Source organism: Amia ocellicauda, chromosome 16, assembly GCF_036373705.1.
Source record: "Amia ocellicauda isolate fAmiCal2 chromosome 16, fAmiCal2.hap1, whole genome shotgun sequence".
Lineage (NCBI taxonomy): Eukaryota > Metazoa > Chordata > Actinopteri > Amiiformes > Amiidae > Amia > Amia ocellicauda.
This window is the reverse complement of record NC_089865.1, coordinates 17,355,171-17,467,830: the sequence shown is the minus strand read 5'-3', so window position 1 is coordinate 17,467,830 and position 112,660 is coordinate 17,355,171. Positions and strand designations below refer to the sequence as shown.

General features: G+C 38.3%; 2 protein-coding genes across 7 annotated transcripts; one reads left to right on the top strand and one right to left on the bottom strand.

The window, feature by feature from the left end:
• The first annotated feature begins 2,687 nt into the window (after positions 1-2,687).
• Positions 2,688-16,354, top strand: slc19a1 (solute carrier family 19 member 1). Of its 4 annotated transcripts, none has more exons than XM_066687281.1 (7): positions 2,688-2,876; positions 5,788-5,852; positions 8,234-8,989; positions 11,976-12,729; positions 13,627-13,819; positions 14,416-14,557; positions 15,069-16,354. In XM_066687281.1, the coding sequence occupies exons 3-7, from the start codon at positions 8,786-8,788 to the stop codon at positions 15,264-15,266; spliced, it is 1,491 nt and encodes a 496-aa protein (XP_066543378.1). In that variant the 5' UTR covers positions 2,688-2,876; positions 5,788-5,852; positions 8,234-8,785; the 3' UTR covers positions 15,267-16,354. The 4 variants fall into 4 exon arrangements, with proteins under 4 accessions (XP_066543378.1, XP_066543380.1, XP_066543377.1 ...); XM_066687283.1 differs by lacking the exon at positions 2,688-2,876 and adding an exon at positions 3,555-3,688 and having other exon boundaries at positions 13,648-13,819; XM_066687280.1 differs by lacking the exon at positions 2,688-2,876 and adding an exon at positions 3,556-3,688.
• A 3,159-nt stretch (positions 16,355-19,513) lies between these two features.
• Positions 19,514-112,151, bottom strand: col18a1b (collagen type XVIII alpha 1 chain b). Of its 3 annotated transcripts, XM_066687279.1 has the most exons (44): positions 111,962-112,151; positions 111,798-111,871; positions 45,568-46,109; positions 43,173-43,256; positions 42,301-42,345; positions 39,232-39,412; positions 38,523-38,555; positions 38,127-38,251; positions 37,680-37,706; positions 37,170-37,376; positions 36,081-36,107; positions 35,766-35,828; positions 35,604-35,687; positions 35,281-35,328; positions 34,581-34,733; positions 34,124-34,186; positions 33,965-34,009; positions 31,683-31,814; positions 31,199-31,270; positions 31,062-31,088; positions 30,500-30,535; positions 29,840-29,902; positions 29,651-29,686; positions 28,977-29,066; positions 28,561-28,593; positions 28,126-28,161; positions 27,856-27,915; positions 27,627-27,710; positions 27,480-27,515; positions 27,130-27,183; positions 26,785-26,859; positions 26,524-26,589; positions 26,372-26,402; positions 25,927-25,980; positions 25,461-25,495; positions 24,971-25,102; positions 24,617-24,770; positions 24,314-24,375; positions 23,696-23,824; positions 23,336-23,368; positions 22,494-23,006; positions 21,987-22,184; positions 21,353-21,468; positions 19,514-20,958 (listed from the first exon to the last, which is right to left on the bottom strand). In XM_066687279.1, the coding sequence occupies exons 1-44, from the start codon at positions 111,970-111,972 to the stop codon at positions 20,745-20,747; spliced, it is 4,383 nt and encodes a 1,460-aa protein (XP_066543376.1). In that variant the 5' UTR covers positions 111,973-112,151; the 3' UTR covers positions 19,514-20,744. The 3 variants fall into 3 exon arrangements, with proteins under 3 accessions (XP_066543376.1, XP_066543374.1, XP_066543375.1); XM_066687277.1 differs by lacking the exons at positions 111,798-111,871; positions 111,962-112,151 and adding an exon at positions 58,138-59,066; XM_066687278.1 differs by lacking the exons at positions 111,798-111,871; positions 111,962-112,151 and adding an exon at positions 57,556-57,921.
• Between the last annotated feature and the right edge of the window lie 509 nt (positions 112,152-112,660).

The following is a 112,660-nucleotide window of genomic DNA, read 5'->3' as shown; positions in this document are numbered from 1 at the left end:
AAAGACAGTTCCAAACCTTCCAATGACATTTGGTAGGGTTGGAAATTAACACAATTCTACATTTGATTTTATATATTATATTTCCTAACATAGACACATTTATCTGTTCTTTGAGCTGGATACGAAAAATCCATTAAAAATTCATGGCAGCTGCAAGGAGATGTCAGATTGGATATGCATCCAGCTGGAGAAAAACTGAACTGTGGAGACCAGGGGAGTCGGCTAAGTGATGATCAATCTGAAGGCAAGCATCACACAGGGCAATAACTTTATTACTAAAAACACACCTTCCTAAAATGTATAGTAGGCCTACACCTTGTCTTGTGACAGCATCATTTTGTCTCAGTTTGCCAGTTTACCAATTTATATATTTATATATTACAAGCATGACAGGGATAATTGTGAGTGATGCTGGATGAATATGGCATTGGGTTTGTGAGCAAGCAATTCCATTAAAAGTCTATTAGCATGTGTGTGTGTGTGTGTGTGGGGGGGGGGGGTTACTGCTAGTACAAAATGTCAGTGTAGTATAGTTATTTAGACTTATTTGTGACTCAAAACAGTATTTCTATCTTTACCATAAATTAAAACATTTATGTGTATATGTGTGCATATGCATATATTTATATAACGGCATTATCCATATTAAATGATCATTTAATACGGATAATGCCGTTTGACAAAACTATTTTATAAATTTTGTAAGCGATGCGAAGATGCCTCATGGAGTTCTTATACAGAATGGCTGATACATTCCACCACAATCCCATCTGTCCCAGAAAGTAGGATGCTGATTAGACTATGACTTCTTCTGATAGTGCTTAATTGGAAGTGATGTTATACACTGTACTCTAAGACTGCTTCTTTAACACAGTGAAATGTGTTCTTACAGGGATTTGCATATTTCTGCATCATTAAAATTGAGCTCCAGGATTTCAAAACTGTAATTGGTATGGCATTTGCAAATAAACGAGGTAACAGTGATGTAGTTTGTGATTTTTCAGTTATATCTAAGGGGTATTCATAAAGCTTTTGAAGGGCTGAAAATGAAAAGTTACATATGTAAAATGTACAGACACCGGAGAGAGACAGAAAGGTCTTGTACAATTTCCCACTTAGTGAAGTTTATACTGCTTCAGCTGCTGAACTGATTTGATGGCTGACAGCTAGCTGATAGATACCAGTGGAAAGGCACCATAAACCCTCACCTCATTATAAAATATTTAAACAATGAGGTATGACTTAACTGTCAGAAAGAAGGTTACATTGCCTGCTATGAGAAAGAGGAAAATTATTATTCAATAGGGTTAATTTATCAAGAAAATGTGTGTGTTGTTTGGCCACAGATTTGAGGGTGGTGTTATATTTGTTTAAAATGTACAGAATAAAGAATAGTTCCCAGTTTGGGTGATACAGAATAACGTAACAAGGAGTGGACTACAGATATAATGTAAGGATTATACAGATAATGTTATAGATTTGACTAGGCTTAATCAGTAATGATAATAGCCTTAATCAAAAGAACCTTTTTCGATAAAGAAAACAATGTGTACATTTAATTGTGGGGATACAGAATTATAATAGTGTAACCAGTAATACTAATGTTTCTGTTCCTTACATGTTTCAGAAAATATACTGTTATACACACCATGTGCATAAATCCAGTTCTACAGAACTCTTAGAGCCCCGTTTTTAAAATCTTCATATTCCTAAGATTATAACACGTCCATTATAGTAATTCTAAACTTTCTTAAACCTTCAAAAATGATTAAAATAATAACTTTCTATCCTTTAGGCAAACAGACCTTGCTTGAAATTTAATCTAGTAACCCAGCTTGGTCGCAATAATCTTCTTTTGGAATTCTAAGCTGTTCCTCTAATACTGCACCAATTTGACAAACATGGCCCCTAAAAATCTAACTTAGAAAGAGAAATGATTTCCTTTCTCTACGGAAAGCCAACCACAATTCTGCAGAAGCTGTAGCTTTATTCCCACCATAGTGTGGCTGCTTTGCAAAAAACAAACATTGTGGATACCACATCCTCTTCCACTAAAACATGTCCACGAAGTAAGTCCTAATCTCGTGTAATAACACATACAGCACAAATTGATCTATGTGATTATAACCATTAATATTCACCCCATGTGCTAATATGTATCACATTTAATGAGAAAACAGGAAGCAACTGAATTTTACACCTGAAGGACCTGAATCTCAGTACTGTATTCACATGAGGCTTTGTCTGAAAATGTTAGCCAAACTGAACAGTGGCCAGTGTGTATAAGACTGTGCTGTGTTTTCTTTGGCTACCTGTTCTAGATTTTTTTTAAAGGAGCAAGCTGGCTAACAATAAAGAAAACAAGTGCAAACAATACTTAAAGGTGTGATCATTTTATTACATTTCTACATTCTTGACTAAAAAAAAAAAATTCACCAGAATTAACAAACATAAAACTTTATTTTTTGTACATATTCAGAATACTGTAAGTAAATAAACGGTATTATTTAAAACAAACGACAACAAAAAACGAAGAAAAACTGTTCCAGCTTAATATTTTCTACAAGTGTCTGTTTATTGTCATGACACAATTTAAACTGTGTCATGGCAATAAACAGACACTTAGACGATTTAACTTGTAAGACTGTTTGTGCCACTTGGTGGAGATATACACCCAGCCTGCTGTGCTCCAGTGCGCAGTATTGGACTGGCCCAATGAACTTGGATAACGTTTCTATTTTAAATGCAAGAGTGCTTAAAATCCAACCTGTCATCCCATTAAACAGTGAAAGAAACCTACAAAAATACAATGCACATTCCCGCTTCTCGGGATGTTATACATACGGAGATCATCTTTAACCTGAAAATAGTCAAAGGTAAGCTTTACTTGCAAAGGTTTTCAGAAAACAGCTTTCGTGGTGAGACTACAGAGAAAATTAAACTACTGTAATTGAATTGCTGGGCAAATTACTTTCTGTTGTTGTTTATATATTCTGATATACCTAAAAACGGGTACTATTTGGAGTTGCACAAATTATTAAATGTAAAGAAAGTGATTTAACGTGTTACCATGACTTAAACATTAGGGTTTCGTACAACATATCTGGAAGAATATATATTACTTTATGTTTGGTAAGTTGTTAAAGCACACTAAACTTACATCGAAAAACACAGACGGTATTTGATCAGACTCTGCCTTGTCGATTTCTGTTGAACATTAACTAATGACCTGATTTTAATGAATCCCCGGAATTGAATCACACTACACACTAAGCTACTGTATTAATTGCGGATAGGCTGTAGAGAAGCATGTGACAACTCGGACACGTACCCGACAATGGCGGAGAACTACATTTCCCAGAGGTAGCGGCGAGGTGTTTACTGTGTGGATTCAATGTTTCTGTCTATCTTCATTTCATGCCAGTTTTAAATATGCGAACAGTACATTATTTTAACGAAAAACTAAAAAGACAGGATGGCATTTGCAGGAGGAATGGAGCCAGAAATTCGGAAAATAGTTCTACTTTTGCTCGCAGTGCATTCTGGTACTTGAGGTTTTTGAGGCCCTTTACGACACATGCTTCAGACCACTGACAGAACTACATTTCGTATAGTTCCGCGGGTTAAAAAAGCAGATTGGGTTCAGCGATGGAGCAATGTGGCAGAGCCACCGCAAAAACGACCGGAGGTAAGGTTATTATTTATACCTCCGTGCTTTTAGTTTAAGGATGCAAAAAAGATGCATACATAACCTCAGCCAGGTCAGTTCTGCTGTACTTTTGGAACAAGAATATGATTCAGTGTAAATGCTTGGGTTGTCATCTCTGACTTAAAAACGGGACATCAGGTCCATTTCGTAAAATCAATAACAAATAAAACAGTAGAACTATGATTAACCTCATGTGAAACGGACTACTGTTACATTTGCAGCTATACTAGTATTATATAGCAATGCAATATATATATATATATATATATATATATATATATATATAGATACCTTAAAGTAGATGTACTGTTGCTTCAGGTTGATCTCTTTCCCTAAAGAAAAACTTTTTTAAAAATATTATAACTGACTCTTTATTAATTTCAATGTTACAATATTTCAGTACAATAACTACGCTACGGAAGCCTAGGTGTGTCAGATGTCTTGCGACGTTAATTGGCGGTTTCTGCAGTATAACCAATTAAGTGAAATAAATGACTTTTGCTGTGGTAAATATGATGTCTTTACTACTTCATGGGCACTCAAGACATTATGAGTTGCAGACTATCTCACTGTTCACAAAGAGGGGAGATCAACATGTATAAACCTAATCTGTTAAGAGGGGTGCTGAACTTACACGGCTATACATCGCTTTTCCCAGGGAGAGGTTACAGAAATATTCGTGCTAAAAGATATCTGTGTACAGTGTAAACGGAATAGGCTTCATAAACTCGAAAACGAACATGACAATGAGTTAAATGCTCATAAATGTGATACATTAATAATAATACAAAAAAACATATAAACTTACCCTATTTGTTGAAATTGTAATGTTAATCTGCCGAAGTTGCTGGCTCCTACTGTCATTCTCTTTCGGTTTTTGGCACAATATGATACTTTGATGCTACTTTTAATGTTCTCTCTCAGTTTTTTTATTAAAATAATGTATCTAAACGGATCTGCCGTTGTCAACACTGTATTCAAGAAAAGGGACTTATTCGGACAGCAGGGAGCATGCGCAGTTTGATTTTTGATTAACTGGATTTTTATCATTTAGTTTTTAAAATATTCAACATAACTGATTTTTTAAAAGAACCTGCAATGCCACCTATCTATGCAACGCGACTGTTGAGTTTATTTTGCTAATGTTTGATATTTTAATAATTTAAAACATTTTATTTGTTTATTTTCATAAATTCACGCTTTAATTAATAAGTGTATAGCTGGGTCATACACAGTGACTTATACTTATACTTATATATATATATATAGTTTTTTTTCATAACATTCAATGTTTGTGGTGTGTTTTAGTGTAAGGTTGATATACCAGATCCTTGATTGTGGAAGTGTCTAGTCCTTTGTAGCTCACTGCATGACATACGGGTTTAGAAGCTAGCAGGACCTGGGTTCAAATCCTGAAGGAGCACCTGTCCTCTGAAAATCTCTTGACCATGTACTAGTACTTTGTTTTAGGGTCAAGAGAGAGGGGTAGTAATGAGGAGAAGGGAACAAAAAATAATAATAATTTGTATTCCCTTTAACAGGATCTACTAACCTACCCCTCATGCTACCCTACCTTACCCTGGCCCACTCCAGCCTACCCTTACCCCTCTCTCACTAAACATTAGTTCGTATTATATCCATTAATGTACTTACCTCAGTCATCAGCAAACTTATTAGCCTGGATTTGCACCTGGGTCCTGCAGCTTCAAGACCTGCACTCTGTGGTGCTCCACCAGGATTTGAACCAAAACATTGCACAGACAACAGATTTATAGAAGACAAATACTACGCCAGGATTTGAACCCAGATCCTGCTAGGTTTCAGACCAAAACCAAAACCACATGCTTGCTTGCTTTCTTGAATATCTTGTATATGAACCTCACACCCTCTCTGGCACTAAAACAGCAGACACAAATGCTGTACCCAGATTTGAATTGATGTGATGCTAATTCTAAGGCCAGCACTAAATGCAGTGAATCGCAAAGCACGCACCTGTGATTTGCTCAAAGATCTGGTATACCAACCTTACATGGCCCCCCCTCCGCTACTAAAACAAAACACAACTTATATATTTTCAGAAGACAGAAGCTCTAACAGACTTTGAACCCTGGCTCTGGCAACCTGAAGGGAGTCACTCTATGTGGTAAGTCACAAATCACTACCCTTTTACTTATTTGGAGAGCTGGTGTGTTCACCTCACACTGTCTCCTCAGGCACTGAAACAGAATACAGACAATATATATTCAAAAGAGAGGTGCTACAGAAAGAAGAATTTAAAATGACAGCAACTGAACCAGGATTTTAACATATGGCCTTAAAGCTTTAAGGACAAATACTTCTATGTTGTCCAAGAACTTGATTATCAAATTCATGTGGCCCCCTCTGGCACTAAAACTGGACAAACAACATATTCTCAGAAGACAGCACCATAACCTCAATTTGAACTCTTGTCCTGCTAGCTTTAAGACTTGCATTCCACACAGAGCTCCCCTTTCACATGTTCAAATATCCGAAAGTATCAGCCTTCCACTGCCTCCTCTGACCCTAAAACAAAGCATGATCTTGTACATCAACTTCACGCAGACCCCTTCTGGGCCTAAAACACATGACCCACCCATTGTCACATGTTGTTTCAACAGTCTTCAATCAAAAATATAAAATGCATGATTATAATTATGGTATAAATAAACTAAAAACAATGTATAGTGTCAGCTATAGTGTGATCTCATATTCATTTATTTGTATTTTCGTACTAATTTATTACTGGACATAGCGGAGAAGGGATCCAAGATGGTTCTGTAATGAAAAACAAAGTACGGTTTGTAGACTAAAAAGACATCTTTGTAAGGGACAGGTGCAATTTTGGACAGAATGTGTAATTCATAAAATGAATGATAAATATCTCAAAAGGTTTATTTCATACATTTGTTTTAACTGATCGTGCTTTCTTATAAATGCACGTTGTGGTAATTGTCAATGGGAAGGGAAGATTGTAACATATGATCCACAAGTGTGCAATCTTAAACTTCAAACAAAAGCAGTCAGAATTAAGGGATTTATAATTTTGATTTGAACGCAGTATGTCGTTAATGTTCTTATGAAAACAATTTGAATGTCAGAAATGGTTGGCATAATTTGGCACTGGCAGAGAGACTTAAGTCGTGGGCCAAGCCAGAGAGTGATTGAAAAGAATTTACCACTTTGTGTAGAATGTGCTTTATGGATTTTGATACATGAAGAATCTTACAAGATCTGAAAACAATATCACAGTGCTTTACACAAAATAATATATAATTATAGACAGTTTCCAAAATTATCTGTCATGCTACAGAGAGGTCCTTGTCTTGGTCGTCTCTTACCCTGTTTCAGATATGTTCCTAAAATAAACTACAACATTGCAAGGGTATAAAGTGAGTCAAAATAACCTTTACTTGTTAATGCAATTTATTACTAGAATTACTTTAATTAAAATAGTGGATTTTCATTTTTTATACCATTGAACAAATACAAAATTACAATTTAAAGATACTCAATAACATACATCCATATTTACTTAAAGACATAGTGTTCTTCTGTGTAATGTTTACTAACTATAACTATAACAACTATACATGTACAATAATTTTCATTTCTACTGGAATAAAATAGCATAATGTATTGCTGTAATTGTTACTACGTCTCATTAAGGCATTAAATTTGACACGTGCAGAACAAACAGTCATGTAATCTTGAATTATAAATTGAGTGTGAGCAATGTAACCACAGTCAGCACCACATTACAAAAACTGTCTTAATAAGTTTGAAAGTGCACAATACAATTAATCAGTGATACAGAAATATAGATATGAAATGTTCTTCTCTCTCTCTCTCTCTCTCGCTCTCTGTATGTATATCATCATCATCAGCCTGTAACGGTCCATTTAGATCTATTAAGCTGGTCAAATAAGACAGTTTCTTATACGTAATTTTTATTACTATTTTTATTATTATTATTTATTTATTAGCAGACGCCCTTGTCCAAGTGCAATAATACAGTGCAGTTTACTTACAAAAATCTCACAGGCTCTCCACAGAGTGCCGCAGATAGATTTGCTAATCAGATTGCATGATGAAACATCTGATTTGGATGTGCTATGTAAATGCTTTGCTAAAAATTGAAGTTGACTCTCCACATGATTGCCCTGTTGTTAAGGAAGTCAGTTCGAAGCTCAACTTTTTGGTAACGTATTTGTTAAACGTTTTCCAACGGTTACACATTGGATACAGAGGTGTAACTTACATTACAAATGGCATTTGAAGTGAAACTTATGTAGCTATGTATGTGAAACAAGTATGTAGCAGTCTTTTTCACACTGGTACTATTGCAGTACAACAGGAGGAAAGGAAACTGGTTCAGGCAACAGGGCATTGTGAGACACTTTTAAATCTTGTGAGACCATTATGTGATAAACCTGAATATGCACTCTTTGTAAAAACGTAATAGGATGAATACACTGCAAAATGCTTTTTGCTTTGTTTTTACAGATACAGCAGCAATGCCAGTCATCAAATATATGTGAAAGTTAATAAAGGCCCAAATTATACCATTTTGATACTATATAGCAGAATGTACCAACTTAACCACATTAATCAGTGTAGATTTTCTTTTTTGCGCAATGACAGTCTCCTGTCCAATCCCCTCATTCATTTTTAACATCACTACTGTGTGGCGTTACAATTTTGACAAGTAAGGAATCTAATTTATATTTCAAATAGAAGCCGAAGAAAGGACATCTTGACCTGAACACACTAGTCCCTGTCCTTTCAGAAAGATGGAAACCAGGATTTCACTACCAACAGGAACTCAGTGTCTTAATTGAGTGTGAAGAATTCAACTTGGACACTTTAAAATATATATATTTTAAAGCCAGGCTTTTATTTTTCTAATCCAGGCTTGGTATAAGCTTACTGTAAGGTAGTATACATAATAAAACTGTTAATCAGAATGTCCTGAAAAAATAATAAAAAATAAATAAAAAAAATTAAAAACCCAGAGAGAGCAACAAGCAGGGCTGCCACATTGCAAGGCGCTCAGGCATGGTCGAGGCAATGACTGAAAAAGAAGAAATGGAGAAGGAGGAGGAGGAGGCCCCACCGGCAGACCAGGCCAAGGAGCCGCACACCTGGAACTGGTCGGTCATCTACCTGTGTTTCTATGGGTTCATGGTTCAGATGAAACCTGGAGAGCCCTTCATTACTCCCCTCTTACTGAGCTCAGAGAAGAACTTCACCAAACAAGAGGTGAGCAGGAGTTTAATATCTACTTTTTAATATCTGTTCCTTAAAAATAATAATGCAATACAAGTTGGTAATTTGCGATTCGTGGGTAGGCCAATGTCTCATTCAACATTACATAACAACTCCACACTTTAAATGTGCTACAGCGATCCTAAAGACTTTAGAAATGATTGATTGCTGTCTCCAAAATATAAAATTAAAGCTCCAGTCTTTCCACAGGCACCTGTATAAAAAGTATTTTCCGCATCAACTTAACCTCTCTACCTCCTCACTCTAGTTCATTTGTTTTGTAAATACTAGTAAGTGTACAATCTGATAGAGTCTTATTTATTAATTCACTTTGTTCAGCCTTTACCTGAAGGAGCAGTTTGGCCACATAAAAACAGATTTTACCGTTACCTTGAGAATCCTTTTCTGTCATCGCCTTGCTTAATTTGTGCCCCAGTCTTCAACCTATGGGATAATAAAAACATACTCCCATCTGTCACATTGTGCTCACCACAGGGAATCTGGCCAATAAGTGCCTTCCTGAGATTGCTATCCAATTAAAGAGGTGCAACGTACATTATAAGATTGACCGTGAATCAGTGTGAAGATGGTGACAAGCTTGATAATTTGTCCTTTTCAACAGCACTATAAATCGGAAGAAGCATGGAGGAAGCATGCAGGACTGAAATTTGAATTACGGTGTAAATCAGCATTTGTGCAATTGATTGGACTGCCTTTGCTGTGCACTTATTAAGACTCTGGCAGACTTTTACCTGCATGAAAAGTACAGTTAATTGTCACAAATGTCTCCTTCTTAATAGTTTATGTATGCAGGTTCCTTATCTGACTGCACTGTATTTCCACCGATTTATTTGGTACACTGATAATATTTGTACAATATCTGTAATTATGACGTTTTAAAATGTATTATCTAAAAGTAATAGTGTGTTGAGTGCTAAGTTGCCAAATCATTATTTTTTTTAATACGATAGCCCATCTTCAAGTTGTAAAAGAAATGGTAACAAAAAAGTATGTATTTTGTTCTTTAAGTCACAGAAGACATACAGGAAAGCTGTAGAGTTTAATATTAGCAAGAATATGAGAACATTGAGCAATAAACTCAAGGGGAGTAACTGTAGATAACCTGTTTTCTTTTATTAATGATATGAACGATTTCAAATAAACAAAACGCTTACAGTCTTGTTTTCCTAATCAGTGATTTCCAGGCCAAGATTTCACTACACCATCAGCAATTAGTGCTTAAGTTAAGCACACAATAACAATACCTTAGCAGTTGGAGGGATCGCCTGCCAGTCGAATGGGGTGAAAGTTCACATTCTTCCTAACTGGGTCATTGGTGGTGTAACCACCTTAGCTGAGGTGATTGTGCCTTCGAACATAAACATAAAAAATGGATTGGCAGTCTCCATAAACCAGAAAGCAACCTTCTGAAAAGACTAGACTCGTTTCCTGATTGCTTTTGTATGTCCCAAAAATATTTGTGTATTTTTAAAACAGCAGAGGAACAAACTATTGGTAAAAGTATTCTATTGGTAAACTGAATGTACTAGATATGTAAACTGTAATATGCTGCTTGAGTATAACTGGTTTACATTTCACTGGATATTAGGAGATTTAAAAACAACAACAAATCTGTAAGTGTTCTTGGTTCACAAGAAAGTCAGTAATTATACCAGTGTATGATATACAGTTCTGAGAGACAGAGAGAGGGACTACAACCCTAAGAAATCATACATTTCCCTTAATATGCAATCACTTTCACACAGGAAACTGCGCCACAAAAAAAAACTGACAAATACAACCTTGAAAACAAAGGATGTAGCACTATATCTGTGAAACATTGAACATATTAAATATTTCATTTTGTTTAAAAAGTATAAAAAGTAGAGGACAGGTTAAAAAACCCAGGAGAGTTCTTGAGCTATTTTACCATGTAGCTTGATTTCATGTATTCATTTACATAAATGGTTTGTTCAACATTAGCAGAACCAATAACTTATTTTATATAAGGTCATGGAAAAAAAATATATTGGTTGAAATCTAAATTTGGAGTCTTGTTTGGAAATGAACTTTGCAAGTATAAAAAAAAGCAAACTAGTAAAGTGAAAACAGTTTTAAAAAGAAATATTAATTTTAATTAATTCTGCCAAGTCTGTTTATTAGAGTTAGAAATTAGTTTCCAGTACCAAAATAGCAGCAGGACTAATCTGAAGACATTTTTTTTTGTTTTTTTTTATAAGATCTGTTGCTTTTCAGCTCCGATATTTCATAAGCATTATGAAAAATAATGTTGTGCAACACATTTATTGTCACAATTTTAATTATAAAACAACAAAAATATAAGCTAAACGTCTTAAATCTTGAAGTGATTTGAAATAAAGTAGTCTTATGATAATGGTGGTGTTTACAGTTGGCAAACTATACTTTTTCTGTGTTCTCTTTATGCTCTGTCCCACAAAACAACAGATTAATTCATGTAACTTTTGTGGGAGGACAAAAATAGACTTAATGTGTAACTTTAAAGGGGGTAGTACTTTGCTGTTTGTAAAAGACCTTGGATGTATGCATGTGAAGATGTATTATATCATCTCCAAATACATTTTGTCATTTTTTTTCTTACCAGCACAGATTTACCTAATCTATGACACCACTCTGTGAAACTTCATCGCTTCAAAAAAATCCTGGTGAATGAGTTTAGTGTTTTTTTTTTTTTAAACTAATGGTCTTTAATTACTTTATACCAAATCAAACACAGATATGACCTTTGGTTCAGTGTCAATATTCCACAATTAACAGAATCACAATTAAGATCCTAAATCCAAGAAAGGACAGCAAGGTTCATTGCCTTGTTTCACAAACTTCTGCCAAATAAGATCTACTGCATAACACTGTTGCCTTCAAATTGTCCTGCCATGCAAAGAGTTAGGCCTAACCACTAGGTCCATCCTTCCCAGCATGCTCTTCTCATGTCTTGCTACAGGTGACCAATGAGATCACTCCCGTGCTCTCCTACTCCTACATGGCTGTTCTGGTGCCCGTGTTCTTGCTGACGGACTATGTGCGCTACAAGCCGGTCCTCATCCTGCAGAGTCTCAGTCACATCTCCATCTGGCTCATCTTGCTCTTGGGCACCAGCCTGCTGCAGATGCAGTTCATGGAGTTCTTCTATGGCATCACTATGGCGGCCCGGGTGGCCTACTCTTCATACATCTTCTCCTTGGTCACGCCAGCCCTGTACCAGAGAGTGGCCAGCTACTCGCGGTCCTCAGTGCTCATGGGAGTGTTCACCAGCTCAGTCCTGGGCCAGCTCTGCTTCTCCGTGGGTGGCGTCGACTACTCCACCCTCTGCAAGATCTCCCTGGGCTTCGTGATCTTTGGCTTATGCCTGTCCATCTGCCTGCCATGGCCTAAGAGCAGCCTGTTCTTCAACAGGGTGGCAAAGGAAAAGGCCGCCTTAGATGAGCTGGACAAGATGAACCCAGGCGGCCCCTTGCCCATCCCTGCGGCGCCGGTGTCGGGCTGGAGGAACTCTGTGTTCATCCAGATGCTGAAGGAGCTCCTGCATGTGGTGAAGATGCCCCAGCTGCGTCTCTGGAGCCTCTGGTGGATCTTCAACTCGGCAGGCTACTACCTGATGGTCTACTATGTTCACATACTTTGGAATGAAGTCTACCCAGGGGTTGAGAACAGAAAAGTTTATAATGGGGGAGTGGATGCGGCCTCGACTCTGCTAGGTGAGTGAAGAAAGAACAACCTCTCAGATCTTCAAACATCATTCTGCCAGAATATCAGGGAGGAAAAAAATATGCTGTAAACTTTATTTTGTATTTCAGTGAATATATCTGATAGTCAGTATTACCTCCAGTTGACAAGTCCCCAAGGTACTTGCAACAACCAAACGTGCTGCTGTTTAAGTCAACGTCAGCTTTAAAAATAATGCCTTGAGTGCACACCTTCATACCAACAAAAAATTATGGGAATCCTAAAGTATCAGTCCTTAAACACATACAAGTAACCAATAAAATAACTTCAGGAGAAGACATGTTGAGCCTGGATTAGTTTCTTTAGTAATCTACTTTAGAAACACATTTACATCAATGAAAACTAAAGCCAAAACAAAAAACATTATCCACCAACGTACAAAATAATTAAACCCTTAGAGGCAATTGTGGCAAGCTCTCTCGTAATCATTTCTATTTGACTTAGCTTCAAACAGCATGTATCCAAACTCCCTACATTTGTAGAAGAAAGCTAATTAACACTGGCAGACAATTAATTGCTCAGGGGTGCAAACAAAGTAAAGGAGCAATTTTATTGACTTACACATATAGTTAGAACTGTATTAGGGTATATATACAGCCAGTTTAGATTCAGTCCAGATGATTAGGATTCACTGAAGCTTCTTTTCATTATTTGTTTTTTCAGTCTGTGAATGTAAGCAACATTATAAACAATCCTGAGCCTAGCAACTAGAAACTACCATGAGCTGGATTCTTGTTGAATCTTGTATTACATTGTATATTGGTTCACTGACCAGACCTATGTTATAGGTCTTTTGTAATAGTTATTTCTTGGATAGGGAATCATGTGTTGTTAGTTTGGTGGTGAGGATGGTCTGTGTGTTTCCTCAGGTGCCATTGTGTCATTCGCAGCAGGGTTTGTGAAGATCCGCTGGAAGTTATGGTCAGAGCTTGTGATTGGCATTATAACTGGGATCCAGGCCGCCCTGCTGCTGCTCATGACCACCACGTCCAACATCTGGGTGTGCTACGTGGCGTACGCCCTCTTCAGAAGCTCCTACCAGTTCCTTGTGCCTATTGCCATGTGAGTATGGCCTTAAAACCTCAAACTGGACAGGAGGGTATCATGTGAAAGACATGTTGTCAATAACACTGACGAAATACAGGCCACGTAGAGTGAAAAAATAAATGTATATATTATGACATTCATCATATATTGTCAGTCCTTGCTGTATACTTTAACAGTTAAAAGTGATACAATATCATCCTGTTATCATGACAAATCCCAGTTTAGTAGCAACAACATGACTTGACAGTTTATTCCAGGCACATACAATTCTCTGAGTGTCTTTGAATATCGATGCAAAATCTGTATATATATTGCTACCAAGGACATTACACAATCATTTGGAGTTATAATTTAACTTTGGTTACTCAAAGTTAAATATAACATTTTTGTGTGTATTGCATTTCACGGTTATGAAGGTTATTTGGCTTCATATGTTATCTCCCTGCATTCAATGGCCCATTTTAAATTAAATACAAATATAAGAAAGTACCTCATTTTTTTGTTTCAACCATGATTATAAAAGATGGAAAACATTATCGATTTCACATTAAGTTACCCAAAGTCATAGGCACTATGTCATGTTTTTTTCTCTTCCCTTTTTTCCCCTCCAGTTTCCAGATTGCTTCATCCCTAACAAAAGAACTGTGTGCCTTGGTTTTTGGAGTTAACACTTTTCTAAGCACCATTCTCAAAACCATTATCACAATCATCGTTTCAGACAAGAGAGGCCTGGGCATGGCAGTACACAGCCAGGTAAACCGATTTTACTGTCCCTTATGAGGTCCTGTGAAGTGTGAAATACTGCTTCATAATATCTGTAGAACTTCTCCATGTTACTTATTAAAGGAAATTGCTATTTGAATATGTTACTTTTATAAGGAGATTCAACATTTAAACAAAACAAACATTTAATTGTAGGCATTTACATTCCTTTCTCAAAAGCAGATACTAATGTTGTTGACATTTCGACTGTTTTAAAGAACTTGCGCAACACAGAATTCCAGTGCCAAGGGGTGTCATAACTGTTGTGCAAACATGCTCAAGGAACAACACTGCCACCTGTGATCACAAATACAGAATAGAAAAACGATACATGATGTTTAAAGATAATTGTATATCATGAATGTAAATAATACTCTATATTTCATTGTGATGTAAAGGTTATCAGAGTTTCTGCTTGATACAATTATATTCTGTGGTTTTAGTTTGCATATAAGCATGTTATGCAAGGACTGTAATTTATTTGGTGCTGCTTTCTTTACAGTTTCTGGTTTACTTCGGTTACTTCACGCTGCTGACCATCGCTTACTTCGGAAGTGCGGCCTATGTCATCATAAAGCATTTCCGCAATGAGAGAGGAGACGGCAGTACGGAGGAGAATGGAGCCACCGAGTTGCGTAGTACTCAGACTGACATCCCTGAAGTAGACAGACTGGCCAATGGCTGCAGTGTTAAGGTCTGAGTGTCCGTATGAAAATAAGTGAAACAGAGAGATACAAGCAGGAATTGGACTTATTCAGAAAGCTGTTTCCCTCCAACCAAAGCCCAAAATACAAACAAACAGTTACCTTAAGCACAAGGTTCTTGTTGTGGTGCCTCGGTCTGAGATTGTTGGTTTTAGTCTATTTTTTCATGGGTGAGTCATGAAAGGTCATAGTGAGGCCTTAAATACTGCTATCTTTAAAAATGTTTCACAAAACAGCATAAAATATCTAATCTATAAAAACACTGCACATTAATTAATGTATTTTTACATTACATATTAGTATATGTTCATCCAGAACAAAATGAAGACATTTAAATTCACAAGAAACTATAAAGCACTGCTTTTTAATAACACCCAATACTGTGAATCTGTTATGGACCCCTAAGGTTAATGACTTGTTAACGTTTCCTATACTTGTTACTATAGTTTATTTTGTTGTATTTGTTGTGCACTGAATAATATGCAGGATGTGTAGTTTATGAAATCAGAATATTATGCTGAATCTATAATGCTGGATCATAATGATTGGACACAAAAGGATATTGTAAGTGTTGTTATATAAAAGCTATAAAAAATCTATTCAAAGTAACATTAATAAAAATATTCCCCTTAGAAATAATTAATTCATGCTAGATCAAGATAAATATAAACTTAAAGAGTACTTGATTACTCTGGCCTATGGACCTTAATTGATTTGAAAAAATAAATAAATACTTTCCTCCCCATTTGTATGAAGGTAATGAAACTATGCTCTCTACTGCATAGACTTTCCTTTCTTCAAAGCAGAATATACGTTGAATGTATATTAGTTTAATATACATAAAACAGTGGGGACCAGTATTAATACATCTCCTATGGACCTTAATCAACAGGTTAACATTTTACACAAATCCACATATATGACATAGTTATTTGAGTAAGGTTAGCTAGTGGGAGAGCAGCATTGTTGGAACATCTTTTAATTGAGGGTTTTGACTGATGCTGTTTAAAAGGTGGAAAGGGGTCTGAAAAATAAGTTTTAAATAAATATATCCGCAAAGAGTAATGCAACATTTCAACATGAACGGTATCAGAAGTCGGATGTTTTTATGGAGGTGTGGGGTTGAAGTCAGCCCCATTTTATTGCTGTTCATCTGTACGCTGTTGGCTCCTGTCATATGTAATTTTTCTATTCCTTGGTGAATGAATGGCAGCTTTCAAGGGGCCAGAAATACCAGACAATCAGACACATTCAGATAATCGTTAAAATCAGTTTTAGACAACATTTGTCAGTTTGTGTTTAAGGTACACCTACAGACACATTAGCGAGTATTTGCAGAGAAAAGTATCTTAAGTTCAGCTTTAGGGGGACACCCCTGTGGGACAACTGGTACTCCCACCCAGTCGGAGCCAGGGTGTCTAGATATAGCTAGTTCAAATCTGGGTTGTGTCATAGCTGGCGTCAAATGGCAATCGACAACATTGGGTGGCCTTGCAAATGGACAGTGCTTTCTGTACAACAGCTGTGGTTTACTAGCAGTCTGAGAGCCAGCTGTTAGCATGGAGAGTCACATTAATCTGCCATTCGATATTAAAGAACTTAAAGTCTGAAAGAAGCAAATGCTTGACAACACACATTTTGGATGATGTGTGATTTAGGAAAAACTACTTATCCAGATGAGTTAGTATTCAGTGTTCATTTTATATAATTAAAACAAAACAAAAACACATATCAGACACAAAGTAAATTACATTTGAAAATTAAAAAAAGAAAACAAATCTTAGATGTTTGGGATGTTTCCTGCATTTATATATAAATATAGAAGGGTTGTACCATTATATTAACTACGTATGATACCAAGTAAATGATCATTCCATGTCATTTTGTCAGTGTTTATATTGTGACACACACCTACCTGAAGCAGGGGTCCATACTTCAGTTACTTGACAGTTTCTCTGTTGGGTAGAGCATGTTGAGAATAATCTAGCACCTTGAATTGGAAAAAAAGAAAACAGACCAAGTAATCAGTCATCAGTTTACAAGCCTGCTTTCTGTTTATAGTTCACTTATGTCTAAAAGTGAACTTCAAAGATCTTCTCAACAGAAAAAACTCATAGGAAATCATAGGAACCCAAAATAATAGTTGTCTGTTTTCAGGTGTAATATACTGCTAATCGTTTTGAATAAGTCAAATAAATATATTAAGGCTGAGAACAAACACAAAATTTGAACTCAGATCCTAAGTATTTTATTTGTTGTTGCCACCAATGGAAAGCTTGCATTAGAAATTAGTTAGTAATAATTACTTCTAATTTCCCCCGAACCTAAATTTCAGTTTACGTATATTTATTACGTATATCAGTTGCCATTAAAAATATATAGATTATCTGCATAAAGCAGAATGTAACTCTTTTTAATCATTATTGTTACTGATCTTTTGTCATAGAAACTTGAAATTCTTTGGTCTGCTTGAATGTCATGATCACAGAAAGTGACCTCCTAGAAAACAATGTCAAGGTTTCGTGTATCCCTAAACCATTACTGATGAAGAGATAATTAATTATATTCAAACAGACATTTACATCAGTTTCTTAAAACACATTTAATAAAAATGCAAGGCGATGGGGAAAAGTAAATTGAACATTGCACTGATGTGAAGTACAACAAAAAAAACACTCTGGCTTCTGTGTATCATGGCAATTCGACAGAAATGTGAAACCTAGAGGCAAGAGTTCATGTGTCTGCTTATTATTTAAGCTTGAAAGAGGAACTTTTTGTATGCTGTAGCTTTCTGTAGTTAGACCTCAATTTTACATGAGAATTTTATTGTATGACCTCTAAGAATTCAATGTGTGAACATTTTGTTATATAACTTTTCAAATAGATTTTTAAGTGTACAGTGTAAAGATATACAATACTGCCTTTTGTAAAGTTTCAACTCGGACTTCAGCTTATGTTACCATGCGATATAAACCTGATCTTTACACTTTTGTACATTGGGTTTGATTTAGTGATTTCGAGGTGTGGATTCTCAGATTGGTGTATAGGTTTTAAGCAGGTCTGCCACTGATCAACTTTACCAAGAGTCATAAAATCACTTGAAATCTCACTTGGGTAGCATTGCTAATTTCCCTGTGCAGTATTTTTGTGTCACATGTTGTTTAGCTTTGAGCTGGCTGTACTGGGACTGGAAAACAGCAGTGCAGAAAAAAATAAATGCTGAATCACTAATATGTCTAATAGTAAAGGCAGCGAGAAATAAGTGAAATTATGGAACAGGAAAGCTGGAATATGGTCTTTAAATTACCTGAAATGCAGCTGCAGAAACTACTGTATTAATACCATTATGATGCATTTTCTGTCAGTGAATCGAAGGATCTGAAAAGCAATGGTTTATGCTCATCTTCAGTGACAATACATTTCCCTCAGTACTTTCTCCTAACCATTTATAAAAAGTTCCCTTGCATTTGTAACCTGACTGTTCTTTACATGCATCATGACAACTTTCTTTGCATTTCTGTGTTTTGCTAATGATGAACAGCTGTAATCTATGCAGACTATTTCATATGAGTAATGCCAGGTAATATCACTCCATTGTGTACAATTTTCTTACTATATATAAACACCTGAATGTAAATTGATGACACACTGAATTATTTCAAATTCAATTTATAGTGAAATTTACAAATAAAGTTCTTTTTTTAAATTATTAAAATACAAGTTTTGTGTTGTTCATTTGTCAGATGGGTGTGAAAAACATTTTGTTCAAACGTATTATGTGATCTTAGTTTGTAGATCTGTTTATACGGAGTAACATTAGTCATCATAACTAGTACAATGTTCACTCAATGGTACAAATAAGTACATACCTCTTTAAATCAGTTCTCTTAATTTCACTGTTCACAAAGCAAATGGATAAGCAGTTGATTTCTACTGTACTGCAGCAAAACCAGCAAAATAAGTACTATTCATATGTCCAGAAATTACAAAGGCCATAGCCTAACTGTATTCACATTTTTGTAACCTATGGTGGAATTTGAATTATACATAGAGAACACAATATATTGTGGTCTTTGTTGAATAATCCATTTCAAGGCTTGGTTGAAACTGAAAGCAAGTCTGACTGATTACTTTTCTTGTCAAATATGAATAACCAAAACAAAACACCTTTTTCACTCCCTGTATCTTTGGAGAGTCTTGAATTCTGGTACATATCAGTAATAATTCTGCAATAATAGCAACATTGAAAGACAAAAAATGAATTTATTCAGTGCCTTGGAGAAATTTTACAGCACATACTGGTTACAAAACAAGTCAGAACAGAAATCCACAGGTTTATATTGGTTCTGCCTTGATATATTATCAGTAGCACTACAGCAGTCAGTCTTAGTCAGGGAAAGAAACACAAAGGAATAATACAAAGTGTCTTCATAAAATACATTTCTGGTTTTCTGAATCCATCTTCACAGCAGTGGCTTATAAGGAACATAGCACCATTGAAACAAACATTTAAATGTTTTGATTATAACAGTTGCTAGAAAATCACCCTTCCATCAAACACATCACCTACATTTGTTTGTGTATGAGATATTTAAGTTTATTTTTTTGTCATACGTTCAGAAGTTTACGCGGACAAACAATTCTGTTGTTTGCTACCAGTACATTTTTTTTTGTGTGAAAGCTTTATTTGCATTTTTTTTCTTGTATAAAAATCATTTTGGGACATACATACATACTGCCCTACTACAAAACCACTACATTTCTCTTTTCTCAAAAATCCAGTCCCATTTAATGTACATTTTCTATTAAGAGGTTCAGTTGTCTTATTAATACACATTTCTTTTCCGTTTGTTTTTCTAGCTGTGGTATAAAAGCAAATGTTGCCTGTAGCAGATTGAAAGATATTTTGAAAGGTGCCTTTTTATTAAACTTATATTGCATCATTATATATAAAAAAAATAATTTCCCAATTTTGTTTTCCAATATTTGTTCATTATTTCAATTTCAAAATAAATATCTTTTAATTATTATTCTGAAAAATATTTTCTGTAGGTGTCTGTAACCCTCAATATCCCACAGTCCTTTGATGGAATTTATTTAAAAAAGAAAAAAAAAGTGTTATACAAAAAATATATAGCTAAAATTGGTTAAATATATCAAATAAAAGACAAAACAAAATCAACAAAAACAACAACAAAATAAAAACAATCATTCCATATACAAAATTGAAACGGATACAAATACACATTGCCAAAGTTAGCTTTTCTTCTCTCGGTTCACCCCTCTTAAGAAATATGTGCCAATGCCCTAAGAAGAGAGCAATCACCTCTTGGTTAGACCCATCTCTTTGGCATTACGGAGGGGAGGAGAAGACGACAACTGCTCTGTGAGGCAGGAGTGACAGACCTGGTGGTTGGGTGGGGGGGTCTGTGCATTGTCAGCTGTAACAGGCTTTGCTGGGGGGTGAGTGGGGCTTATTTTTTGGACTGTGTGATGTAGCTGTTCTCAATGCACAGGACGATGTAGGAACTAGAGCAGCTGCTGGGCCTCTGCTGGAGGAGACGGCCCGCCTGCAGGGAGGAGGCGAAGCCCGTCACCGCATGGTCTGCCGTCCGCCACGTCTCGCAGTAATTGTCCGTCAGCCGGTGGCCCTTGGTGTTCGAGCCATGCCAGACCATCTTTTCCGGCCTTGAAGTCACACAGACGACAGAGAAACAGAAAAGTCATCTTCACTACAGTGGTGGGTGCACTTGAAGGGAGTCCCAAGTATACATTATATTTTATTCAGATTTTATTTGACGTGGGGTCACATGCATTTGCAATACTCTTCATACAGAAGATTGAATTCACCTCTGTTCATCCAGGTGGGACCTTCTAATCACAGCTCTACCAATTCAATCCAATAATAAAAAATGAAATTGATCAAAATATACCGCCTGTTATTAACGTCTCATTCTGCTGCTCTGGAAGAATTGGCAATACAGGGAATCTTGCTTGCGAGGAACTTCTCCAGTACACCTACAATAAGTCAACTTAAGTACCTGACAATAGCAATGCGTCAGTCGGACCCAGCTGGACTCACCATGCACTGTCTCTGAGGATGTCTCTGCCATCGAAGGAGTAGAGCGGCGCATTGGCTTTCATCTGACCTTCTGAGCCACTGAATAGGGACTCCCAGCTGTCGAACAACACTTGATCCTGGAGAGCAAAGAGCGACACACTGGCAGTGAACAAAGGGAATATCGAGAAGCTTTGTGGATTCTATTTCCTTTAATAACACTAACCCATATCACGACCAGATATGAATTTGTTTTCAGTATGATCTCAAATTGTTCAAATGCCATTTTGAGTTTTTCTTTACACTATTTGATGTGTAGGCCCCTTGCATATAACCTCTCAAGCAACCTTTTTAGAATAAAATTACAATAAAACCACAAAATGGAAGACACACTCATCCATAAGTTGTAACTTGACTGTGTGCATCAAATTTGCATATCATTAAGTGTGGATGTATTTTGGTAAGGCTGAATAACCACTTTTTTCAGAGTGGTGCTCTGGTATTAATAGGAAACGGTTACATATTTATTTGTGTACAAGGGTGGAGGCAGACACTGAACAATTGTGAGGACCAGTATGAGATTCACAAAGTGTGAACAGTCTGTACTTGGAAACTTCCTTCCCGACTAAATACATGGCTGGAGAAGAGAGATGCCCACCCTGAGGTTGACGATGGGCAGGGTGTTCCTGTCGGCTCTCCGCACTATGCTGTAGAGGTCCTGCAGCTTGGACGAGAGGAAGGCACGGAAGGTGCCAGTGAGCCCCACAGCCCGGGCCTGCTGGAAGCACAGGAAGTCGGCCCCACGAATGCCTCGCATGTTGCCACCTTGTGGGGCGTTGAGGGCGATCAGATGGAGCTAGTGAGAAGAAGAAAAGAAAAACATGTAAATTAGAGCAGCAGTCTCAATTTCTACACTTTCAGTAGAGATAGGCCTCATCACTGCTTGTGTCTTCCAATGATCTGTCCTGGAGTGAGTGAACTCTATATTAAAAGCTGCAGACCAGTGAGTCTTGATATCTAGCTGTCTATAATGACACTTCAAAGTGAAAAGGATACAAATCTCATCAAGAACCCCTCAATCCAATAATCCAAAAGTGCTATACATGTTGCATCCCCTCCTCATTATTATCATTACAAAAAGGTTCCAATCACTTCAGATACTTACTGCAGGTCCTGAGGTGTGTGTGTGGAGATTTGAAGGAGTATTTTCAGGCTGGTTAGGCCTACGAGGAGGTGAGCTGGGGTATCTGCTCTCTGGCTGCGTTGGGTGTCTGCTGTCGGGCTGTTGTGGATATCGGCTGTCCGGCTGTTGTGGATATCGGCTGTCCGGCTGTTGTGGATATCGGCTGTCCGGCTGTTGTGGATATCGGCTGTCCGGCTGTTGTGGATATCTGCTGTCCGGCTGTTGTGGATATCTGCTGTCCGGCTGTTGTGGATATCTGCTGTCCGGCTGTTGTGGATATCTGCTGTCCGGCTGTGATGGAGTCCTCCTGGGGGGCTCTCGCTCTCGCTCTGGAGGACTGGGGTGTGGGACGAAGCCTTGCTCTGGCTGATGAGGGTTATCTATTGGTTGGTGGACTGTGCCACCCTGGTAGAAGTGCTCAGCTCCATTGTTGAAAGAAGGATCATGCGGGTATTGGACTACAGGAGGAGGCTGTACCTCAGCCACTTCATTGTCCTGCAGACACAAAGACCAACCGATAGTCAGAACACAAATGGAGCAAGTAATACAACATTAAAGGTGTTTAACAGGTGGTTAACCTGACCACTAGATGATCCATGAACTATTGATAACTAATCAAATAGATTGAATTATAAAATATTGTCGTCAACCACAAATATTTGTTCACCTTTATTTTTTTTGGTTGTTATGGACCAATATTAGAGCAGTTTCTATTTTCTAAGTCAAACTATCGACTACACCACTACAGCCTCAATAATCCAGAAGATGCAAATGTATTAATGCAAGACATACAATGTAGACCACAGAAATGAAAATGTACTCACCAGGCCTGAAAGAAAAGGTTTATAGCCTCCAAGCTAGAATGAGAAAGAAAACACTTGAATATAAACATGTTTCCATTACCTTATACCATATAAGTTAATATATTTTGTGTCTCGTCTATTTATTACCAAATAATGTTTTATGGCAAACTGAAATGTAGAAAATATAGAATTACAGACTCAGATGTTATGTCAGATGTTAAGATCGAAACCAAGTCCATGAATGACATGCTTCATAAAAAATGAAAAAACAAATAAGAAAGATTGCAAACTAGAGAGGGCCTTTCACTGAAACTTGCCTGTTGAGTTTCTTAAAGGAAAAAGTCTGTTATAATTGAATAAATGAATAATTTCCTGTTTTACCTGAATTTGTCTGTATCCATCCCTCACTCGGACATAAAGGTCGGTCTTATCCAGGACAAAGATGAGAGTACCTTCAGACAGCCGTCTTGCTGTGGCCAGCATGGTCTCATAAGATCTCAAAACGGTCACCTATTAGAACATTGAAAAATTATACATGTATACACTGGAAAGGTTATATTGAAAATGCCAGTCACACTTTACAGCTTTACAAATGAATTGATGTTTGAATACCACATGAATAACACATGAATACCTTACACACTTCACCTAGGTTCTGCTGTAAATAACATGTATGATGTGGCCAGGGTTAGGGTTACAGTCAGACTATGTTTGGGGTTAGGGGCTTAGACAGAACTCAGTGGGAATGCAGGAAATTAAGTTCATACGTTATTCCTGTGGGATTTGTATATTATTTCATTACAAATTGTAAACAAAAAGCCACTTAAGTTTTTATACTAATACACTTCCAATGATGGGAAAAAAGTCAGTCCCTCCCATCTATCAAACTAATCTGAACCTATTATTTTCTTATATAAATATACTTTAGATGACTTTAGGTCATTTATAATAACCAGTTTCTTCAGTTTCATTGAAATGTGCCTTCATGTGAAGACATACCTGAGAGACACCTGGAGATCCAGGAGGACCAGGGGGCCCAGGGGGGCCTGGGATACTGATAGCTGAAAAACAGAAAGTTCCGTTAACTTTCGGGAGATGAGCAAAGTTTCAGAATCAATACTGAGTATGTATAACCATACATTCCAATACTTATGGGCATATTTGTTTAAATGCCATTTCCTTTTTTAATGTAACATTTGAAACAATTACAACTTCTATGTATATTATTATTCCTGCAAATATAAGAGATTAAATGCAGGACAATGTCTGTGGTCATTAGAGGGGTCTGCTGCTGGCACTTACGATGTCTGGCGGCCCCAGGCAATGAAGGGGCACCTGGGGGTCCAGGGGGGCCTGGCTGTCCTGGAGCTCCTGGACGACCATCATATCCAATCCCTGGAGTCCCTGGTGGGCCCTGAGGACCAGGGGGCCCTTGAATTGATTCACCCTTAGGACCCTGAGGTGGAAAAACAGGTTGGGATCTGACATTGGCTCCTGTTAAATAGCTTCTGCATCCAATGTCGATACTGGGTTGGGGGTCAACCTCCATTTATCTTTAAAATTATGAAAGCAAACTAAGAATAAATTTGTAGTAGAGGAATGATGAATTCCTATGTAAGCATTTTTAGCTCTTAGTCCTTCATCGGGGGCTCTTACTGGTAGTCCGGGGATGCCTGGCTGTCCTGGTGGGCCTTGCACTGCTCCGAATCTGGGGTCATAATAACCTCCGGCTGGCTCTCCTTTTTCTCCCTTGGTCCCCGACTCACCGCGTTCACCTTTCAGCTCCGCCTGTCAAATTACAGCTCTGGATTAATATGTATAATGTATGGTTTTTTTTAATGTTGTGTTCAACTCTGTCCAAATTATCACTGGATTCCTTTAAAAAAGCTTGAAAATAAAATATAAAATCAAAAGATCAGATTATGTTCCTGAGTTGATCAGCGCTACATCAGATTAGACATTCATGGGATTATCTGTAATCTTCTAATCTGAAATAGAGTTTATGGAAGGTGGTGAATTAAATTTGAAAAAGACCTTGGGGCAAATTCTGATTTAAAACAACTAAACATGTCCGTCAACAAAAGATTGTTGCATGTTTTACAAATGACACAGACATACTTTAATAAAATGAAGGAAACAGACTTACCCTTAATGCATAAATATCAAAGTCGGAGCTAAAACCTAAAGAACAAATGAAAGCGTTATTATATTCTATCTTAACAAATCATATTTAAAACACAATGTAATTTTCTGAAAGGTAGACTACATTTTGAGGTGGCTGTCTAGCCATTTAGGTTTATGAATTTAATTGTGTAATATAAATTGTCCCAAATTTCATTATAATTAAAAGTGTGGTAGCACTAAACATTTACAACTGACAAACGCTATCACACTTCTCCTGGTTATGAAAATGCTGTGTAGAGAGGAAAGAACTAGAGGTGGTAGACAGGCTAAGATTGCAAAAGAATTCAGCAACTTTAAACCTCTGCCATTGTTCATCAGCAAGTTTCAGAAAGGGTCAAAGACCAAAGGGCAGAACCAGCCACACTCATGGTCTTGCTTTGTATTAGGCATGAAGACAACCAAAAAAAAAACCCAGCTGTTTGTTTTACCTGCAGTCCCAGGTATCCCTGGAGTCCCACGATCTCCCTTTTCACCTTTAACTGCTATTATTAAAAAGAAAAATGTTAATACAGTATTTAATATATACACAAAAAATTAGTTTATTTTTTTAATGGAACGAAACAACTCAAAATGTGATTCTCAAATGACTCTCAGTTTACCGTAACTATAGAGATGGAGAAAGGTGTCTACAACAGCTAGAGACTGATCATTACCCAACATGCATTCATGGACTTCAGTTCCCCCAAACAAAACCCACATTAACTGACAGGTACCTCGTCTCTCATTAAAGATGTGTTAACATACTACACAAACATACTTACTAAAAGCTCACTAAAAGGTCAAAATCAAAAATATCATCCTTTTTCTAATTGTCACCTATTGTCAACTACTATGGTGAAATCAAATAAAGGTTTTCTTAAGAAATGAACTTGCCTGGATGTTGACGTGCTCCTTCATTATATCTCTGAAAGAAATAATAATAAAAAATGAAGAACCAACTGAATAACTAAATAAACACATGTGCATACAAGAAGAGACCAGAACGCAGAAATTGGCACAGTGGTTGGGTCTGGGTCAATACTCACAATGAACTGATTGACATCGACAGGGGGTCCTGGGGGTCCTGGTGGGCCTGGGGGGCCGGGGGGGCCCTGAAATATACCAAGAAAGATTGCTGGTTTTATAACCTTGTTTTCTCACAATTTGTAACTTGTACCCTTGCGGTACGTGCAAATAAGAATTACAACTTCAATTTCAATCAATTATTTTGATTGAAGCAACTTGCAAGCTAGTAACGTGTTACATCCCAGGATATGCAAATGTTTTCACAAAAGGTTCACACTTACAGAGTAGGCATAGCCAGTAGCTGGATCGGAGGGCTCTCCTTTTTCTCCTTTGTACCCATTTACACCAGGGCGCCCCTGGAAGGAAATCACACAATTAATTACAAACTGGATTGAATGACAGCATCTCCAAACAGCTCAGTTTCGAGCTTCGTTTACAAAAGAAAATGTTAAGGGATATCCCAGAACCTAATTGATTGCCGTATTGGTACATATAATGTTATGTTAATGTTAAAAGTTAAAATGTATAACTTGTAAAGTTCTGCTTGCCCCGCATGACCACCACTTGCAGTCAATTCTACATCTCCTCCAGAATCAGAAAAGCAAAACTGGTATTTCAATACTCACAGGTCTGCCTGGTAATCCAATGTCACCCTTTGGTCCCTGAGGACCGTAAGCCCCCTAAAAATAACAAGAATCAGAATCAGAATCAGAATAAAAACAATGTAAATGACATGTAAATGACACAAATTGAGGTTGGCTATATGAAATAAACTTAATTAGAGGTGATCTCTGAAATTGGCTGTTACAACTTGTCTTTTAGTTTTGCTTATATAACAGCTAAACCTGCCAAGCACTACTGTGCATCAGTGCAAATTGAATATAGAGATACATAATACAATAACTTCTGTGCTTTTTACAATCTATACATATGTTTATGCCCAGCTGGTTTAAGAGAACTTTGTCTCATTACTTACAGAAGGCCCAACAGGTCCGGAAGGTCCTCTGTCACCCTAAGAATAGAAAGGCAGAGGTGACTATTGGATCATACCACTTCAAAACAAGATATCTCAAATTCAACCACTACGATACAAGCACAAAGCAAACCACCAAGTCACTGTTACCTTCTCTCCTCTTAATCCACCCACTGAGTGGAAGAGTTGATTACCATCAGGACCAATTATGAGACCAGGCTCTCCCTTTTCTCCCTGGTGGTAAAAGAAATTTAAATAAATGAATGAATGAATTCATAAATCTTCACAGAGCTGTCCTATTTTTTTAAAAAATACTCAAATTACATTTATGAAAGTTATGGATATTTTACATCTAAAAACCTAAATTAGTGTATCATACCTTCAAACCATAGCCTGGTTGGCCTGGGTCCCCTCTGTCTCCCTTTGGTCCCCTGGGGCCCTATTGGAGTGGGTACAACAACAAAAACCTCAAATAATCCGTTCTCACAGTCATAATGTGAATTTTTTCAAAACAACTTTAAACTATATTCAAGATAACTACTGCTTATGTTCTGCTCTAAAGTAAAAGCATTAGACCAAAATGAATAAGACCGACCATGCAATCACATACTTGGAAACCATTTTGAAAAAATTGAAAATCATCTCTTACCGGGAATCCAGCTTGGCCAGGTATTCCACTACCTCCCTGCAATTGGAAGAAATTGTATTTTGTTCATTACAAAATTAATGATCAATGAACCTATTTTGACATCCAAACAAAAGTCAGCTTTAGAAAATATATGTGGGTAAGTAACAGTATTTTGCATTTCTTTTTCTTTTTGATCTGGTCAGAGATGTATTTTTCAAGAAGATCATGGGATGAAGAAAAAAAAAAATATATATATATATCAAACAGAGGCATGCAATACAGATTAAGAAAACAAACAGATGTGTCTATTTAGGAAACTGCTCTAGTTAGTATTTGACCTTAATCATTCTGGATTAGTGCCCACCCCCCCAATGTTACTGCTCCACCCAAATCCCATTATCACAGCATGAAATCTGGTTTATAAGAGGAAAAGACATTTAACTAAATAATGTTTACCTGAGGACCTGGACCTCCAATAGCTTCTTCATGCTGAAAAAAAGGGGGAAAACAATATGTAACGATATTAAAAACATTGTATTTTTTGTGTCAAGAAAAATCTTGAATGTCAAGAGATCAAAACAGAGTAACTTAACTTTTATTGTCTACTAGTGTTTGATGATGAAAATGACAAACCACACTGATACCTCAACCTGTCTTTTTTTACAGATTTACAAAAAAGGCTACATATCTAAAACCATGACCATGTAGGCTCTATATCCTATAAAATGTTTTTAAAACTTTTCCAGTTTTGTAAATAGAACCCAAAGCAGAAATGCTATACGGATGAGCAGGTAAGCAATCAAGAACATGGAAAGAGGGTACAAGTTAATTCTAAATAAAATGCTGCACTATTGTCAGTTACAATGTCTTACGTTTCCTGATGTCTGATAGATGATCTGTCCAGGAGGGCCGGGAGGGCCAGGTAAACCAGGAACGCCAACTCCATCTCGCCCAGGATCACCCTGTAGAGACAGGGAAGCACATTAGTCCATGCCAATCACACTCACACAGTATACTGTAACACTGTCTGTCAACCATTAGACAAGATGAATGAGATTAAAGTATTTTTGTCCAACAAGCAATGGCAGCACTTTGTGGTTAAAAGTATTTATTTAAACCATGGAATTATAAGTTAAATTAATTGTATGCTAATGTCAATCTAATTATATACATATATGGTGTTATTTACCGTTATTGGTGTAACACATTAGAGGTATTACATTTTATCAAACAAATCTTTTGAAAGCTAATCTAGGACAGCTATATAAGGATGCTTCATATGGACTTTGGTCAATACCAGCTGAATACATGATTTTATAAAGCAATAGTTGGCTTTAGATATGAAGGTATTGGTCAACAGTATCTCAGCAATTCCAAATACAGGTCTCCAACTACTGAAGATATTGAGTGTCAAGCTTTGCACACGCACACACACACACCAAAGTCAGTGTATTAAATCCACTTACATTTATTTAGATATGACATTATTCCAGACGGTTAAAGGTTTAAGTTGGGGGTTGCAGAAATAAATAAATCAATCACTTACTCTTTCACCTTTGTCTCCAACGTCACCCTTTGCACCCTAAGAATTGGGAGAAAAATATAACCATAATCAAGATATGGTTTGAAAAATATATGGCCAAGCCTTAAACGGAACCATTTGCTTGATGTAGGAATAACATGCGATAATTAAGATGTCAGTTTAACAGAAACAATTAAATGATTTGTCGCCTACCGGAGGTCCTGGGAACCCATCTAGTCCTGGTCTGCCACTCAATCCAGAGGTTCCTGATGTCCCCTTAAGAAAAATAAAAATCTCGGTCTCATTGACGAGTCTCAAAGCTGTAAACTCATTTCACTTGTTCAACAAGATTGAATAATCTGGAATTATTTCCAGGGACTGTAATCTCCAACATATCTTCACCAACAATGCCTAAAAATGTAGACCATTGCTTTTCTTGCCTTATAGTTATAATGCATAAAACCAACAAGCAAACAAAAAAGGAACCAAAAATAGTGCACCAATGATGGTAGATTTGTTTGTGAAATGGGGGGCCCTTTAAATTATACAAGTGCTGCTCATAGTACAAAACAAACCAATAACTCAGAACATCTTATAAAGCATTAATAGACTCATCTGTGTAACATTAATAAACATCCCCATTGCACTGGCTCCCTTTTTGTTGGAGAAATATTTTTGTTTTTAAAGTTGTATTCACTGAAACAGCTAGCCTATACAAATATATAAAATCGAAACAGCATCACAGAGAAGATGCATTACAGTATTAATTGAAGGAAATTAAGATGGTACAGCTTGCTCCCTCAATATAGAAAGAGCTAAGAATCATTGAAATGAAAATGGAAGTTTTGGACTGACAAAAAAATAAAATTATACCTTTTCGCCAGGTAAACCAGGGAAACCGGGCTTGCCCTGAAGAAAAATCATATAATTAAATACAGCAACAAAGGAATACAAAGTGGGGATCTAATTTGTTCAAATCTTCATAGGGTTTAAGAACTTGGGACTGTTTTCTTCTAGAATTCTGACCAAAAGTCCCCGATAACCTAAAGATGATAAAAATTACTTATTTTCCGTTTTCCTGTATGTCACATTGTATCGATCTCCAAAATCACATACCACCTAATATTTTTCTCCAGTAGTAAATTGAATACAAATTATTCTGGGAGAGTCTTCTGAATATTTGGGATACGTTCATTGAACCTTTGCAAACCAAACCAAAAGTAGCAATGGAAGGATAAACTACTGAGACATTCCAAACAGAATGTGATGGGCATTATATTTGTAGATATAGTTGGTACTTTCATGTTCAAACATAAGATTCAGATGCATATGTTTTTAAAAGCAAAAAGGCTTTGTTGGGACTCCAAAGTGATTACAGGGGATTGTGCAAGAATGCTTTACACACAATCAATAGAAGAAGAGTGAAAAATCTCACCGGTACACCTGGAATTCCAGGTAGACCCTATAAACAAACAGAAAAATCATAAATTAATTAATAATCAGAGCTCAAGGTTATTACACATGCAGAACTGTAACTGTTCTTTCTGACAACTATGCTGCAAAGATGTATACCTGCCGTCCCTCTGGTCCTCTTGGGCCAGGTACTCCACCGAATTGTCCGAAAGCTGAGCCCTCCATATCATCCTTCGGACAAAAATCTTTGTTAGCATTTGAAAAAAATCAAGACCCAATCCAAGAAGAACAGGTTGAGAGAGACTGGGGTTCATGCCTGTAAATATTGTACCTTGCATCTGTATCTGATTTGAAGCTGGATGCTGTGTTTTCCGCTTGGTCAGAATACAGTCTAAGCCAGTATAGTCTGTTACCTTCAGGCTGTTAATCTACTTGCTACTGGATGTTAATGAAAAAGCTCATATGGAAATGGCAGAGATCCTTTAAAATATGTCTCATAACAACTTACCTCATATAATTATCTGACAAAAACATTCTTATGATGTTCACAATGAACAAGTGATAAACTGCTACAGAAACACTGTTCAAGGAGTTCCTGTGACATGCTCTTGAATGAATCCTGACAGATGAATGGGTGACTCACAAAGCCAACTTGGAAACCTCGGCCTGGAGGTCCTGGTGGTCCTGGTGGGCCTACGGGTCCCATTGGCCCAGGAAGTCCAGCCAATCCCCCCTCTCCGGGCTTGCCAGGTAGCCCACCGTCTCCCTTCGAACCCTGCAGGGTAGGACCAGAGTATGAGAGAACACACTGACACAAGAGCAAGCTGACATGCAGGGGTTCTCCTTTGAATTCAGAAAAGTCACCTAGTTAGATACAATCAGTAATTAGTAGATGTTAATGCATTTATACACAGATATTGTTCAACTCAAACCAAACAGGCTGATGGGGGAACATTTAAAATTGAGCTCAAACAGGTGGCCATTTGTAGATCATATTAAAAGCACCTTAGAAATATTCAGTGTTTCTTGGCCATGCTACGGTATTTCAATAAGCAACAAACACACCGACAGCTGGACTGGACTATGAATTTAATGTCATGCTCATGTCACAAAAAAAAAGGCTTTTGTTTTTAATATTTTGATCATTTATTGTAATAACTGTATAACTATATTTAGCTATGGCATTTCAATATATCTGAATGATGCAATATTAAACCAGTAATGTGAAATGCTTACGTAATTGATAATTGAAATGTCTGTTACACGCCAAGCAGATTCAAAAGGCATTCCCCCTCCACAAGCAATACAGTCACAGTGCTGTGCTCATAGCTTACACGATAATTGTATCACCCTGACTGTAAAATGAATGTAATTAGCTTGGATTGCATTATAGGCACTTCTTTAAACTGTTATGAGGCATCAACACCAGCAAAATGCAATTCACACCAAACTAGATCATTTATGTCTTGTTAATGAAAATCATTCTTTAAATCAATAAGATCTTCAAATGCTCGATTCTAAAATGAGTAATATAATTTATTTTATTTTTTCCAAGAACTTGCCAATACTACCCATATCATATCCTGGCTACTCTGTAGAATTATTTAAAACATTAAAAATAATGTGTTATATTGTTATATTCTTCCCTCCATTGTTGTCAATTTAATATTGTGATGTTGCGATAAAATATCAGTTTTAGCACAATTAACAAAAATATTCAAAACCCTTTGTGGGCTGTTTTGAATTGCACAGTTATTAACCTAGCCAGCCAAACTAAGAAAATAGTCTACTGCAACACAAACTGATCCCAATCTACCCATGCATAAATTAATATAATACGACAGACGATTATAATCTGCATGCCTGTCAAAAACATTCAACGTCCAATGCAACGTCCTCTCGCAATCAATCCATAATCATAACCGAAACACATTCTCTGCCCCTTGACTTCCTGCTGGGATATTAATCTGAATTTAAGAGCGGGCCACTAATCTGTATGTTGCTTGGACTCCCTAAACCCAATCCCAAACTAGAAACGCCATGCAGGAGACCTGGTACCTGCAACCCAGCCATTCCTGAGGAGGATGAGGAGGAATAGAGAGACAGCAGTTGTAAGAGATAGGGTGGGATAGGACGGAGAGAGCCCTGCTTGGACAAGAGAAGCAGAGGGGAGGCTGTATTCCAAAGAAATATGGTAATTCTCTTTCAATTGCTGTGTGGAGAAAGAAAACAGTTCTTCCAGTGGCTCCTTAAGGTGTGAAGTCCAGAGCACTGCACATCCATTAGAGTTATAGAAAATGCTTATATACAAAGGTATGTCATTATTATTGTATCTATGTATAATTCAAGGTCTTAAATAACGACATGTTCTGTTTAAATACTTCAACGTGTATGTATTTCTAAGGAACTAATACAAACTATATATAGATGAAGCATTGCTGACAACATACCCTTTAGAAAATCAGTATTTTTAGAAAATAAAACAAGTACAAACTGCACTATGCTCTTATCAAAGATTATTTAACTAAAGATGAACTGAATGAACACATTCCAATTAGATGACATCATCAAATCGATTCCGTTGAACTCCTTAGTCATGCCTTTTCAAATTTCAAATCGGTGGATTATATCTATCAGAGTTCTCAAGGGCATTTTGATAAGATAAGGGGGGGGGGAAGTCAGGTTAACCCAGTAGAAACCCTCTGCAGAGGCTGACAATCAATTTTGACAGATGTGTCCCGGGCAAAGGTTGACACAGGCATTGGGTTTGTTACCACAATACTGTAGCTGGAAGAATTCCACCCGTTAATCATAGTGAGCTAGAAAATGTAAAACATCACCCAGTAGTTATACTTTTTAAGTTTGTGCAATTGAACCACACAGTGAAGGAGTGAAACTGAGGTGTTCGATGATCCTAGCACTCACCTTCTCACCAACTGGACCAGGAAGTCCCAATTCACCTGGTTCTCCCTGTGGGGTCAGAAGACACAACAATGATCTCCAGTTTCAGAGGCTAACAAACCTAAGACCAATGCCAATGCAAAGTTGAGTGAAATGTGCTTCCTGTTTTCAGATGTTGCTCACCGTGTCTCCTTTAGGCCCTGCACTTCCTGGTTTACCAACATTTCCTGGCGGGCCAGGGGGACCCTAAAATAAACACACAAGTTAGTGATTACACACCTGTCTCTTGATTAACAGCTGCTTTGATCGAGTTTTACTTGATCTATACTATACTATAAAGCCATCTCTGGTTTCAGTTTTTAAAATATAACAAAATAAGGAAGCAATATGGTAGCAGCCTGCTTCAGAAATAGTGATGGAATAAAGATTCCACAGAAAGCATACAGAAGATCTCTTTCTTTTTCTAAAATAATTCAAGCACCATCTCTAGTGTCTCTAGAATCTAGACAGAACAATATTGGTTCAGTTCAATCTAGCTGCCACCATCATTCCCTGGTTTGTAGTGATTGTTGCACAGATGTAAGCAGTCATGGTTGAGAACGAAACCCTTCTACTCCATTCCTCACAATTCAGGACTTACTGGAGGGCCGGGCAATCCATCTTTCCCTTCACGGCCGGGGGGACCAGGGGGCCCCATTGCACCAGTAATGATGCCAGAACCCAGAGGACTCAAGGAGTTTGGGGGGCCAGGGGGCCCTGGTGGACCGGGAGGGCCAGGAATGCCTGGAAGACCCTGCAGAAGCAAGAGAGAAAACACTGAGAGAAAAGCTGGAAAGAAATACATCACACTAGAAGAAAGTCCTGACGGAAATCAAAACCCAGACAGATAGCTCTGAGATTAAGAATGTCCTCAGATGCTTAAATAAGAACAGAAGTTGTATGTACATATATTTTTATAATTATACAGTTTTAGAAGAAGGCATTTATACATGTTTAAAGGAATGGGGATACAAATTAACAGAAACAAAACTAAAATGAAAGTAAACAATTGTAAAACAAAATAAATCATATGCAGATTTATTTCACAGGCTTAAGTAACCAATCCCTAAAGAAGAGACCTTGTAAAGATTTTCAGCTCTAATTGGATACTTAGTGAGACTCAAATTGGTGAGAATCCGACATGAATCAGAGGTTAGTCTGACATTTTAGTTCACTGACCTTAACTGTAGACAACAACAGTGGCTACAACAAAAGCCTAGAAAGACTACCAAAGACTCTTCAAAGAAAACCCTAAAAGAACCAACACAGGAATTTAAAAAATACATTAAATTATAACATACCCGAAAACTGTCCATATCAAATCCAGACCCTTCCATGTCATCAAACGTCTTCCAAAAATAAAAGAGAAAAAGTCAGTGGATAAATCAAATCCCTGCACCACAGACAGTTTAGCAGTTAGTTTAGGAACAAAATATACATTTAAATTAAACACAAATGTGAAAGTGTGACTGGGCACATGGGCATAATGCAGTAGCAGGTAGAAGGGTTAAGAGTATGCAGTTTTGCTCCATTTTTGTTTAGGCTATTACAGTGTGATTCTGGCTGTAGACCAGCTCAAGCCTCTTCAGAGTGATTCAACTAGGCTGTTGAAAGAGAGACGTACCGGTCTGTCAATGCGAGAGGGCCCTGGAGGTCCGGGAGGCCCTGGGGGTCCCCTGGGTCCTGGCTGACCGTCACCTTTGTCACCCTGTAGGAAAGAAGCATTAGAAAAGAGAAAGGAACGGCAGACCTTTTCAGCAAAAACAATTCTAATTGGTTTCTATACCTTCTCTCCTTTGACTCCTGGGTCCCCTGGAGTTCCAGGAAAACCTGGGGGGCCGTCAGCACCCTGATGGGAAACACAACTGATCACATGGTGCCACATTTGGACTGTTCACCACATCACATGGATAGAACTCCATGAATCGATTATGGGATTATGTGTTTTTAGGCAGCATTCCTACCATCCAATGTGATAAGACTTCTCAAAGAAGTTTATCTTAGTATAAGCTAAGTGTGCGGTACTTAAAATGCTGAACAAAACCAAAGTTTTGTATTAAAAATGATGGTGTTCACAATCAGTTGAGAAAAAATTACTTACTGTTTTACCATCTTCACCCGGATCACCCTGTTGAAAGGAAAACATGATCAAAATGTATTCTTGTTTGCATAAAGGTCATCACTTGTAACCCTAAAATTCACCAATTACATTAAAGTGAAAATTGTAGAAGTGTAAAACTGAAAACTGCAACTACAAATTAATTCACAACTTTATAAAATGTGTTTGAAACAACAATTTCAATTCTACCATTTTAAGTCAGTCAATGTAAAACAACTATCAAAATCTTAAGAATTGAAGAACTTAAGAATTCTCTAGAATCGGATCTGTACCATACTTCTTACATGCCTGAAACACAAACTCTATTCACAAACCTAAGCTAAATTAAAACTGAACATACAGTAACTGACTATTATAATAGTTAAAAATAAAGATGTTAATAATAACTCTGACAAAATAGCCTTTTAATGTCTTTTAACATCATTCAGAAAATTACAACCAATTTAAAATAGTTGGAAATAATGGCATAATTAGCCCTATACTATTTTTCCCCATACTATACTTTATCAGCAATACAGTCCCCCTTTCTTGAAGTCAGAGACATTTGAATAATTACAGGAACACCACACGTTTTCTTCTCAAGACTCAAGAACTCCAATCTTGGAGGGAAATATTGAATAAAGAATGAACAATCTCACTGCCTGTGCAGGCTAAGTACAGTATATATATATATATATATATACATACACACACACACACACACACACACATATATATATATATATATATACACACATATACACACACACATATATATTTTTTCAAATATCTGATGAAAATGAAAATAGAATCTTCTCAGGTGAAAATGTTGCACAATGCTTCTTCCTAGGTTTAAATCTGAAGCAAAAAATTAAATTACAATCTCCACGCCCCAAGCGCAAAGAAAAGGGTGGGACTTCAATTGCAGATGGCAGCTTATTTAATACCTCTATCTGGAGCCCAACCACTACCACAGTTTCCTCCAAGACAATGACCAGGGCCCAGAGCAGCCCTTTCACTCTTACAGACCCGGGCTATGGTTGTGTAGTGTGTATTGTTAGCAACGGTGATCAGAAAAGATGTCGGACTCACTGGCTCTCCGTCAATTCCTGGCGCCCCCTTTGCACCCGGGGGTCCGGGTGGCCCTTGGGGACCCTGGGCTCCCACCACCTGCTGCACCACAGAGCCATCACCCCGCTTCACCACCTCCGCTGCAGGGCCAGGGGGCCCAGGGGGACCAGGGGGACCAGGAGGGCCAGAATCCCCCTTTACTCCAGGATAACCAAAACCAGCACTTCCCTAGAGACAAAGCGGAGGAGATGGAAAAGAAAAGGAAAGAACTTAAATAAGGACATTGGCTGATGATGCACACTTTGAAAATGTTCTTAATACTAATATCTGATCAGTATGAATAGAAAGCTCTTGGAATAGGCACATTCACATTTAGTCTCTGCACATAGTTTATTTATGTTGATTATCAATTTGATTAAATTGCAGATTGCAATTGTATTTCTAGAATAATGTGGAATGAACAGACCTATATTGATCATCAACATCATTACTATATTTTAGCTTAAATAAACCTATAAAAGGGAGATATACCTTTATGCCTTTTTCTCCTTGGAGACCCTGAAAAAAATGACAGTGGCAGTTAGAAAACAGATCAATAAACAGGTTTGAGTACATTGAGTACTATTAATCTAACTGCATAACAACATAGCTCCAGTGTTCATGCATGGAGTCTTTTCTGTTTTCAAATGGTGAACAGATCTTGACAATCTGTTGTTTCCTAGTGTGGAAGTGTGGATCTGTTAGTGGAGTTATAATTTGCCATGTTCAATTTGTTAGACCACACTGACACAGTAATCAGATGTTTATGGATGGCAGCGCTCTTCAGGCTCGAGACACATTTTACAGCAACGAATAGCATTCTACAGCTTTGAAATTATACAGTCTTTGAACCTCCATATTGTTTTAGGTTGCTGTGCTTCCCTAGGCCACAGAGGACCCAATGGTACTGTGTAGTGAAGCCAAATTTAGTTTTTTTACCTTTTCTCCACGGACTCCTCCACTTGACCCAATTCCTCCATCACCCTTAGGCCCGGCAGGCCCCATATCTCCCTTTAGGCCTTTATCGCCCCGGTCTCCTTTATCTCCCTTGGGACCAACTGGGCCTTTAAAAGAAAGCAAATGTGAATGCCTTTCACCAGACCAGGTCAAAGTCCATGTTCGGTTTGCAAACTTCAAATTTTAAAGTCTCCTTTACAGATGGTTAACGGACTGTGGTTTATTGTGAGGTGAACAACAGAAGCTAACTTATTGCATCGGTCTACCTTGTTTTTTTATAGCTTAAAGCGCTAAAGCTTTTCTGACAAGACATTGGCTAAGACAGTGGACATATAACATTGAATTCTATAGAATTGTAAACGGATTCCAGTAGCTTACCTTCTGGACCTGGTAAACCGGGCTTGGACTCCACTGCAAAGTGAGAAGACTCCACCATTAGGATCAGAACAGAATATCATTGTCATTTTTTGTCTGACTGTGTGTATCGTGTGTATCCCATAATCCCTTAGGAATCATTAGGCCTTCAAAAATTGCCTGAATCGGGATCAGAAGCCATTAACTTGGGGACCAGTTTAACCAGTGTACAATCTTTTGATTCACCACCCTCCGTGAAGTGCCTGGCAAAAGCTGCACTTGTGGAAATGGACCCTTTTGCTATACTGATGGACACAGAAAACGATGCAGATAAGATGGTTTAAATATATAGGGCAAACATTTGTAAGCAATCAATTTTCCAAAAAGTATTTTTTGAATTTCCGACTGTAACCACAAGGGGGAGCCACAAGCCCACACAGAGTAACAGTAGCACTAAGTATTGTGAAAGGTTTATTAGTGCTTTCTATAAGATTTTGATTAAGTCGTTGATTTTCAGCTCTTTATTTCAGTACCTTAAATTTACTATTCATGATGATGTAGGTGTACTGTATTAACAGGGAGTTAAAAAAATCTGAAAGTTATACAAACACTTTCAAACTGGTAGGGCAAAATTAAATGGTCAAGACAGTTACTTTTCACAAAACACTTAAAGAAATTACGACTACTAATAAACAACAGCTGTGAATAATTTGTTCAGTTTATGAGCACTCACCAGCCACTCGTTCGGCGGCCACCCGTTCGGCAGCTACCCGTTCGGCGGCTACCCGTTCGGCGGCCACCCGTTCGGCGGCCACCCGTTCGGCGGCCACTCGTTCGGCGGCCTTGCTGGCAGAAGTAGAGGGTTTTGATGTCACAGGAGGTTGCTGGAGAGGACGCAGGGATGGAGGGGTTGTCTATAAAGAGAGGGACAACTACATAATTCAGGACAAATGTGTTGTCACTTGCTTAAAACTGATGGCTGTCTTTAACAAGCAGTTATACTCTTTAAACAAAAAGGGAATTGTCCTAACAATAATTCCCTTCCCCTAATACATATGTCAGGTCCTGCATGATTGACCAGACCAAGCAAGCAAAAACTGCTGTGGTCTTATTTTGTGTTGTATACTTATCAACTCTACCTAAAGGATGCCTTACGCTGAACTAAATTCCAAAGAAAGCTCGGATTTGGCTATAAGCAAGCAATGCTGAAGAAGAGCCAACTTTGTGCTACAGATCAAGAGGGCCGAAGATTAAGCGTCTCATATTTCAGTATAGTTTCCATTCAGCCTTTCAATTTAAGTGTCACACTTCAGGGTCCACTACAGATCTCACACAAGAGGATGTCCGCCGCAGGCCAGTGCATATCTGTAAACTGTAACGATCCCCCTCCCCCGTCCTACACAGACACCTACAGTCATGCAGCTGTAGATTAAGAAGTAACATAAGTGGTATGGTATGCATTCACAGCCAACAAAAATGAGAACCCATTGGCTGTGAAAAGCTCTTGGCTAATAAAAAATATATATGTGTGCGACCCTGTACTGGTTTGCAAGACAAACAAGCGAAAGGGTGTGAAAGTTTGCAGCCGAGACTCATGCGGTTGCCAGGCTGTGGGCGTGTGCCGTGTAAGCAGGTGTTCGGTCACGGCCTCATCTTTCAAACACCCCTGGAACAAAAGCGATTGGATGCACCCCCTTGATTTGAGGATGCCAGCCATGACAGAACACCTCGATTCTTGCACTGACTGCCGAAATCGACAACAGGTATGTGGGAGGCAGGCAGCCAGGCTATGTGAAGAATGAGAAGGGCAGGGGGGTCTAAAGCTAAAAATAGGGGAAATGGCCATTCATGGTGACTGCCAAGGAGGTGTCATCACTATTTTACAGGTGGGGCACAGTGGTTGTCACAGATATCGACCTACACTCTCCGTCAGAGCGACTGGACTGGAGAAATATGTAGACTCTTGAGAGACAGCACAGAGCTCTTCAATTGATATGCGATGCAGTAATGTATTAGGAATGTCTCACCATGGAACGCAGACTACAATGATTTTGCGCTTCAGTTCACGATTAACCATTAACCAAGTGGTAGAATCTGAGAGCGCTATGCTTTAAAACGTGTGTTTATATACGGGAGGTGTTTTAGAGGATGTTACGGTCAAACACTAACCTCGGTCAATGTGCTAAGCAGATCTCCATTGCTATGCAGGGGAAAGTTTCAATTTCTAATAAGAAATCACATTAAAAAGTAACCTCTTTAATTGTATGATGTTTGACTGTACAATTACTCAATTAGTGACGAACAGCATGTCTGTATAGGGTTATCAATAGGAGGAGGACGTTAATCAAGCACTGTGGCCCCCAGCAATGTGGCCCTTTAGTAGGGCAGAGTCCCAGTTTGCATGTGTCAGCTGAGAAGAAGCAGAAACATTGAAAAAGTTATTGGAGTCCCTGTGTGGGAAGTGAAAATAAATTAAGCTCCCATAGGGATGCATAACAACTTCCTCCTCAGACTTTTGGGAGAAGGGTAGTGTGTTTAAAAAGAATAAAAGCAAGATCTTAAGCAAATTCGGTTCTTGAGGGAGACGCAGTGGAAGCTTGCATGTCATTAATTTTAGTTGAAAAAGACTGACAGAAATAGACTGCTATGAAGTCTGCAAACTTGATTCTTTACTGTGGAGTGCTGCTTAACCTATGCACAATTAATTGGATTTTGTAGGGGAAAGTGGAGCTTTTATGGTAATGATTTAGACTAAAGCTTTGTGTGAATTTTCTTCTACATCACCTCTAGTAACTGATTCATGAGAGACGGAGGGGTATTGGCCTGAAAGAGTTAAGGGAAGCTGTTCAAAAGTGCAGAATAAGTATATGTCACAGAAGTACCCCACAGGGAAAATTGTGGAAGAAAATAACTTTACAATATATGTTTAGTTTTAAAAGACAGGAAATCTCTTTACAGTTTGTTTTTCTGCTTCTTTTTTTGTACTGCTGTAAAATTGGCACGGTTTTCAAGGTTAGTCATTTCAGAACTGCCACTTCATATCAAATCCAGAGTGGAAATATTATATAAACTAAAACAACTCCTTCTGAAGTATAGTTCTCTTTACAGTGTTGCATTTTTTTTTTATAGTACTGAAAATGTAAAATCATCCCTTTCTTAGCAGTGGCCCTTCACAGCGGAAGCCCAAAACTCAGACCACATCCACCCAATGGAGGGCCTACTAACCCAATTCTTCAACAGCAATGGGAGGTTTACATGATAAGGGTGAAAGCGGCCCAACACTGCAGAAGAGTAGGCAAGGTTCAAATATGAGGATTAAAGGTAGCCTGAGTAGCCTGTAGCCCAAAAGGAGACATCTGTTTTTCCATTATAATTTATGCGTTTTACCAGACAAGCATAGATGCTGGCATGCTGGATCTTGTCTGTAGTGAATTAGTAATTACACAGTTAGTATGTGGGTCTGAAGACAAATACACAAATTTCTGATCTTGAACAAAATGCTGATGGAACTAGATGTTAGTGGCCTTAGATAAGATCTTAAAAGCGAGGTGTTCATGATTCATGATTTTCCGCTGTTGTTTTTGGTGTCCTCAAACTCAGCACATTTTCAAATGCCATCCTCTGATGGCAGTCAGACAGCTTCTGTGATCTCTGTGTATGGATTTCAAGAAGCGAATAAATGGTTAAATGTTTGCCTAAATACTTACGTGGAGTGTTCAATAACTATCAGTTCTATGACTGAGATATGCCAATAGAGTTCTCCATGGAAGGACCTTAAAACATTTATTTAAACAATTGTTACCGATTGTGTTTTCTCTCCATAGCCGCTTCCAAAGTCACCAGAGCTCTATAAATACAAATAAATGAAAGAATTAATACATGAAGCCCAAGATTAAATTCATATAGGCAAACATAAAAATAAAATGTACATTAACTACAGTAGGCTATATGGGTTGGAGTACAATTGCAGTCAATGAGAAGTGATCACCAAACACTGATGAATCGGAAAGATTTGCTTCTAAGATGAAAGAAACCAAACAACATTGATTATGAGTAGGATCAAGTAACCATAGGTGCAATGGTCCAATAGTAATCACAATGAGTGAAAGAAAGCATATCTATTTCCTTAAGCAGCACTTTAATCTTTGTGGGTATTTTCAATTCAGAAGCTGGATTTCATTATCTTTTTGTTGTTGTTATTATTCATCAAGGATTGTCCTAATGACAGTATTTAACTGATCTGTGGAATCTTGTAAGTTATATCTCTCATATCTACAGTGGTATCGTAGCAACAATCAAACAGCCTACGGGTATTCATCACAGACTGTAAAATGTATAAAAATCAAGCAGTATCTTATATCATAACAGTTTAATTAAATGTTTTGCAGGCCAAACTCTGCTTTCAAGTTTTGCAATGATTCAGCAAGAGGAACATTTGAAATAAAAGATGGGGAAACAGAAACTTAATCCTAAGCCATCCTTTAAATCAACATATAAATAAATCAAGTATATCATAACAGAAGCTAAGGGGTCTTTTGTGCATACTTATTGTGAAGTCAGCTGAAATGTCACAGTTGTGAAAGCTTTGCACCAAAACTCTTGCGGTTCTCTCTATATTACAAAGAAACTGATTAATAAAAATAAGAATTATAAAAAATACAAATGACAACTTACAGCATCAGAGTCATCATCCTCTTCTTCACAGTGTCGTTCAGCAGCACGGGGATCTCCAACTACCTTTAGCTCAGCTATTACACCCTAAAAACAGAAAGAGCACGGTGAGCAAACATCCGAGTTTGATCTTTCCCAGCGGTCACTCCGTAAGAAATGTGGCGTGAGGAAGAGCAAAATAAGCACATAGATTGTGGTTTTAATTAGGCAATGCAGGAAAATCGAACCCAAATTCAAATGAAAGTGAAAGTTAGTTTGCATAAAGTATACATGATGTAGAGAACAAGGGCATCAGTGGGAAATTGAGCACTTGTTTATGAAACTTAATAATAGAATACTTCCATAATGAGAAGATGGATTATTTTCAGTAAATGCCATGAAGATTCAGTTAAAGGGCTACAAACATACATATACTTTTGTCTTGCTATTGGTTATTTGCTAAAATGCCATATCATGACCATGTTAGGTGACAGAATATTGTAAATTAAAGATGCACAACAAGAGGTTCTTTCATGACTTGAAATGCACATTCCCATCTTCATCTAGGACTCTGGCATTAGAGTATGCAGGAATGCAGTTCCTCTTAAAACAGACACGTCGCCTCCGACTCCAAAATGCTCCGGGTTGAGTTCACAGTATTCGGCCCCAGTCCTCATGAATGTCTCTTTATGACTGCTTAATTGAGCCATTGTGATTCTTAACTCTCGCTGCATCCCACAGTGCCAAGCCCACATGAACTCAGGGTTGTGATCCAACTGGCTTCCCCTATGGAAAGCCATTTGCAGATCGAACCCAAGTAATTCTTAGGATCAGAAGAAATCCCTGGCAAGGGCTGTCATGAGCTGAGCTGGAACCGTTTAATTCACAGAAATGTGAAGTAGCTCCTTGAAATGCTTGTCAACAACTGTAAACAGCTCACTGCTTATTAAGGCTAGCTGTTACATCATTTTTATTTTTAAACTGATTCCATTCTGCTGCATGGGATTATAGTTTTGCTCTCAAAATGTATCTTCTACATATTGTCTCCAAGATTACATCAGTAGGAGTAAGGAAGACAAAGTATAAGTACCATAGCATGCAACTCTTTTAACATACGCTATGAACCTGTTCAATCTCGCAAAGACGTCAACCATTTGACAAACACAAGGAACACAGAATGTGGGCTTTTTCATTCTTGCCTCTCATTTTCCATTGTCAATCTTTCACCTTTGGTTGACACCCCGGTTGTAAACGGAGGCGGGCTCCCCTCCCAAAGCCGCCACACATTCCTGAAGCCCCAGACGGAGACTGTAGTCAGAACACGTTCTCTGATAGTCCCATCCAAGACATTTTTAATGCACCTCACTCAGGCAATGTTTTAATATGGCTCAGCCTAACTTCAAATTTGAACCCTGCTGAATGATGAATATGTAAACCTGAGCTGCAGAGGGCTTTATTTTAACCACTTCAGTGTCATTTATACAATATACAACGGAGAGAAGTTCTTCTGACCCAAAGACCTGTTTTGGATTTGAATCTGCTTCAGGCGATCTACTTGATTTAATCTCCTAATATTATCAATCTGCACAATCAAACTTGGACGTCCGAAATATGAAAGAAAAGTAAGCCTTATTCATTACAGATCAAGGTATCCCACATTTAAGAATCACCAATTAACCAATTAAAATGTGGGCATTTCATTAACTGTGCTTAACGACTCATTTACCTAAGAACTACAATCAAGACTAAGGGCTAACTATGCTTTAGAGTTGTATGCTTTTCAACAGACACTATTACAGGTAAGTATGGCAAAACATATTTTTAAGAGATCTATTAAAGCATTATTCACATATAATAACAAATGCTGAAAAACAAATTCCACTTCCTCTTCCATGTTACTGTCAAACAAACAAATTCTCTCTCAGAAGTCAAATACAATTAGAAAGGTCAAAATGGGTTACCTATAAGATTTACAGGGGAAGGGCAATTGGAGCAAATTGCCCCCTTGTGGTTAACCAGAAACAATTAACTCCTGATTACCCAGAAGGATTAACAGCACTTCCATGTCCTGCATATGTTTTGATTTAATGGAAGCTTGTTTAAGTGATTAGGAACAGCACCATGAAATAATTAGGGAAGAGAGCTGTTGTTACCCGTGTAGAAATCAAATAGTATCCTATTATCCAGATAAAGTTTCACTTACACTTTTTTTTTACAGGAAGAAGGATTTTCAAAGTGTTGCCAACAAATTGAAATCTATACACAAAACATACAAACATCTATTCATCTTCGGATCAAGGATATTTAAAATCACTGGCATACAATTGCTGTTTAATGCAATATCCACTGAAACGTTTCAAGCCAAGTATTTCTGCCTTAAAAACAAAATCAAACAGGTTTTCTCCGAATGGATACGTACCATGAACCTGTCTGGGTCTGCCCCACCAGCTTGCCCCACGAAGACTCCCGCCCCCGCCTCCAGCTCCATTTCGTCGGGGGAGCGCTCGAATCGGACCATCTGGGGATCCGAGTCACAGTTAATGTAGAACATCACCTCGTCCTCGCTGACGCCGATGGCGAAACGAGTCCAGCGGTTGGCTAGAGACGGAACACTGAAGCTAGCTGCTTCGTAGGAGGTTGTGGAACCAGGCTCGGTGTAGTAAAACACAATCTTCTGTGAGTTGCTCTGGACCGCTGTCAGCTTGACGCCCACATACATGATCTGCTGAGAGGAATCTGTGATGGAGAAGATCACTCCTGGCTTTGCGGAGGTGGGCTGGAGGTTAAAGAGCAGGGAAAAGTCACGGTAGAAAGGGCTGGGCAGGTGAGCGCGTGCCAGTTGGCCCGTGTTGGCGTCAGGACCGAACACATAGCCAGGGCTGTTGTCAGGGCCATAGATTTTGGTGATCTCTTCTGGAGGAGGGTCACCAATCAGCTGCAGCAGAGACACAACAGCTTCACCTGCAAGAAAAGAATAGCCAATGTTATATGAGGATTAAGGAGTTTGTCGGATTCGTTTTCTATACATTTCTATAGCCAGTTTTTATGTTCTGGGAAAAAAGATATAGCACTATTACTCCCTTCACACAAAAAGGCAATTCTACTTTTGAAATAAATAAATACATACATAACAAAATTGACCACATACGGACAACAAAATACTTATGAAAATTATGAAAATGTTAGTTGGTGAACTACTGCTAAAAAGGTTTTATTTAAACTTAAGAAGTTGGAAATAAAGAAACTAGCTATTAAAGGATTGTAAATATATTGCTTAGAATGTATTACTTTGTTTAAATATGTATTACCCTTGTTAAAACAAAAACTGTATACACTTGTAGTGACTAAAGTAACGTGTGGTTTCATATGTTTAGATAATTGAGGCTTTACCTAGACATGCTATCTTAACATTAGAGAAAAAAGGCTTTTTCTGTGTTAGACTCATCAGGTAGAACCTCGTCAAGACTACGTTTAATTCTAATACCCAACTGACAGGAACAGGGACATTTACAATCTTCCTTTTGACCTAACATGGGAAATTCAGTAGTTACCACTTAGAGACCATTTAGGCAGTGTGAGAATGGAAACAGTGGGTGGGAAAATGAGAGTAGAACATGCAGACAAATCCCAAGACTAAAATTAACTGAAAGAGACAAAAACAACTGAAAAAGAAAAGTTACTGTTTTTAGTATTTTAAAACCAAGAGTAAAATATCTGACCTCTGCTTCCTGTTTGTTTTATTGCAAGAAATCCCAATATGCAGTTAAAACAATATGGTTCCACGGATGGCTCTAAGATACATTAATTAACTCAAAATAACCCCCCTAGGGGTTTAAAATCTATTTACAAAACAGAGAGAACCTAGAATTACTTACATTATAATTAGGGATATAATTACTTTTGGACGGATACAATTGTTCCTGCATATACTGACAAAGCTGAATGAAAGTACAGATCAAACTGATATGGTGAAGATCCAATATTTCAGAAATTCTTGAGGACAAAAATCATATTACATGATAACTTAATGTATGGAGTAGTAAAAACGTATGTTTGAGCATAAGATTCTCTTGCAATACCTACATACAGGAAACTTGTGTTATTCAAGTAGAGAATCATTATAATAAAAGACTTTCATGAGTATAATCTGAGCTTCTGTTACATGAAAAAGGCCAGGATCTGTCCACCCACAAATCCCAGATTTTCTAATGATGGCCAAATTGGCTCTTTTTCCCTTCTCAGAGGAACAGATTTAATAGGGGGTATGTCTTCTCATCACAGGAGAAGACCAGAGACAGATAACTTCCTCCTCAGTGTCTTGGGGCCAAATCGGACCCCCTGACCTCACAGTCAATCTTTTGCTGTCAGAACTGCTTCCATAGCAAGTTCATGAGTGCAATACAAGGAGAACTTGGACAACAAATGAACAACACAATTCATCCCTCTCAGTGGAGGTGACGATTGAATGGGAGAACAAGAACTATGGAGGTCCAGCTGAAAGAAAGCAACCCTTCTATTAATGAGGAGGGAAACTCCCATATCAGAGAGACTTAATATGCATATCTAAACCTCGGACGTTAACTGTGAACATTGCCTTTTGGCCAGGATGACTAGGGTGAGAAAAATGCACTTGATTTTCCCCATCTGGCACATCTGTTCCATTTAATCCAACAGGACAGCCATCGACCTGCAGCTGTGCGAACATATCTGCACTAATATTTCCCCTGCTCTGAATGCAATTTGGAGATCCAGCTATCAGAGAGAAGATTAATGAAGGAGAGAAAAACAAACATACATGTGTTCTCTGGAAGTCTGCAAACTTCCAGAGGTTTTACCAAATGTAACCCCATGTTCCTTCCTATTCACCATCCCCTCCTTAATCCCACCTGACATCCTGTTGATTATCAGGAAGTATCCCATAAACAATTCCTCCAGAAGACACTTTTTAAGCACCCACTGATGCATACTGGATCACAGCTGTAATTCCCTTATTAAACCACAGCTGGTTCTTTACATTGCCCACTGACCCTAAACAATCTGATCAATTAGAACAAGATGCCAAAATACACCTATATGGAGTGATTAATAAATACAAAAGAGAAGGAAGGGTTATCCTATAACATTATTCTACAATTCATATTTTGAAAGACCGAGTAGCATTGCAAATACACCCACAGGCATTTTAATGATTACAAATGTACATGATACTGAAATATTCTTAATTGTACCCTATCCCAAGAAAATATGTGCTTTGTGTGACACAATGCTTTGCTCCAGATATAAAGTTCCCTTAGCCAAATAGCTGTTCACAGAGGCGTGACAGGGAAAGCACTGTAGAGGTTAACCAATAAATTGTAGATTTGACAAATGCAATCAAAGGGCTAGAAGGCATCTTACCTCAGATATATTTTAATTAACGGATATAAAAAATATACTATATATAAATGTAGTATAAATACAGTTTGGGTACTTCCAGTTGTGCATGATTTTTATCTTCTTCTCCCTAAGTGCAATATGATATGATCTATATCTATTTTTATGGTTTCTTAGCAGACATTCTTACCCAGGGCAAATATAAAGTTGAATATATAGATCATGTTCAAAGTCACTAAGGCACTGCCAAAAACAAGTGAAAACATTCAACGTATTTATCTTAATTCAATTCCTATACAGTGAGGGGAAAAAAGTATTTGATCCCCTGTTGATTTTGTTCGTTTGCCCACTGACAAAGAAATGATCAGTCTATAATTTTAATGGTAGGTGTATTTTAACAGTGAGAGACAGAATAACAACAACAAAATCCAGAAAAACGCATTTCAAAAAAGTTATAAATTGATTTGCATGTTAATGAGGGAAATAAGTATTTGATCCCCTATCAATCAGCAAGATTTCTGGCTCCCAGGTGTCTTTTATACAGATAACTAGCTGAGATTAGGAGCACTCTCTTAAAGGGAGTGCTCCTAATCTCAGCTCGTTACCTGTATAAAAGACACCTGTCCACAGAAGCAATCAATCAATCAGATTCCAAACTCTCCACCATGGCCATGACCAAAGAGCTCTCCAAGGATGTCAGGGACAAGACTGTAGACCTACACAAGGCTGGAATGGGCTACAAGACCATCACCAAGCAGCTTGGTGAGAAGGTGACAACAGTTGGTGCGATTATTCGCAAATGGAAGAAACACAAAATAACTGTCAGTCTCCCTCGGTCTGGGGCTCCATGCAAGATCTCACCTCGTGGAGTTTCAATGATCATGAGAACGGTGAGGAATCAGCCCAGAACTACACGGGAGGATCTTGTTAATGATCTCAAGGCAACTGGGACCATAGTCACCAAGAAAACAATTGGTAACACACTACGCCATGAAGGACTGAAATCCTGCAGCACCCGCAAGGTCCCCCTGTTCAAGAAAGCACATGTACAGGCCCGTCTGAAGTTTGCCAATGAACATCTGAATGATTCAGAGGAGAACTGGGTGAAAGTGTTGTTGTCAGATGTGACCAAAATCGAGCTCTTTGGCATCAACTCAACTCGCCGTGTTTGGAGGAGGAGGAATGCTGCCTATGACCCCAAGAACACCATCCCCACTGTCAAACATGGAGGTGGAAACATCATGCTTTGGGGGTGTTTTTCTGCTCAGGGGACAGGACAACTGGACCGCATCAAAGGGACGATGGACGGGGCCATGTACCGTCAAATCCTGTGTGAGAACCTCCTTCCCTCAGCCAGGGCATTGAAAATGGGTCGTGGATGGGTATTCCAGCATGACAATGACCCAAATCACACAGCCAAGGCAACAAAGGAGTGGCTCAAGAAGAAGCACATTAAGGCCCTGGAGTGGCCTAGCCAGTCTCCAGACCTTAATCCCATTGAAAATCTGTGGAGGGAGCTGAAGGTTCGAGTTGCCAAACATCAGCCTCGAAACCTTAATGACTTGGAGAGGATCTGCAAAGAGGAGTGGGACAAAATCCCTCCTGAGATGTGTGCAAACCTGGTGGCCAACTACAAGAAACGTCTGACCTCTGTGATTGCCAACGAGGGTTTTGCCACCAAGTACTAAGTCGAAGGGGTCAAATACTTATTTCCCTCATTAAATGCAAATCAATTTATAACTTTTTTGAAATGCGTTTTTCTTGTTTTTTTGTCTCTCACTGTTAAAATACACCTACCATTAAAATTATAGACTGATCATTTCTTTGTCCGTGGGGAAACGTACAAAATCAGCAGGGGATCAAATACTTTTTTCCCCTCACTGTAGCTTCTTTATCGACCCCCATGGAATGACAACAAACAATATCTGTGTCTCTTCCTGTGTGGCTTTTGTGTTGTTTAAATGCTGGGTTGAATTTTACCATAACATGTCAGGACAAGAACTGTTGTAACCTTGAAGGGGAACCAAATAAAACTCTTTGAAATGAACAGTTTTGTTTAACCAGTATTCTATAGAAGTACATAAGTATTATATAGTTCATATAATGGTTTTTCAAATCTATTAATGCAATCAATATTACCAATGCAAATTGACATTTCAATTCAAATACATTATCTTGTGATTCTTGGATAAATCACACCGTGCAGATTCACATCTGTTTTTCCATTCAATGTAAGGTAGGTGTTTTGCTACCTAGCCAAATATAATGCATTTTTTCCAGTGCCAAAATATGTTAGATCTGGCCACTAATTCTGCTTTTATGTTTTATGCTTTTTCTTCCTTGTCCAGATCAGCCTTAAAACAGCAAACACTGCAAATTATTCCCAGGCAGATTAAACTAATACTGACATGGCTTAGTGGATGGGAAAGCCACCATATTTCCAGAACACAAAAGGTCTAAAAGGACACATTTCTACAGATGGAAGCTTAACAGTTTTCCACACTTAAATATGATTCTTCCATGGTACGGTCATCTGCTTTTTCATGTACTTGCCAAGCCTTTGCACATATTCTTTCGCTGGCATCATCATCTAGCCATGTATTTTACACATTCCAACTTCTCATTAGGACACAGTTCACCTATTATGTGTTCCAGATGTATACAACTAACACTGGGGAACTTTCAAAAGGTACAATCAGACTTTGTTGTACTATATGTAAATATTGTATTTGTAAACTAACTATGTATGCATATACACATTATATATATCTTTCTTAGAAGACCTATTATAGTTTATTATTAAACATCTAAATGAGAACAAGCGTAAAAGGAGCCTTTTCCACAATTGTTACGACACTATTAGCACACAATACGGAACACAGATTGTACCATAGGTCATGGGAATTTAGTTCTTGTGAAGGACCTCATTGCCACTTCAGACACCAGGACCCCCGTGAATACTGTGATATTCTGGACAACAGTATAGTGCCAGCATTGATAGCACACTTACCAATGTGTCATGTCATTAATCATCACTAGTGATGTCACTAAACTGGGGGTGTGGCACTGTTGTTAAATCACAAGAACACAGTTTTCATTTCATTTCATGTTTAATGTCTGATGCTTGTTTCTATGTCACTGAAATGCCAAATTCAAGAATATGAAGGCAAGTCCTCTTTGGGAGATGTACATTAATGCCTTCATGCTTTCAACATTGGCAATTACTTGCAATAACTTAGTAGCAGTCTGTCACAGTGCATTCCACAACAATTCTTGAGTAAATATTCCCGCCCGTTTCTTGGTTTAAAAATTAGTGCTTTAATTGGAATGCCTATTCAGGCATGATTCTCTTTCTCCACTTGTTAACCTTTGACAACTGAATAGATTACCTAGGTACTGAGCCAGAGGGGAGAAAAATCACTTCTAAAAGAGTAGGCAGGATTTATAGCCCCATTCTTAAATACCGAAACTGCGATGACCGTCTCTTGGTTTCTATGAAAACCAGCAGCGCAAAAGACTTTCCTCACCCTTTATTCCCAAAGATGAGAATCCCAAATATTTGAATATTCCATAGCAGACATTGTAATGGTGAGATTCTCAGCACATGAGTGGATATACAAGAACATTGTCAGTTGGGAATATCAAAGCATAACCTTCTTGCACTGACAGTGGGCTGTGGAACAGTTTTTTTTATGGAAAAATATTAAACATCTGGAAAAATCCGATTTACCATGCTGGACTTCAATCTCCATAGCTACCCTCAGCCCACAATCAAAACATCACTCCTAGCCTTAATCTTTTCTCATACTGTAATAAATAGCTTGCATTAGGGTTTTTCCAACACAGAGCCAAAGTTTAACTGCAAACACAAGACAACTGTAATCCTGCCCCACCCAATCGGGCACTATTGAGATAATAATAATAAAAGAAAACTCATGCCTCCCATATCACTAATGAAATTATCCAAACAAGATTAATAGGAAATTACTAATAATATGACATTTTATTAAGGACAATGCTTGTATGTATACTCAATTGCTGTGCTATCATTTTCCTTGCCTGAATTTGCACTTGGACATTTACTAAATATTTGATTGCTTAAAAATGCAACGCAACACTCTGTAAGAAATTGGACATTTCAGTGATGTAAGCTTAGTCAAACATCGGTTTATGGGTCTTCACTTCACACTCTTGTGTAGATGCTAAATGTACTTTGTATTGCGTGTTGATGGGGTACCTAGTACAAAGTTATCCTATAAAATAGTACCACACACATATAAGTGCATAAATGATCGTTTATATGGCAAATACTGTTATGCATTTATGGCGCTAGAGATTAACAGATCCAACCGCAATTTAAAATAACTGTTTAGTGGGAATGCAGCCTAATACTGGCAGACATTCAGGACTTACAATTACACACAGACAGCTATTTTTATTTTGTCAGAAATACCAGATTTATTCAACAATGGTTTATTTATACCTTTTTACTTTCTCCTGCACCTTTTGCAAGTCCTAATTTGGTAGGGAATATGAGGAAAGGCCAAATGCCCAGAACTTTGTTAGGATGCTAATGAAGCAGAAGGTACAGGGAAGCCAAAGCACATTTTCTCAAGCCTCGCGGACGCGTTGGCCAGCCGACGGGGAAACCAAGCCGAACAGGACTGAACTGGGGAACAAGGCAACTCACCATTACACTGAAAACTGAACACACACACACACACACACACACACACACACACACACACACACACACACACACATACACACACATACACACACACACACACACACACACACACAAACATAATGGATTCTGTATAGAATATGGAGGTCCTTCCTAATGTCATGTCTTTCCATTTAAATCCCAGGACACTAATCCAGATGAAGGCTCTACAGAAACAATGCATTTGAATTCAGGAGAACATGCATTGCTTTTATTATTTTGATTCTCAAACATGTCAACAGTCCCCATTTGACTCTTATAGTCTTTGAACTATAAAGGTCTTTACATATTAAAGGGCTAATGGGCGACTGATAATAAAGGAGTTGGGAGTAACAAATTCCTGCAAAACAATCAATATAAATACACCTATTAACACCCTGGCTCCCAAGAACCCCAAATCCAACCCCTCTCTTCTGTAATAGTTTTACAATACAATAAACTTTACTCTTATGGAGCACTTCACATTCCACACACTTCAGAGAGCTTGACAACTCAACTCCAAAAGCCTGATAAGTCAGTCCAAATGTCCAATTGGACTCTACAATGCTAGCCTTTCTCCTGATTTTTAATAGAATAGTAAAGACGTAGAGCAGAATGACTGAACATTTTATTGACTATAATTGCCCTAATTATTACAGAACTTTTTAAAGATGTCAGTGTTAATTCTGGGGTGCAGACATGTATTGTTTATTTTGTGGCTAGTATAAAAATATGTACTTAACCAACAGCAGGATTATAGTGTACAGTAAATTCTTCATAATAGACTTGTGTAGCATATGAAGGATGGCCAACAGCTTGGCTTTCTGGCTGGGGAAATGCTGCATTTTACAAGACTTATCCTTAATTGGAGGCCTGTGTAACTCACCATTTTAGTTGGCATGTTTGTTGAAGGGTATGTAAAGTTTCCCAAGCCCGAATATGTGATTCCACTATGCAAGTACGACAGAAAAAAGATCAGCCAACAGATGGCTGATTTCAAATCACATTAAAGTCCTGCTTGGAATGGTAACAATTTTATGACACAATGTCTTTCGATAACACCAGCCGGCCCCCCCGCCCTCTCTCAAACTCCCTGTTGGCTAGACAAGAAAATACTCCTAATGTACAGATGTGAACCACTTGACCCTACAAAACAGACAGCTGTATTTTATCCCGCACAAAGGAGGCTTTCTTGACTGAATTTTTCTTTCTACTGAAGCAAATACATTTAATTGCTCATCTAGAGAGAGACACACAGAGAGAGAGGATACTTATCTCGGCAGAAATGTTGTAAAATATGATGCCCCCCACCCGTGACCCAAGGCAGAGGCATATATTGCCATCTTTTGTGGTACCACTCAGAGACTGTCTTGTGCAAAAGACAAAAGAACTGCTCACCATTTATCTAATTTATAGTACACAATTAGCACAATCTTTCTGAACTGCCCTTTCTCCTTCATGCCTACCCTCAGCCTTTTTAAGAAATCCAGAATAATTGTTACATCATAGTTCATAATTTCTTGTAGAGAAGCCAACAAAGAAAGTTTGACTTTCTCACAAACGTTACTTGAATCAAAAATCATGCTTTTTTTCATGATCATGAAAGGTTTCTCGACAGAAGCTAGAGGAACATGAGTTTTTTTATATATATATATATATATATAGAGAGAGAGAGAGAGAGACAGAGAGAGAGAGAGATAATTGTGTCCTGTAGACAGGTTGTTCTTTGGTTATGAGCTATGAAGAGTACTGAAACTAAGGCCAGGCTAGCAAACCAATTGAGCAACAACGTGGATTGGTGTGCCCGGAGTAAATCTTATGAAAGTTGATACTGTAATTCTACAGCACAAACAAGAACAAAGAAAGATCAATGCAGGCTATAAAGCCTCCTTCAACAAAGTATTTTGATGTATTTTTTACAAATCGCCCAAGGAAATTGGGTATTCATGCAGCTCAAAAACAGAGAAGTCAAGTTTGGACTTGGACAGCATGCTGCAGTCCACCTAATGAAGCCACAGGACAGACAAATAAGTGCTAAGCTATTGCTAATGCCACAATATAACAGTTTCTTTGTTTAACCAAAGAGTATTATTATACAGTGAGAAAAGATGATCAACGTGGTTTGTTAAAAGTAATACAAATAAAATAATCATCAATAACAATTATTTTTTTCACATCTTTCAGGTGCTTAGCACAAATAGATTTGCAAACATCTACCAAAGATCAAATAGCATGCTTCCAAATATATTAAAAGATCACGTTACATGAACGTCATGAATATTTGTGCTCATTATCTTAAAATCAAGACAAAACTCAAGCAAATTCCAATGCAGAGCAATAAAAACGGTATAGGCAAGCACACTGCTGCTCAACTCACTGCAAGTTAAATTTCCTTAATACAATGTGAATTTAAACTAACCAAATGATGCAGAACAAATTCATTCACACATTTAAGATATTAGTTTACACCATGTATAGTGTTTAACATTTTAAACCAGATGAAAAGTAAAGTACAAGCATTTGGCACAGGCGTTTATAGCTTTTGGCAGCCATCTACAGTACTCCATAATACAACTTGCAAAGACTATCCATCTGCATTAGCAGAAAGTTATGAGTACTGAATATTATAAAAAAAGAAAAGTGAGTTAAGTAAGTAAATCTTAAGATATTATGTAATACATAAAAGTAAAGGCATGAACTATAGAAGTGGCAAATGACAGATCTATATAAACACTTGAATATCTCAAAAACTAGTAAAGTAAGTAAAACATATATAAATCAAATATAGTAAAATAAAATTATGGCTTTATAAAAACAATGAAAAATGTTTAGCTAATTCCCAAAATAGAATAACCTGTTGCATAGCTAGCTGTCTCTTAAATAGCATGCATGCATCAAGTGCAAAACACCTTCAGAGCCTAGCCCCTATGTCAAGAGGGCATAAACTACACATGCACCAGTCAGAAATGGGGAACTAATTGCTAATTCACCATTCAGAAGACCTTCTAAAAGGGAATGGTCCATCTGCAAACACCAAGCATAGGACAAAAAAGGGTAAAGAGTTTTTATAAGAGGGAACAAAAGTGCTTTTAAAATATAAACAAAAATGCCACTGAATGAATAGAACATATGCCAGATGATGTCCACACTGAACAATCTTAACCCCAAACGTACAGCAAGGAAACCCTTTATATTAATCTTGTATTCGGCTTAAACCAACCAAAGAAAAACAACAGGATTGCCTCGATAAATATAACTGACTTGAATAGAGGTCAATGACATACAGTTTGTATGTATGAATCAGTGTAATCAAGTGAAAACATGAAAAGACTCCTTGATGTCCATGTTCAAAAAGAGTTTACTGTTTGAGAAAATGTATCAATATAATAATATTAAAAGAAAAATGTCACATGTACTGGAAGTACTTTCAAAACAAAACATGTTTTGCCTCATCTGAGTTTCATCCAAGTTTCTAGATGTATATAAAGTTATTAAAATATGTCTGACAACTGCATGAAGGAAATCACTCTGTTTCGATGTCTGATTTCAGTTTGAAATGGCTCATCAATTTGCAAGACAGAAATGTTTTTCATGGGGCATTCATAGCATTTAAAAAACAGTCAAAGGAACTAGTGGTAAGCCACCTTATATTGGCTTCATGAACTGATAAAAGGACCCCCTTAAAGGTTCCCTAAAATCTACATGCAGAGAGGTTATATACTGTATACTGAAGTAGTAAAATACAATGGGTCAGAACACTACTTACTGGAGAAAAAACTAAATATTATCTGTTTAAATATGGTAACGTTTAAACGTAGCTTCAGATCTGAGGCCACAATAAAAAAGTTTGCTCAGTTATGTCACAACACAAGCCTACATCGCATTGCCTTTTGTAATGTAGACTGCCCTAACATACAAAATACAGTCTGCCTTCAAGAAACATTTACATTGTTGCAGGCAGCTCAACTCACCTTACTTTTCAAAAACTTTAAACTGCTTGCTTTAAAAATCAACAGAACAACCTAATACATGTATATACATATTTGTATTCACATTGGTTATCGGAAAGTGTGCTAAAGACATGCAGGTGGCATGCCATGTTAATCAACTGAAGCCCTGTGCACTTAATAAAAAAAATATATGTTACACATTCTTGAAAGGATCTCCTATAATCAAATGTTTTCAGTGTGGCAAGCAATAGTAAAGTGGGGCTTCAGGGATACCCCTTCCCACCCCGCACCCCCACCTCATAAGATAGAAGACACAAAGACAGACAGGTGGGCACTGAATTAAAATGCATCCCAGAGATGCATCTTAACCAGCGTTTACCTTGTGTGTTACTAACTGACAAGCACTGATACCCATGATCCTTCTCAGGGAGAGAGTCGCACGACACTGGCAGGTGGCCCTCACGGAGGTGCGTCCAGCAGCCGTCACGGAGGGTCTCACAGAAATCGCGGCAGGGCACAGCCGGTGCCAGGTTGCCCGCCTCACACCTAGGCACCAGCAGCAAGCAGAAAAAATGCTCCAAGCTACGGTGGCAGTGAGATCGCAGGAGCCCCGCCCACTCATGCAAAGTGGCCTGGATCTCCACCACGCTGCTGTGATTCAGGAAATTGGGCAAAGCAAAACTGTCAATGCCCATCTGGGTGCAAAAGGGCAAATCAGCAACCATGGGCAAGCAGCGGGAAGATCCCAGGAAAGAGACATTGCTATCTACAAGAGATTCTGCACTTTTAGTAGGGGTTAGTAAAGAAGAGTAATTACCAGAGAAACCCGCCACTTGATGAGTTGCATTCCAGCTTAACCCAACAGAGCTAGCATTACTATCTCTACTCAAGTTGGTCCCGGCTATCCCAAGATGATGAGAGAAATTAAGGTTTTGGCTTGACTGGTTGATGCTATGGTTACCCGTGTAGCTAGTAAAATTCCCCTCAGTTGTTTCATTGTAAATGTCCATCGCAGTTGGCAAAAGCTCGTCTTCCGCCTGCTCAAGCTCCTCCACCAACTTCCCACTGTGCACACTGCGATTTGCTGGTAAATCTTGCATATCAGAGAGATTTCCCACTGGTAAAAACCCTCCAGTAGTGACACTGCCATCATAAATTGTGTCGTTTCCCCTTGGTGGAAGCTTGTCGTTGTCCTCGCTCTCTCCCATTGAAGATCCATCTTCTCCATCCCCAGAAGTATCCCAGTTCCCAGCTTCCACACCCTCTACCAGCAAAGTGCCATTAATAAGGCTGGGTCCCTGAAGCGAATGCGTGGTAGGCGGCAGAGAAGAAGTCGAAACCTTTGATTCGGTGATGACCTCCGGTTGCCTGGTAACAGGAGAAGTCGTGACCCTGTCTGTCATACGTCCATCAGTCCCAGCTTCTGTGACTTCCGGGGGGGTGGTTGGCACTTCTTGTGTAGCGATGGTCAGCTTGGGGCCCTCTGTATCGGTGCTTTGGTCCCATGTCTGGACAAAGTTGCGTATGCCACTAGCTACTTCAATTATTTCCGCACCCACTCCTGCAAGGTTTTCCTCTTGCTCCTCACCCTCTGTGACCGCGATGGGAGTTGTCCCCAAGCTCGCAGTGTTTTGGGTTTCCTTCTCAGTCCCGAGGAAGGTGTTTGTTTCCAATACCGGGGCATTTGTGGTCGTCTTATCGTCTGAACTGCTCCACCAGTTGAACCACTGGGCACTGGAATGGCCAACTGAAGCCAGTATGATCAGGGAATAACCCAACATGCTCCACAAGTTCGCCATGAGACACACTTAATCACTCGGTCACTCTCTCAGGGTCCCACTGCTACCATTCACATGCCCTATACTGCTTCACAGCTTGCACTCCCCCTCCTAACTAGCAGCAGCAACACCAGGGAAAGCGAGTGAGGGAAATGTTAAAAGAGGAGTGTCCTGCTCAATGGGGAAAGAAAAAAACCAACACAAACACAGACTGTCTTATTGGTTGCTCTCTACCCCCCCACCACCCTTCCTCCTGCCTCCTTCTGGTGTTAACTTTAAGTTCTACTTTAGATAGAGCTCCTAAAAATACAACTTCTTACTACAAGTGAATGTTCCGGGTTATTCGAGTTTCAAAGACTAAATTCTCACCCTCATCCAAAAAAGGAAACAGCCATATTACACCTTTGCAACAAAGGCATAAAACCAAAAGGGGAGGGGGGTAATGATAGCTGAGCATTTTAAGTATTCAGTTTCTGCAAAAAAGTTAATGTTAACTATAAATAAGCAATTGTAAATTACTTATCAAATGCATCATGTGCGATCTCTCTCTGCAAAACAATGGCTTTTTTGTTAGGGGGGAAAAAGATGCCGTGATTTATTATTTACATATTTTGAAATTAATAACAGACTTCAGCAGGGGGGGGGCTGTATTTAAAGAATCATTGTTTTCTGCTGCCAAGAGACATTCCAAAGGCAAATCTGAAAGATCTTCTAGCACCCAGTAATTTTGTGTTCTACTGATATAAGTGCCTTCAGGCAGTTAGAAAGTGCCACAATATGTATATATACACTTACACATTTGATCTATTATGGTATATGTATACACACATATATACATACACACATAACTACACAAACGTATATTGAGGATCAGTTTTCTTCCAAATTAATTTCATTTTATTGAAAATCTCAGTGTAACTAATACATTACCAGTGCTCATGTCATTCCCAATGCAGGACTACTGCGTCTGTTTATGAAGGCACTTAGTGGGGACTCTAAAGCAATTCCCTAACTTTGACACATCCATCCCCAGCCATAATAAATCACTGTCTCCACATGTACCTCACCATTAATCTTAGGGTAAGCCCCATGCTTTCAGGTTTATGTTGCCGTTTGGTTCTATCCATCCTGAAATTCTTGCATAGACTGGCTCAGGCAAGACTACGGAGGTGGATGGCAACTCCAAAGGTGTGCTAATGGATGCTAAGTCTTCTAGATAAAGATGAAAGGGAAACGCCTGCATTGTTGTCTAAAACAAGACTTTTGCAAAGAAAAGAGCAATGTTTTGTCAGACTATATAGGGATGATATTGGTTTTGTGTGTGTCGCTTCTCTCATGCTCTATCCAGCGACTCTTTTTTTAGAAGTGTACTTTATACTGGATTGTTAACAGGACTACTTCAGGACTTCAGGACAGTGTTATCTTCAGGCACAGGCAAGACAAGTGCAGCTCAGAGTTAAGGGTTGAAGTTAAAATATATATATATATATATGAAGACTGTTTGTGAATTTTGTTTGATTACAGTTTTATGTAAAATGTAATGAAACTATGGACTACCTTCCTTCATAAAACCATTTAACAGGGACTTAAAGCAATAACACTCAATTGTAAACCGTTATTTGTGTATCTGTTGATATGACAAATGCTAGCTGTTGTCAAAATACCTTGGCAATGGTTGCTGAACACTGAACTGTGAAAATATGTAAAACAAATACCAGCAAACAAGTGAACAAAGAAGGAAGAAATGGGCTAACTTAGGTTCAAGTTTAAAAGAAAAGAAATTGAGAGAGAGACGAAGAGATAAATCCTCATCTCACAGAACCTCTGAGAATGACCCCTGATCTGGGCTGATAAGATCCCAAAAGGGCACCAAGTTGGAGCACAAAGGAATGTTGATTGATGTCAAGCCTACCCCCGGGATACGTGACCCAGCCGCACCCCTCAGAGGGATTAGCAATGATTGGTTAACATCCCAGACAGGCATTACTTAGAACAAATGCCAAGATGATGTGCATAAAAAAAAAAAATATATATATATATATATATATATATATATATATATATATATATATATATACATACACACACAGACACAAACCAGCCTGTACAATATGTGAAATAATCAGTTACACCTGCAACATACACTCACCTAAAGGATTATTAGGAACACCTGTTCAATTTCTCATTAATGCAATTATCTAACCAACCAATCACATGGCAGTTGCTTCAATGCATTTATGGGTGTGGTCCTGGTCAAGACAATCTCCTGAACTCCAAACTGAATGTCTGAATGGGAAAGAAAGGTGATTTAAGCAATTTTGAGCGTGGCATGGTTGTTGGTGCCAGACGGGCCGGTCTGAGTATTTCACAATCTGCTCAGTTACTGGGATTTTCACGCACAACCATTTCTAGGGTTTACAAAGAATGGTGTGAAAAGGGAAAAACATCCAGTATGCGTCAGTCCTGTGGGCGAAAATGCCTTGTTGATGCTAGAGGTCAGAGGAGAATGGGCCGACTGATTCAAGCTGATAGAAGAGCAACTTTGACTGAAATAACCACTCGTTACAACCGAGCTATGCAGCAAAGCATTTGTGAAGCCACAACACGTACAACCTTGAGGCGGATGGGCTACAACAGCAGAAGACCCCACCGGGTACCACTCATCTCCACTACAAATAGGAAAAAGAGGCTACAATTTGCACAAGCTCACCAAAATTGGACAGTTGAGGACTGGAAAAATGTTGCCTGGTCTGATGAGTCTCGATTTCTGTTGAGACATTCAGATGGTAGAGTCAGAATTTGGCGTAAACAGAATGAGAACATGGATCCATCATGCCTTGTTACCACTGTGCAGGCTGGTGGTGGTGGTGTAATGGTGTGGGGGATGTTTTCTTGGCACACTTTAGGCCCCTTAGTGCCAATTGGGCATCGTTTAAATGCCACGGCCTACCTGAGCATTGTTTCTGACCATGTCCATCCCTTTATGACCACCATGTACCCATCCTCTGATGGCTACTTCCAGCAGGATAATGCATCATGTCACAAAGGTCGAATAATTTCAAATTGGTTTCTTGAACATGACAATGAGTTCACTGTACTAAACTGGCCCCCACAGTCACCAGATCTCAACCCAATAGAGCATCTTTGGGATGTGGTGGAACGGGAGCTTCGTGCCCTGGATGTGCATCCCACAAATCTCCATCAACTGCAAGATGCTATCCTATCAATATGGGCCAACATTTCTAAAGAATGCTTTCAGCACCTTGTTGAATCAATGCCACGTAGAATTAAGGCAGTTCTGAAGGCGAAAGGGGGTCAAACACAGTATTAGTATGGTGTTCCTAATAATCCTTTAGGTGAGTGTATATTACATTGCAAATGCTCTGTAACAGTACATTTCAAGGCGATTCAGTTGAGAAGCTGCTCAAAGAAGAGTAAGATTTCAAAATACTTATTTCTTGTTTCCCTACTCAGCTCAATTCCACAGGAACTAAAAGCCTTAATGTGTGTAGGCTCGGCTCCCAAGGACAAAAGTAATTTAATTATTAGGAGAGTGCAGTTAACTGCCTCTTGACATTCCAGCATGCAAATATAGCATTCACACGCTTACACTCTAGCCCACAGCTGCCTTAGTCTGAAGCTCCCTAGCTGAGCCGGGCTTCCCATGGTATAACAATGCAATGAGCACAAAATAAAGCAATGGCTTCTGACTTAATGATTGTCAGCATTATTCAGATATAACTAGCATCACTGTCATCATTTCCACAGTTCACGATGGAATTTATAAATAAAGGTAGCGGAACACAAAAAAATACAAACAGCCCTTCAAAATTTCTTCAACATGAATAATGCCAACTACAGGTGGGGGAGAATTCCACTCTTTAAATCACTACTCTCCCAGACCATTGAACACACCAGGCCTCAGGTGGTTATATGTGAAGTTAGGTTGTTGGTCTCATCCTCATCCAAAGGAGTAATTGTACAAGAGGTCACTCACTTCTGAAGTTTGTTTAGATACAAGTGGACAAGGACTGGTAGTGATGGAGATGCAACTATCTTGCAAAAGGATTCTCCAAGATGGTGGTAAGACACTGATCTCCATTTGTATGCTAAATACCATCATAAACATGAATAAATTCAACCTAGTGCAGGAGAGTGAAATCCTACCACAAGAACAATAATAATAAGTTAAACCATGAACCAAACGAATACCAAAATGGAATGTGCTACATAAATCTCTTCAGTTACCCCAGTAGCTCTTTCCCCACATTTGTATTTAAGACCCTTAAGAGAGCTTCCTCGAGTGGCTGTCCATCCTCCACTGGTGGCTTCTTTATTTTCATTCCTTGACTGCTGAAGACGTGTGGCCAAGTCATGAGCACAGATCATCTCTCTGCAGGATTACAGACCTCTCATCTGGCTGTTTTCTTTGGCTGGCAGAGAGCCTTTCACATCTGCGTGTGATAAAGTGCTAAATACAGTGAATACACTTGAGTATATGTACTGTACTGACCACCCCACTGCTATACTGCATCTCCAATAAAGGGAACATCCTTATATATTCTTTTATATACTTCGAGTGGAAAGTTCTGGTTTAACAATCCTGCTGGATCTTTTAACAATTAGCCTAGCACCAAGTTTTTTTCATAGTAAAACCATGTAGGAACTGTGAATTGATGGTAAGCTCCAATAAAGAGCTAATTATATAAAACGATGTAATTTCTTTATGTAATTTTAAAGTGTTGAACGTTTCTCATCAGTCTCTTCTCATCATCTTCGAATGAATGCTCTGGACACGTGATTGGTCTTAAACACTGCTTTTTATCAATGTTCAATTCCCACCCTGCCGAATGACATTCAGAATGAAAAATGATCCAAAAGAACCAGGAAAATACTGCATTTTGGTATAGATGGAAGCTTCTATTTTTAATGTAAGAATACATTCAGAAATGTAAAATGTTGCTCTGCTACATCTTACCTTAACAAATCCTTCCTATGATTATAATACGTAGATAAGTGTATATCTATACACTTACAAAAAAATAAACAAAAAGGATTTCTTTCACTGCCATTTCTACATTTTTAAATATTAGAGGCATATGATTTTTACTTAAAAACACCTGCGTATCGGTTCAGTCAGGGGAAACATCTCAGCTGTTTCTTTTTAAATGCAACTTCTATAAAAATGTTAGTAGTGGAATAATATATGAGGAGAAGCAAGAAGCCATGCTGATGTTGGTCTTAACAGCAGTAGAACAGTAGTAAGAATTTCCAAGATTTCCCCATATGGTTTATTTTTATTATCACCAGATAATTATGTGACAAGTACAGCATGTGTAAAGACCAAACCCATAACAGTTGTCTGTAAAAAAATATATATGATGTGTTCCATTTAAAACTGTACAGTAGTTTATTCTAAACTAAGTCACAGGGCCAGAGGGCATAAATAGGGGTGCCTGGTTCCCGAGCGAGTCAGTTGTGGGGAGTTCAGAGGAGTGCGGAGTGAGTTAAGTACAGACAGAGGACTGAGAAAGAGGGTCGCTCCAGCCTGACAGTACACTGTGCTCAAACCCTGTGTCCCCCTCCATTATTTGCTGTGATTGGAAAAACTTAAAGTCGTTAAATTATTTTAACTTTCACCCAACTATTTAAGGGACTATTTTGATTAATTAACTGGAAGATGTTGAAATACTCCAAGATTTAATGCATGTAGACACTTTCCATATATATATATATATATATATATATATATATATATACATACATACACACACACACACACACATACATACACACACACACTCACCTAAAGGATTATTAGGAACACCTGTTCAATTTCTCTAATGCAATTATCTAACCAACCAATCACATGACCGTTGCTTCAATGCATTTTGGGGTGTGGTCCTGGTCAAGACAATCTCCTGAACTCCAAACTGAATGTCTGAATGGGAAAGAAAGGTGATTTAAGCAATTTTGAGCATGAAATGATTCGACCTTTGTGACATGGTGCATTATCCTGCTGGAAGCAGCCATCAGAGGATGGGTACATGGTGGTCATAAAGGGATGGACATGGTCAGAAACAATGCTCAGGTAGGCCGTGGCATTTAAACGATGCCCAATTGGCACTAAGGGGCCTAAAGTGTGCCAAGAAAACATCCCCCACACCATTACACCACCACCACCAGCCTGCACAGTGGTAACAAGGCATGATGGATCCATGTTCTCATTCTGTTTACGCCAAATTCTGACTCTACCATCTGAATGTCTCAACAGAAATCGAGACTCATCAGACCAGGCAACATTTTTCCAGTCTTCAACTGTCCAATTTTGGTGAGCTTGTGCAAATTGTAGCCTCTTTTTCCTATTTGTAGTGGAGATGAGTGGTACCCGGTGGGGTCTTCTGCTGTTGTAGGCCATCCGCCTCAAGGTTGTACATGTTGTGGCTTCACAAATGCTTTGCTGCATACCTCGGTTGTAACGAGTGGTTATTTCAGTCAAAGTTGCTCTTCTACCAGCTTGAATCAGTCGGCCCATTCTCCTCTGACCTATAGCATCAACAAGGCATTTTCGCCCACAGGACTGCCGCATACTGGATGTTTTTCCCTTTTCACACCATTCTTTGTAAACCCTAGAAATGGTTGTGCGTGAAAATCCCAGTAACTGAGCAGATTGTGAAATACTCAGACCGGCCTGTCTGGCACCAACAACCATGCCACGCTCAAAATTGCTTAAATCACCTTTCTTTCCCATTCAGACATTCAGTTTGGAGTTCAGGAGATTGTCTTGACCAGGACCACACCCCTAAATGCATTGAAGCAACTGCCATGTGATTGGTTGATTAGATAATTGCATTAATGAGAAATTGAACAGGTGTTCCTAATAATCCTTTAGGTGAGTGTATATATATATATATATATATATATATATATATATATATATATATATATATATATATATATATATATATATAATTTTGTCCCAGTCTCTGAAAGCAATACAAATTCAACATGGTTAACAATTAAGAGGCACTTCCTAATCAGCTGATGAATGACAAGCAATTTATCTCCAGACTAACTTAGGTTAGTTAAAATATAACTCTGACATTTAAAGAGCAATAGAGTAAGACAATCGTCCATCTGTGAAATGAGGCACAGTGAATTGCATCTTAAAGACTTTTTTGGGGGGGTCCAGTAAATACTTGAAAATATGTAATTAATAGTCTACATCAGAATAGGTAGAATTGTACATTTAAGGAATTAACAAACAAAGAAACAAAAAATCAAGGAATCAAGGCTCTCTTGTAATTATGTCTAAAGTACACAAAGCAACATTCATTTTTTATGTAATTTTGTTAGTTTTGTTTTCCTATTTTGTTTTTTGACAGATGTGTCAGTACACCAGCTGACTTGCATTACACATTATACACACACCTACAAATGTAGATAAATATAGATAAAACTGTGTGGTATAAAATGCAAGCCATTATGTCCCATAATAAAGTCTATGGATTCTTCTAATGCTGCATATGCATTGAAAAGGCAGTTAACTGTTTTGCAAACTCTTTGAATCTATCCTTATTCTTCATCAAATTTTAGCCCATATATTCGCTTTATCATATCATAATCTACCTTAAATGTGCCTTCTTTGGATTCAGTCTAAGAAGCAAAGCAATGTTCTCTCTCTCTCTCTCTCTCTCTCTCTCTCTCTCTCTCTCTCTCTCTCTCTCATATATATATATATATATATATATATATATATATATATATATATATATATATATTACTGCATCAGCCAACAAAAATGCAGACTCCCAACTATGCATCTGTAGGAATCTGTCAATGGGGTTCACAGGTCACAACAGATTTCCCCATATTCAAAACAATCTTTCAGAAATAGGCCAGCTTTCAAACGCACCTAAAATGTTTACATTTTTCCGACTGCGGTGCACCCACAAGGAATAAACCTTCCTAATGATCCCTTTTAACTAATATCTGAGAACTTGTTGCAGCTTGTACCATCAGTGTCGGATGTCTTCATACATACATCACCGGACCAGGGCTCTCTCCACGATGATGTTTTTTTGGAGAGTTTTAATGGGAAATAGGAAAGAAACCATGACTACAAAGTGGATGAACTGGTAAAACCATATGGCATGAGTGGAGTTTGTGCATTTATTCAGGCTTTATCTTGCAAAATCCAACGACCAAAAGGTCCAAGAGTGTCACAGCAACACAGCCCTCCATCGCTGCAGTGAGGAGATGAAGTGTCCTGGGGAACTTCACTTGCTGTCCTACATTGCGGTGGCCATATTATTTTGGACAGCATAACTGGAAGTCGTGCATCACCCAACAGAAACAACTTCTATTATTCCTTCTCTGTATTCAAAGTTGCCTAGAAGAAATGAGAATAACAGCCTGCATCTGAGCTAGGTTCTTTTAAGTATGATGAAAAAGCACAAAATCAAAATCAGGTTAAGTTTCTAATTTGTATGGAGTCATGACATGTGACATGCTTATTACCATTTGTCCTTGTATAAAAATGACTTGCTTTGAAGCAGCAGATACGAAACAAAGACTAATTTGTGCTGGATGTTTTCTGCCTAAAACAGAATACTTTAATTTTTTCCCCGTCAGGAGAAATTATTTGTAGATCTTCTATAAAATCCTACAGGGCATTTCAGAACACCCAATATAGTTTATCTTGTGACCATGGGTATGGCACAGGCATGGCCTATTGTCAGGGGAAATAGAACTATGCAAAATATAGCTACATCTTGTAGTCTATGGTCTAAAGTCTAGCAGGAGACGGTCTCCAACACGTAACTCAATGTCAGCCCTTGGCAAGGCAGACAACTTAATTTCCAAAGAGCTGAGAGAATGAAAACTAGTTCTAAGCCTAAGACACTCATATTGGCCTCTTTCTTGAAGCTCAGTCTGCTTGGCTTACCCTTTTTAGAAGTACATTTTATTCTGCAGCTCTCGAAACTCCTGTTCAGTCTTGCTGTGTCTACCCTTTCAATGCCATGTCACTATTGGCATATGTCCCTCTACCTTCATCCAGTAACTCTCTACCCAAACCCAGTGTTCATACTAAATTAAATAAAAACAATGAAAGACCTCAAACATTAAGCTCAAAGACCAGTTTAAGAGGGGACAATGCTGTGATTGTACAAGTACAAGGAGAGTTCATTTCCAGCAACACTACATTGTGTACAGCTTTCCTTGAATGGTCACACATAGCACATCGCATTTTACGTGGAGGGGGGGACTGAAGATGTATAGAATGACAGGTACACATGCAACAATCCTGAGCAATTTGTATCATTACAACACTATTTGCCAGTACACTATAAACACATATGCAACATCTCTTTTCGTAAGTGAATAATTTATTAAGCCTTCTGAAATTAACTGGTTTACAGTACGTCAGAATGCCAAATTACATATTTCCACCCCTCCTTTTATTTCCACAACAGCTGTGAGGCCGTTATTAACTTTGCAGGAGCAGTAGCAAATTCAATTTGACTGATTTCATGTGTGGTTCCTCTACCAGCCGCTATGCTTCATTATGGGCTCGTCTGTGAGAACTGCATTGTTCACAGGTGGCGTTTCGTTTCTGCCTGGTGCTGATCGAAGACCATCCCCAGAAAGGATTTATTTCCCCCCCTTATTTTGCTTTTCCCAGCCACTAATTCCAGAAGTTCATATTTCTCCAAGACCTCACACACCCATGGTTCCCTGTAGATGCAACCAGCCTTATGTTAGCTTACTGTCTACAGTCAGCTGTGCAGACACCCGGGCGTTCCAGCTGTTTTCACAGAGGCTGTAACCCTAGATGTGTTCCATGCAGACATTTCACCGACAGCATGAACCAGCCTGGCCTCTTTTCCACAGCTGACAACCTTCTACAACCGCAACGTACTGCAGAACTGGTCATGGTGGTTGTACAACACCAAGGAACTTTGCATGGTTGGTTTACACAGTGTTTTCCAAAGAAAGCAGAAAAAAACATGACCTTTTAAAATAAAAACTTCAGGTGGCCTGGGATTTTATTGGACAGGGCTGTAGACCATAAAATAAGGGGGGAATTCTGGACCACACAGGACAGAGTTTGTTTAAAAGTAACCCTCTGGCCAAGTTATTCTTAAAAGGGCAGCAAGCCTTGCCTCCCATAATCCGTTAGCTTAATTTATGCTTTTTCCCTCTAAATGAGGCAGAATGTATTCTTTTGCACCAAAGAAGCCACAATCCATCCTACAAATCAGTCTTCACTTGTTGGCTGATTATCTCTGGTAACACAAAAATCTAGTGATTAAGATAACTCAGTAATCCCAGACCTTTGTCAATAAAGCAGTAATAATTATCTCTATGTGAAAAATGAAGTGTGTAACTCAATCAGTTACTTGCTTTCCATGACATCTTTTAGATCATATATCCAGTCTCACACAGTGTGGCTACTCACAGAGAAAGATTTTGCATGGATTCCTCAAAACTGTCAGTCTATAGACCTGATACACTCAAGTATGCAAGTTGTGGTTCAACAATATATTGCACCATGTTCACCCTCATTTGAAATAAAGTAGCAGTGTGAAGAAAAGGCAACTTGATTTGCACTACATCTGGAGTAATGCGACTCATAAAAAGCAAAGATGAAACACATTGCATGTAAGCAGAAATTAAAACGTCTGAATAAATGAGATGTAAATGAGATTGCTCTTGTATATTCTGAGGACTCAAAGGGAGCAACTGTCTTGCAGTCTAGTCTGTGTGGGTTGGAATTCCCTTCCCAAGACCAGGCTCACAATTAACAAAAACTCAGGGACTCAAACACACACTAGTGCAGTAGTGCTGTGCACCGACTCACTGCACAAGCATTTTAAATAACAACCTGTTGTGGTTGAACAGGCCTATTTGTGACCTATAAAACCTGCCTACAGTAGAGAATGTCACTGGAAAGTCATAAAAAAATACCTTGCTCTTCGGGAACTAGTGAGCACATGACCTCGCCAAAGAAAAACAGTTAGCAGTTCAGTAAAACACAACATTCATTCCATACCTTAAAGTCAAGTGAAAAGCATGATATATAAGCCTCCACAAAGCTGGGAGTATTACACATTGTTTCAAAAAGAGTACCTTTGACAACATGTCATGGCCTATTCAGAGTCCTGACATCTATCCTGATTAACTAAAACACTGAATGAAGAGACGGGACAGACCAAGATCTCTCACTGTACCAGAAACTGCACTGTGGGAGGAATGACAGAATTCCTCTGCCCATTCCAATGCCCAGACTCATTAAAGTCAAAGCCACTCTCATACACACTGTGAACAAATGTCTTATACATCCAATACAGTGAGTACAAATAACAGTTTAAACACTGTAGTTAACATGACAGGAAATTGTGCTATTTCCACCAAACAGAAGAAACAGTACAAAACAGTAGTCTCCAAGGCACTTTGAACAATGAAAGCAATGCTGAATTTCCCAAAAATGAGTTAAATTAGTGGATTGACTTCACTTTGTCCTTGAAAGGGGCAGGAAGTGACTGAAATGTTAGCAGGGTGATCAGAAGAATATGACCTTGGCAAGAATGGGGCATTTTATTTCCATATTCACTAACAGGACTGCCTTAGTTTCATTAACACACAGATGTGTATATAAACAATAAAAACGACATCATTGTCCCAAAGCGGACATGGCTTGTGTAGATTGGCATGAAGCCATGTACGGGTGGAAGTATACACATGTGTAAAACAAAATCACCAGTTAAACCCGGCATGGCAACATTCGGCAAGGTTTCCCAAGAGCTTTCACGAGCCTGTGAGCCGTATAAATTATACAAGCATGAGGTAAGGTGGCAAATGATTGGCAGATTACAATGAGAACACAGGCAGAACTCAGAAGTACTTATAATGGAGTCACTTATCCCAAGACAGCTGTTCTCTTTCCAGCCAGGGTGAGAAAGCCTGGATCACAGCCAGGCTTCCACACCACACCAATTAAACTCTCCAGGCAGAAGCAGTTATATACAACAGGTATATGAATTAGAACTGAATTAATATATAATCAATTTATGGTTTTAAACAACGTTTGTTTGTTTTTCTAGCACATGCATGAAAGAAATAAGGGCCTATAATTCTATTTAAAAGTGTAAAAGTAAAAGCCTTATTTTAAATGTAAAGAAAACAAAATGTCTTTAAGCATTATGGGGGTCAGTAGTCATCTTTTAAGTACAATTTGTTTAATCCTTGCGATTCCTTAATCTCATTGACAACATCAGTTAGACAAACCCTATTTTCACCTTCTTCACAGGTAGCCAGGCTGTGTGGCTTCGGAACAATAGACTCACCATAGTGATCTTTACCCGGCTCTTCATTTTTTAATTATTGTTATTATTTCTGTTCTTCTTATCTGTCAATGGGAAAGAAAATCAGGCATTCCCCATGTAATGAAGATTGAGAGACTGTTTCAAATTACTGACACAAAGAACTTGTATCAACACATATCTGAGGAGGAAGGAAAGCCGTTCTGACGCATATCTTTCAAACCTTTCCTTGACTGGCTCGCCTAAACTAAACATATCCTGTATATAGTGCCCCGAAGCAACATGGCTATAGGGCATGACTGTAGTTTGCAGACATGCCAAAACATCACCTCCCCATGTGATGGCTGCTCACAAATGTCTTAATTTAGGCTTCTACTGAGGGGGACTTTTCCTCAGTGTCTGACAATGATAAAATACATTGTTTGCATTGTTTAATACTAAGGTTTTCTCCATTTGTAATTATTGAAACACAATCAAATTACAATGAGATACAAGCAAGTAAGATCACTCAAGTGGAAAAAACTAATTAAAAACAATGATATAATGTTAAACAAAATAAGATGTGCAACTGGAGTGGTTTCTGTTGTACAAAACGTACATAGGTTTACTTGGGTGCCATGAATTATATTAATACAATATGCTTGAGAGTTTTTTTTTAATTAAGAAAAAATGTACAATGCCAGCTTACAGCACATACATTATTAAAAGAATGCCACTGATAAAATATATGGCCACACAATGCAACCTCATCAATAACCTGTGACACCTCCATTGTGTTAATTGCCAAGATAACTAAAGTTCATTCCAAGTTTGGAATTCCATTGTTGCCTTTCAGAAGCCTTGGCAACAAATACATTATTATAGATCAACACTGATGTATGGTTTCTTTTGATGCTGTACATTTTAAAGGGTTGATTAATGATCTTTCCGTATGATTTTGTTTGATTTCTGGAAAGCATGACACTGCCCTCTGCTGTTGTCCAAAGAAATGAGAAGATTTCCAAAGGTCTATATGGAATTCCTTACCTTTCTACAAGACAAGATTTTTTAAATGTATTTGAATCAAAATGTATAAAGGAAATCAAAAGCAAAGAAATAATGAAATAATAATGACACTTTTCTTGCTTCAGTTTATGCTTTTGTTTTAGAAAAAATATATTACACAATTAGAACAGCCTTGGTTCAAACTCGGGAAGGTAGATGCTTATTCTGTGAAGTTTCTTTTGGAGTGTAGTATCGCAATAATACATGAAATGGCAATGAAATCAATACACAAAAGCAAAAGCACAATAGTAACCATGTTCAATAGCTATAATTTGACTCCTAATTAAAAAGAAACACCTAATCAATTTACCCATAGTAGAATTTAAAGGTCAAGACTAAATATAAAACATGGAAAACTCTATGTAAATGTCTCAATTTAGAAACCTAATGACAGAACCCCCTACACTATAGTGCCTCCTAGCACAATGTTAGTGAGGAGCAGGTGTTCAGAGAAGGCCTTTTAAAATGAGAAGCTACCTCGCCTTAACATGTTCATCTCCTGTCAGCAAACGATCACAATTCACGGTGGTACAGCTTAAGGCCACACAACAGCCATAGCTGAACAAGGGGATAGAAAATACATCTTGCATATGAGAGAAAATGGATGGTATTACCTACTGGATGACTAATACCCTCCCAGGATTGCTTATTCTAGAGATATCTCTCACTTTAGCCTTCTTAATTGTTACTAAGAAGAAAAAAAAATGCATTGTGGACATACCAAGGAAGTGAATATCCATAGATCTCTGACTGCAGAGGAAAGTGCCTTTTCAATTAGTGACTCCAGGGGAATCATGGTTCTACACATCCAAGAGTATTTGCTACAAATTGTTACAGAGATATTTCCTTTCCTAGAAATAAGGAGCATGGCTTATTACACGAGTTTCACAACAGAGCAATGGCAATGAATTAGGAAAACATTGATTAGTCGGACCGAAATATAATTATTCGCAGTGTATTCAGGAAATAAAGGAGAACTGGGGCTCCAGTAAAAAGGAGCCCAAAATATATGCCCTATAGCATTGCCAATTCAAACACCAACTGTGCCATTTACGCACTGTGGCAGGGAGTTGCCAGTGGCTGAGCAAATTTAGCAGGCAGTGGGTGGAGCAGGCTAAGGGACTCTTGGCCTGCCATGCAAAAGCAGGCTTTCCCTCTGACAGAGAGCTGCAAAAGCAGGCATTGAAGTCTCCCTGGAAGCTGCATCTGTGAGTTTCACTGCATTTCAAGAAGTGGAATAACATCACAAGCAAAGCAACTGGCTTGACTGGAATTTCCTTGCATGATGCACATGGATTTGCTTTCATTCTCCCAAACGTGTTGTGTTTCAGAGACTGGAAAAACAGTTGATGCCCCACTTGGGCAGAAAAGAGGAAAACATATATATTCTACATTTTTAATTTCAATAAAAATCTGCTCCCGGGATTTTTAACTTTCACTAATGCCCACCAAAGAGTAATGAATGAATGAACGTCAAACCCAGAAGTGTAATCAACAAAGCAACCACTGGAGGGCACTATAATATAAAAAAGCTCAGTAGACAGTTTTAGTCGAAAACATCTTCCCGACACAGCCAAATCAGACTTCACCAGTCAATGCAGTTTTTATTAGACCATTACCAGCTGAGAATGCATATAACATTGATGTAAATTCCTCTCGCTGACATTCCCACGCTGCATGGCAGTCTACTGGCACTGCTAACATCACATTGTGGGCACATTCCCTCAGAATATGTCAGCCAACTTTCAGGGGCATGAAAACCCAGGGGTTGAAAGAGGAGTGTGCAGCATCACAAGCAGCTACAGTATCCCAGAATGCTCGTCTCCCAGTGCAACTGCTTACTGTTCTACCTTGACCTTAAACACACTTCACTAAAACCCCTGCACTTTCTCTTTGACAACTGAGCTATAGGCTGTCCCTCTGTGGCAGGTGTCTCTCATGGCGACTGCTGGTTGGTGTCCCACTTCAGTTGGTTTCCTGGTTGCTCAGCTGTGCAGGAAAAACAAGTCCAACAAAAGAGGCACCTGTCCAAACATACATCTTTATAGACCTTTTAATAAGGCTCGTCAGTGGAGGACGTTTTATTTCCTGACACCTCTCTCAGACAAAGCCAGCTATTATTCCGGTGCAGAATTACCACAGTCGAATCGGAAAACAGGTGGCTTTTGCAAAACGCACGCACCCATCGCCTCCAGTACCACAACAGAGTGACATCAGTTTTCCACCTGACGTGTGCACATTCAGCAAGAAAGGTAATAAGAACAAAGCGACTGAATGTTATTTGGCTTAATACAACTTTCCCCTCTTATCATCGGGCACAGAAAAATCAAAAGTACTTCATGTAGTCAAGTGGAAATCACCACAATAAAGTTTGTGTGTGTGTGTTAACAGTACAGTGGCACTGGGAGCTCCAGCCAAACCAAAAGAAGCTACCAAACACAGTATGAGCTAAAACAGACGCATCCCAAGATGCAACACAGGCCCAGCTGAAATGACTAGCAGCGCCAAAAGGTCAGCCTGTTTCTGGTGGAAGCTCAGCGAACTGGATTAAATGTATACAAACGTCTGGAAAGTGAAGCCTTAACAACTAACAGGAAGATGAAAATGTCAGTGTAGCCTAAGTCATAACTCTCCCGTTTCCAATTAACTACATTTTATGGATTGTGGTGCAGCATAAGTAGAAGGTGTGTACAATTATAAACCTAATGCCTGATGACTAATTACTATCATGACTTTTGGGGTTTCCGTTAGCACTGCGGACAGTTTCCACTGAAGAAAACAATTAAGAAATGCATACAAGACATTCTTAAAAAGAATTCATTAAAAAAAAAAAATTCAGCAACATTTAGCCTAAAGTTTCTGACTGGCTGCTTCTGACCTTAATCCTCCCTGTGACATAGATCGGAGATTTACAATTTGTTAAGTGAAAAGGCATTTTCAAATGTATGATGACATCTTAGCCGTAAACAAATGTTTTCCATTAAACATTTTTCTGCCTCGTAAACATACCTGCTTAACCTCCTGGCTTTTCAATCTCCCCCCGGGGTTGCTTTGCCTTTTGGGATATCTAAGATTAGATCACCCACTTTGCTCTCTATCTAAAGTAACTATTGCCTTCACTGTCTTAAAAAGATACATTAAACAAATCTAAAATATCTTAAAGTTGTTTTTTGTTCTTTCTTAGAATAACTTTACAATTAAGTGAGCGCCAGCATGTCTGATCGTTTGTCTTGGGACCAGACAGTCTCCTGTCTTCACCTTACAAATATTGCAGCTGTGGTTTCAGTCGAATGCCAACTGGTTATTGTAAATGCGGGGGGGAGATAGTGTTTGACACACACATTTAAAAAATTGAAATTAAATAATGTGCTTTTAAAGAATCAAGCCGAAACTGCACCCTTTGTTAGGGGAGCACCCTCTGGCTTTTCATTTCCCTGCCACTAGGGGGAACCCAGATGCACGTGAGAGAAAGAGCTTCAGGACAGGTCAGCTCCATATTGACTTTGACCTCATTAGGCCGACCACTGCAATCACACAGCTATCATTAACACAGCTTAACCCAGGTATTAGTGCCTGGGAAAGCTGGTGCTGAAGGGAATGATCAACTGTGGGGGCATCTGAACTGAGTAGAGGATGTGGAACTTGTTTGAGAGGAATTAGACTCACCCGGTCTCTGTCAACAGCGTAATTGAACCCGAGAGGCGGCTGAATGGAAGACATGGCTAATTATTTACCCTTTAACAGTCTTTTGACATGGTCGGCCACATTCCCCTGTACCTATTGACATGGGTGTGCCAGTTCCGATTTATTGGTTTTGTTGTGCGGGGTCTACAAAGCGCAGGGATACTTTGGTTGTTGTGTGTGCATATTTGCAATGAGCTTTTGGAAGTCTGTTATAGAAAAAGCCATTAAAAAGATTTACCAACAGCTGTAAAAACCAGGCACAGAGAGACAGATACGTAGATTAAGCAAATATGTACTGTGCATAAAAAGACATTAAAAGGACAGCCTCAGCCAGCTAGTCGCAACTGGCCAGACAATTCTTGGGTACCATGAGTACAACCAAGAAACATAACAAAACAAAAACATTGCTCTTTAAGCCCTGGACACAAACATATAAATGTTCGGCAAATGCTTTAAAAGGCAGCTTCCCCATTGAGAGGCAGCCTAAATCCAGACACTTGACCCTAACTCCAGGGCCTGGGACGAGCGTTCGAGCAATGCCACTGAGTGATGAGGGGAAAGTCGGACATTCCTGAGGAACCAAAGTCTTAGGTCCCTGCATTGTTTCCTCTCCGGAAGATTGATGTTGTGTCTTCAGCAGACAAACCGTAGTGAAAGCCACACCTTTAATAATACAAAAGTCTGGCTCATAAACATCGATCTCTGCACTGAAAGGCGATTCCTGCTTGTTAAACCTCCACTGAAAAGGGGGTGCGGGGGGGCTAGACAGAGCAGACAACAGCTGCTTGTTCAGAAAGGTATGGCTCTTTGATGAGTCTCCACTTTGAGGATCAGGATGCTGTGGTGCTTTGAACTGCCTGGGGCAGCTGTGTAACAGAAGACATGCCCTGCGAACGAGCGGTGACATCTTGAAGACAAGCGGGGAAACACGAGGACGGCCGCAGGTCCAGAGGACAGCACTGGCCTGCCCGATCAGAGAGAGAAATACCTGGATCACAAACTGCAGGTATCCACGGATTCCCTGCCCTCTTTGAACAGTATCTGAATACTGAAACCGAATAGTAGAGATGGCTCACATTCACACATTGTCATACCCTTTCCCTGGTGTCAGATATGTGGCAGAAGAATAAAATCGTAAAAGAAAAGATTAAGAACAGATTACACTGCGCAACACGGATATTAACTTATGCCAGATCACTTGAGAATGAAAAATGAAATATTCTAGAACACAATTTTTTTTAATGTGAATTACTTCCCATCTTTTTCTATGTGTGCATCTCTCCAAAACAGCACAAGCCACCAATACTATAGGATCACATATTTTGTTCAGTATAGGCCACACCCAGGAGAGAGGGGAAAAAAGATTCACTGATAAGCTTTCACTGTTTGTTTGCATGGTGTTGGCACAAATGCGCTGTCAGCTGATTAACTCAGCATTACAAAAGGGGGACAATCAGATAAAGGCAACGAGGAGAGGTGCTGAATGTGTGTGGGGAGTCGGTGATACATAACCAGGGTCAGAAAGCTGGCAAAGAACAGAAACCCAGCCCTGGGTAACTGCCTGTGAGGTTTTACCATGCGAGACATTCCCTGACGGTATTGCAGTCGGTCTGCTGGTTTTGTTTGTTTGTTTGTTATTGTTGTTAAGTTATTTGGTTTTTAAATCTTAATTTGTTGTTTTTATTGTATATAAAATCTATTCAAAAGTAAATACAAATGCACATAATCACATAAATCCTTTTTTCATCCACAATACACAAATTTGCACCTTTTGTGTAAAGACTTTATATAACATCCACATTTCTGAAAATGCTTCCCCAGCCGGAACACAAAACAGACACTGCCTCCCACTGATAAGCTATACATTTTGAGTTATCTATCAATAACTATTATCGTTATTGATAGATAACTCACCTAGAATAGTTTGCTTAATCGGAAGCTGGCAGGGCCTGTAATTAAGTGTTAGTGCTACTTGGGCAGACATCTGTTTCTCAAAACATCAGACACAACTAGTTTCGCTTTTCAAAACACTGCTTGGCCTTTGCCATTGACCACTGTTTTCCTTAAAAAAAAAAAAAAAAGTCAAGGGAAAGGAAAAGCAGAGGGTATGTGAATGCAGAAACCCTTCCTCACTAACATTTAAAAGGGAGTGGGCTGGTCGTCCCTTCTGGCAACATCTGTTTGAGTGCATAACAAAAGACATTCAAAAGAGAATCCATCAGTTTGATGAAAAGGTGGAAAATGCCATCTGCCACCCAGAGAATCGCTGGCCCCCCAGTGCCCTTCTTTACAGAACTGGCTGTACAAAGACAGACCTTTTCACACACCACCCTTTGCTTCGCTTTCTCTTTCAGCCAACATTTTTTCCTCAGGTTGTGTCCACTGCTCCCATTGCAGGTGAAGGTAAGTATTCAGATGAGAGTGAATCGGCGTAAAGACCTTTACTTGAAGAACTGACATTTGTGTAAGTGTTGTGCAAAGATGAAAAGTTCCTAAAATTCTTTACAAATGGGTTATTCAATATGTGTTGGAGAATTAATCTGATTGGAGGGCAAATGCCTGCAGGTGTAGTCGTATTAAACACTTGCTCATATTTAAGCTTGATCTCACTTTGTTCATTCCCACAAGGAAAACAATGGCTACAGCAATGTCTATATAGTAACCTGGAAATATATAGTACACATAGACTGAGACGTTAAATTCAGACAATATCGCCGCATTTGAGACAAAGTCAACAGTACACTACATAGATAAAACTTTATGGTCTGGTTTCACCCACCAAGATTATCACTAGTCCATGTTATTTTAGGTAGCGTCATCCAAGACTACTGCTAATCAGGGTTTGTGAAGTCTGCTGTATAAGCATCATTCTTCCGTTGTCAAGCTCCTTTCACAGCTTTTTTACTGCACAAGACCCACTACTTAATTTTTTCATACAAGTTGATAACATTTTTGTCTGACTGAACCTTTTATTTTTGTCACACGGGTCCTCATTGTGCAAGCGCCGTTCTGCAGCGTTGACTTGTTACTCATTTTGATGGCATGAACCACACTGTCTGGCTACAAATGGTGAAGAGTTTGAAAGAAGCATACGTTCATGGTGCCTTTTTTCTTGCCACGCAGGAGGGAGAGAGAGGAAAAAAAAAAAAAAAAAAAAAAGCTTCCAACGCAAATTTGGAATGACTACGGCATCAATTAATGTTTGGACATGTTACTTAAAGCCTTTCTACATGAGTGATTTTTTTACCCCAAATATTGGCAAGTTCTGTTCTGTCTTTTGTGGATATTTAAAACTTTTTTAATAGCTCCTACATGTTTTTTTATGAGTCACACCTGATTCTGTCCGACTCTTTTGTATAGATGGTTCAGTCAGTCAGTCGGTTTAATTTTTCTTTTTTCTTTTGAGGAGAAGTACAGTAAGAATTGAACATGAACCAGGCACAAGCTGGCGCAAGGCAATAAAAGAAAAGGTTCAAATTAAACCCTCAGCAGTTGTCCAGTGGTGTGTGGTCTATTAGATTCTCATTTAGAAGCTGTGCATGATTCTTTAATAACCAAGTTTGATGAAAGCTTAATTATTGAAAACAACAGGTCTCGTGCGATGATGAAAACAGGGCAGGGGAAAGCAGCACTGTTTGAGGCCTACTGCTAGATATTTAATAGCCCATCTCCCACAATTACAAATGACTGTAGTGCTGACAAGAGCCTCGGTACTGGAGGACGTGCATTTCCTACAGCAGCCATGAAAAAACATCTTCTTGAACAGCGCAAGCTTTATTGACACTTGTGCATCATAAATAATATCAGAAAGAGCTTTTAGAACTTCAATACAAAACATAATAGCCCAAGGCAACTAACAAAATTACACTGTTCACAGATCATATGCCAAGCATACCCAAAACTAGCTTTTTTTCCTCTATGTAAAGCATTAAAAGTTTGTTGCCAGAACTAATAAAACAAATATTAAAATGTCAAGACATGGGGGGGTGCTGAAGTATTTTTTTTTAAGCACTAACTCAGATCTCACCAATAAATACTTAGAGATAAAGAGCCTGAAGCCAGGGTGTGTATGGAACTGTGGGGGTCTGTTTAATAAAAAGGATCACCATTCCAGCTTCTACTCTTCCTATCAGTTACATTTTGTACATTTCGCCGATTGTTAAAGAATTTACAATCTCTTAATTGCTCTTGTTGAGAAACAGTAGACCTACACACAGCACTATTACATGTTTTGTTTTTTATTGTTTCAGTAACAAAGTGCATCCAAACAAGTAATTGAATGCACAAATATTAATAGAAGAACCAGGTGGAGGTAGAAAGTTTGTTTGATTTTTAGGTGGTTCCATGATTCCTCTAATTATTGTTGCTTTTACCTTTGTGATTTGGTTTACAAACTTTAGTTTTCCCCATCTGATGGTTCCCTAGTGTTTCTATTCAGCCCACAAAGCATTTGAAAAACCTTTCCAAAGACTAATAAAAACAACAACAACAACCACTGAGAGAGAAAGAAAGAGAAATGTATATATTTTATGGTAGAAATATGGTATCCGTAAGGCACTTAAGATCAATATCTGTCAATATGCTACAGTCTTCCCAAGTAATTTTATATATCAGCATTAGAGAAAGTATGTGCTTATATTGTATTTCACAAATGGCATTAAATAAATAGTTTATTTGGTTCGATATTGACTGAGGGTGGGTTTCTCATTGCATACCTCGTACAAGTCATCATTCATCACTGGACTGCTTTTAGTAATTTGGCAGTACAGGTTACTTCATATACAATTTGTAAAGGATAAAGTGGCCAATCTCATTAATTAAACTGAGCTGGCAAGATGACTATTTAACACTCACAACATAAATGAGAAAATAAATACGGGATAGAACAGGAGAGCACCCATTTATAGCCAGATTAAAACACTAAAGCTTATTCTTAAATATATATATGGTCTGGTGGCAGGAAGATTTACAAAGAGCTCTGGAATGCTTTGCTACACCTGACCCTGAAGTTCACTCCTTTCCCAGGGGAGATGTTAAATCTGGGTTTATTGTAGAAAAAAAGTCCCTTTGGTTTACTACATAGCTATATAAACATTTATATTATTTTTATTGGTGGAAACAGTTAAAGATTTTGGTTTCCCAAGATCTTCACACTAGATAGCGAGGATTATATCGTCCCAGGTATATTAGGGTAAGAAATCAAGATTAGAAACAATCAAGGTAAGAAAACAATGTTATTTGGAAACAGGAATATTAAAGGGGGTCACAAAAAAGAAAGAGGTCCTTCTTACTGCATAATGCATGTCAATTATTATAATTATTATTTTTAATGGCACCAGAATTAAATAAGTTTTGTGAGGTTTGTGGCAATAAGCTGGTGGATCAAAGCACATTTGAAGACATCCAAAAAAAAAAAAAACTCACTAGACATTATAAGGAGTAAAGAAAAAAGAAAATAAACATGGCTGTGCAACCAAGTGGAAATAAACAATTAAGATAAAACCATTCTTCTTGGCTGATGTATAGACACAGGAGGACAACAAGTCAACATTACTTCTCATATTCCAGTTTCATAAACACAAAACAAAATTGCAACAGATCGGGTCGCTGAGAGTTTTGATCTTCACTTTTCAAACAGCACCTCAAGCTAAACTTCCATTTCTATTTCTAGAAATATATCAATCTTCCCGAGACATGAAAACAGACTGCAGTTGGTTTCACAGACTGTGACTCACTGGGCAACACTCCTGCGGTTTGAAAGGGACAGAAGTGGTACTGGATCTATGAGAAAGCCCATTTTTCTCCCCTTTTTCTTTCTTTCTTGCAGACACTCCCCCTTTCACATCCTACCCCAATGCCCCCTGAAGGGAAGACATTCCAAGTTAATTATCCCGCCCGAACAAAAGACCTTTCCTAAAAAAGAATTTCAATTATGCAGTTTCAGGCTGAGCTTCACCTCAAATTGTGCATCTGAAAGGTAACTAACAGCTGATGCCTGTGTATGATGCACTAAGTCAGATAACAGGTTGCAAAGACCCCTTCAAGGAAGCCCTGCAGGGACTATTTGTTTTCCCCGACCTTCTTTAAATCAATAATTACATTTCATATGCGATTTGGTGGATGCAGAGCTTGAGAAGATGGAAAGAGAATACATGTTCAAAATGTTTAGGTTAGTTAAAAGAAAAAGAAGCCCCAGGAACTTGTATTTATCCTCATAACAAATGTGTCCTAGAGCAAACAATGGAGCCTAGGGCCTTCTACAGGTCAGATATAGAGCAGAGGAGGAATGGACAATTTCATTGGCAGGTTCATTCATATTGCCAGCTGGACACTCCCTGACTAACACTGTGATAACATCTTCATATCAAGTGCCATTCACAATGAATCAGCAGAAGAGTTTAGGTCTAGGAGTTCAGTTCTAAAGCAAATGAAAAGAAAAGCTAGTCAACTGAGGGAAAATAAAGATAATTGGCACAATATGTAAAGATAACGCTCTAAAGCTCATGGAGAGAGAGAGACCAGGAATATTTATTCAAGCTCCTCTTGGGCTGTGTTAAGTCATGAGGGTAATCGTGAGGGTTAAGCTCACATATTTGAATGAAGCAACTGGGTGATTTACAAGATCTCAGGGAGTGAGAACAGTTTTTAATAAAAATGACAGCAACATTTTGTTCTCATGGGAAAGAGGCAAAGGCATCTGCAGATTAATTCTTACTTTCTATGTTTTGGGAACCTCCTTAAACCTACCTTGGCATACGAGAATGTTATCGTATCATTCTGGAAAAGTTTTTCTAATAAAGACTTGAAGAGTATCATAGATGTTATGGCAATCATTGCACATGAAACAATATAAATGGTGATACGATTGTGTTGCCCTGTAGTCTGCTATGCAACAATAGCAGGGCAAGTGCCAAAAGTAGTTGCTTTACTTCCATTGGCAGGCAGTCTGTCACACAGCCAACATACGTTAGGGGTTACAATCTACAACAAAGACATGCACCATTCTCAAATACATGGGATTGTATTCTTGTACAGACAACACTGATTTCTCTGGATTACAAATATCAGATTTCACGAAAAGCTGCAAAAGAAAAAATGTATCTGTTAAGGTGACCATAAAATCATCACATCCAACCGTAGCTAATTAAAATGTTATTCAGACCCAACAAAGTTTTCCTTTGTTCAACTAATCCTTCGTTAAAACATCCCCTTGTCATTCATAATTTTCTATCGGCATGCTTTTTTTTTTTTTTTTTTTTAAGAATCTACTACTTCATTTGGTAGGAGTGTGTGAGTCCAAACTTGGAAAAAGATGGAAAAACATGCAAGAACATAAACCTTCTCAGTTTCAAATTATTGGCACAATTGCATAGTCATGTTCACCACTGAATCAAAATACAGTACGTGGGTGCTCCTTATAAAGTAAACTAGCAGACACGATGGCCTTACCATACTTCATATGAAATAAACTGTGCCAGCAAAAATGACTTTATCCTTTCATAACGATCACAAACCCTGATTCCCGATGTGCAACAGTAGAAAAGTAATTTAAGAAAACTGGATAATGCAGTACATTTCCCAACAATTCAGAGTCCTGTGAATAAATCTTTAAAAGGGACAGTTTCCCCTCACTCCCTTCATTTGGTAATACCTGCATATTACTGCAAAGAATCCTAAATGTGTACTTGTAAACTTCCACCAGTGCTACTAATAAAACAGGAAGGATAAATAATGTAGTCCAATACATTAGATTACAGAGTGAATACTAATTTAAACTATCTGTGCAGTAGATCAGATACAATATTATTTTTTTTGCCATGAAATTGTAAACTACTTTCTCGGGTCCTACAACAGCCAGAAGAGAAGGGTGCAACAGAATTTATATTTAATGTAATAAATAATATCACAGCATGCTGTTGACTTCTTGGTGCGCAGTTTCAATCAAACTCACAGGAAGAGGAGAAGAGCAGCATACTCGAAAATCAGATTCTCTGAAAAAAAAAAACCAAAAAAATCCTCCCATGTTAGATGCATGACTAGTTAATTCCCTTAACTGTTTGGATTGGCTTGGGATGTCAAACACTTCAAAGTAGTTTTTAGTTTTTTTCCTCATTCCACTAGATTTCCTTTATTAGTGTCTGAACTGAATGCAGGAGGGACATTTAACCATTGCTAGTGGTCCAAATCGTATTGAATGTTTCAAAACAAGAATGGTTCTTCAATAACGACTACAAAAAAAGCTGCACAATTTCTCCCAATACCTCTGCCTGTAATCCAGTTTTTCCACATATCTCTTGGAAAACCCCCAAGTTCCTTGTAATCAAAATTAAGAAGTGGTATCAATTTAAAATCCTACCTTTTAAATCTTTCTAAACAGTTTCCTTTATTTATGGTCAGCAGCCTAATGCTGAGGCGAGAGAGACGCCCAGGGGTTTATTTCAATGCATTCTAAGAAGCAGCAGTTTTTCACTTGGGAAACCCCGCAGGATGTTAGAAGAAGAAATGGCCATTCTAAAGAACTTTTGCTTGGAGTCTTGACACTGTGCTTCAAGCTATTTCAAATGGTCAGGAAAATAAACTGAAGAAGAGAAATAAAGGGGTGTTTTACACAAGTCAGATCCTTCATTGCAGAAATAAAAGGCGCAACAACAGCTCTATTGCTATATTTTCCATTTGTGTCCCACAATGCTCTATTCATGGATGAATAAAGGAAGACAAGAAAAGTCCAAATGGAAAAAAGCATGCAACACAATATATTTTAATTGGTCCGGAAAGGGAGGGAAATATGCCATAAACCATGTGAATTTGCAGTCTTTTTTTTTTTTTTTAATCAGTCAAAAGTAAACCTATAAGTGACATGCATTTCAGAAAAAGCAATAAAATGTTTAGGTTTTTTTTGGGGGGAGTCATACATCTTGGAACGAACCATCTTAATTTTGGCAAAAAACACTAAGTATCACTGATAATGGTGTATACTTGGCAAGTCATGACTAAAACCACCCAGGGTATCATTTGACCACCAAAAAATGTGCACAGTCAGCACTTTGCATTGTCCTCCATAAGCAAGACAGAGAGCGTTCTCCAAACCCCAGTCTCGGATGACCTCTGGCCGACAGCCCGATGCTACCTGCGTGAAAAGCCTCTGCATCAAATAAGGCTGAACTGTAAATAACAAATACTTTTCCACCTTCCAGACAATAATGGAGGTTCTTTATACCACTACTAAACTAGACCAAACATGAGTTTCTTTTCAGTTAGTTAAATGTACTCAAAGGAGTGAAAAGCCGTACGTAAAAACTTGCCTTGGTCGCATCACGTTTTAACACTTGTCTAGACATCATTTCTACTTCATATGACTTGAATGGGGAAGGAATGTGGCACCCTCCACCTGTGAAAAGCAAAGCAAGGGCAAAGAAATCCTGAGGCCCATCGAGTCAAAATAGAACACCCTCTCTGCTTTGAAATATTAGCCATTAAAATTAATTTCAAAGGCGCATACACTGTCTGTTATGGTTACTTTGAACTGTCTTTGGAAGTCTTAATAGTGGACTTATCAGTAAGTTGCCACATGTTGCAATTTTGTGTTGGTTTCCCAGTATATTATACAAATGATTGTGAGAAGAATTGTTAAATAAAGGAGAAGCATTCATTTTCAACTACAAAGATATTTTTCGTCGGTCAGGAAAAAAATACAAAATATGCAACTGAAGGTTTTTTTCTCTCTCTTTTTTTTTTTTAAAGGGTGAATGTGAAATGTGATACATTCCCTGGAAAGTATCATGCACTTGCTAGCTTCTGATATTCAGCAAAAGGTAAAACGTTAAAAGCATTTTATAACTCGGCACTCAATCTTGTTAGAAAACCAAGTTAGATTTGTTGTAAATCAGGTTTATAGGATTCACTGCCTAACTCGGATTCTTCGAGTAATGTCTTTGATACCATTTAGCGCAACAGTTTAATTAAAAAGTAACACTCTGTACTTTTATGGTCTGTACAGAGAAAGTAGTAAGAAAGAGAAAACAGAGACGGCATACTTCACAGGAATTTCAGTGGTTCTCTATGTAGATAGTTTAGATACACCTGGGGGGTCAATTGAACACATAATCAGTAACTATTTTCTGTATCTATGTCAGATTCTCTCCCACACTCTCCATTTGCAGACAGCTCTCCACTGAGTTTGTTAGGAAATAATGTGTTGCCAGTGTACTTTTCACCTCCTTGTAATCCTTGTCAATGATGTATTAAACTTCCTCTGGAAATCAGCCAGAATTTATACCTCCCTGGAAGATCCCAGGTCCACCGCTGTCTGAAGGCTAGGGATATCTGTGGCTTCAGGTAATGCAAAGAAATCTGAAATTTAGAATAAATAAATAAATACTGCCCCATGTCATAAGTTTCAAATCACCACACGCAAGCTTAAGGGTTGCATTGCTCAAAATATTATCAGCAAAATGCAATCACAACTGACATATTTCATTAAGATGAGTTTCTGATGGTGTTGCGAGAACATTAATAGATCAGTGTATAAGGAAGTGGGATGGGCTTACTGTTATTTCTCTCTATAATTGTTAGAATCCTTGCAAAGGACTTTTAAAAACTATTTCCATCGGTAGATTTTTATTTAAAATGTCCAGAGATATAAATCAGACTAGAACACATTCCATGCAAGCTTTCACAGAGCTTTGAGAAGAACCTTGAGGGGGTTATTGAAGGTTACCACTTCCAGAAAATATCATACACAACCAACAGCGGTTACGTACTGTGGCTTTCTTCGGCGTGAATCAACTGCACGTGTTCCCAAAGGACGCCAACTTAAGTTCACTTGAAGTTTATCCAAGTAGATGCACTGACTTGCAATCAAGGTGGGCATTTTCAACAGTCTGTAAAGCTGTAATTAGCGGTGTTGATTCATCACAGGTTGTCACAATTAAACGCACAGATCTGATGACGAATCAAGCATTTATAAATAATGTCTTTCAATGAAAAATACACGCTAATCTGCAATTTGATGGAAGTGTTAAAAATCGAAATACAAATGATTGTAAAAGAAAAGCACAGCGAACATGCTCCATACATTGAAATTTAGGATGTGAAAAATTGTACGTATCATGGTTGGATATTTACACAGGATCTTTTCCCGCACTGAATTATATCACCACCACTGCTGAGCTGGATTGCTTCTTCCCTGGTGAAGTAATTAAAGAGTCACACCAAATAAAGTACCATCCACAGTTTGGGGAAATAATCTCAAACACATGGTGTTCAGATATATCCCCAGTACTCCCAGGCACATGTCCATCTGAAAGCCACTGCCAAGACAAGTGGACAGCTGAACACCAATCCAAATCCTAAGAAAATTAGAACATAAATCTGCAATAATAACTTTATCCATTAAGATAGTGTACAATACAATCAGTTCATGGGTCATAGCTAACAGAAATGTGGGGAGGATAAAACTGATTTGAAAACTCCTGTACCAGCTGTACCATTCATTGCAAGCTGCAACCAAAATCTAATAATGACTAAAAATATATCAAATCGACAACAATGCTATTTTGAAATTAATCGTTTTTTGGTGATGTAAAGAGTGAAGGCAAGTCAAATGTCAATAGCAAGCAACCTGCAGGAAAAAGATTTAAAAAGATTTAATAAAGTGGTTCATAGCCCCATTGTGTCTTTGGTCCTTGTTCAAACTATGAACTGATTTTCTAGAGATACAGTTACCATCACTCTCAGATAATAAATGCTGTGGCACCTTAATGCATCACTTCAAAATTAATTACTCCCAATAAAAAAGAACAAGGATGGCCTAACGCCCTCTGTTACCTTGAAGTAATCAACTTATATTACAATGTGGATAAGGTAGAGCTGTACAGTAGGTGACTACAGAGAAATTGTAAGGTGAAAAGTAATCACCTTCCATTTATTAGTCTAGCTGTAATAACAGTTTGACCTTTTTTCCTTTAAACTTCTTTGTATTGCTGGTCCACACTCAAGAGTTTGCTCAGCAACAATCTACCAGCGAGCCAGATCATCTTCTCGCAGTCATAAGAATGCCCCTGAGTCGCATATCACCCCTAAACTGTAAATGCATTCAAAAGGGTCCGAGTGAATAGTCCCTTACGGATTATTGAAAAAAATTTGGCCCGACATCCAATGCCCCCGATTTCACAAGTACCTTGTTAGAAAGCCAGCAACTGCGAAGCACATAACAAAGGGGAGCTTTGAGCAACAATACCTACAACTGTGTGCAATAGCCACTCCTGCTGGCTTTCTGGATTCAAGGCTGAGAAAGGGGGAAGGGCAGGAGGGGGTCAACTACACAGTTCACAGCCTGCGTTTTCACTGCCCCCTTCTCCTGTGTGACCCACTTTACACTTTCCCCCTCTCCTCTCCGCTGTGTTTGCACTGGGCTGCACAGAGAGCGGAAATTCAGAAAAATTCAGTGTGCGTTCAGGACCTGTATCCTTTGGCTACAAAATCAAAATAGCAAATGAGCAGGCGAGAAAGGTTGTTAAAAGACAGACACAAAAAAGCATGGCATGGCCAGTGCCACAGCAACAAACAGCTGACAGAATGGAAGTTCAGGAATGGAAAATCCATTTTAGGCAGTGAGCTGAGATCGAGAACATTGTGCATCCTTTATTCACTCGTTGTGGCTCAAGTACCTCAGTAAAAGTCTGGACAAGATCAAGTGCTGAGCAATAGCCTTCCTTCTAGAACAGTAAAATCCTTTATTAGGGAGTAGAAAAATAACTAAGGAATAAATATTATTATAATTAATAATAATAATAATAATAATAATAATAATAATAATAATAATAATAATAATAATAAATCCATTAGAAGGGTTTTTGCTATATTATTTTAAAAAATACAGATTGAATTGCACTCATTCATAACATAATTACAACTTAAAATGAGGCTTTTGAGTCTGCAATCATAAAAGCTACTTCGTCTACCTCCCACTCAGTTCCTTAAGAAGCAAAAACCAAAAAAAAAAAAAGAAATGCGAATAAAAGCAGTACATTTAATAAAAACAAAAACAAGGGAGTCCGTTTCTTAAAAAGGTGTGTGCATCATTATGTTAGGGTTTATAATTTCGAAGGCGAAGTTTGCTACATTTTGATGCAGAGGAGGGAGGGGGTGAAAATCAAACTTTCAGACGAATCCGACTCCAGGGTGCTGATCCTCGAGCAGATAATGTTGGGAACAGACCCAGCCATTGTCACTTTCCCGGGAGAAGGCTAATTAAAGGCTCTGGCTTGTAATCATAATCCTAACCACCTGACAAGGTGATGCCGATTCACAATGGAGGCGAAGTTCATACAATTCCCAAGAAAGGAAAGGAAAGGAAAGGAAAGGAAAGGAAAGGAAAAGGTTTCAAGAAAAAAAGTGTAGTGTGGGAAAAGTTTTATTTTTTTTAAAAGAACAATTCAAAATTTAATAAACAAGCATATGAGCAGGACTGTTTAAATGTCCCAATTAGGACAGGAGATGGGCAGTGAATTTGATTCTGCCTTGTAATGAACATGGAACTGAGGGTATTTATCTCTGGAGCTTTTTTTAAATATTATTATTACTCTTTTTTTCTTTTTTTTTTTTTACTTGAACAAATTCAAGTAAGGGCTGTCAGCTCCTATTTTCACAACATTGCCAATTACTCCTTCCAAACCAGCCAGCATGATAAAATAAACACCCATACAGATTTAAGACCGTAAAAAAGGCCCTCTGCAAGAACCAGTAAAAATGTAAACTGAGGCAGAGGGGCACACCCAGTAAAAGCATGGCACTGGAGTGCAGGGTGTGTGTGCTATAGGCTGGAAGAGCTGGGCTCCAATTGCAGTCAATGCCAATGTGGCTCTGGTGTGAAATTCCCAAGGAGCAGGGCACAACTGCACTGCTTGGGTAGCGCGAGTCCAAGCCAGCAGGTGAAAATTTAGCGTCTCCTGTGGCTTTCCAGGCTCAGGGTTTTTGCTATCCGTTTCATCAGAGTCAAATGCTCCAGTTGATGGACTGTAGGCTTTCAAAAACATCTTTCCAGTATGGTTATCCAGATTCATCAAGGTTAACATTTCTTAATCCATTCATAATTACTTCTTTCAGACCAGAAACCCCACTGTGCACGGGCTCAAATTAAGTTTGTGGACACTTGTTAGTAATACTTAAAATGTTTGAACACTCCGTATTGTATAGTTGCAAATGTACGCTATAAATCGAAATGGGATCTACAGTATAAACACTGACAGATTATAGAAGACTGATAAATACTTAAACAGCCTTATCTGTGTTTGCCCAGTTATAGCCCATTCACATGTCATCTTCTCTTCCTATAAAACAAAATTATCCATTGTTTTAGCAGTTACATGAGATTTATAGACTATGGCTATTCCCAACAGTCTCTGTTCCTGAAACAGATAAAAACTGGAAACGCTTTGTACTTAAAGTGCTGTTTAGTTCAGTGCTGAAATGGTATCAGGTTTTAGCACCGGTCGCATTCTCCTTGCCCTTCTGGTAAAACGATCATATAATTGCACTTTACACTTATACATCCGTTCTCGCGTAAAAACTGTCCCGCCCTCACATGACAAAACAGAGAGACATGAGTGACTGTTGTGTTTCTGGCACACAAGGGGATACATTGCAGTTGTGAATATGTTGGCTAAAGTTACACATCCTGTTTAGGAGAAGAAGGTGGTCAAATGTCAACAAACTAAATCAATCATTCTCAAGCGTTGCACAAAACTGTTACCCTCTCAAAAAGTTGACATCACAAAGACAGCAACTGTGACTTTTCTCCCTGATCCATCACAAGACCCTCTCCTTTGGCGGATTGAATGACAGTGATCTATTCAATCTAGGATCTAATTTATTAACATGATTAGAGGGCCTTTATGTTTAAGTTTAAATGGGAGAAGAGATTAATTCACTATGTATTTAAGCATAAAAGGATATTTAACGTTTAAATAGTGTAGCTACTTAATAATAACAATTATATTACTGACAACATTTTTAGGTTGATGTTTATTTACAATTGTAATTGAGGAATTCAAATCAGAATTGGTGTCCATGTCAATCTGATAGTTGTAGTGTAATGCACACAGATGTAAACAGCCTTTTAGGTGCGAGCTGCCTGTAATTTTCAGCTCTTCTTCTAATTAGGTAGTCTGATTAGCACCCTCCTGTTAAGTGCTGCCCATGTCCCTTTGTTTACCCACACCGTCAGTGATTTGGATAGTACTACTGAGGGTCACACCACACAAGAACGTTTAAGGCATTTAATAGCGGTCCGAAAGCTGCTGGACGTTCCACAAGACAGGTACACAAAAGAGGTAAAGTAACCTATACTTAAATCCTTCCTTTTAGTGGATTCACAAAGAGTCAGACTTCAGAAATTGTAGGTAAATAGGGACTAAAACATGCTCATACTTAACTAGTCCAGAAAATGGGGCTGACAAGAATACAATATTTTACAGATAACCTACTTATCAGTGAAAGTCAACATTTCTAAAGCTTCTAACAAACACTGGTGACAATCAGCAAGACTCCCTATTCCATGTCCTTGGAAAGAAGTAGGGAGGAATGAGTTCTGCCGGTTTGTGATTAAATAGTTTCCCTGTTTGAATTGTATCAGGATCACAAGAAAAGTAAGCACCCGATGTCAGATTACAATAGACAGTAGGGTTCACATAAGTGTCTGTGACGCTGCCGTCTCTCTTGCAGTGCCTTAAGTAAACTGAATGTGTATTAACCTTGGGGTAGACAAATATATCATATGCATTAACATGGTATCGGAATGGCACATGCTCAGTGCTCAGAGGGCTTAGAGTCTGAGCCAATCTCTGTTAAAGCTCTTCAAAAATAGAGAGTTGAAGAAATTCCAAAGCTTTACATGTCAGAATCAAAATGTGGCGCCTTACATGTCAAAGATTAGTCTGTAAAAAAAACATCAACCACAAACAAAATGTTCAAAACTATTTTCACAAAAATAAATACATAAAAAAATCCATGCATACATCAAATTACAAATTAAGGTCATGATTTCGGACTGATGCAAGATAAGCAGGTAATGACAAGTCAGTTTAAACTACCTTTAACTAATTTCTGGGAGTGTTGGTAATAAAGACCTAGGGAAGTAATGCATTTCTCCACTTCTAATTAACCTGAACACCAGCTATTACTTTTGCTGATTGTCAGAATAAATGCCACCTCATTATATTAGTAAAGTAGGAAGTGCTGAACACTATTCCCGAAATGAATACAATTTAAAAGTAGATTTATTTGATTAAGATTTCCTTTTTGCTGGTTTGATGATTCATTTCCACTCTATAACCTCCCAGCCCAGCAGATTGAGCTTTTCTCATCTGGTTCGACAATTAAACAAGTGGGCGTTTAAAGCAAGGGCATAACAGAATTCAATCAACAGAAAGCAAGTATGGTCAATGAGGGGGAACCTTTACACATATTTACAAATCATGCTGGATAAACGATTATTCGTCTTAATGGGATTCATCACATTTGAAGGCAATTTCCCCTTCTAAGAGCTTTTTATCAGAAGCCCCATGTCATGGCTAAATATTATCTTAGACAGAATCAGGGCAAAGTTGACAAGGCCTACATATTCCCTTTTCAGTTTTAGAACAAGCCGAATATAAATGCATTGCTTGGTCAGAGAAATAAAAACAAAAATGAAGGGGGCAGGGTTCATTAAAGCCCAACATAAAAGTCAATAAACCTATAGCTGAAAGCTGGCACACAAAATTCCAGGGGCACCATGAATGCCACAGCCATTCTTGTGGTTTAATCCCGTTGCCTGGAGACTGACTATCAAAGAAACTTAATACTATAGGATTAGTAACTAGACTGTGTGACCTTTTCTGATTTTCAAGAAATACCTCAGCATTTAGCCCCTACATGTTGCTAAAAGATGACTCTGCAGCATCAGACGCACCTTTATGCTCAAACATATAACCCAACCTTTAAGAGAATATTTCATCTGCTGCATTATGGGGGGAGGGTCTTGATGGGTGACATTTAGGCCTACAGCCACATATGCAGCCTGAGATTCACCAGGGCCACCAAACCTGACAAAGAGTCCTTTCATCAGCAAGACAATGTCAGCACTTCAATTAGCAAGGCAGAGGCTGAAAGGAGATTATCAACCCCATTGTTGTTCGCTGGACAGCATCTCCTTAAAGTTTTTGTTAACCCCCAGCTTTCCTTCCCATTTTTCTTAATGAAATGCTACACATGCCAAGCAGAATTACCTTTGGCTATTTATTGCATTTAGTATTCTTTTACAACAGAACATGGAATCAAGCATGCTAGGGAATGATATATTAAAATAAATCCATCAGGTCTTAGGCTTAGCCATAGGCTTTACAAGTCTTACTTAAACTTCATATATTACTTTGCACATCCTGCAGACACATTCATATTAGAATAATAACACCAAAAACTGCAGGAAAGATATCTCAATCCTCATATAACCAACATCATTCGTCCCTACTTGGTTCTAAAAAAATACTTACATTTGCTTCTAATAAAATGCATGAATGAATTAACTAATGAATAAATAAAAGGGTGAGTAAATCAAAACCTGCATTAGATCTCAGGACTGCTCAAGCGGATGAAAACCAACAAACTAAAATCTATAATTTTGCAAGTTAAAATCTGTATCATATAATAAGATTGAAATAGCTGTTAGATGTGCCGAAAGTGATAATTTCCACGTTTTATCCACTATTGCATCACTAACCCACACCTGTGAGGCACTCTTTCCAGCACAGATTATGTATACCGTCACTGGCCCTTATTTCATTAAAAAAATGGGAGTGAATCGTCTCCTCCTTGTTTTGTTCTTGCTTTGTTATACAAGTTGTTGTAAGCATTACATTCCATGGTACCCTACAAACAGGGCCAAAAACCAGCCCACTCAACCAGGTGTTTGGTTTTCTGAATGAGGGCTGGCAATTCAGGCTATGCTATGTGACTGGGGAGATATCCAATTGGTCAGCATGCCAACAAAATAGATGTGCTTCCATATCCTAAGCCTGAAACCCTAAACCACACCACCCATCTCAGACATACGCATTAGATTTCCATTAGGCATGCTCGTGAAAAAAAGCATACCCACCCCCCATTGTAGTAGGTTTGACCTCATGCAGTACCTCAAGCTTTTAATCGACAGTTTAAAGATACCTATGAGCAGAGCTCCACAAACACACAGACTGTTGCAGGTCCGTAGCACATTTGGTGTCAGTCCCTAGCATTTTTTGTCCCCATAACTTTCATCTCAATCAGAAATTTGATTGCATGTCTAAATATATTTTTTCTGTTCATTCACTTTACAATAAGAGAACAATTTACTGCTTTCAGGGGATGTACAAAACCAGCTGACAGATTTCTAGAAGTAGCTGGCTTTTAAGTACAATAGAAACAAGCTCTAAATCTTGACTGTGGCAGCACATTCACATAAACTCGTTGACACTTAAATGTTCTTGTTATGAGTCACTTATAATAAATAGGCCTGCAGATTCAACAGCGCTTAGTATGGAAATCAAGCAGAGCGTTTAACCAAAGAACAGAAGATACTGAAGTCATGTAAAGTTGCTCTAATAATACAGTCTACATATATATTGACATTAAATTCCTGATGCAGAATAATGACTTCCAAGTTTCAAAATTCAAGGATTCAGCTTTCCTTACACGATTCAATTCACAACAGGCGTGGTTAAAAACCGACAACACGGGTTCATACAGGAGTGCCTTACATTTGACAGGGAAAATATAGAATTTCATCCAATTAATTGTCCATGCCGACGTGATTTAAAAAAGTGCTGAGAATATCACTCTGCTACATCATTAAGGATCCATGCCGGACAAGTCCAGATTGAGTGCCCTCCTACACATCCTGCATTGTCAATGTCACTGCTCAGAGAAAAAATGGACCTGCATTTCTTTCATTGCACTCTAAATGTTTTAACGACTCACAGTTGGCTAAAATCCCTTTTCTTTTTCACCTCTCAACGCATGGCACTGTGCCATCTGGCTGAAGTCAGGTCAATAAATAGAGAGGGCCTTCCTTCATTGTTCCAGTCCCAATTCAGGAACAAGACATTAGCAGCTTCTAAACAGGCATTCAGTCTGGTTTCTTGCATTAAGTGGTGAAACAAGCTCTTTAAAATAAAAATAAAAAACTGTAGTCCCCTCACTGAACCCCTCAGTGGGTTAATATGGGGTGAGGCACCCACACTATAGGGAGGACCAGAGATAACGGTATAATTTCATTTCTTATCTTTAATGCTGCTTGTTTGATAACTGATACTGGCTGGAGGGGAGGCAACCATTAGGTCTATGCCTTAAGCTGTGGACCCCCAGAAATGTAGTTTCTCCTATCATTCATCATCCTATGGGAGTTTTTGTTTTCCTCTCCTCCATGCCTAATGTATTTATTTATTTATTTATTTATTTTCCACTCCTTGCATTAATACTTCAATTTTGCAATGCGCTCTGTGGCTATCTGTGTCCAAGAGTAGAACCAGAGAGGTCAGTCAGAGTTTTGGCTTCACAGCTTCTTCCTTCACAGGAATTAGGCAGTGTCCGCATTTCTCTTTAACTGAGCAGTTGTAAGCAAACAGTATGCCGGAGATCCTGCTACAAGCATTTCAAGCAGAAGAGCCTGGAAACTAATTTCAAAAATGACATGTGGGTCATCAGGTAATGACGAGGTCGATCCGACAAACTACACATCCTCCCACAATATTGTAAATACTATAACAAAGCATTTCTGAAAGTGTGCATCACATACATCTTGCAGAACATGAATATGAAACCTCAATTTTCCAATCTGATAATGCATGTTTCTTTTTGAGATCGTAGAAGTATGGAGCTGCATTGGCACTCAGTGTAGACATGGGCGGAAAAAGGAATGCACTAGGAAGGGGGGTTTTTCCCCTCTTGGAATGAAAAGTTAAAACTAACATTGAACATTATTTCTCGAACGAAACATAAGAAATGCGAAATGTGCTTAGATTAGAGCTAAACAAAACAAATTTCAGGGCCTCTGTATACGTCATCCAAATACTGCACAGAAACGGTTCAGGTGGTAAAACATATTTATATATACTTCTAGAGACACACATACACTACTTGAAAAGGGGAAATGTTCATTCAATGAAATGTGGCTTGCACCTGGTAATAATGCAAGTTGCACGAAGAGCTGAGCATTCCTCTGCAATCATGTCAAAAGCAAGCCTTGCACATCTGTCATGTCTGTCATCCCAAATCTCTCACCCCAACCCCATTCCCTCCACGAATCTCCTCGAGACAACGGAGACATCGGCGAGACCCTCCCCTGATCTGTAAACACCTTTGTTTTAATCTCTCTTGCCCAGGGGAGACACCCATTTGACATCCTATAAATTCATATTTCCAAATTATGAAGTTGGGAATTGCGGAGAAATGTACACCTTTTAAAATGTTTATAAAGAAAGGTGCACAAACACTGATTTTCTATTCCCAAATTAGCCACTAACAACCTCAGACCATTTTCCTAATCCTACACCTACAGTAATGATGTATGTGGGTAATAACTGTCAATAGCTTGGTGGAGGGGGAAAAAATCCCACTTCATTTTTTATTCATAAAATAGTGAACAAAATAAAGGGATTGACTGAATGACCTATATACCCTCACCTAAAGGATTATTAGGAACACCATACTAATACTGTGTTTGACCCCCTTTCGCCTTCAGAACTGCCTTAATTCTACGTGGCATTGATTCAACAAGGTGCTGAAAGCATTCTTTAGAAATGTTGGCCCATATTGATAGGATAGCATCTTGCAGTTGATGGAGATTTGTGGGATGCACATCCAGGGCACGAAGCTCCCGTTCCACCACATCCCAAAGGTGCTCTATTGGGTTGAGATCTGGTGACTGTGGGGGCCAGTTTAGTACAGTGAACTCATTGTCATGTTCAAGAAACCAATTTGAAATGATTCGACCTTTGTGACATGGTGCATTATCCTGCTGGAAGTAGCCATCAGAGGATGGGTACATGGTGGTCATAAAGGGATGGACATGGTCAGAAACAATGCTCAGGTAGGCCGTGGCATTTAAACGATGCCCAATTGGCACTAAGGGGCCTAAAGTGTGCCAAGAAAACATCCCCCACACCATTACACCACCACCACCAGCCTGCACAGTGGTAACAAGGCATGATGGATCCATGTTCTCATGCTGTTTACGCCAAATTCTGACTCTACCATCTGAATGTCTCAACAGAAATCGAGACTCATCAGACCAGGCAACATTTTTCCAGTCTCCAACTGTCCAATTTTGGTGAGCTTGTGCAAATTGTAGCCTCTTTTTCCTATTTGTAGTGGAGATGAGTGGTACCCGGTGGGGTCTTCTGCTGTTGTAGCCCATCCGCCTCAAGGTTGTACGTGTTGTGGCTTCACAAATGCTTTGCTGCATACCTCGGTTGTAACGAGTGGTTATTTCAGTCAAAGTTGCTCTTCTATCAGCTTGAATCAGTCGGCCCATTCTCCTCTGACCTCTAGCATCAACGAGGCATTTTCGCCCACAGGACTGCCGCATACTGGATGTTTTTCCCTTTTCACACCATTCTTTGTAAACCCTAGAAATGGTTGTGCGTGAAAATCCCAGTAACTGAGCAGATTGTGAAATTCTTGGACCGGCCCGTCTGGCACCAACAACCATGCCACGCTCAAAATTGCTTAAATCACCTTTCTTTCCCATTCAGACATTCAGTTTGGAGTTCAGGAGATTGTCTTGACCAGGACCACACCCCTAAATGCATTGAAGCAACTGCCATGTGATTGGTTGATTAGATAATTGCATTAATGAGAAATTGAACAGGTGTTCCTAATAATCCTTTAGGTGAGTGTATATGACCTGAGATAAGGCACAGATGGTTATCATGGGCTTTTAAATGTGGATTCTTGCCTCATACACCTGCCTGTGATTACAAGACTACACCCACAGCAGAAGACTTTAAAATCCATGCCCCCATGCTGTAAAATGCACCGATAAAACTGTTAGTGGCCTCAGGGGCCTATTTTAGCAGAAGATGGATTGAAGCTGACTCCCGCTTCAGGTAATCAAAAGTGAACGTCTGCTTCTGAATTCCTGGTATCCATTTTGTGGTTGTGGTTATTGTGTTTTGGACCAGTGTCATTTATGGGACTAACCAGAATTAAATCTTTGAAATGGTCTGCACACATCAAAGTCATCAGCATAAGTGTTAAAAAGCAGATTAGCTCTTGACCAAGGAGATTAAAGTAAAGTCTTCAAGTAAATACATGGATTTTCAGATCACATCAGGTCAATTCATTTTAAAACTTGTACACCTTACATCTTTAACAGAGCCATTTAGAAATATTACCTTTTGTATGTAATACTACCATGTCTGTATTGCACAAAGCCTTTGTAAATCCTTTGTGCTCATACCAAGTTTACTTGCCTTCACCAAAGTAAAGAGGGCAGGCTTTGGTTGTGTTCATTTAACTTTCCTTTGATTTAATGAAAGAAAAAACTGTTCTACCTGAGTGCATCTCTAATTATATTGTTTACCGTACCCAGTAGACTATTACCCTGTACAAGCAAACACCATTTTAACAAGGGCAACTTTGCAGTGAGGAATCAAATTTCTTCCATAGATGCTAAATAATCCTTTGTACCCGGCAAATCGTCACCTGGTGTCCATGGAAACTATTCTACTACCCACATTACCCAGCATTCAGTTGTGCTCTAATAAGGGCCATAACTACACAAAAAGCTTAAACAAGAAAGCAAGTATCCTTAATCATTTCATTTAAGTGTTTTTACAATTCATAAAGAAGTTTACTTTATTAGACTACATGGGGACTTGATTCAAGTTTTCAAAATCATGAAAGGCATCAACCACATCAAACCAGAGTAGCTTTTCCAGATCAGCAGGGACACACGCACCCGGGGACACAAATGGAAATTGGGCTTAAAGGCATTCAAAATAGAAAAACAGGAGACACTTCTTCACACAGAGAGTCATCACAATCTGGAACAAACTCTCCAATGATGTGGTTGAAGCTGAAAATTTAGGAACATTCAAAAATAGTCTGGATCCTGGGATTATTAATGGACACCGAACGAGACCGATGGGTCACATGGCCTCCTCTCGTTTGTAAATGTTCTTATGTTCTTATTAGTTCATATCTAAACATTGGTTTGTATATGTAATGAATTCCCTTTCAATCAAATTTAAAATAATAGACTGAGACAGGGCTTTCCTAGCCAGAGTGACAGTCCATGAAAGTCTGACCTTGACAAGTTCAGATACTCATCACAAGCATAGCAAAAAAAAAACAGGTTTCAGATCAGATCAAATTCAACTCTTACAACAATGTCCCAGGATAAATCATTAAACTTACATTCAATAGGCTTTGTAAACGTTAACTTATGGAAACTCCACTTGGGAAACTAATAGAAAATTTAAACACAAAATACTTCATGACAGACTTGACCTGAATTTTGACACATATTTTGTTATTGCAGGTGCAGCAGTTAAAAACACTTATATTTTAATGCCCCAATTGGATCAACACTATAGGACAAGTTTCCAATCACAGTGCTCAAAGACCATTAATGGCAGCCACTTCAAAACTGAAACCCACCAAATTAAACTATGGACCACTAGCTGGAAATGTAAAAAGTGGGTTTAATTCAGTGTGCCTGTTGTCACCATGGAGATTATCACTACCAGATGAAATGTAGCCCTACTCAGAAGGAAGACCCTTGGGTCAAGCCAACGCTGAATAAAATAGTCAAGGGTAAAAAGTGACCCCCCAGAACACTGAACTGTCTCTTCCAGTGCTTTGCTGCCTCCACAAAAGTAAATGACAGTAGTCTCCTTGTGAGGTACAGAAAAAGCTGCCTCTCTCAGTATTCAAATCAGCTCTCTGGTGTCAGAGCACCAAGCTTCAATACAGTTGTGCACACAAATCCTTTATCCAAACAATGGGACGAAACCTCCACCATATTGGGTCCATCCGATTTGGCTACAGACAACAGACCTCCCATGCAGCGCAAACATTGGGAAAGGAAATTTCAAACTCCCTTGTACAGAGATCAGTGTATGTGGGATTCAAATAATCTACCAATAGTGAATGGATTGAAGTTAGGCTCCGCCCCCAACTGGTAAAAGATAACCTTGAAGAAATCGAATCGTGAGGACTAAGACGTGAGGTATTCTTTCATTTCTTTCAAAGCACTAATTAACATTGAGGACAGTCTCTGAGAAACGAAGGACAATACTCTTAAAATAACATTTGAAATTATCTAAATTCTTTGTGCGGTCTTCGAATGTTTATTGGATTCCCCCCGTTTTGGTGTTCGGGATACGGGAGACTGAGGCCCTGTTTAAACTCATTCAACTGTTCTTTATTCTCTCACACTACATGCTTTAATACTTTAAAAGACACCCAGTCTCTCCCAGAAGAGACTATATCAACATGATGAGATCAGCAGCCAAACTTCACTTGAGGCAGATTGAACCCAGACAAGGGAGGTAGATGCGTCAAATAACACAAGATATGGGGCCAGGTTTAAAATAGGTAATTGTGATCACTTTTCTGGCAAATGCTTAGCGTTAAAACAGCCTTTCTATCCGGCAGAAAAAGCAGTTTAAACTGATAATTTAACTTCCAATCATGAAATGACATCGTAACAAATACATAATGAAAATGGGTTTAAACAGATTTATCATTAAAAACATTGCCAAGCATTAGGTGCATATAGACAGACAATATAAATAAAACTGCTGAAAGCAAAAGGCGATTTTCAAAACAAATCTGTACACAGAAGTTATTTATAGTGTAAATGCCTTTTATGGGTGACATACCAACTGTCTATGAGTCGGAAACAATTAACCTTCTAGACAGCAATGTTCTTAACATTTAAAATAAATAACACGGGGAGCTACCAGTCAAACTCAGAAGCAACAAATTATCATTTTAACCCATCAGAAAAATGGTCCCTCAGCAGAAATCAGAAATCAGAGTAAGAATGAGGGACACTGTGCCACTGACCCCTACACTACACTGTTTGCATTTTAAAACTTTTGAGATGAATGCAGATTAATGTAATCTTGCCCCCAAGCTCCTGTAGGGTTTGAAGCCCAGCCTGGTCATATGGCCCATTCCTCACAATAGCAGTGGTGTGTGGTGTCTGAGCAGTGACAGGTGATGTAAAACACACCCAGCTCTGCAGACTGAACCTCTCAGCCACCCATGCACAGGAGCCCAACCTACAGCTGAGAAAACACCAAGACATTCTTGGTGGCCAAAAAGAATGTTTCTTCATTTATTTGGGTTCTTCGAGGCTTTCACCTTGATGCCTCAAATGGTTTGCCCCCCCACTTAGCACAAGTTAACTTTTGATGCAGGAGTACTTTTTAAGGCATTCTGGAGCCAATAACTATGTACGGACAAAGTCACATTTAAAATTTGCACATCTAACACCAAGACTCACTGTTGATCCTCAGCTAAGGGATGGTGAGAATGGGGGTAAGTTCATCAGGAAACACAACAAAAAAGGACTTGAGATAACTAAGAAGGTTCTGAGTGTACCATCATTACTTAAGACAGTAATGCATGACTAACAATGGCAATTACAGAACCTGGTCTCAGGCTGCAGGTACTAATTATGGTTTTCCTGTGGGCTCCGACAGCATTAGCCATTTGTTTTAAGAGCAGGTCAGGGTGCAAGAGCACACCTTTGAGATGATAAGTGCAGACAGCATGTAAAAACAAACAGCTGTTTTCATACCATCTGAGGGACTCTCTTGCATCTCTGTAAAAGGACAGAATGAACACAGAGCGCTAAAACTGGAGCCAAGGGAAAATAATGGACTTCAAAGAAGCAAAGCCATGAGTTAATGCCATGATTTGTTAAATGTTCAAAGCGTCAGTTCTCTGAGTGCATACTGCATCAAATCTTACATTTATTTAATTGTTTTAGTCGTGGTTGAAAATGTTGGATTGCTAAAACAAAAGTAACTTTTAAAAGAGCATTCAAGAGTCTAAACCCATTCTATAGTGGAAATTAAATGATTCATGACATGAATCTCTTGGAAGAACCCCAGGAGAAAAACATTCCAAAATGCATCGGAGCAAGCCCATCTTAGAAACATCCGAGCTTCCCATGAGTAGATGTCCATTGTGTATTACAGTGTGTTCAAACTAATGTCCCGAACAGCTGTCGCAGGGAACATCTGATATGGCTAAAATGGACATTAAGGCTAAAAATACCGCATGAGCCTGGTTTACAGGAGTGTCAGACATCTGTGTAAGCTTCACCCTCAATGAAGTCTGATGCAGGAAACAAGAACATGATAATGGGAGTTTCGCAAACAGATTAAGACAGAGTTTCAAATGCCCAGTATGTGTTAATCTTTTTGTGATGTCTGTGAGGTTATCTGTTAAGTATGTTTGGATCGTAAATTTAAATGCTGGCAAATAAGTGCAAGCTGTGGGAATGCTAGCCCACAGCCACATCTTTAACCCAGTCCCCTGAATCTCATCTCTGTTCGACACAATGCAAATCGGCCCCTTTGGGTGTGGGGAGAATCATGGGACTCCTCTTCATTTCGCTGAAGACAAAAAGGCCCAAGAATTCGGGTTGCATCTGATGATCTGACTGCCACATTCATTTCAAAGCAACACAAGAAGGCCTTCTTTCAGGATTGTGAAGAACTTGTGAACAAAAGTGGAGAAAAACATGTTCAATAGTAAACTAAACGTGCAGCTTGCATCTTCAAATAGAAAGCAATTTCATCTCCACAGACAATTCACATGAAAGAATGTTTCTGTGCAACACATTTTGTGTATATGTTTTCTTTTGCTTTTTAAGTCCTAAATATAAATATAGTTGAAAATGCCACTTGCGTATACAGGGAATAATACAATATAAACGCTGTGACTAACCCGTACACATATCAAACATCTGAATTTGGACCACCTAACAAGTTACAAAGTGACAGATATATGACAGTGAAGGGAGGGATGGTCCTTGCCCTGTCACGGTTTAAAAAACATACTGCTAAAATAAAGATTTTAAATAGAAATACAAATATGTCAGATGTCAAGCTACAAGTAGGACATTAACAAAAAGTCCAATCAAAAAAAAGAAACTGGAATGTACATATAAATCCTAAAAGGACACCACCAACTACAGCAAACATTAATATTTTATGATGGATATTGACCTTTCACACAGTAACAACAACTCCATCTCCATATAGTAAGTCTTTATTCAGTTCTACAGTTAAGACCAAGGGCTGAATGTAATTTAAGAAAATAGATTCATGTTTCACAGAGGCCGCGGTGCACGCACTCTGAGCCAGTTAACCATCTATCTTGAGCCTTCAGCTTTCACCTAAAAATGATCAGGTCTCTGAGTAGCCTACAGTTATGCTTGGAGCCCTGCCTAGAGAACGTCCTTGCACCTCTTTAAATGAAACTGGTCAGCTTTTAAGGCAGCTCAGGACCGAGGGTTGACCAATTCAGATAAATATGGGGGGACCAAAACAAAAGTTATTATTATGCTTATTTGGATACATTATTTGGATAAAACCAATTTCGAATAAAAAGTAAGGTGATGACAACACTAGAAATACAAGTTTAAAATCAAGATCATGTGCAAGCAAGTTCAGTATTCACTCCCAAATGATTTGTCCACTTCTGTCCTGCACATACATACCAGAAGAATAGGTAAAATATTTGGTGTCAGTTTTGACATTTGCATGTCCACACAAGTGTCTCACACCAACAGCAACTAAACAGGAAGCAGCCCAGCTGTCTTCAGAGTGATCCGGATATGGGAATGGTGGTTAAATGAAGGGGAGATATTTAGCATTAGTCATAAGTTTCCTCTTCACAATTTTTTTCCACAACTACGTAGGTCCAGGACATGCAATAAGTGAGTGATGATCAGATGGAACATCTTACTGGAGGATATACTCTGTCCTTGCATTATACCATTGCAACTGCCTCATTTCCCAGCATTTATATAACTATTTAACATCCAGACCATTTTTATAAACAAATTATAAACTTTTGAATTGCAGTTTCTCTTTTAATTATAGTTTCTGGATTCCCTCAAATGCTACCGTTAGTTTAGTGCCACTTTGTAGATATTGTTCCTGGACAATTAAGCCTGTCATGCTACATGTTTTCCCTCTTACACATTCATCTCCTTGAGCCCCTTATGAAACAAAGTGGTTTCTCAAGCACAAACCACGAGCTTGTGAAGCAGTAAGTTGTAGAGAGAATGTGGTTGTTTAAACTTGTAGCTCCATAAGCACCAGGAAAACACAGACAAAAACACACAGTTGGTCACAAGAGAAAAGGAGAGTGACTTCCTTTAAAAATCTGTGGGAACATTACAACCTATATGACAGTCTATGTTGGGAAAACTATTAAAAACTGTTACACATGCACCATAAACAATATATTTAAAATATACTGTGATGAAATACATAAAGTCCCTGAGAAACTAACAGCACTAAAATCAAGAATAGTTATATTAATTAACAGCTATATTAAGTACACCTTCCTTAAAATGAGTATTGACAGGATTCACTCTGAATGTGAGGTAACTGAGTGGTATAAACATATTTTTTCGTGGGTCTAAACAAAATAAACAACCTTGCAGAATATGTACATAACTTGCAAACAATCATAAATGCTTAAAAGTTTATAATTTACATTGAAGGCATTTCACCCCCAACTAAGTAATGTCAAAAGGGGTTATCGGGTTATCATCCAATCTGCTCTAAACACCTGTGTCAGCGTTTCTCAGCTCTGATAATGACCCCCTCCAGAGTCTGCCAGAGTCCTAAAAAGCCTTTTGACCACTTTTTTTTTTGACAATCTGTTTATTGACTGGAAAATCCATGGATTACTGAAACCGATGAAACTGCTGAGCCAGAAGGGAGTGTATTCAGGGCCCACACACTCGTATATCCTTATGGAAACTGTCATTGACCTACGGGACTTTCACAGAATCTTGTGGTCCCAGACTCGCAGATGTTCCCCATTTCAAAACTGACCTTTGCGAGATGAAGATTGTCTCTGGAAAGTATTTTAAAGTCATTCAAAGGCAGATTTATCACACAAAAGAGGTCTTAAGCAAAGTGTGCTGAAGTTGCTCTTTGTTATACCAAGACGATGAAAACAAATACAGTTTACGTCCTTTGAGTTACACGGTCTAATCTGTCTATTGTCCTCAGGCAAACAAAACGAAGGCCGAGATAAAATATTGTTAAAAGAAGCCTTAACAAGGACAAATTTGAGTTAAATAGTCTGGCATGCTGGGATAGCGGGAACGCATGGTAGCGATATTAACAATTCAGTGTTGGTTCTTCAGAGATTCAGCGAAACAAGTCCAGGCATTCTTTCCAATTTTAACAACTGCACTCCACCTCAAAAAATGGATCAAGTCAGATCAAGTTTAAGCGTCTGAGTGAGGTCTTAAAAAAAAAAAAAACAACCTTAACCTTAACAAAAGCATATTCATACCCAAGGATACAAATAAAACAATTGTACTCTACAATTTATGTATAAAACAAACGAAGAGCTGTTCATTCTCCAAACAAGTGGAATAGGACAGTTTGTGTTTTTTTAGAATGTCATCATTTCATTTCAACTATGAACCTCCCACACGTGAGATGCATTTCGGTGACCAATTTTGAATTGAAAAAAGAAATGTGGTTCAAGTTAGGCCGGAATCAGACTCTATATAGCAGATAACCATTCATTGAAATGTCACATTAGTACAACCACCTGAAATTCCTCACTAGTCTCAAGCCGCACAGCTTGCATTTAAACCTGCAAACCCCAGGATGTAACAAAGACTCATCCCACTGTCTGAAGCTACTAGTTATAGGGCATTTAATACTCATAATCATCTTTTACTAGGGGTAGACCTGTTTGATGTTGTATATTATTTGAAATGTACACATTCTAACTAGGGTTTTTACTTGTTTTCATTTATCCCTGCCTTTAAAGCTGCAATCAACTATCATTAAGCATTGTGCCTTTTTTCCAATTCATAGAAATCTACAAATAGCACAAGTGAGATACACGATATTACAACATTGTGCCTTGGGAGACAACACAATAAAAACATAATAGTACCAGAAAGTACAAATCACCAACATGCACAATTTTTTATCCTTCTGCTTGCATGATTGCTGTAATGAAAGGTAAGGGACAGGTGATGTCTTTAGGTGAGGCCTAAAGGGGGAAAAAAGGGAATGTTCAATTAAAATAATGACCTGAGCTCCCAATAAAATAGAAATCAACAGGTTAAATTGTAGACTCTCTTGCTCACTGACTAGACATGAAACCAAAGAGTTGGCAATGGATGTTTTAGGTTTGCCACAACAGCAACACCTGGAGTTTACCAGGCTCCTACAAGACTGTGCAGGATTCCACACAGGCTGAGGGAGTCCTTTGGTTGATGCCAATTCTCCATTGTTTCATTTCTGGTGTTCAGTATTGCCAGTATAGAACAGAGACAACAAGTCTCACAATCATGACTCCAAGTAAATTCTTGTTGCCTTTGGTTTTAGTTTTCAAGTTCACAAGTAATTTGGTGACTAAAAACTGCCGATAGAGACCAAATGATAAGGGTAAGATGCTTGATAAAGAACAGATGCTGTTACAGGCCTGAACCCATAAGGGTGTTCTTCTCAAGACAATAGAATGCCTTATTACACAGAGACAACTCTTGATCATCTAGGACAGGGCCACAGGCATGTGTAATTAAAAGGGGCTAAATATATATAAAGATAATGATAAACCTCCTACTGAAACACACCGCACTTTCACTTCAAGAAGAAAGTGACAAGATTTAATATAACCTCAGACGTCATGCAGATGCTTCGCAAAGAAAAAAAAAATAATAATGTTGATTTACCGGTGTCGCAAGAATCAAGTACCAGTTGGCATTTAAGAGTCTGATCCCTCAGCTTTAAATAACTGTCATAGTAAGTGGGCTATTGCTTTTAGCAGGAAGTTTAAACCCATCAATATTCACAGTACGTGGTCCACAGAATACCTTACAAATGAATAGCATGAAGGCAGGGGCAAATTAGTGTCCAATCAAATACATGCAGGTTGCCCTAATGGATATACATTAGATTTAACAAAGTAAAGGTGCTTTAAAAACAACTTTTGGGGGGCTGGACTTAGATTGCCTTAACTCCATAATGTACATCAGAAGAGATTTCCCTCTTTTCCCTTCCTGCCAAATGTAGTCACGATAACCTCCAGGGTTACACCACATAATGTAGACAACACTAAAAGCAGAAAAATCATAACATGTTACCACATAGTGGCTTGAGGTTTCTTACCATTGGAAGTTGCAGATGGACTCCAATTAAAAACAAAAACATGGTTTACAGACCAAACTAAACAGGAAAATGTTTGTCTCTGTTAGGCAATCAGTCAGTCTGTTCTTCTATCAAGCTCAACAATATTAAATTACAAGCAATTGGAGCAATAATAATAATGGAAATAAAACTATTATGATTATTATTATTTTCCCTCTGCAGAAAGGAAGCCTTTTCACATTTCTCTATGGAATTGCTTTGACATGTGAAAGGTGGAGTATCTTGTTTGCAGTAATTTCTTCGTGTGAGATCTCAGTTCACAGTTAGTTAAACCAGTAGGGTGTCCTCTTGCAAATAATATTTCCTCAGGGCATAACAAAATGAAATCCACACAAGCAAAAGCTTATTGGCACTCAACAAATATTAGAGGGTGATTGCCTAATACTTTACAAACTTGCACTTACAGAGCAAGTAACTTACCTACAACGTTTCATTGAGTGACTACCACACTAGTCAAAATGCTAGTAATGATCCACACCCTTTATGACCAAATTAAAATACACATTGGTTATTAATATGGATATTGGCAACTTCATTCCATGTCACCCGATCACTTCTTTCCTGCCCGCTTTAAATAGGCATCTGCCCTGCCCACAAATTGAGCATTAACAAAATACCAAGTGCAGATTAAAAAGCGATTACGGCTGCGAATTCACAGTTTTAGTAACACCAGTTCTGAACTTCCTCCGCAGCAGTCAGACACCAGTGTGCCATGCTTTTTTCAAAAGGCATTCCTTCAATGAATGCAACACCATCGGTTAACACCCCATCATTCAAGTGAAGCAAAATATTGACTTCGTGAAAATGTGAGCGTAGTACATACTTTCATTTACTGGGTACTGTTATAGAGGGAAAAAGCAACTGCGCATAAATAGGTGAAATATTTAAGACATTCTGATACAGTTATTTGAAGCAAAAGACAACACAACAGTAGTGGCAGCCTGAAGACGGTGTGTCATAGGAGATTCAGTCAAAACTTTAAAGAACAGGATGTTCTAAAAGCACTGTTCAAGTAATAATTGAAGACAGAAAACTGTAATGGCGTCATTGAGTCCATACGTTTCTTGTGTATTGTGAGAGCTCATGATGCATTCATTGTGAAGGTAATGTCAAAGCAGCCATAGCATTATACTCCCCATCAATCAAATATTTATGGGCAACAACTATCAGTTTCTTCCTGCCGTACATCTGACAGCTGTGTAAGACGTTTATGTAAATTAGATGTGGTAGCTCTGCTGGGCTAAATAATTTAAATGTAATAAGAAAAACTGGCCTTGTGCATCTGAAACAAACGTAGTGAATAGAAAAGAAGCGTTGCATTCAATGTCAACTTCCAAAGTCAACTTCCAAAGATGAGTCCTGTCAACACACACAAGAGTATGTCTGCAAAAGTATCTTTAGTACAACCCATGTACCAACAGACACAAAGGGACCTGCAGAATGCATTTAAGGGGTTAACTCTTGCAATTGCAAAGGTTTAATAATTACTGAAGGGACTTTCTTTGTCTAACCAAGAAAGGTCAATTACTGAAAGAATGTAACTTCCCATGGCACGTTTTTCCAAACTATCAATAAAGGAACTTATACATATAGGCCTATATATATATATATATATATATATATATACACACACACATATCAATGTATTGTTATTTATTAGGTATTTCAGCTTTATTCATTTTTCTTGAAAGCACACTCTTGTTGACTGGAATCAGAGCATAATCATTTCATAGATTATATATATATATATATATATATATATATATATATATATATAACAGACTCATTGATCACTACTTTCTACTCAGAGAGGATTCAGAAATTCACTGTGATTTGAAGAGAGAAAGTGTTTTCTTTTGGGAGTATTATTATAAAAGTAAAGGCAATGAGAAAGATAAGAGAACAAGGTTTTGCACAGCTTTTGGCAGCACTACAAAGTGCTGGTACCATCTGCAGATAAAGAAGCCACTGCAAACATATCTGCTTTGATTTGCAATCTCTCTTCAATAGCACACTTAGTTTATTGACATTAAGTGGTATCACCACAGTAAAGATGTGTTATTTATGAGTTTATTGATGGTTTGGGTTTCCCTTTGGCCTATTTATACCCCTTAGATCATATATGTAATGAATAATGAACAAGAGTATTCAATTGTAATTATTTGATCATACTTGTAGACACAAAAATCTGCAGAAAATATAATGCAATTAATCGTTGTAGACCCTGCAGAAAACAAAAAGTATGACAAAAAGGTGACCCATTTATTTCCACTGGCAAAATCATTAACATTTGCATATTTACTATTTAGGGAATATTATAAATACTTAAACTTGGGGTTGTAACCCTTTCTACACATATGCTAATTATGTGCACTTATATCAACAAGCCTGTTTGTTTTGCTGTCAGTATCAATGTGGTTCTTCCCAATAGTTCACTAGATAAGCACAGAAAAATGCATTTATCTGATTAGATGTGAATTTGTAACCTTTGCTTGTCAAGTCCATTGCACACACTAGGTGATGCTTTGGCAAAAGTCAGAGCAAATTTGAGAAAAGCACTAGACTACATAATTATTTTTCTTCCCACTAAAGTTTCTTTAGAGATTTCATGGGGCAAGAACTGCATTATTCCCTTCACTGTTTATTTACTTAAAGACAGGAAAGCATTCTCCAAAACATTTCAGTAGAGGTTCACATCAAACCATCTTAGAGATTCAACTTTTTTCTAATGCATTATTCTCACAAACATGCTGGCTTGGGAATTGATGTTAGTCTGGGTTGTTATGCATTCTCAATTGTGATGTTTCAAAGGTCAGACGTTTCAAAAGAAAAGCTTTTCTTTCACAGTACACGATGCGCTGCTGCTGTCACCACCAACCCCCTCCCAAAAATAAACAAAAAGAAAGAAAAGGCAGAAAAGAAAAAGCATCCTCGTCTACAGACCTGACTGTACTCATCCGTTTGATGCTAACACTTCAACTCTGTTAAACCGACAATCCCAAACAATTTTCAGCGCACTAATAGACACTACTAATCTTTAGACAATATTTTTTTCTCCAAGATGATTTGCTTCATTGTTAAATGACCTACAATGCACAATAGTAATAAGCATTTTTTTTTCTGATTATATATGTGATTTCTAGCTTTCTGAATTTAAAAAGTAAGAATTCTGGGACTAATGTTATATATATAGTCCCCAAAATTGATGGAAATATATTATATACATACACACTTTTTTTATTTTTTATTAATAGCTTGATTGATATAACAATAATTTAGAAAGCATCCAACGGATGGAGTCCTGCCAAAACATTATATTTGTCACAAATAGAAAAAAAGCAAACATAAAATCACTTTCCGACAAAACCATATTCAAAAAGAAAAGAAACTTCATATTAAGTAACTAAATATCCCACAATGGAAACTAGCGAGCTATTCTGACAGCAGATGCATCCCTTTTTTGATCACTAAGATGGGGGTTATGGAAATCATGTGTTTTTTTGTTTGTTTGTTTGTTTTTTATAATAATAATAATAATAATAATAATAATAATAATAATAATAATAATAATAACGTTTAGTAGTCTCTGTATTCTGTATAAACTCCTAAACAATAAAATTGCAGAAGATGTCCATTAATATATAAACCAGTGCGCTTTTACGTTGGTTATGTAGGTTGAGAAAGAAAAAATGTCTACCCAGCTAACCATATAACATTGCCGCAAGGTTGCGTGTTAGCTGGCTAATAACTTGCATCAGAAACAGGACTTCTCAGCTACATTGTCATAAAATCAACTACCATCATGTTATCGGGGGGATTATCACAAGGAGTTTTTTGTTTGTTTGTTGTTACAAAAGTTTAAACGCACCCCCCACCACCACCACTAGCACATCATAAAGTTACAACACAAACAGCAACAATGAAACAAATCTATACAAAACCATAATCATCAACTATAGGCAATGAAATGAGTGAAACCGGTGGTAGAGTAGAGTAGTAAAAACAGGGTGCACACTGAAGGCAAGGGATTTCCTCCCCAAGGGAAATAATGAGCTCAAGTGCAGGACGCTATATAGTGTTCCCACCATTTACAATCAATTCGCTTTGTCCTAATTGATGCCATATTCAAATCTAGCATTTAACCTTGCAAAACTATTTCGAAGACTTAAATCACCAGCAAAAACCACTTACAAGAAAGTCACAACTTAATTAGGTTTTAATGGAGTCACAGTTCCCCCACAGCCCTCAGGGTCAAGGTAATAAACGCTCAATAGGTCATCTCACTCAATCAGACATATTTTAGGATATTTTAGGATCCTCACGCAGTCTTACCTGGCCACTGCGATTGAACCGAGGCCACCGCAAACAGGACAAAGCACATGAGCGGCTCCAGCCACTGGGGACACCTGCAATGAAGGGGGAAAAGAGGGGTTTGCTTTGCATTTCTCCCACTTCCAACTTTTCCCCTCTGTTAAAAATGCAGATCACTGAAATACCTTGTGTGCATCGCAGCTCTAGTCTTGGTCACATAGGTTCTATAGAAATGAATGAGAAGTAATAGTTTTGCGGCGCTCCGTCTGGATTTGGAGTGCCTCCGAGCCGGTGGAACAGCTGATGTGACTGGGATATGAAACTACAAACCGTGGAGGAGAAGGGAAAAAAGAAAAAAGAAAAGAAAAGTGCAGAGCTGTGTCTGATAATGGGAGAGAGTCCCTCTGGGTCCTAACGCCCCCTGACTCCGTCTCTGAGCGCCACTGTGATTGACAGGTTGCAGGAGAAAGTTATTCGTATCACTCCACTTAAAAAAAAAAAAAACAACAACCAAAAAACAGGAGGCATACAAATATGAAATATTAAAAGAATGACCATAGGAGAACAGATGTGCAAGCAGCCACCGTCAATACATGTCCTTAGTTAGACAAAATCCATAAGGAAAGTCCTTCAAATACCACCTACTTTTAAAAGTGTTGAACTGTTATTTTCATCAGTAAATAGCAAAAGCATCAGATGCATTGTGATAAATCGAGACAAATCATATATATATATATATATATATATATATATATATATATATATATATATATATATATATATATATATATATATAATGTGTGTGTGTGTGTGTGTGTGTGATACAATATATGCATGTAAAAAAAGTGCTTTTGAAGTTTGAATGTGCCAGTGATACAGCACTA

Bases quoted from the DNA above. Each gene is read 5' to 3' on its own strand.
- slc19a1 (XM_066687281.1), top strand. From the start codon at position 8,786: ATGGTCGAGGCAATGACTGAAAAAGAAGAAATGGAGAAGGAGGAGGAG. The intron at 12,730-13,626 runs GTGAGTGAAGAA...GTGTTTCCTCAG, and splicing joins TGCGGCCTCGACTCTGCTAG to GTGCCATTGTGTCATTCGCA. The intron at 14,558-15,068 runs GTAAACCGATTT...CTTTCTTTACAG, and splicing joins GCATGGCAGTACACAGCCAG to TTTCTGGTTTACTTCGGTTA.
- col18a1b (XM_066687277.1), bottom strand. From the start codon at position 58,975: ATGGCGAACTTGTGGAGCATGTTGGGTTATTCCCTGATCATACTGGCT. The intron at 37,707-38,126 runs GTAAAAAAACTA...CATTTTTTTCAG, and splicing joins GAGGAGTCCGTGGAGAAAAG to GGTCTCCAAGGAGAAAAAGG. The intron at 35,829-36,080 runs GTAAGTAATTTT...GTTTCCCATCAG, and splicing joins CGGGTGAAGATGGTAAAACA to GGTGCTGACGGCCCCCCAGG.